This window comes from Budorcas taxicolor, chromosome 7 (genome assembly GCF_023091745.1).
Source record: "Budorcas taxicolor isolate Tak-1 chromosome 7, Takin1.1, whole genome shotgun sequence".
Lineage (NCBI taxonomy): Eukaryota > Metazoa > Chordata > Mammalia > Artiodactyla > Bovidae > Budorcas > Budorcas taxicolor.
This window is the reverse complement of record NC_068916.1, coordinates 21,935,872-22,079,383: the sequence shown is the minus strand read 5'-3', so window position 1 is coordinate 22,079,383 and position 143,512 is coordinate 21,935,872. Positions and strand designations below refer to the sequence as shown.

General features: G+C 46.6%; 2 protein-coding genes and 1 long non-coding RNA gene across 3 annotated transcripts; 1 reads left to right on the top strand and 2 right to left on the bottom strand.

Moving 5' to 3' along the window:
• The first annotated feature begins 22,725 nt into the window (after positions 1-22,725).
• On the top strand, positions 22,726-133,834 carry LOC128050883 (uncharacterized). The gene is made up of 3 exons (XR_008199699.1): positions 22,726-22,836; positions 52,997-53,035; positions 133,755-133,834. It is a non-coding gene; the product is annotated as an uncharacterized LOC128050883 (long non-coding RNA).
• IRF1 (interferon regulatory factor 1) lies at positions 86,170-93,209 on the bottom strand. Its single transcript, XM_052643310.1, has 10 exons — positions 93,010-93,209; positions 91,904-91,995; positions 90,511-90,610; positions 89,537-89,713; positions 89,364-89,413; positions 89,124-89,256; positions 88,811-88,933; positions 88,441-88,490; positions 87,454-87,589; positions 86,170-87,149 (listed from the first exon to the last, which is right to left on the bottom strand). The coding sequence occupies exons 2-10, from the start codon at positions 91,988-91,990 to the stop codon at positions 87,037-87,039; spliced, it is 969 nt and encodes a 322-aa protein (XP_052499270.1). The 5' UTR covers positions 91,991-91,995; positions 93,010-93,209; the 3' UTR covers positions 86,170-87,036.
• A 6,371-nt stretch (positions 133,835-140,205) lies between the features above and the next one.
• Positions 140,206-142,472, bottom strand: IL5 (interleukin 5). Its single transcript, XM_052644307.1, has 4 exons — positions 142,329-142,472; positions 142,091-142,123; positions 140,412-140,540; positions 140,206-140,304 (listed from the first exon to the last, which is right to left on the bottom strand). The coding sequence occupies exons 1-4, from the start codon at positions 142,470-142,472 to the stop codon at positions 140,206-140,208; spliced, it is 405 nt and encodes a 134-aa protein (XP_052500267.1).
• Between the last annotated feature and the right edge of the window lie 1,040 nt (positions 142,473-143,512).

Here is a 143,512-nt window from a genome sequence, read left to right as displayed (position 1 = left end):
CCCTAAACACTCTTCTGAATTCCAGAAGCCTGCTGCTGCTGTTGCTGCTGCTAAGTTGCTTCAGTCATGTCTGACTCTGTGTGACCCCACAGACGGCATCCCACCTGGCTCCTCGGTCCCTGGGATTCTCAAGGCAAGACATGAGTGGGTTGCCATTCCTTCTCCATTGCACAAAAGTGAAAAGTGAAAGTGACGTCGCTCAGTCGTGTCCGACTCAGCAACCCCATGGACTGTAGCCCACCAGGCTCCTCCATCCATGGGATTTTCCAGGCAAGAGTACTGGAGTGGGGTGCCATTGCCTCCTCTGTCCAGAAGCCTAGCATTTACCAAACAGAATTAGTCTGCTTAACATCTAGAATAATGATGGTGAACATGTTGGGCAGAGGGTCTTCTCTGTCAGGTGGTTAGTAGCACAAGAAATCTTTCCCCTGGGTGTTTGTCACTTATTTTCCTAAAGGACTTTTTAAATATTTATTTTAATTGGAGGCTAATTACAATATTGTAGTGGATTTTGCCATACATTGACATGAATCAGCCATGAGTGTACATGTGTTCCCCACCTATAGGACTTTTTAAGGTGACAGAAAGAGGCATGATGCAATTCAGCATTAACAATACCTTATGTTATGTGCCATTGCTATAAAAACACTTTGGAAAAATACATCTGCATTTTCATTTGAGTCTCATAAAAGTCTTATGAGATTGAGAAAGGATGCCCAGGATGATACATCAGAGGTTTCTCAGCAGAAATCATAGCTACCTGGAGTCTCAGGCAGACCCACCCCAGAAGGTCTCACCTTGGGAAGAAGGGGCCTCATTTTAAGCACTTTCCTAGTGGCTCAGAGGTTAAAGCATCTGCCTGCAATGCAGGAGACCTGGGTTCGATCCCTGGGTTGGGAAGATACCCTGGGGAAGGAAATGGCAACCCACTCCCGTATTCTTGCCTGGAGAATCCCACGGACAGAGGAGCTTGGTGGGCTACAGTCCACTGGGTCACAAACAGTTGGACACAACTGAGCGACTTCACTTTCACTTTCTTTTCATTTTAAGCACAGGTGTGCAAGAGGCTGCCAGAGACACTGGGACATCATCTCTCTGCTGGACCAGCAAGAAAGCAACAGCCAAGGACCAAGAACCAGACTGACTCTTCACCCCAGGAGTCTCATATGAGAAACTCTTTTCATGGATGCATAGGGAAGGTGTGGAAATACACCTTGTACATCAAGGAGAGTTTGCTGAATGCATGCAGCAGTATCAGTATTTCCCAGGCTCGTCTACTGAGCCTTCAGAACTATTTTATTCTTAATCATGTAGCCTTTGATTATGAACAAAATAGTTCTGAAAAAAAAGAAAGAAATGTCATCTTAGAATTGCCTTCCCCTAGATGAAACAAAAAGAGCATTAAAATGTAAAAACCTATGAGTTTTTTTTCACCAGAATGAACCGAACAAGAAAGCAGCATAACTTAATACACTTTAGAAACTGGTGGAGGGAAAGAAGTAGAAGATTCTAACATTGCCCCTCAATTCTTCAGCCATACGATGAGTAAAAAGTCATCAACACCTGAAACAGTCTCTACTTACTCCCACATCTGACAAATAGCAAACTGGGTGAAGGTCTCTATTTCTCTGTTCAAAGATTTTTGGCAACTACCATAGAAAACAAATGGATGAAATGGAGAAGATGGACAACCAGGCTAATCACTCTGAAAAAAGTGAGACCTGCTTGGGACTTCCCTTGTGGTTCCAGCACAGGGGACATGGGTTTGACCCCTGGCTGGGGAACTAAGATCCTGCATGTTGCCAGGCATGGTCAAAAAAAGAGAAGTGAGACCTGTTCTATGAGAAATGCTAAAGGGAGTCCTTTGGGCTGAAATGAAATGAACAACACTAACACAAAAACATGTGAAAGCATAAAGAATACAGATAAACTGGAACTAGCTAATAAATATAAAAGACCGTGTTAATGAGAGTGAGGTGATCACTACCAATAAGAGAGGACTACAAATAATCATTTGCAAACAAATTAGACAAGCTAGATGAACTGGACAAATTCCTGCAAACACACAAATTATCAAAATTGTCTCAGCTCAGTTCAGTTCAGTTAAGTTCAGTCACTCAGTCGTGTCCGACTCTTTGCGACCCCATGAATCGCAGCACGCCAGGCCTCCCTGTCCATCACCATCTCCCGGAGTTCACTCAAACTCATGTCCATCGAGTCCGTGACGCCATCCAGCCATCTCATCCTGGGTCGTCCCCTTCTCCTCCTGTCCCCAATCTCTCCCAGCATCAGAGTCTTTTCCAATGATTCAACTCTTCTCATGAAGTGTCCAAAGTACTGGAGCTTCAGCTTTAGCATCATTCCTTCCAAAGAAATCCCAGGGTTGATCTCCTTCAGAATGGACTGGTTGGATCTCCTTGCAGTCCAAGGGACCTTCAAGAGTCTTCTCCAACACCACAGTTCAAACACATCAATTCTTCAGTGCTCAGCCTTCTTCACAGTCCAACTGTCACATCCATACATGACCACAGGAAAAACCATAGCCTTGACTAGATGGACCTTTGTTGGCAAAGTAATGTATCTGGTTTTGAATATACTATCTAGGTTGGTCATAACTTTTCCTCCAAGGAGTAAGCGTCTTAATTTCATGGCTGCAGTCACCATCTGCAGTGATTTTGGAGCCCAAAAAAATAAAGTCTGACACTGTTTCTACTGTTTCGCCATCTATTTCCCATGAAGTGATGGGACCAGATGCCATGATCTTCATTTTCTAAATGTTGAGCTTTAAGCCAACTTTTTCACTCTCCTCTTTCACTTTCATCAAGAGGGTTTTTGAGTTTGGGTGAACTGCGGGAGTTGGTGATGGACAGGGAGGCCTGGTGTGCTGCGATTCATGGGGTCGCAGAGTCGGACACGACTGAGCGACTGAACTGAGCTGAACTGACAGTAATGAGAACACGGTGGTACTGGCAGAAAGACAGACACATAGACAATGAAACAGAACAGAGAGCCCCAAAACAAAGGTTCACATACATAGTCAAAGCATTGTCTTAAAAGATGGCAAGACCATTGAATGGGGGAAGGACAGTCTTTTCAACAATGGTGCTTCCAAAACTGGATGTGTGTGTGTGTGTGTGTGTGTGTGTGTGTGGTGTGGTGTGTGCTCAGTTGTGTCCAATTCTCGGCGACCTCATGGACTGTGTAGTCCACCAGGCTCCTCTGTGCATGGGATTTTCCAGGCAGGGATACTGGAGTGGGTTGTGATTTCCTACTCTAGGGGATCTTCCCATCCCGGTGATTAAGCATGTGTCTCTTGCCTCTCCTGCATTGGCCGGTAGGGTTACTTAGTGAAATGAAGTCGCTCAGTCATGTCAGACTCTTTGCTACCCCATGGACTGTAGCCTACCAGGCTTCTCCGCCCATGGGATTTTCCAGGCAAGAGTACCAGAGTGGTACTCTGGTACCATTTCCTTCTCCAGGGGATCTTCCCGACCCAGGGATTGAACCCAGGTCTCCTGCACTGACAGGTGGATTCTTTACCACTGAGTCAGCAGGGAAGCTTGACATTTGATGGTATGGGCAACAAAAGAATAGAGAAGTTGGACTTCATCAAAATGAAAAACTTTTGTTGTATGTTGATTATATTTCAATCAATTTGGGGAGGGTAAGTTTTGTGTATTGCCCAATATTTTGTCCTTGGTATAGGAGATTACCAAGAGATAAAAAGGCAACCTACAGAATGGGAAAAAATGTTTGCAAATCATATATCTAATAAGGGGTTAATATTCAAAATATATAAGGAACTCCGACAACTCAACAATTAAAAAAATTTTTTAATGGGCAAAGGATTTGAAGAGACATTTCTTCAAACAAGATATACAAATGGCCAATAAGCACATGAAAAGATGTGTTAGGCATGAAACATGTATTAGCACATGAAAAGATTTGCATTAGGGAAATGCAAATCAAAACCACAGTAAGATACCACTTCACACCCAATAGGATGGCTGTTATTAAAAACAAAACAGAAAATATTAAGCATTGGTGAGGATGTGGGGAAACTGGAACCCTTGTGCATTGCTAGTGGGAATATAAAATAGTACAGCTACTATGGAAAACAGCATGGCCATTCCTAAAAAAAAAAAAAAATTACCATATGATCCAGAAACTCTACTTCTAGGTATGAAAGTGAGAGTGAAAGTCGCTCAGTCATGTCTGATTCTTTGCAACCCTATGGACTATACAGTCCACGGAATTTTCTAGGCCAGAATACGGGAGTAGGTAGGCGTTCCCTTCTCCAGGGGATCCTTCCAACCCAGGGATTGAACCCAGGTCTCCCACATTGCAGGTGGATTCTTTACCAGCTGAGCCACAAGGGAAGCCCACTTCAAGGTATAAGCCCTAACAAATTGAAAGCACACAGTTAAACATATTTGTATAATTATATTTATAGCAGCCTTATTTACAATAGACAAAAAGTGGAAACGACCCAAGTTTCCATTAACAGATGGGTGGATAAGCAAACTGTGGTATGTATACACAACAAAATACTATTCAGCCTTAAGAAGGACTGGAATTATGAGACATGCTATAGCATGGATGAGCCATAAAAACACTGTTAAGTGAAATAAAGCAGATACAAAAGGACAAATACTATATGAATTCATTTATATTAGGTACCTAGAATAGTCAAATTAATAGAGACAAAATCAGAATAATGGTGACCATGGGCTGAAGAGGAAGAGGTAATGGAAAATACTATTTAATGGTAAATAGTTTCAGCTTGAGATGGGAAAAACACCATCACCATTCTTGAGATGAATGGTGATGTTGACTGCACAACAATTTGAATATACTCAATGCCACCGAATTGTACACTCAAAAATGGTTAAAATGGTAAATTTTATGTTACATATATTTTACCACAATAATTAATTTTAAAAGAATTGTTCAAGTATAATGGAGATAAACATTCTCAAATATGAAATTCAAGCAATAAAGTACCCATAAATCCTTTTTGAAGGAATTTATTTAACAATTAAATCCAGCCCATTGCTAAAGGAATCCATTTGCAACTCATATTCTGTTGTTGTTCAGTCACTAAGTCATGTCCGACTCTTTGCGATCCCATGGACTGCGGCACGCCAGGCTTCCCTGTCCATCACCAACTCCTGGAGCTTGCTCACTCATGTCCATTGGGTCGGTGATGCCATCAAACCATCTCATCCTCTGTCATCTCCTTCTCCTCCTGCCCTCAATCTTTCCCAGCATCAGGGACTTTTCCTGTGAGTCGGCTCTCCACATCAGGTGGCCAAAGTATTGGAGCTTCAGCTTCAGCATCAGCCCTTCCAATGAATTAATTCAGTTCAGTTGCTCAGTCGTGTCCAGCTCTTTGCGACCCCATGGACTGCAGCATACCAGGCTTCCCTATCCATCACCAACTCCTGGAGCTTGCTCACTCATGTCCATTGAGTCGGTGATGCCATCCAACCATCTCATCCTCTGTTGTCCCCTTCTCCTCCCACCTTCAATCTTTCCCAGCATCAGGGTCTTTTCCAGTGAGTCAGTTCTTTGCAATAGGTGTCCAAAGCTGTTGGAGCTATTGGAGCTTCAGCTTCAGCATCAGTCCTTCCAATGAATATTCAGGGTTGATTTCCTTTAGGATTGACTGATGTGATCTCCTTACAGTCCAGGAGACTCTCAAGAGTCTTCTGCAGCAACACAATTTGAAAACATCAATTCTTCAGCACTCAGCCTTCTTTATGGTCCAACTCTCACATCTGTACATGACTACTGGAAAAACCATAGCTTTGACTATATGGACCTTTGTCAGCAAAATGATGTCTCTGCTTCTTAATACACTGTTTAGTTTTGTCATAGCTTTTCTTCCAAGCAGCAAGCATCTTTTAATTTCATGGCTGCAGTCACCACCCACAGTGATTTTGGAGCCCAAGAAAATAAAATCTGCTACTGGTTCCACTTTTTCCCCATCTCTTTGCCATAAAGTGATGGGAAGAGATGCTCTGATCATAGTTTTTTGAATGCTGAGTTTTAAGCCAGCTTTTTCACTCTCCTCTTTCACCTTCACCAACAGGCTCTTTAGCTCCTCTTTACTTTTTGTCATTTGCAAAATCTGAGCGTGGTATCATCTGCATATCTGAGGTTGTTGATACTTCTCCCAGCAATCCTGATTCTAGCTTGTGATTCATCCAGCCTGGCATTTCGAATGATGTACTCTGCATAAACTTAAATAGGCAGGGTGACAATATACAGCCTTGACATATTCCCTTCCCAGTTTTGAACCAGTCTGTTGTTTCATGTCTGGTTCAAACTTCTTGCTGCTTCTTGTCCTGCACACTGGTTTCTCAGGAGACAGGTAAAGTGGTTTGGCATTCTCATCTCTTTAAGAATTTTCCCCAGTTTCCTGTGATCCACATAGACAAGGCTTTAGCTTATCAATGAAGCAGATGCTTTTCTGGAATTCCCTTGCTACTCTACAATCCAACAGATGTTGGCAGTTTGATCTCTGGTTCCTTTGCCTTTTCTAATCCAGCTTGTAAATCTGGAATTTCTTGGTTCACATACTGCTGAAACCTAGCTTGAAGGATTTTGAGCATTATCTTGCTAGTATGTGAAATGAGCGCAAGTAGACAGTAGTTTGAACCTTCTTTAGCATAACTTTCTTTGGGATTGGAATGAAAACTGACCTTTTCCAGTCCTGTGGTCACTGCTGAGCTTTCCAAATTTGCTGGCATATTGAGTGCAGCACTTTCACAGCATCATCTTTTAGGATTTGAAATAGCTCAGCTGGAATTCCATCCCCTCCACTATCTTTGTTCATAGAAATGCTTCCTAAGACTCACTTGACTTCACTCTCCAGGGTGTCTGCACCTCATATAACAAAGAGCTAATTTACCTAGTATAGAAAGATCTACTACAATAATAGAATAAAAAATAAGAAATAACAACCCCAATAGAAAATTGCTCAAGAAACAAAAACAATCTGTATTGACATAAAGATGACATTTACTTTTATTTTTAGGCTGTACTGGGTCTTCAATGCAGTCAGGCTTTGCTCTAGCTGCAGGGCCCAGGCTTCTCATTGTGGTGGCCTCTCTTGTGGCAGAGCACCGGCTTGAGGGCCCTGAGGCTTCGGTAACTGCAGCTCCTGGGCTCTAGAGCACAGGCTCAGTAGCTGTGGTTCACGGGCTTCGTTGCTCCGTGGCAAGTGGGGTCTTCCCGGATCAGGGCTCAGAGCTGCACTGGCAGGCAGATTCTTGACCACTGTGGCACCAGTGTGTGCTAAGTTGCTTCAGCTGCGTCTGACTCTTTGCAACACTGTGGACTGTAGCCTGCCAGACTTTTCTGTCCATGAGATTCTCCAGGCAAGAATACTGGAGTGGGTTGCCATTTCTATAGGGGATCTTCCCGACCTGGGGATCAAATTTAAGCCTCTCATGTCTTCTGCATTGACAGGCAGGTTCTTTACCACTAGTGCCACTTGGGAAGCTCCTAGAGATAACGTTCACACCTATGAGAAGCTTCTGTACCTCTCTCCTAACAAGAAAAGTACAAACGAAAACTGTACTGTCCATTCATCCTTCTCTCTGAATAAGTGGAAAACTACCTAATAATATGTTCCTAAAATCAGTAGTAATACTTTTTAGAGAGAAGGATTTCTGGAGCTTTTAACACATTTATTGTTGTATTTGCTATAGTGTTTATATTTCTTATAATGAGCATGTATACATTTTCAAGTAGCTCTAGTTAAAAAACAAAACCGGAAGTAAATGTGCAAGATGAAAATGAGGATGGATTATTTTCCTCTGTGTATTTTTCAGTATTTTTTGAATTCCTCCTACCCACTCCCAAGCCTTCACAAATTTTAATGCATCTCAACTCCTGATATGACGCACTTTCAGTTTTACATTTCTTTCTGTCACGTCGGCCTTCATATATGCATTGTTCTCCTTCATCTCTGATTATCCTAATTCCACCCATGTTCAAGGTTTACTTCAAAGTACATCCTCTCCTGGGAGACACTACAGCTACAGCTAAGTGTACACACCAGAGCAGATATGTGGTCCCTGAGATCCAAAATAGGCTTCTCCACTTCCTATAAGTTTGAGCAACTCACTTAACCGTTCTGAGACTCAGTTTCCTCAGTTACTGAATAGGTGGTCTATTTTAACCTGTCTCATTAGGTTTTTATAAGGATTCAATTGGATCATGCATGTAAAGTACATAGCAGAACTAAATTTGTGTTGATAACAATATTGCTATTTCTCCTCCCTCCAATGTAATTTTTGAGTCTACAAATAATTAATCTTTATTTTCTGTTTGGTTTCATGAAGGGAATTATAACTACCTTTGGGAGAAAAAGACAGATCTTCTAACCCTAAAGTACATTTGGTTGTTTTTCAACAAATACTTTTACTCATTCATTCCTTAATGAGGGACAGACCTCTCAGGAAAATATATTTCAAGAAATACGTATATTTCACACAGACTTCTTTTTCTTTTTAGTCCAAGCAGACTAATGGAATCTGGGCTTCTCAAAAGCTAGGTAACAAAACATGTAAACTCACCTACTGTCAGCGTCCACATGTCACAGTGAGACGGGTATGGATTTTCTGGGGTCTGGGATTAGTGAAGGAATTGTTTGTCCTTTGAGAAAGCGCAGTAGTAGTCATGATTTGTATTCACGCCTGCTTCAGTAGGATAAGCCGGTGTTGGACCTAAAGAGCTCTGCCCTCTCACAGGTGATTCACTCCAACAGGCATTCTCAATGGCCAGGTCATCCTATGCCACCAAGCTCTCCAAGGGAAACTTGCTCAGGGAGAAAGATATCAGAGCAAGAGTGACTTTTGGTGTGCTAACTTATTTTTCACACAGAATGACAGAGATTTCCATCTGTACTGCCAAATATATGTCTTTCCCTTTGGGAACACTTCTTAAAAAGATTTCTTTTTCCCAGAAAACCAGGGTCACCTAAAGAAAAATAATTTACCTTAGATTGTTCAAGAATAATTGCTCACTTCTTTCCATTTTTTGATTCTTGCCTTCTCCTCAAGAATGTTGAAAGATATTTTTGCTGTTGGTTGGTCATATTTCTGTAGAGACCAAAGTTACAGGACTGAGTTCTAAACTGAGGTTCAGAGATTATCCATGGAACAAACATTTTATAAAGAAGATACCAGCTCACACAGAGGACACAGCTGATAGTTTAATAGTAGAGCAGAATATATCTTATGAATGGGAAAGTGGATAGAGAGGTCCCCTGCCCATCTGACACCTCACCCAATGTGGGCAGAACCAAAGTCCTCCAAAATAGGGTCCTTTTCCAGACTCTCCAGCTCAGTGAAGGGCATTGTTGTGTCAGTTTGAGTCCTAGAGCAGATGGCAAGATGGAATTAAACATGTGAGCTTAATGGGGAAAGTGCGCATGAAGGGTTAAGATGAGAAGGAGCAAGAAAAGGCAGAGAGACTCAGATGGCGATGCAGGTTTGTCGCCTTGTGAAAGAGGAGAGGGAAGGAAGGAGGACTAGGTAGAAAGAGCCTCAGACTGCAAAGCAGTTCTGGGAAAGTGTTGGCCACACCTACAGGAAGTCCCGGAATACAGATTTGTTGTTGGAGTCCCACCTTGGGCAGAAATGACCTGGCTCTGGAACCTGCCCTGTGATGGTTCATTGACTGGTAGCAAGCAGAGTGTGAGGCCTTGTGTGAACACTGCAGTGGATCTGAAGGTGCAGTGGTTGCAGGCTCACAGCTATGTTTATCGTAGAAGGGGGCTTTTTTTTTTTTTTTTTTTTAATGTGCTGGGTCTTTGTTGTTGAGAGGGCTTTTCTTTAGTTACAGAGGGTGGGGGCTACTCTCATTGCAGTGGCTTCTCTTCATGGGAAGCACAGGCTCTAGGGCACCCAGCTTCAGTAGTTGAGGCACGTGGGCTCAGGATATTCGCGGGTCCTGGGTTCTAGAGCACAGGCTTAGTTGCTGCGCAGAATGTGGGATCTTCCTGGATCAGGGATCAAACCCATGTCTCCTGCGCTGGCAAGCAGATTCCTTACCACTGAGCCACCAGGGAAGCCCTAGAAGGGGCTCTTGAAGAGAGAGCTGAATACTTACATGGCTGCCAGAATCATTCATTCAATTATGCAACCTGAGAATCATGCCTGGTGTCTCCTTCTCTCTTATCTCTGTGACCCAATCCATTGGTATATTCCTAGACCATTTTATCTCCTAAACCGGTCTCACATCTGTCTATTGCTCTCCATCTCCTCTACCACTACCACCATCATCTTGCTCCCAACTGGTGACCATCTTTCAATCCATTCACCACACAGCAGACAATCTTTCCAAAACACAAGTCTGATGATATAACTCCTTGCTTAAACAACATCAGTGCTCATGGGATAAAGACCTAAGTCCTTAGCATGACCTTCAAGGCTCTACTCGATATGGCTTCTGCCTTGCTCTCCAGCCTCCTGGGACTTGGGTTCTCCTAACTGCTCAACTGACCCTTTGGGGTATCCGATAGATAATGGTTCATATGCACCAGGTTGGTTCTTTCCTGCCTTGGGACCTTTGCACATGCTTTCTTTCACTGATTATCTCTTCTCCAACCGTATCCCCCTTTACAGTTAACTAATCCTCATTCTTCTTCCCAGTTCAAACAACCCTTCATCTAAGCAAACTTCTGATTCTCTCCCTCCCCCTAGGGAAGTTCAAATCCTACTCATAGAATCAAATTCCCTTTGTAACATTTAGGACACTATTCTATAATTGACGGACCATTTGATTGTCTGACTATATCACTAAACTGTGGTTCCTGAGGGCAGAGACTGTCTATTTTCACTCATTATTGAATCCCTAGGATTAGCAGAGTGGCTGCATTTTGTAGTTGCCACAAAACACTTTTTGAATGACTGAAGTATCTAAAAGATTTAAAAATTTTTTTTCACTTTTTATTTGAATCACACACCAGGTGTTTTCTTTTCTAACCATCTATTTCCATTTATATCGTTCTCTAGCTACATATGGAGAAAGCAATGGCACCCCACTCCAGTACTCTTGCCTGGAAAATCCCATGGACGGAGGAGCCTGGTAGGCTGCAGTCCATGGGGTCACTAACAGTCGGACACGACTGAGCGACTTCACTTTCACTTTTCACTTTCATGCATTGGAGGAGGAAATGGCAACCCACTCCAGTGTTCTTGCCTGGAGAATCCCAGGGACGGGGGAGCCTGGTGGGCTGCCGTCTATGGAGTTGCACAGAGTCGGACACAACTGAAGCGACTTAGCAGTAGCAGCTAGCTACACTGCATTATCTCCATCCCCACTTCCATTCCTACTCTCTGACCATGATAAAATTTCTGAGCTCTCACCTTGGACTTAGATTTTTGGGTCTTCACTGATGAGCACTGCAGGCTTGGATAAAGTGCTTATTACAGAACTTGCTATTGCATAATATTTTAGATTTAGAAGGTCAAGGAGGGTAAGAAAATAAAGCGAGTTACCCCCAAAGAGTTGGAACACACAATTAGATTATAAGTCAAGTCAATCAGAGCAAAGATACACTTCCATAAAAAGAAAGGAAGACTCCAGGACCTAAAAGGCCTACCAATACTGTTATTCAGTAAGGCCTTATTTTACCTAAAAAAGGAATGTGTACATCTGAGAAGGAGCAGCCCATGAAGCATAAATAAAATTTGAGGGTCGATCGGGCATCATCCCAAGGAGAAGGGCCAGCCAGGACAGCAGGAATGAGTGCCCAGTCCTTCCAGCAGGTCATTTGACCTTTGGTGTGGAAGAAGACATACCAGGCTACCCAAGGCTGTTATCATTAAACATTTAAGGCAGATAATTCACTCTTCCGGTTCTCTGTCAAGCTCGCGAACCCACTTTCTAATGATTAGGCTCCAAATTGCACACTTATGAGAAGATAATGCATTCATTAGGAAAACTCTAGAGTCCAGTTCTCTAGACAGTTTTGCTTCTCACAGGAACAGTTAGGCTCCAGATTTTGGAATCAGATGACCTTTATTTGAACCCTGATTCTACCATTTATATACAGCCTAACTGTGGGATCTTGGGGATTTCCTTCATCATTTTTCCCCAAATGAAAAAAGATCACAAGGTACTACATGACTGAAGAGAGGATTAAATGAGGCAATATATGTAATGTACTTAACATAAGTGTCTAGCAAATAGTTAATGAAATCACTAAGTTTGCATTCTGATTTTATACTTCGCTGATTTTTAATCGAAGCTGGAACACTGAAAAAATGAAAGTTTTGACCCCACAAGGTCAAGGACCAAATCTAGACCTTGGGAAATCACCAAGACTCCAGGCTAGCCCTCACCTCCTGGCACCTCCCTGTTTCCAAGGGGAACATCTATAAAAGGTAACAAGGATTTGACCTTATCTCTGAGTGTCTTTTCTTCTCATTTCCCTGCCCCCAATCTCCTAGACATATTTCTTATGCAGAAGCAGATTCAGGTCTACTTTGCTGTTAGAGAGTCAAGCATCATCGCCCTTTAACAAGGGAGAGGCTCCTAGGCTGTTTTGGTTTTTGTTTTTTGTTTATCTTTTTACTTCATACTGCACACCAAAAGCATCATCTTCTGGAGGCGGATGCATGTTTTTCTAAGGTCAGCATTTGGCCTGCCCCACCTCCCCACCTGCTCTTGAGGGAAACACTGCCAGGACACATAAAAAGCCACAACATCAGTCACAGATGAAGGCCTCCGTCGTGCAGGGAACTGCCTAAACTACACACAGGCAAACCAAAGTGACTCTGGCAGATTAAGCAGTTTGTTTTGTTTTTCTGTTCCAGTTATCAGACCACTCTGTGACAAAAAAACACCAAAGAAACCCATGGTAAATTGTGTTTAGAGTATGGAGTCTTGACAGTGTGTTTTGGTTTGTATGGAAGTGCCTACTGCTGCTGCTAAGTCACTTCAGTCGTGTCCACTCTGTGTGACTCCATAGACAGCAGCCCACCAGGCTCCGCCGTCCCTGGGATTCTCCAGGCAAGAACACTGGAGTGGGTTGCCATTTCCTCCTCCAATGCATGAAAGTGAAAAGTGAAAGTGAAGTCGCTCAGTCATGTCCGACTCTTAGCAGCCCCATGGACTGCAGCCTACCAGGCTCCTCCGTCCATGGGATTTTCCAGGCAAGAGTACTGGAGTGGGCTGCCATTGCCTTCTCCGTCATGGAAGTGCCTACAGAATTATTTTTCAGATGTCAGTGGCTGATGCTGGACAGAGCTGTAGAGACTTCTGTCAAACGTTGTAGCAGGGGCATAATTACAGGGGTTAATTGTCAGGCTCAGTGTGAGGTGCCCTCCAAAAAGATTGCCTTGTCCCCCTCCCCCTCTGTTCTACGTCAAGATAACACGGTTCAAACTTTGAAAACGATCGGTTTTCAGCTGACCATTACAGAATGTCTATCAAGCATCCAGAAAAACAACTTGATCGCTGCCCTCACAGAACCCACCTAGAGCCTAATAGAAAATAGCAAGTATTTTCTCCCGTATATCATTTAATTCCCACAACCCTGAGGTAGGTATGGTTTTTATCCCCATCCTAGAGGAGAATAAACTAAGGCTAAAAGGAATCAATATTTTGCTCCAAATCACACAGCCAAAAAGTGCCAGAATCTTGCTTGATCAAACCTGGAATCTCTAAACCCTCGGGTATTGATGGGCACCACTTAGGCCAGGAGGTCCAAACCTTAAACTTGCAGTTTCAGTTTTCCTTATCAAACGAAGCGTCCCTCATTTCACAAACATCACTGACTTTTAGTTCTCCGCTGACCCAGGATGAGGAGCCTGGTACCTCACGGTCAGGACCCGACTGCCAGCCTTGCTGGTGCCCCCAGCTCGGCCGAGGGACCAGTGCGCATGTCTGGGCTGGGGAGCGCCGGACCCCTGGGGTCTGCGAGCGAAACCCGCCCGTTCCCTCAGCGCCTCCCACGGGGACCCCTCGGTGACGTGCTCCCGGCCACAGAGGCCGGCACCCTCCTGCTCAGGCCAGAAACCCACGAGGCGCAGTCAGGTTTGGGGTCCGCCTGCAGCCGCGAGGCCCCGGCGGGCGCTGAAACGAAAGGCAGACGAGGGAAGCAGCGCCAGGGGACCGAGGCGCCGCGGGCCGCGTAGCCGGGCGAGGGCACGCTGCGCCGCCGCGACGAGCGCCTTGGGCTGGCTTATCGGCGTCTCGGGGACGCGGCTCCAGCCGGAGCGCCGCCGGGACCGCCGTGCGCAGACCCGAGGCCTGGGGCCCCCGCTTCTGGCTGCCGGCCCGCGCTCCGCGTTCTCCGCGCACTCGGGCCCGCCTCTCGGCCGTTTTCGCTTTCGCTTTCTTGCCGAGAGCGTTGAGGAAAATGAAAGTGGCAGTGTCCAGAGCCTGCGCGGCAGCCGTCGGGGCGAGGGGCGCACCGTGCGGGGCGGCCAGCCTGGAGCGGGCGAGCCGGAGCCTCAGCCCGCACCCGGCGAGGTAAGCGCGGCCCCTTTCGCGGTCGCCTCGCGGGCTCCTCCTTGCGGACCGCGCGGGCGGGACGCCAGGCGGCCGTTGGACGCTGGCGGGCCGGCTGGGGGTTCCTGCCGCGGGGTTGGGAGGGCTTGAGATGCGGCACCACTGGGGCTTTCGGGGCGCTGGTCCTCCAGGCCGGGCTGGAAGACTTGGGCGAGCCTCGGACTAACGTGCCAAGGATCTGGCAGCCTGAGGTCGAGGTGGGACGGGTGCAAGCCAGGCCACCCCTCCCAGCACACATTCTCTTTTTTGTAAAATGCCGCCCCAACCCTCCCCCGTCCCGCCCCACCCCCACTCCCACAGAGTTTCGATAAAAACCAAAGTGGGAGGATGTATATAAAATGCTGAGAAGAGTGTCTCACCTGAGCCCAGCAGGGAGGAATTCATAGTTTACCCCTTCTTACCTATCAAACTCCTCTGTTTCCTCACGCGGCCCCAAAACTCGCTTGTTTAGCCAAGTTTTTCAGATCTGGTGCGCTTGCACGCACTTGGGATGCCCTCCAAGCGTGCCCTGAACCAGGAAGCTTGCGACTAGTCTCTTTTCGTCCTAGGTATGGAGAGGAGCTAGGCCAGGATGCCACCCACTTCCCAAGGCTCTGTCCAGGTGAAAACAGGGGCTGACTCTGCAGGAGCCCCTATCCATGGCTGGCAGAAACGGTCAGGGATAGGGGCTGATAGAGTTCCTCAGTGCACCCCAGACAAGGACGCTTTCTGTGCAGAGTCCGCCAGCAGAAGGGTGAAAGATGAACGCCCAGATCTTGTATGCCCGCTCAGAATTGGGCTCCTCCTCAAGGCTGTTGGGACAGTCTCTGCTTTTGGGTGCCCCCCATTCCCTGGCAAGAAAATATATATATATGCAAAACCAGTTGTGTAGATGAGGGAAGACACTAAACGTTAGGTGTAATCTGCAGGCACTTGATTTAACATTTGAGTGAAGATGGTTTCTGTAGGCAATACCAAGAACACCACCCCCATTTTAGTCAACTTTTGTCTAATCACATGTATCTGATCATAACACTCATTACTGAAAGAAAACTTGAATAACCTTAACTTTGAAAACAGCCTTAACCAAAGATATAGGTCCTTCCTAGTTTTTAAAACATGGAGTTCCTCTTTTATACTCTGCTTCAGGATGGTGGTGAGAATTCACCACCTTTTAGAAAATACCACCTCTATCATGAGCCAGAAAATCAGATTCTTTGATTTGTGCGATGTAATTTCAACAAGCGATTTCTTTTCTTCGGAATTCCACAATGTCTCTCTTTCCTCTCTCTCTCTCCTGTTAACTAAATTTAAGCTGTAATGCATGGTTCTCTCCCTTTCCTCTTCTGTCTGTGGGTGGAGAGGGAGGGGGTTGTAGTAGACACCATCCACAGCATTTTCACCATGCCGGGTTCTTTTGTTGTATCACCATCTTCCATGATGGTGAAAACTGAATGACTCCACTAAAGATCAGGCAAGCCTCTGTCTTCCCCACTGCCTTCTTTCCTCCTGGCTTTATTACTCATTGGTTTAGCATGTGATGAACTTCATTACGTTTTTCAGAAAAAAATAATGCGTGGGATTTTATTTTCCGTAGGATGTCAGGACTTCAGAACTAAATTGCTCGTACTCTGAAGTTAATGGCACACTATAATCCTTGGTCTGTTTAGAGTCATCTTGTTTTATTTTATTTCCTCCTTTTATCTTCCATTTCTCAGCACCCTCCCTCCCATGCTTGCATACTTGGGCAGGCATGGTGACATATTTGTTCTTACATCTTTCCTTATATCCTCTCAGAAAATGTGTGTCTTCGAAAGGTATGTCATGTTTTGCTTTTGTTGTACTTATCTGAATAAAAGCCATCATGCTATAAATCTCATACTGTTTCCCTCTTTTCTTTGGCCACATTGTGTAGCTTGTGGGATTTTACTTCCCAAGGATCAAACCCGGACCCTTGGCAGGGAGAACAAGGAGTCCCAACCACTGGGCAGCTATAATTGCCTCATACTGTTTCTTTTTTCCCTCAGCATCATGTTTTTAAGTCAGACCATCTTGATATATGTGAGTCTAATTCATTAGTCCTGGCTGTTGTGCACTTTTCTATCAAGAGTGTACACCACACGTTCTTAGCAGTCTCCTGGGAATAGACATTAGCTGATCTTCATCTCCTTGCTTCTACAAACAGTGCTGCACCAGAAAGCCATGTGTTCTCCAGCAAGAACTTCTCTGAGATAGATAGATGGGTTCAGTTCAGTTCAGTCGCTCAGTCGTGTCTGACTCTTTGCGATCCCATGAATTGCAGCACGCCAGGCCTCCCCGTCCATCACCAACTCCCAGAGTTCACCCAAACTCATATCCATTGAGTCAGTGATGCCATCCAGCCATCTCATCCTCTGTCAATAGATGGGTAGATAGATTGCTAATTTTGGAATATGTGTATGATGTCATTTACTAAAAACTGCTGCTTTGTGCTGCAGAATGGCTTCATCAGTTTTCTCCCATCAGGAGTGCATGAAGGGTCCCTTTCCCATCATCTGCCAGCACTTACTATTATCTAATTTACTAATTTTTTTGTAAAACTAGTAGGTTAAAGCAGAACTCCATTTCTGTTTTAGTTGAGCATCACATCATATTGTTCTGCCATTTGTGAACTGCCTGTTTGTCTCCTTTTCTCTTCCTTTAGGTTTCTGGTATTTTTCTGTCTGGTTTTCATTTTGATCCTTATGTATTGGTATGCTCACTAAACTGTTAATCCTTCATGCAATGGCAGTGTTATAAATCATCCCCTAGTCTGGTCACCCATCTGTTAACTTCATTTATGGTCTTCATTTATTATTATTATTAGCACCTTTATTAAGATATAATTTACATACCATAAAATCCACCCATTAAAAGGATACAGTTCAGTGGTTTATAATATATTTGCAGAGGGTGTATCGCCATAATCTAATTTTAGAACATTTATATTATTTCATTAGCAACCACTCTCCAGCAGCCCTTAATATTCCCCCTCTCCAGCCCTAGGCAAGCATTAATCTACTTTCTGCCTCTATATACTTGCCTTTTTCAGGCATTTTGTATAAATGAGATTGTACAATATGTGGTTTGTTGTGACTGGTTTTGTATACTTAGAGTAATCTTTTGGAGGTTTAGCCACATTATAGCATGGATCAGTAGTTTGTTCCTTTTTACTGCCCAGTATATTCCATCCTGTGGCTATACTGCATTTTGTTTATCCATTCATCAGTTGATGGACATTTAGATTGTTTTTGCTTTCTGGCTATTATGAATAATGCTTCCATGAACACCCACGTACAAATTTTTGTGTAAGCATATATTTTAATTTCTCTTGGGTATATACCTATTAATAAAAGTGGAATTGCTGGATCACATGGTATTTCTGTGTTTAAACTTCCAGTTCATGCATGCAAAGTCACTTCAGTCGTGTCTGACTCTCTGTGACCCTATGGACTGTAGCCTGATGGGCTCTTCTGTCCATGGGATTCTCCAGGCAAGAGTACTGGAGTGGGCTGCCATGCTGCCATACTTTTCCAAAGTAGCTACAACATTTTACATTCTTACCAGCAGTGCATGAGTGTTTCAATTTGTCTGCATTCTCACCAACACTTGTGTATATTTTTTATTATAGCCATCCTAGCAGGTGTAAATTTCTAGCTCATTGTGGTTTTAATTTGCACTTCCTGGATGACTAATGATATTGAGCATCTTTTAATGTGTTTATTAACCATTTGTATATCTTCTTTGGAGTAATGTCTGTTCATATCTGTTTGGAAAATTTGATTGTATTTTGTCACTGAGTTGTGTTGTTTATATATTGTTTCTTTTTTCTTACAACATCTGAAATCATCAAGGTGTCTTTGGCTCCATTCTTTCCTTCCTTCATTTCATTCAGTGACTTGGAATTCTGTATCCTATTAGGAGCCCTAAGCGTAGGTAAACATTTTCCTACAAAAGCTAAAACTTAATTAAAATCTCCAATTTCATCCCAAACATAAGAAACATTTTAGCATGTTTTTAATTCTCTTCTTCTCCCACAGGCACATGCATATGTGTGTGTCTGCCCGAGAATCATTGAAATAATCTGGAAGCTTCTTATTGTTATTTACTCTTCACGCTTCAAAATACATTTTTATTTTTATATTTTAGAAGTCTTAAGAATTGCATTAATTTGTAACATATTTGCAATTGCCTATCATACCAAGATAGGAAGGCTTGAACATATATTTATTTTAGAGTTTTGATTGACATACTGAAAATTTTTAGTGACTTGTGTCTCAAGAGTAGTGCCTCTCTGGGTCTCTCTATTTCTCAGAAGTTTTATGTGAATCCATGTTATTCTGATCCTCATTTGACCTTTGCCAGAACAAAAGCATTCTAAAATATTTGCAAATGCTGAAGTCACTTCCTCATATTTTACTGAGTTTACTTTAGCTTGGTTAAACCAAATGCAGTATCAGTTTTGCAATATCACTAGCTGAAGGTTTATATAATTGCCTTCCCCCCAGCATCAGAAACTGGCCAGAGGAATATGAAAATGGCTTTGAAAATTCAGCTGCTGAATATCTTACACTACAAAGCTTACCATTTTTGTTTATGACAGTATTTGAGGGTGGAGTAAATCAGGCACTCTAATGGTAAAACTAACTTGGATGGAGTTTATCAAAACCTTCCTAAAGTGTCCATATGTTTTTATCCCAGTGATTCTACTTTCAGCATGTATCCTAAAACATGCTTGCCTTTGGGCTTTTTTCAGGTGGTACGGGGTAATTCTAGGTGGGGTATATTTGCAGCATCACATAATACTGACTCCCATGGTGAGAAAGTTATTCCTCAACTCCTTTCCAATCTTCTGATCAAGGGAAGGAGAAAAATCTCAGGTTGGTACTAGTATGTCTTTAACACAGTGTTAAGCCTTCCTAATCTCCCACTTGATACGAAAGGATGAGCAAAGGGATAGCAATATCAACTATATTTTCATGACACCGTTGTGTTTTCCATTGTATTTATTCTTATGACTGTCTTCATTTATGACATTTAATGCTGGCTTTCCATTTACGGTAGTAAATAAGGTTTGCTTTTAAAACATTTATTTAAGGGTAGAAATGAGTTGATTTAAAGGGAAATGTTAAGTACAGTATATATGACATTTAATTATGGGAAAATAATAATAGTGATGTATGGATGGCTGAAAGGTGTGAAACACGACCCTAAGAAATAATCTGAGCTTCAGACACAGATTTTAAGTGAGGAGGTTTTCTTATAGAATGGGCTGTTCCTCCCAGTCTGACTTCTGTTATCATGAAGTTAGAAACCAGTTAGTTGTCCAGCAATTAGGGATTAATTAAGAGATTTTGATACCATGGAAAAATAGTGATAGAATAGTGCCAGCCAGTAAAAGTATATTTAATGACATGGAAAAATTATATACTATTAGATAAAACAAAGCTTGTTGCAAAAGAAAAATATGCACAGTATCCTAATATTGTTAGAAAGTGTATGTTTAGTATGTATGTCTGTGTGTGAGAATCTCAAAAATTATTGGAAGAAATATTTACAAATAAGTTACCTCTGAACCATTGGGACTACAGGAAATGTTTGTTTTTTCCACTAATAAACATGTCACTTTTGTCAACAGAAAAACAGTTTATACAATAACTGTTTTAAAATTAACCCATTTGAATGTTCCCAGGACTGCCTGGTATTTGCCATCTGCAGGCACTCCTGCGTCCTTGTGTGTCTGCTCCAAGCATCCAGCCAGGTCTCTGTGGTCTGCAGAGCCACAGCAGGTTGGCAAGACTTCCTTGTCACCACTGAGTGCCCTCCAAGGTACTTCTTCTTAGTGTGTCTATATTTATGCTTTTGGTGTAAAATAGAATATATCTAAAATTCCCTCTTCTCAATAGCCCTATTAGGTTGGGCCAAATTAGAATCCCACTTTCTTAGCGGGTCTGAATCATTAGCTAGGAATGGAGGGGATGGTGAGAGAGGGTCTCCTAGTTTCTCCTTTATTCTCTTTCTGTAACTTCTGCATTATTCTACTGACCATGAAATTTCTACGTGTTAGGTAAAACCATGTTTGTGTTTCACCTGGGTTTAAGATATGTGTATTTAAATTTTAGATCCCTCCTTTCCAGGATTACAAAATCTCTCTTAGGAAGAAAAAAAGGTTCACAGCAAGGTCTCATGCTTGGCTGGAACACTTGCTACTTTTTTCCTGGTAGAAATTCCTAGGTTGTTACTTCTTAGAGCATGTTCCTGGAAGTTCCTGGACTTCTTTGTGGGAAAGGGGTTGGCAGGTCCCTGTCAAGTAAGCACATGGTGTCTGTGTCTGGAGGTGGTCTTACCCCCCTGTGCAAACTTCCTCCTTCTACAGAGGGTGCTGCCTAGGGTGAGCTGGGCAGGTCCTGAGCCTAAAGAAAGCCCGCTTCAGCATTCCAGTAATGTCTGGAACTTGACTGGCGAATACCTCCCCTCCTGGGGTTCTTCTGCTCCTCTTCACCTCTCTGCCGCTGCTGTGGTTCAGGCTCTCACATCTCTTGTCTGGGGGACACAGTGACCTCCAGCTGGTCCCTGCCTCCACTTCCCCTTACTTATAATCTGTGTTTTACAGAAGCCAGTGTGTAGTAGTGTATTGTTGCTATAACAAATGAACACAAAATTAGTAGCTTTTAACAATCCAAATTTATTATGTTACTACTGCAGTTTTCAGAAGTGCTCTTTTCCTTCTGGAGCTCCTGGAGGAGAATCATTCTGTTGACTTTTCCAGCTTCTGGAGGCTTCCTGCATTCCTTGGCTCATAGACCCTTCCTCCACCTCTAAAACTAACAAGTGTTTCTCACGCTGCAACACTCTGACACTCATCTTCTGAATCTTGCTTTGCCTCCCTCTTACAGGGACACTTGTGATTACATGGGTCCACCTGGATAATCTCCCCATCTCGAGATCCTTAATCACATCTCCAGTGCTCTTTTTGTCATTGGAAGGCAATATAGTCACAGCTTCCGGGAATTTAGATATTGACTTCTTTGGCGGGACCATTATTCAGTCTACCACACAATGTAATCGTTTAAAAACACACACATCCAACCATGTTACTCCTCTCTAAGGCCCTGGTGTGGTGCTCTCCTCAGAGGATAAGGACCTCCTGTGGCTGGAAGTGCCGTGCAGGGGCCACACCCCTCCTCCCCTCCTTCTGCTTCCCATCTCCCCACTCTGCCTCTGGCCTGAGAGCTGTGATCCAGCCTTTGCACATGGTCTGCTTTCTACAAAGGATGCTTCTCCTTCTCCCACTCCATCCCAGGTTCCTGAGCTCCCTAAGATGCTCTCACTGGGACCCGTGCCGTTCTGCTCTCATACCTACTACAGGCTAACATCTTCGCTTTTACTTAGGTGATCGTATGCTTCTCCCATGTGAGTAAGTAACCCTTACAGTCAGGGGTTATGTCTATCTTCGTTCCATCAGTGCATCTCAGTACGGAGTCTGCTTGTGGCGAATGGTTAGTAAGCACTTGGAAATGAATGGATAAGCGAATGAATATTAGCAGCATGGTCATCACCCTCTATCCCCTTTACCCTGCTTTTTTCTTCTGTACAACATTTATCACCTCCTCTCTTGTGGCTTCCCTCCACCAGAATGGAAGCTCTGTGAGAGCAGGGACTTGTCTTTTGCGTTCATGCCGTTGTTCCCAGGTCCTAGATCAGCGTCTGCTCTATAACGGGCATTTGATAAATATTCAGGGGATGGATGATCTGGGGATGTTCAGAATCTGTCCCAGAGTTTTCTTATTTGACCCTTCTTTGAAATCAGGTATTGTATTACCAAATTTTTCGTTTTAGTTATTCAGCCTAACTCAATAATCAGGCAAATTGGCAGAGACCTCCTAAAACATTCACCCAATTTTTATGAGGATTAAATGAGCTAATAAATACAAGGCATTCAGAGCAGTGTCTGGCACATGGTGAGCCTCGTATAAGGGTTTGCTGATGTTGTTAAGATGTACTTGAGCCCTTGGTTGTTTAGAATTTTTGCCATGTCTCAACTCTGTGGTGGGATCCCAGACGCAGAACTGAGTGAGTTCTTCTGTTTCTTGCACCTGGGCAGGACCCAGGTGTTTCAGCCCAGACAGGAGCGCTTCAGGTGGGGGATTTGAACCATAACCTGTGTTTTTTTCTGTTTTGCCTGCAGATGGCGGTAGGCCCTGGACTTCCCTGCACTGCAGGCAGTGATGAGGCTGGGCAGCAGAGAAAGGAGAAAATGGACTCCCTCCTCCTGAAGACAAGAATGCCAGCTACCAGCCATGGGTGAGCTTCCAGCTTGACCAGTTTTTCTCTTATTTGTTCCACGTTATTTGTTGTTGTTGTTATACAGGATTGGTGTAGACCATACTTGTTTGATTTTGAGGTCGTTTGTTGATTTTCATAGTTTGTTTATAAAAACAGAAAAGCAATAGCAGTGAAACCGGAAATATTACTGGAATGTTTCTGAGGGAATGGAGGGCCAGGTGGTCATCCTCTGCACTGGGAGTGTGGTATCCCTTCACTTATGCTTCTTGGGCCTGTCCCTTTTGCCATCCTAGGAGATGGTACCCACCCAGGCAGTCCCTTTAATTCAAGTGTGTGGTAAGTCGGAAATACGAGGTGTTCTTTGCATGGACTTTGTGGTCCTTCTTGCAGTTGCTCACTGGGCAGACTGTTCCTGTGCTGCTGGAGAGACACCCATGGCCAGCAAGGCCCAGGGTTTCTTTCTACTCACCCTGACCGTGTTGCCCCCACAGAGGGCTTCTTCTCCTGATCTCCCCCCAATCCCGCATTGGGTAATTTCACAGCTCTAGTTTATCTGTCCTAAAACCACCATTAGCATTGTAATCTGAGCAGTTTGAGTAGAGATTGTTTCTGTTCTGTTTTAACCCCATTTGTGAGATTTGTGCTCAGCAGGCAGTAATTCTAAGTTTTCTGTCTGGTAATAAGAATACTTTCTGTCCTTAATGCTAAGGACAACTACACCACTTCTTGGCGTTCTGATGGGGTCTAGCAAAGGCCTTCCTTGATTTTCAGCATCTGCTAGGTATGGTGGTGTCCTTCCCTTAGCTACGACCCCTTTAGGGCCCTGCCCAGCAAGAATTCTGGGAGATCTTCCCTCTCAGTGTCACACGTCTTTGGAGGAACTTAATGTTCCCTCGACCTTCACCCCAATCTGCGCCAGCTTTGCCTCAAGCCTCTATGTGTTAGGCACTATGCCCCACGGTCTACATCTTTTTCAGTCTCCTTGCAAACTTGGTCAAATAAGTGATACAATTCATTTGTTTCAAATATGGAAGCCAAGACTCAGAGATTAGATTACTTTCAGAGCTAAAATGTAGCAAGGCAGAGTGGCAGCCCAAGGTCTTTGAAGCTCTTGCCTGTTATCAGAAACTTAGGCTGCGCCTTCCCTGATAGCTCAGTGATAAAGAATTCGCCTGCCAATGAAGCAGATGTGGGTTCTGTCCCTGATCTGGGACGAGCCCATATGCAGCAGAGCAACTCAGCCCATGCACCACAACTCCTGAGCCTGTGTGCCGCAGCTGCTGAAGCCCGCGTGCCCTGGAGAGTAGCCCCTGCTCGCTGCAACTAGAGAAGAGCCCACACAGCACCGAAGACCCAGGACAGACCCCCCAAAATAAATAAAATTATTCTTTTCTAGAGTTAGACTGGCCTCTTACAGGTAGAAGATGAATTATATTTGCATACACGTGTCTGTAATACACTTCTGTTTTCATATTTTATTTGACCTGAACTGTTGGCACACACTGGTAAAATCTGCCTTTATTACTGTTGGCCTTACGTGCATTATTATGTGTGCCAGTTGATGCAGGGTAGTTCAGTAGTTTATCTGAAGAACCTTAACCTCCATAAATTGGAAAGGTTTGATTTCAAGAATCTGAAGTCTTCCTCTGCACCTGGGAGGTTTTGTGACCTGTTTGAGGAGGAACAAACTGACAAACTCCAAGCATAAATCTGTCTCAGCCTAGTTCTAGAAAAACTGACACAACCTCAGTCTGAATTGTTGTCAAGATCAGCTGTTTTATAAACCAGAGTCACTAATAAGTACCTGCTGATATCTGAATGTTTTAAAATATTACAGTTAAAACTGTGGTCAGTGAAAGAAAAGCTGTCCTTTTTCCCGTGGGACTGCTTTAGGGCACTTATTCTCAGGCCACTCAGGACACCCTTGAGGGCACATGAATTCTGGATGTTTCAAACTGATAGACTTGTACAGGAGTCTCAGAAATCACGGGCACTAGCTTGAGGTTGTGGAGTACTTTTTCTGTGTCCTCTTTTTAAAAAAAATTTTACTGAAGTATAGTTGATTTAAAATGTGTTAGTTTCTTCTGTACAGCAAAATGGGTTATACATAGATATATCCAGTTATACATATCTATATTATTTTTCATCGTCTTTTCCATTTATGGTTTATCATGGGATATTGAATATCGTTTCCTGTGCTATATGGTAGGCCCTTGTTATTTGTATATTCTGTGTATATTAATAATCGTTTGCATCTGCTAATCCCAACTCCCAGTCCTTCCCTCACCCGTGCCCTGCCCCCTTGGCAGCCACAGTCTGTTCCCTAGATCTGTGAGTCTTTCTGCTCCATAGATATGTTCATTTGTGTTGTATTTTAGAGTCCGCATGTAAGTGATACTGTATATTATTTGTCCTTCTCTTTCTGACTTATTTCACTTAGTATGATAATCTCTACGTTTATCCATGTTGTTGCAAACAGCATTATTTTATTCTTTATGACTAATACTCCATTGTATATACATGGTACATCTTCTTTGTCCATCCTAATGTCAATGGACAGTTAGGTCGTTTTCACGTCTTGGCCGTTGTGAATATTGCTGCTATGAACATAGGGGTGCGTGTATTGTTTTGAATTACACTTTTGTCTGGATATATGCCAAGGAAAGGAATTGCTGGATCATGTGACAATTCTATTTTTAGTTTTTAGAGGAACCCGCATACTATTTTCCATAGTGTTTGCACTAATTTACATTCCCACCAACAGATCAGAGGGTTCCCTTTTCTCTACACCCTCTCCAGCATTTGTTATTTGTAGATATTTTTAATGATGGCCATTCTGACCAGTGTGAGATGGTACCTCATTGTAGTTTTGATTTATATTTGTCTAATAATTAGCGATGATGAGTATGCTTTCTTTGGAGAAATATCTATTTAGGTCTTTTGCCCACTTTTCAGTTGGGTTGTTTGGGGTTTTTTTGTTATTGAGTTGTATGAGTTGTTTGTATATTTTGTAAATTAAGCTGTTGTTGGTCATGTCATTTGCAAATATTTTCTTCCAGTCCGTCGGTCACCTTTTTGTTTTGTCTGTTATTTCCTTTGCTGTGCAAAAGCTTATGTTTGATTAGGATTCATTTGTTTATTTTTGCTTATTTCCATTGCCTTGGGAGACCGACCCAAGAAAACATTGGTATGATTTATGTCAGACAGTGTTTTGCCTGTGTTCTTTTCGAGGAATTTTATGGTGTGATGTCTTCTTTATGGTGTTGTGTCTTCTTTTTAAGAAACAGCTTTATTGAAATATATTTCTCATACTGTGCAATTCACCCATTTAAAATGTACAGTTCAGTGGTTTTTAGGATGTTCATGGAATTGTGCATTCATCACCAAAGTCAACTTAAAACATTTTTCATTACCCCTTAAAAAAACTCTGTACCCCTAATTATTGCCTCCCCAGTCTCCCCATTTCTCCCAGCCCCTGAAAACCACTAATCTACTTTCTGTCCCTATAGATTAGCCTATCCTGGATCATATGAATAAAACCATACAGTATGGGGTCTTTCATGTCTGGCTTCTTGCACTTTAGCTTGATGTTTTCAAGGTTCATCCACATTGTAGCATATGTCAGTATTCCATTCCTGTTCATTGCCAAATAATATTCCATTGTATGGGGATACCACATTTTATTTATTCATTCATCATTTGATGGATGTTAGGGTTACTTCTATTTTGCGACTATTACAAATAATACTGCAGTGAGCATTTTTGTGTACAGGTTTTGTGTGGACCGTGTTTTGTGACTCTGTAAGCTGTAGTGACCAAGTCCTGTTTTTAAAAATATGATAAAGGAAAAGAACTAAGTTGACATTGTTTGAAATTTAAAGGGGCAGTTTCTTCTTGTCGATGTAGGATTGCATTCAAAAAGATTATCTCATGCCAGGTTAAAATCAAAAGATATTAGATCTAATTCTTCTCTTGATACTCTAATATATCTCTTGAGTTTTCTAAGTGGTATCTTTTAATATTCTTTAAAAAAACACAAGAAAGAAATATACATTGGTCCTTAGGTCTTACTTGAAACAATGTAGAATTAGTTTACTTGAGGGTTATGCAAGTACTTTTTTCCAGATGTATTTAGTAGATGAGTGGGGGAAGCGGAGGCATGGGCCCCAGAGAGGAGCAAGGCAGGAGGGAAATCTCAGCTCCCCCAGGGCCCACCCCTGTGGCCACAGGCGCTGGCCAGTCATTCTTGGTGTGCCTATTGCTTGCTCTCTGGGTGTTGTGCTTCACAGCTGAGTGCTTCTGTGTCCAGTTTCACTCTGCTTCTGACTCACAAAGCTCTGGTGTTGAGCTGTTGGTTTTTAGTAAAAGCAGGTGTTAGAAAGAGTATGCTGAAGGGTGAATCAGCCCCTAAGGGTCTTTGATAGACATGGTCCTAAAAAACACTTCCTGTCTGTTTGTTGTGCATGTTTTGTTTTTTTTTTTTTGAACACCAGTTAACTGTTTTCAGTTTAACTGTGTTTTCCTTCCTGAAATCTTGAAGTGAGACTAGTCCTTGTGATTTATTCAATGCATTGTTTTCAGGGAGTTCTTTTACTTGTCAAGTCTGGGTTGGAGGTAGAGGTGGTTTTTTTTTTTTTTTTCCCCTTCCCTTGGGTAATAGAGGTAGTATTGGGGAGCATTTTAACTGAATTCTAACTTCAGATGAGTCAGCAAGAATTTTTATGTATTATTTAATGCCTGGTAGGGAGGAGACATCATAAGAGAAGAGACAGTTGCCCTCAAGGATCCCACATTCTGGTTGGAGAGTCAAAACTTTGTTCCTATCTGTTAACATGCAATCCTTACACCAGTGAGTGCCCAGAAAAGCCCATGTTGGGGAGACTTTGTGCTGCCTGCCCCTGGGCTTAGGTTTGCTCTGGTAGGAGAGAAGAAAGTGGGTGGTAGCCCCAAGTGCGCAGATATGAGAAGGAGCGGGAGTGTCGGAAGGAGTCAGAGGGACCATACCTGGTACACTGGGCTGACCGGATTTTGGTGATAGTGGGATTTGATGATCAAGCCAGGGAGTTTGACTTAATATCACAAAGGGTAGGAAGTAAGGACTTTTGAACAGGAAGACAAGCTTACTATATAAAAGGGGGACATTTATTTCCATTTTGCACCTGAGAAAAGCAGTGTTTTTCAAACGTTGTCTTCTCAAATGACTCTCCAGAATCACACGGCTGATGGAGGTTGGATCTGCCAGACCCCAGAATTCACACACACACACACACACGCGCGCGCGCGCGTGCGCGCGCGTCCACACGGGCCTGAGTTATCTGCAGAGCGCAGGCTGGCCTCCAGTTCACGAAGGCTTCCCCCAACTCTGACCTCGTGTGACCCTCTGAATCTATACATGGCTGCGCTTGTTTGTGTCATGCCCTGGGCTGAACCAGTCTAGGGGAGAAAGGAGACTTTGGGCAACTCACTTGCCAGCCTGTCTGAGGCCCTGGGGAAACAGGGGCAGGAACCTAGCCAGGCCTTCATGGTCTGCACAGCAACAGCCCAGGCAAGTTCCCAGAGCTGCAGAGACTGACAGGGGAATTTTGGAGGTGGAGGTCCCCAGGCATGTCTTGCCTCCACGGTGGGAGCCACAGGGCCGATCAAGATCTGGGCAGGATGACAGCACAGCTGCAGCCACAACGCAAGCTGACTCTTGCTGCCACCTTAATCCTCCAGCGCAGGCCGGAGAATGTGAGCACGTGTGCTGAAGTTTTCCATTCATTCCTTTGTTTATTCCTTCATAAAGTATTCAGCAAATAGCTAAGCACCTTAAAGGTGTCAGCCTCTGAGCTTACAGCAGTAAACAAAACAACCTGCCTTCGTGGTGCTTGCAGTCTGATTCTGGAGACAGGCAGTGCCCTTTTTTGTTGTTGTTGTTAATTTTATATATTTGTTGTTGGCTGTGCTGGGTGTTCACTGCTGTGCGGGCTTTTCTCTAGTTGCTCAGAGTGGAGGCTACACGCTCGTTGCGTTGCGAGGGTTTCTCATCGCGGTGGCTTCTCTCGTTGTGGAGCACCACTCTAGGTCGCGGGGGCTCAGTGGTGGCGGTTCCTGGGCTCTAGAGCACAGGCTCAGTAGTTGTGGCGCTCAGGCTTAGTTACTCCATGGCGTGTAGGGTCTTGCCAGACTAGGGATCAAACCTGTGTCTCCTGCACTGGCTGGTGAACCCTTTACCACTGAGCCACCAGGGAAGCTCCGACAGGCAGTGCTTTATGCAATGTTTGGAAGCAGTAGATGCTGTGGGGAAGAGTCAAGCAGGGAAAGGGTTTAGAGTGACAGGGTAGTCCAGGAACACTTCTTTAACGGGGTCTTCGAGCAGAAGTCTAGGTGAAGTCAGGGAGCAAGCGAAGTGAATGTCTGTGTTCCAGGCAGAGGGAACAGTAAATTCATGGCCCTGAGTCGGGATTGTTTGCGGAACAGGAAGTGGGCGAGTGCACCAGAGAGCCCTCTCCTCCTGCCAGGAGGAGAGGCAGCAGCGGGAGGAGGGGCCTCGCAGGGCACTGAGGGAGGGTAGGATCTTGCTCTCCTCCCAGCTCTAAGGTGTGGTTGAAGCACTGTTCCTGGTTGGCTGGCCTCCATCTCAGAATTCTGTTTAGACCCTTCCCTTGCAGTATTAGCCACTATTATTAGTTCTGTTGTCTGCAACTATCCGCCCTGATACAGAGCTTTGCCAGGAGAGGGAAGACCAACTACGGTCAGAACTCAATATTGACCAGCTTTGTCGTGAAATAAAATTTGCTTTTAAGGTTAGAAAGGGTGTACTTGAATATTAGATTAAAATGTTTAAGTTTTGATTGGAGGGGCTCCACCTTAACACAAATGGGAATCCTAGTTCTGTCTTCCTCTTAATCTCCTGGCAGAGGGCCTAAGTTGGCCAACTTTGCTTAACCTTTCTGGTGTCATCCATAGAATTTGGCTCGTCTTGGGATTCTTGCCCACAGGGAAGCAAGGAGGGGAAAAAATAACTTATTGAGTGTCTTTCCCCTTCTTGGAGGTCTCTGATTCAGTGGACACATTCTGCAAAATGTGCTTCAGGGGACTAGGGTTATACCTTAAGCGATGTCCAGGGAGTTGTGATTTTTATTTGTATTTTGAAGCCCCTCTTCCCTTTTTTTTTTTTTTTTTGCTTTGAAATGATTTTACAGGTGTCCTTTATAAAGTAACTCTGAATGTCACAGTGGGGAACAGCGTGGAAAACACGCGACCCCGAGAGCCAGAGCCGCCCTTTCTCACTGTGTGGCTCTGGGCATGTCTCTTAACTTTCCTGTTCCTCCACAGCTTCCTGCGAACGGCAGGAGAAATGTCAGCTACCTCAGAGGAGCCTCGGAAGATGAATGTGATGATGCATCCAGCATGGGCCTGGCCCAGAGTAAGACCTCAGTGAACGTCAGCTATGACGACGGTTTAGGCCAGGGAGGTCGAGTGACTTGCTTAAGGTCATGTGGAGAGTTAGGAGCAAAGCTGGAAACAGGCGCCATGGCTCATGGGGTCCCAGGCCAGTGCTTTCTCCCCAGGATTCACTTTGGTGTCCAAGAGAAAACGGTAATATCCAGGAACAGTTCTGAGTCTAATCCTCTGCAGCTGGTACTGGCTGTTGTAGGGGATTGAGGCACAAGGCCTTCTCAACACACGGGACCCTCAGCCTTGGGCGTTAGGAGCCCCTCATAGAAGGCCATCCGTGGTAACAGATGCTGGGAGCCTCCTTTGTTTTCTGAGGGCTGGGGACAGTGTGCTTCCAGTGTCCTCTTCCCCATTCCCCACCAGACCAGACCAGACCTGCACCACCCTTGCCCTCTCCCTGGGGCAACACAGACTAAACCTGGAGTGTGGAGGGGCCTGAGCAAACGTGGAGGGGCCTGAGCAAACGTTCAGGGGGCAGGTGGGCACTCTAGAACTCTCTGTCCTGAGCAAAGCTGGGCCCTTACTCCTACAGCAGGACCCTGTACCTCAGGCCTGCAAAGTGGGTGTGGGAGGAGTCTCCTAAGACCCTCTGGGAAAAGAAACCTGACTTGCCCTATGGGGCAGGGATGGCAGAGGCCCTTTCCAGCTGCCCTGGTCACCCTGCGGCCCGAGGACTGCTCCCACTGCTCTCAGATGCACAGTTGTGGCCCTTGCTCCTAAAAAAGTAATTTTAACATCTACCCAAGTGGGTCTTCCCAGGATATGCACAGCTCTTGAAATTTTGCTTCAGCCAGTATAGCACAGTGGAGAAGCCCACAGTCGGTCAGGCCGGGCTTGAATCCCAGGTGTGCTTCTTTGCGTGTGTACACAGGTGAGTGGAGGTGTACTTGGGAAGTTGTTCAGCTTCTTCACCTCTCACTTTCTACATCTGTAAAATGGGAACTAAGAATGCCTACCTCACAGATGTGCAGCTTGAATTAAATGAAATAGCCTGCGTGAACTGTTAGCGTGTGCATGGCCCATGGTAGCTATTTTTATCATCCTTGTCAAGCAGGTCGGTAGGCTCCACCAGTCTGTGGGTGGAAACAGCTTTCATGTGTGGTTCAGTCTGTTGTAGGCTGTACATCAGGAGCCTGGAATGACTGAGCCAGCTGTACTGTTATTTGTAGTCATTGCTGGTATCCAAGGCGGGTAATTCAGTTTCTGCTGGTGTGTAATGCCATGCCATTTAATTCCCTGTTTCTCTTCTGTTTAGTTCATTGTTCTTGAAAGAAAAAATAGTTCCATAGCTAAAATGTATTGAGGGTTTTATAACTAAAAGTTTCATGCATATTATCTTCTTTAATTCCCGTAACAACCGAATGAAGAACCAGGGGTTAAATGATGCCTAAGGCTACTCTGCTGTCATGCAGCAGAGCCAGGCCTCACAGGTCCAGTTTGAGAGTCCATGCTCAGCCCTGTACCGCCTCCCTAAACAGGGCAGTGATTGACCTTGGTGGCCTTGAGGAGTCAGGTAGTCTGTGTCCCCTCCCTGTGTGTCACAGAGGGGAGAATGAGAGTCTGTCTTATTGTAGAAGCTTCCCTGAGAACACTGTGACGCTTCCTTTGGTAGCCATTTCAGGGTCTGCAGGGGCAGTGGCTTCTCTCTTAGGCCCCTTGCAGTGTCCTCTTGAGGCCAGTTGTCCATCCTTGGGGGTCGTTCTGTCGAGGGTGTGCTCTGTGGTCAGGTGGACACGCTGACAGTGAGGGTGGCGTTCCCCTGGCATGCTGAGGCTGGGACCTTCTGCCCCTCTGACCGTGGTGCTTGGCATCCAGTGCAAATCTGGCGACTCTTCATCCCTGTCTGCCCTCCAGCCAAGCTGCTTGACCACAGCTGACGCCTTCCTCACAGGTCTGTAGGACTTCTGGCTCTGAGCGCAGAGAAAGTGGCCTGTGGGCCCGCTGGATCTCTTGAGGAGATGAGAGGCCGTGATTAGCATGGCCTGCAGTCCCTGGGTTGACCCAGGTCGTGGTGGATCTGCTCCAGCCACAGCAGCCCCTCCAGGGCTACCCAAGGTGCCTTGAGGCCTGAGAGCTAGCATCGACCCTGGGGGACTCTTGGTTCAGCAAGCAGTTATTGAGCACCTATTTTGTGCCTCCGGAGCCCACGTGAAAGAGACATCAGGTGTCAGTTGGTGTAGGGCTGTGTCCAGCCCAGCGGGCAGGGCCTCCGGTGGCCACCAGGGAGCACCACCGCTCTCAGAAGGACCCGAGGCTGGCAGAGGAGCCAGGTTGGCTGTGTTGCTGTTTATCTGAGCAGCTTCCATGACAACCAGAAGATAATTACCTGAGGTCAAGTAAATCCTGGAGCAAGATTAGGGTGTTTGGATAGGGTGGGGCCTGCACTGTGATTTGGAGACCCTTAAGTGACCAGAATCTTTTGGATGGTATATTCAATATGTTTAACTAGTTTGTTAATTAGTTAATGCCCCACTGTATTCCAGAAAGGATTCAGAGTGACTTTCCATTCAGCAGGTTTCTTAGAGGGAAGAAGGTATCCTAAGCTTGCTCTGAGCTAAATGTTAGGGTTTAGACCTCCCAGGGGTCATTTACCAGCTTAGCTCCATGCTCCCAGGGCTGGCTCCCTGGAAAGCACAGCCTTTGCTGCCAAAACTGGTTTGCAGCATTTCTGTGCTCACCTCCTGGTTCCTCTGCAACAAGTGGCCCTGATGTCTTCCTGCCTTGAAGCAAACCACGTGACTTAAGAGAAGCAAATCTGACCTCAATTACCAGGTGCAAATATCAGTCACTGGGAGTAACCAGGAGGCCAGTGTCCCTGGTCGTTTTGGTCTCTGGCGTTAAACATTAAGAGTGCACTGTTCACGGTGTGATAAAGGCTGTCTCTCACAGTTTATGGTTTCCAGTAAACCAAAGGACTTCAAGGAAGGGCCAGGGGCAAGGGAGAGACTCAAGGCCTGGCCCACCGCTGAGCTGGCAGAGCAGTTTCTGCAGGAGCAGAGGGGCAGGAGGGAGGCCACAGCTTCTCAAGGCTGTTTCTGTGGCAGAGCCAGAGAGACATGCTGCCAAGCCACGTGAGGCAGGGCCAGCTGCTACACCCAGCCAGGCGGCTCCGTGCACTCTCAGGGTGGTGATATGGGAAAGGAAGATATCTGTTCTCGGTGTGCTGGACACTGCGCTTCCTTCCTGCTGGATGCCAGCCCAGCTGGGAGCCCTGAGCACGTTCCTCTGTCAGTCTGAGCAGTGAGCATCTGGAGCCACTCTCACAGAAACCTGGAGGAGCATTCTCAGCATCTGGAGCCTGCAGATACATGGGCCAAGATTCCTCAGCCTCTGGTCACAAGGATGCTGTAAGCAGGCAGCATGTCCCACCTTGGCCTAGGAAGTAACTGAAGTCCCCCTCCCGGCCTCCAGTGCCATAAAGGAGACTCATCTCAGTTTCTCTGGCATACCTACTCCAACAGCTAAGAGAGAAGATATACATCAAATTAAATCAAAATAGTTGCATGCATTCATTTGACAGATATTTCACAAACACCCTGCTAAATGGCACGTACTTTGCCAGGTGCCAGGCATACAGTTATGAACAAGGTTCCTGCTCATATGGACCTTAGAGTCTAGTGGTGGAGATAGAAAATAATTAAAATAAACACATAAATAAAGTGTCAACACAGTAAATGCTATATAGCAAATTAAAATAACTGATGTGTAATCAAGTGACTGAGTGATTGCTTTGGATCAGGAGTCAGAGGCAGCCTCTGAGGAAGTGGCATGTACGAGATTCCTGAAAAAGAAGAAGACTGAGGAAGGAGCAGGTGAGCAGCCGTAAGGTCAGCTGTCCTGCCTGCTGTTGGTGCAGGAGAGGCAGGGTGACAGGAGGAGAGGAAGAATGCTCTGGAACGTATAATGTGGTTGATTTGATGCCTTGGGACTTGTGACACTTCTATTTTCTGAATTATTTCTTAAACATTCTTTCATTCAGTATCCTTTGTGTGCCTGGCATTCTGCTGAGTGGTGATAAACCAATGTGAGTATGTCAAGGTCCCTCAAGAGGTTTTCAGTCTGTTGGGAGAGTTAGGCCAGGAAACAGGACAGTGTAGTATGTACTGTGAGGCGATCAAAGAGGGTTAGTGGGAGCAGACAGAGGGCTTCCCAGCCCCTTTGGGTGTTGAGAGGAGGAGAGATGTTCAATAAGGCTTCCTGAAGGCAGTGACATCTGGGAGGGTCTTAGAGGATGAGGTGAGATTAGTCAGGAGAAGACAGAGTGTATGTTCCAGGCAGAGAGGATGGCCTGTGCAAAGGCTTGGAGGGAGAGAAGGAGCAGATAGACAAGAATATTCTGCTCTGTAGCCTATACCAGACACTCAAGAGTAGCTTGTAGAGTTAAGACAGATTCCTCGGGGGCCACGTCAGCAGCAGGAAAAGGCTTAAGGAAAGGATTCTGGGGTTCAAGAGCTCAGACCACTCTCTGGACCTCCCTGCCTACTGGGAGTCATCTCATGAGAGGACTAACTCACTCCAAGCAGACACTTCCCAAATCAGAATATAAGATTCCCTTAAACCAGGCACATAGATGCGAGCATGCATGAACATCCATGTGAACAAATTTGACTACTTCATTTTTGGAGGAAAGAGGGTACTGAAATAAAACCTATTAATCTGTGGGTAAGAACAAGATTTGCATTTAGGGTAGGAATACCTCTTCACATCCTTAGAAGTCTCACTAGGCTTTCTGGAAAGTCTCACTAGGCTGTAAAATTGCAAAGGTGCTGTTGTTATGTCCCAGTATGTGCTTAATTTGATCATAAACTAAGATAATCCCATGTCCACTTCAGCCTGATAGGGAACATACAGCTTTCTCCCATCCTTTCCTCTTGCCTTTTCCCCTTATTTTGTTTCTCTCTCTCTTCCCCAGCCCCCAGAGCCCCTGGTTATCTTTGGTATGTACTTATTGCACCCTCAAAATCCTGTAAGAGTGATAACAGCAGTTTATTACTTGTAAGACACCTCAATCGTTCGTGACCTATTAAAATTCAGAAAGCAAGTAGTAAATTAAAAAGGCAGCCAGAAAGAGAGCAAGTGAGAGAGAGAGACAGAACCAAAGTTCAGAATGAATTAACATTTATTGAGGACTTATGGACTTACTATGTTCAAGGCCTTCTGCTAAGCTCATCACATTCTCTGTTTTATTTAATCTTTCCAAAAGCTCTTCCATTTGTGCCTCCAGATCTGTGCTCCACCATCCCCACCTGCTCTGTGCCGTGGAAGACTGGCCTGTGTGCACTGCGTCACCATCTGCCTTGCCTCTGACTTCTGGCTAGGTCTGGCTAATAGGGAGTACTGGCCAGAGATCGGTGGACACAGGAAAACTAGATCAAGAATTTATTTCCCTGGTTTGCCATCGATTCACTGCAGGCCAGTTGGATCCTCCACTGAATCCTGCAGCTCCAGTTAGACACCTGTTCAGACAGCAGCCTTCCCTGGGCTCGTTTACCTCTTCCCTTCCTTCACATCTTCAGGCTAGAAGTAGTAGCAGCTCCCCATTGTCGCCAGCCCTAAAGTGCTTCACTAACCGTTGTTGATTTCCTTAAGCCCTTCCACTGAGTGTGCCATCTGTTTCCTCCAGGACTCTGACGGTACGATAAACTTTTTGAGGGAAGCACAGTTCAGTTCAGTTGCTCAGTCGTGTCCAACTCTTTTCAACCCCATGGACTGTAGCAGCCAGGCTTCCCAGTTCATCATCAGCTCCTACAGCTTACTCAATCTCATGTCCATCGAGTCGGTGAAGCCATCCAACCATCAAGTCAGTGATGTCATCCAGCCAAGAGGGAAGCACAGTATTATCCCATTGTAAGATAAGGTACCTGAGGTTAAGAGAAATTTAATAACTTGTTCAAGAACACACAGCGGGCAAATGGTAGAAATAGCACCCAAATTCAGGTATTCCTGTTACATGAGACTAAACACACATATGTTCAGTCATATGTCACGTTGCTTCCCAGGACTAAACACCACCTCCCCCAGACTCCACTAAATATCAGTTTGCTCTTGTATTTTGTTTCCTAATCCACAGCCATTTAAAAAGAGTAGAAATTATAAGTCAGTGCTAAAAGCAGCCTTTCAGTTAAATAGTGAGACGTGATGGTGACAGTTTGAGATGGAGAAAAGGCATAATTGCTATTAAAAATAGGCCTAAAAGCGTAAGAAGCTTTCAGAGCCCACAGCTGGCTGTGTCTTCTCCGTGTTTTGCAGGATGGAAGTGCTGACACTATAGTCCACTGGAGCCCAAGGTAAAATTTCTCAGTTGGCCAGAAGAGTTAAGCTGGGGTTGCCCAATTCTCTCTCACGCCATTCCTTATTATAGTGGCCAGTTTTCATGCTTGGTTTGTGACACTCCAAGCAAAGGGGCAGAGGTTCTTTTTAGTTCTGAAACTGCTGATTCAGTTTGCATGAGGATATTACTTTTTAAGGAACTTTCAAAAACACCTAAAATTTAATTGTAGCCATAGCTGAGTTAGAGAACCCCTGGGTGTACAATTTTCTCCACCTCTGGTGTTTATAGAATATGACATCATTTGGGTTTGGAGGGAGACTCTGGGGAGAAAGGCCAGGAGACACTCAGCAGGTGGAAGGGCCTTTACCTTGGGATTCTTATTGATGGGCAGCTGTATGGGAAGTTGTCGTAAAGACTGTCAGCTCCTGAGTGTCCTCTTGATGGCTTGTCTGCCCAACCCTTCAAGATCTTAGCATGAGGAGACTATAAGAAGGCTTCTTTACATTTATTTAAAGTAAAGTTGACCTTCTAAAAACACTTTACATTTGTATTTCTTTTGAGAATTATTTTTCTTCTTTTCAGCCATATCATGAGGCATGCGGGATTTTAGTTCTCTTCACCTGTATGTTAGAAATTGCTAGTTGTTTTCCAGTTTCAATCCCCTCCCCCTTTCTTAGTAACAAATCCAATTCTTTAGCTGAGCCCTTTGCCACATGACTGCAAGCCTGTGTTTCCTTGAAGCTTGGTATGGCCATGTGACTGAGCTCTGGCCAGTGAGATGCAATCATTGTGTGGGATTTCTAATAAGTCCCCTTGAAAGGAGAAGAGTGTACTGTTCTACCCACCCTCCCTTTCTCCATCCTACCTCCGTAAATGAGGGCATGTTGACTAGAGCTCTAGCAACCAGCATGGGCTGAGAGCCGCACCCTAAGGATGGGGCAGAATGAACAAGATGCCTGTCTCTAACGACTCCTGGAGTTACCATCCTAACCCTGAACTGACTGTGAACTTCTTTTTTTTTTTTAATGTAAGAGTGAAATAAACTTACATCTTGTTTAAGCCCCTATTGTTTTCTGTTATATGTAATTGGACAAAATTCTAATCGATACAAAATGCTTGTTTTTTTGTCTGAGCCATATTTTTATTAGCGTTTTTTTTTTAACATATGAATGATATTTCTTCTCTGTAAATGCTGTGAATATTCACCCTATTTTTGCTTGCCTTTTGATTTTGTTTGTGTTTTGTTTTTGAAGAATAGGTGTTTATTTTTAATGTTGTAAAAAGTTAACAGACTTTTAAAATGCTGATTGCATTTGTGTTTAAAGTCCTTCTCCATTCAGATCGGATAACATTCACCAATATTTTTTCTAGTTGTTTTTTTTTAAACAGTTTCACTGTTTATATTTAGCATTTTAGTCCATTGGTAAGTGCTGCCGGTGAGTTGTGACTCTTCCATAGGTCATAAGTTTCTATCCCCAGCTACCCTCCTAGCTGTGGGACAGAAGCCAGCATCACTTCTCATTTACACCACCTGGCTTGGCCCAAGCCTCTGCACTCAGGCCAGCACACTCAGCACACATTCCCTCTCCATCTCCTTCCTCCACTCACTCCGCCTCTGCAGGTCATGTACTCACTACCCAGGATAGCACTCTGGGCTTCTTCTGGAACTTCTGTCTTTGCCACCCTGCATTCAGCTCTATTCCTGATCATCTCTAATTCCTGTTTACCTAGACCAGGCCATTGACATTGACAGACCTCCCCAATATCCCAGAAGCTTTTTGTTATATTTTCCTCTGGATACGAAATATGAAGAATTTTTATATATATTTTCCAGGAGGACATGGAGCTTTTTAAATTGCAATTTTGTTTTAAGAGAGGTGATATGTGTTTATCACCTTAAAAACTGGAAAATACAGAAAAGCACCAAAATAAGTAAAAATAAAAGCCTGATTCTCTCTCTTTATAGTACTTTGTAAAAACATAAAGTAAAAAAGTGAAAGCCCTCCACCCTGAGGAATAACCTTTATCAGCAGCTGATGTATCTCCTTCCAGACCTACGTGTGTAAGCACATGTAGAAGATATGTATATGCACACTTCTATTCTTGAAAACTGGATCACGCAGTATATTTGTTCAGCACCAGGCTTCTTACAAACGGCAGTATAATGTAAACCTCGTTCTAAGACAGTACAGAGAGGCCTGCTACCTGCATAGTACATTATTTTATTGTGTGGATGTACCATTTTTTATCTTCCTTCCTACAGATGAACATGGAGTTTTCTAATGTCATGCTAATATATGTAAGGCTACTGTAAACATCCTCATCATTATATTTTCATGCATTTGTCCTAGCATTTCTGTCAGATTTCTAAAATTGAGATTGTTAAAGAGTATATACATGGTAAATTATACACGCTGCCAGTTCCTTCATGTCAAAGTCCTGTAGCAGTAAACGCGCTGTCCTTTTAAATGGTCCTTTCACCACCATGTTCCCTCCCTACTGGTTCATTCCTCCCTCTGTTGCTAGATAACATTTATAAAATTCATATTTGATCATGCTTCCCATATTTGAAAGACCTCAGTGGCTCCTCCTTGCCAACAAGTCAGAGTCCAGACACTGAGGATTCATCCAGGATCCGTCTCAGTTTGGATCCTCTGCGTAGCCAAGATGGAATTCAAAGTGCAGGAGATTACATGGGGGCTGGGGGGTAATGCCTATGAAAGATAAAAGGAGAACTTCCGCGATGGTCCATTGGTTAAGAGTCTGCCTGTCAGTGCAGGGTACATGGTTCCATGTCTGGTCCTGGAAGATTCCACATGCAACTAAGCCCACATGCTGCAACTACTGAGCTAGTGCTCTCGAGCCTGTGCTCTGCGACAAGAGAAGCCACTGCACTGAGAAGCCCGCACACCGCAACTAGCAAATAGCCCCTGCCGACCGCAGCTAGAGAACGCCCACAGCAGCACTGAAGACCCAGTGTGGCCAAAATAAATAAATTAATTGAATTCTTTTAAATAAATAAAGGGCAGGCAGCAGGAGTAGGCCAGGAGAAGGCAGCCTCCAGAGGGGAGCCCAGCAGCTGAGGCCGACCTCCTGGGGAGGGAGTGGGGAGGCAGCAGCATTGGGCAGCAAGACACTCTGGCTGTAACGCAGCTTTGCAAACCTCTCAGTCGGCTCACTGGGAAGCTCCAGCACAAAGACTGCCCGTTAGAGGAGTACCACTAGGAGCAGAAATGGACAGGCCCTAACACCCCTGCCATAATCTGCTCCTGGCTGGGAACTTCCTAGGAGGCAGTGCGGCCTTGACTTGAATGGTTGGTATGGAAGATGCTGAAGCTGCAGGTGGTCACTCCACACAGCAGGTCCTCTGAATGGCACTTATCCACGGCTATCATACACTGCAGCCTGCCTTTTATTTTCTCATTCCCTGCCCCCAGACCTCAGGCTCTGGTACCGCTGGCCTAACTACACGATCTACCCCATGCAACCAACTGTCCGTACCACTCCCTCCCCAAACCCTAAGCTTTGTTCTCTCAGTTCTTTCTGCTTGGAATGTCACTCCTTCCCAGCTATACCCATCAAAATCCTAGTATGTTTTCAAAGCCTAACTTAAATGTCACCTCTCTAGGTCACCTTCCGTGATCCCACCATGCAGAACTAGTTGCTCCTTGCGCCTGAGGTGTCATTTGTAGATTAGTGCTTCCCAGGTTGGATTATTCCTAGCTACTCTTTTCTCAGATTCTTGTCCCCTCAAACTTTAAAACCTAGCACAATGTAGGTATACAATAAATGTTTACTGAACTGTTTTCCTGCTCCTCTTAAAATGCCCAGAGATTGCATAACTCCAGCTCCTAGAATGGTAGGACACAAAGTCAGTGGTCAATAAATGTTTGCAGAATTATCCGGGATCTCATGTGGGTGAGGCAAAGTGGGCTGAAGGGTGCTGGGGAGAGGTTGTTTACTGTTGTTAAGGATCACTTGGTTTGGTACCAAGTCAGAGTTTTAAGACTAGAGCATGTCTTTGTCTGTTTATATTTTCCTCTGTGATTTGGAAAGACCCCAAAGGTTTTGTCTGTGTGTGTGTTTTTAAGTCATTATTTTATTGCCTCTGGTCAACAGATGGGAACTTTTGGGGGGCTTCCCTTTTTCAAACACATTTTTATGTGTTGGGATTTTGCATTTCTTCATCAGTCATTCTCTTTATGGATATAAGAAGAGCCATTCGGGTACCTGGCATGAGATCTCCAGTTATTTTCTAACTGAGTATATTTAGAGAGTGGAGGGAATTGGGAGGCATAGAAATATTTTTCCTCTTCCTCTTTCCCACACCCACCAGTTAAAGAACTTCCCTGGGAGGGGACCTGTGGGAAGTGGCGGAGGGTTTTCAGGGTGGACATAGTAGGGCTGACATTAAGGCTTGGTGTGGGGGTAAGGGTGAGTGGAGAGAGCAGAGAGGAAGAACTGCTGACCCCGACTCTTCAACCCCCTTTACATGTCCCTTGGCCACTGTCCCTCAGCTGAAGGACGTTAGGGCTGGGGTGGCCACACTCTCCCTCCTCTCTTCAACCGCTCCAAGCTGTGGGGCCTGAGCAGAAACACGAGGGTTTTCTGTCAAGGTGGGATGGTCCTGCGCCTCTGCATTCTGTCCAGGGTGTTCAGTGCAAGTGGAGGTAGGGTCCTGGACTGAGGCCTCAGCTGCTGGTGCTTGCTTGGCAGTGGTTAGGAATGCTTAGAGGCTTTGTGTTATCAGAAAGCCACTCCAAGGCTGAGGTTCTTATCTCTAGGTTCACAGGCTCATCTTCATGGGATATGAACCCATTCTCTCCCCCTCAAGTGGTATTTTACTGTGTATTTGGTGGAGACATAGCTCTCATCAGATTCTTTTTTACTGGAAAAGTCTGTGATCCAAACAATATTCTAGCCCAAAGAAGAATAGCCTTTCTAATTTAAAACAACAACAAAAAAAGGAGATGTTTTTCTTTAAAGGCTGGATTCTAGTTGGATTGCCAACCGGGCGATCCCAGGGCGATTCTAGAAAGAAGCCCAGACTGTCACCTTCACCCTGTGAATGTCCCTCAGGAACTTTTCATTTCCCCTATAATCAAAGTCTGTGGTTTAGGGACCAGGACCTTATGGGTTCTGTTGGTAGAGATCCAGAGAGCTGAACCCCTGAGAGTTGTGCCAAGTAGTCTGATGCCCACCTCCAGGGAGACCAACCCAGAAGCAGAGCAGACCCTGCAGGTGTGTGGAGGGGAGCAAGGGAGCCATGTTGACTCTGGTGGGCACAGAATGTTTATGAGAATAGAGTGTTCCCAGGCTTTTAAACAAATTCCAGCATAACCATGCTAAAATCCCCTAAAAACCTGAATTCTGGGGCAGATTCTGGTCTCCATATTAGGGAAACAGTTCTGATGCTGCAAAAGCACAGAGCTTTAATATGACAGCCTCTGCAATTTTGACAACCCCTCTACTTTAATTTTTTAAGTCCTGGCCACAATTATAAATAGGGAACCATATCTGTTGAGACTTCCCAGGAATTACATAAACAGTTTTTGGATGGTTATATTTTTACACGACAGTTTCTGAAAACACTGGGAAAAAATCCCACTTATTGAACAGCATATGCCTGAGCCAGCCCTGGGAGTCCCTGGGAGGCCTTGCTGCAGAATCACTTCCTCCTGGCTGCAGCGGGGGCAGGGCCCTGGCGTGATCATGAAGCTCGCTGACCACGCTGACCACGCGGAGAAGGACTTGCAGGGCACGGTGGGAGGGGCAAGGAGGCCTCAGATTGCTCCTCCTCAGGACAGCTGCTGTGTCTTATCACCAGCAAAGAGTAGGGACCCAGGATGTAGCAGCCATAACTTTTCTGAAGGCTTGGCCCTTTGGTGAAGGAGCATATGCTTCAGATGCATTCCTCCCCCTTGAGGACTGCTGTGATCATAGAAACAGGGTTCCTGGGTCTCTAAGTCACAGTGAGAATCTTCCCTTCTTTCAAAGGCCTTAACAGCCTCAGTGGCCTTGGAGGTGTCTTGAACCTGAGGGACTGAGCTTCATCTGAGAAATTCCTATGTCTCTTTTGACAACGCCTGCCTCTCCAGTAGTAGCCTTCAAGAAGCCATCTAGACAGAAAAACTGATCTTCTGCACTGGTGGGAGCAGCTGAAAGGATAGCAGAAAGGCCTCTTGCTTCAGTGTCAATCTCTCCACCTCAGGTTTCAACTGTACTTCAATTTTGCCCTTAGAAATACGCTTTCAGTTAAGCATTCTCCTTCCTGAGGTGTTGTTTTGAAAATGCAGTTAGCTAAAGACGCATATAAGTCATTAGTGTAATTTAACTTTATACTGTAAACTAACTTCATCTTTAAATAGAGGGCTTGGTCCAGTGGTTCTCAGCATTTTTTAAGTCACACACCTCTTTCAGAACCTAAGGAAATAGATGGACCATTCCCTCAGGAAAACTCATGAACATCCAGGATTTTGTATACCACTTGTGGATTTCAAGGAGCCCTTTGACCTTACCCTGGAGTTGTGAGTTCTTATGAGAGGATGGTAAATGGGAGAAGGTAGTGGTGATGGGTAGGAACCAGAACAAACAAGGAAATTGGGTGCTGCTGCTGTGATCACTTTGCGGTTTTCCCCAAGACCTGTCGTGTGAATACGTCAGAAATGAAGTCTGTCACCTGGCTAGTGCTTCTGTGGGTAGTGATGCTGGGGACCTGTGCACCACATCTCTGAGCTCCCAAGACCATGTGTGTGTATCTCCATGAAGCTGCATAAGGAGAAAACTACCCTGGGGATGCTGGAGCTGCCTTTTTCCTGGAGGAGCCTTGTGTCCCTCTGGTGGGCCAAGGTCCTGTTGGTACCAGCCTGATACCTGATACCACCCTGATAGGGGCCACCAGCCTGCTACCACCACCCCCCAGCAGAAGAGGTGGTGGCTTGGTCATTCTGGACTACGTACTCGTAACCTTGAGTCTGAGATCTCTTTTATTTTCTTTGGGGAAGTCAGCTTTATGAGGCAGCTTGTGATTCTCTGGGTATTGTTCTGTTCAAACTGGGGGAAACATGGGGGAAGTTTTTGGATCTAGACTTCATCTGAAAGCCTCGCAGGGGATTTTGGAAGTGATGCAGCATAGTGAAACAAGCATGCGATCATTTGTAGTCCCATGCTTGTGATGCGAAGCTCCTTCTGTTTGTGGTGACTCGAGGAGGGGAGAATTCCCCCACTGCGAGCCAGCTGGACAAGTGTCAACTCTGCTCTCTCTGCAGGTTCCAGCATGGAGGAGGAGGAGCAGGGCATGGACTAGGGGAAGCCACCAGGGTTTGCGGGGCTGGACCCAGTTTAACACACGTGAAAGGGGGTGGTCCTTCTCTTGAGCCAGTCAGCCAGGGTCCCCCTACCCCCACAGAGCCATTCTCAGACCTGGCACAGCACCCTATCCAAACTGGACACCAACACCTGCTTGTTGAACTGACCAGAGACTCACCTCTCACCTACATCACATCCTAGAGTGAAGCACAGGCTTTGCATGTCACACTCAAGTGGGCACACCCTCATGGACAAATGCAGTCTTTCCCCTGCTCAGTCAGACTTTGTCCTTTCAATTCTTTGTATTTTTAAACATTAGCTTTTTGTGATTATTTCTGTGTTTGCTGGATTTACTGACATTAAAATAAATATTTCTTTTTTTAAAGCATTTAGCTATTTTTATGTTTATTTTCTTTATTTATTTTTGACTGTGCTGGATCTTTGCTCCTCCATGGGCTTACTCTAGTTATGGTGAGTGGGGGCTACTCTCTATTGCATTGCCTGGACTTCTCATTGCCCTGGCTTCTCTTGTTATGGCTCCCAGGCTCTAGAGCACAGGCTTGGTGGTTGTGGCCCTTGACCTTACTTGCTCCTGGCATCTGGGATCCTCCTGGATCAGGGATCGAATCCATGTCTCCTGCATTGACAGGTGGATTCTTTACTACTGAGCCACTAGGGAAGCCCCTAAAACAAAGGTTTATTAAACAGTGTACAAAAAGCAATAGTCATAGATGAAAAAATAGGTAAATTGAACTTTCATGGTCTTTGGTGCATCAGAAGATACTATTAAAAGACTGAAAAGGCAAACCACAGGCTGATACTTTCAGTAACATACCTGACAGAGGACTTGGAGTCAGAATATATGAAGAACACCTGTAGGTCAATAAGAAAAAGACAGGCAAAATCAGCAAAAGCCTTGAGCAAGAACATGTTTAAAGTGGATGTCTAAATAGTATTTTGCAAGTTAGAACTTATAACACTGTATATCCACCCTAAAGGACCAAAACCTTGAAGACTGATAATACCAGATTGGCAAATCCTCGTGTGTTGCTGGGCTTCCCTGGTGGCTCAGCCAGTAAAGAGTCCTCCTGCAATGCGGGAGACCTGGGTTTGATCCCTGAGTTGGGAAGATCCCCTGGAGAAGGGAAAGGCTACCCACTCCAGTTCTGCCCTGGAGAATTCGTGGACTATACGATCCACAGGATCCCAAAGAGTCAGACACGACTGGGCGACTTTCACTTTCAAGTGTTGGTGATAGGAGTATAAATTTGAGCGTTTGGAAATTTGGAAAACTATTTAGCAGTATCTACCAACGCTGAGATTACACTCATTCCATAAACTATCAGTTCCCCTCCTAAGTATGTACTCAGTAGGAATGAGTGTGTATATCCTCCAGTGTTTATAGTGTTCTTATTCATCAACTGGAAACAGCCCAAGTGGCCATCAGCAACAGAATGGATAAGTAAATTGTGTCATATGCATACAGTGGAATACAGCACAGCAATTGGAAAAAGAACAAACTCTGTTGGCACATAGCAATACAGATGGATCTCAGGCATGTTGAGTAAAAGAAGCCAGACACCGGAAAAGCACATACCGTACGATGCTGTGCTCCTGGAGGATAGGACCACACCTTTTACCTCTGAAAGTAAATATTTGTTGACAGAGTGAGTAAAGGAAGACGTGGCTTTTACTCCCGGAGATGTTTTCAGAGTAACATTTGTGCGTGTGTGTTAAGGTTAAATTAGTTCGGGATGCAGTTAACAAATGCTCAGTTTGCTGTAAAATGAAGCAGAAAACATGCTAAAAAAAAAAAAATGAAGAAGAAAAAGCAGAAATGAATCCATTTTACCTTAATGGAGAAGGGAATGACAAGGGGGCTGTGGGATTCAGAAAGAGGCATTCACTGGTGCTCAGGGGATGAGGAGGGCTTCCTGAAAGGAACAGTATTGAGCAGAACTTTGACAGGGATTGAGATGACAGCAAGCAGAGAAGGCCTGAGAAGGACACCCCAGGCTTAGGGAATGGCACATCCAGGCGGTTCTCAGGCTTTAGCACATGTCAGAATCGTCTGGAGGACTTTTAAAACACAGGCAGCTGGGCCCCACCCAGAGATCTTGGTTCAGTAGCTCTGGAGTAGGACCTGAGAATTTGCATTTCCAACAATTTCCAGCTGATGCTGATGCTGCTGGTCAGGGAACCACACTTTGGGACCCACTGGCTGGTCCAGGTAGTTGCATCTCACATGAGTCACATTCACTTACTTAGGTAAGTGAAGTGCAAGATGGGAGGGTATTTTTAGGCAGGTAAAGTGGGCCATAGCCTGGAGGCCTTTGGCTGCGTCTGAGCTTAGACCTAATCCTGTAGACTTAATTTAGAGCCATGTGGATAGATGTGTGTTGTATCTGATTTCCAGGGTGTCCCCATACAGGATCTAGATTCCTTCAGCCTTAAGGCTTAAGTCTTACGCTTAAGGCTGTACAGTTGTGCAAGTGATAAAATGCATACTGAGTTTGGCCTTGTAGAGACAAGCCCTGCACAAAGCACACCTTCAGAGGGCACACAGTTTACACTGATGGGCCAGCAAGAAGATTGAAGAAAGGCATTATTTTAAGTATGCAACATCAGGGTTATTTGTAGCCATGTAACACATGCACACAGGGGCTTCCCAGGTGGCTCAGTGGTAAAAAAAAAATCCACCTGCCAATGCAGGAGCTGCAAGAGACATGGGTTCAATCCCTGGGTTGGGAAGATCCCCTGAAGGAGAAAATGGCGCCCTGCGCCAGTGTTCTTGCCTGGAGAGTCCCGTGGACAGAGAAGGCTGGTGGGCTACAGTCCGTGGAGTTGCAGAGAGCTGGGCATGACTGAGCGCACAGAAGCGACAACACATACTGTGGGAATGGCAGGTGGAAACGAACCTGCTGACCTGACCGTTCAGGCAAAAGCAGCAGTGTTACTTGAAAGAAGAGACCATTGCTCTGCATGTTTCTTTCTCATGGCCCACAGCCCTCCCACATTCCCCGGGACAAGGACGTTACACCATACACCCGGTCCGTTTCTGTCACCGGAGAGACACACAGAGTCAGGAGATTCCCCCCAGATGGTCTTTCTTTGGCTCGGGAAAGGAGAGTTAGTCACCGGGGTGGGATTTGGGGAGGGAGGCACACACTCTGAATAGCCCAGCTGAAGAGTCCCTGCCCCTCTCTGGGGCCATCCTGGTCAGGACACTGGACTAGCAGAACCGCCCTTTCCGGGTTGACCCTGGAACAGAGAGCCAATGCCATCTGTCCTCCTTTATACTGGCTTCCAGTTATACCTCAGTAAGCTGCAATTCAGTTGCTATTACCGAATACCAAAGTATTCTACTGGGTGTGGTAGAGACACAGATGAATCAGCCACAGACCTGCCCTCCAGAAATGTACAGTTTAATCAAGGGGAGAGGAGACAGAGGTTGGTTTTGGTCGTTAAAAACCCTCCTGCCTGGTCCCTTGTTTCCTCCCTCCACATCCCTGGTTTAGGTCTAACTGCTCCCTCTCCCTTAGTCACCACTGTTGGAGGCTGGAGCCTCTCACTCATTCATTAGGATCCTGAGGTCACGGAGATGAGTAAATCAAGATGTTTGTGGTCTGATAGGGAGCTCATCCTGCCCCACAGTTCAAGCCAGGCCATCCCTGAGCAGATACCCTGAAGCTGCCACCCCTGTTGCTGGGGCCAAGACTCCAGCTCTGGGCTGGAGAAACCTAAGTCCCCCTGCTGGCTGGGTTCCACACTGATAGATGGTGCCTGGGATCCCCACCTTTGCATCAGCCTGTCCCAGGCCAGCTAAACCACAGGCCTCTGGGGGTTGCAGCTGTTGCATGCATGGTGATCCACAGGAAGATAAGAGGGGGCTCTGGTGACTGCTGGTGCCCTGACAACTCTCCAGCTCCCTGAAGACCCCACTCCTCTTGGAGTTCTGCTGGCCTTTTCCCTCGGGGGCCCTGGGAACTAGCTTGCTTCCTCCTTACCCCCCGCCCCACGCTATTTGTAAGAGAGTCACCTAAAAGTGAGCAGGGGCCCAGAAACCAGAACTGGGTTTAGATCTTGCTCTGCCACTCCCTGTCTGTGCAACTAGGGCAAGGCACCTAACCTTTCTCAGCCTCAGTTTCCTCATCTGTAGAATGGGAATACCAACCTTGCTTATTCCTTCATATTGTTGTTCAGAGACACAGAGGATACAGACAGAATTCTTGTCCTTAAACTGCCCTAAGCCTAAGGGGGTAGCTGGACAAGCACACACAGAGTAATGAGTACCACACCAGAGACACATTTGGGATGCAGTGGTGAGCAGAGTAAAGGTAAACTGATTCTAACAGGTGAGCTGCAGAGCTTCACGTCAGCGCCGTGTGCAGAGCATGGTGGAAGCGCCTCTCCAGGGCTTTGGCTGCTAGTGTTTCTTGAATGCCTGACACTGTGTTAAGTATTTACCCATGTTTTATTTTTTAATTCACAACAAACCAGTGAGGTGTTATCACCCCATTTTACGGATGAACAAACTGAGGCTCCAAAAGGAGCATACATTAACCTGGCATAGAATTTATTAAGCACCTGCTACTGCTGCTGCTAAGTCGCTTCAGTCATGTCCGACTCTGTGTGACCCCATAGACGGCAGCCCACCAGGCTCCCCTCTCTCTGGGATTCTCCAGGCAAGAACACTGGAGTGGGTTGCCATTTCCTTCTCCAATGCACAAAAGTGAAAAGTGAAAGTAAAGTCGCCCAGTCGTGTCCAGCTCCTAGCGACCCCATGGACTGCAGCCTACCAGGCTCCTCCATCCATGGGATTTTCCAGGCAAGAGTACTGGAGTGGGGTGCCATTGCCTTCTCTGATTGAGCACCCACTACTTGATAAATTTTACAGTAAACAAGAGAGACCCAAGTCCCTCCCTCCTAGAGCTTACATTCTGCAGGTGAAGTCACTTGCTCAAGATGAGGCTGAAATGTGCCAGAGCGCAGATTCAAACCCAGGTCTGAGGACCTCCTGGGCTTGTGCTTTTCCCTCTCACTCCAGAACTCACTGTCTCTGAGGATATTCCTTTCATGGGAGGCACAAACTGTCCCTGCCAGCTCCTCTGAAGAATTCAGGGATTCGGGAGCAAGGCTGAATCAGAAGTAAGAGAGGAGCTCCTATTTCTGCAGAGCCCTCTCTTTCACAAGCACTCCCCAGCAGCCCTGCCCCAAAGAAAGATGGCCTGCCTGACCCCTCAGATATTTTCCCCAGGGAGGGGTGGACGGAAGAGCTTCCCAAAGGGGATTTCAAGGGAGGGGTAGTGCTGTCTGTGCTCAGGTCAGAGAGAGACACCCCCTTCCTGGCTCCGGTGGGGAATCCCTTTGGATTTCACTTGGCCTGTGGGAGGGGCCTGTTATTTTCCTACTCCTCAGGTCCTCTAGGGAGGAAGTCAGGCCTGGGCTATGTCAGAGGATTAGATCAGGCTCTGGGGCTCTTGGGTGCAGGCCTCAGCCCTGCCCTTCCTCTGCCCTCAGCCTCAGGCTGCCTCTTGATGCCAAGAGATCTGTGGCACCCCCACTGGGCGGTGACATTTTCTCTTAATCCAAGGAAACAATGAGAAATTTGCAAGCCTCTTCCACTAAAGAAAAAAGATACATATAGGATTACTCATTATAATATTTACTCATAGTAGCAGTCACCTGGAAACAATCTAAATGGCCAGCGTTTTGGAATTAAATAAAATATGATAAAAGTATACATTCAGTGAAATACTATGCAGCCATTAAGAATCATATGGAGAAAAAAATTATATGAGTGCTTATAATTTAGTCACAACTCATGACTTAAACAGTGTACACAAAACAGAATATACAACATGATCCTTTTTTTAATTTGTGTATGTGTGCATAGAAAAATGTCTAGAAAGATGCACACCAAATGTGAACAGTAAGAATAAATAGTGTGAGCAATAACGATCTCTGGGTAGTAGAACTGAAACTTCTGTTTTCAGTATTTCCAAATCTTTCAGTGAAAGAAATGTGTGTATTTTCTAATTATGGAGAGAAGAATCCCCACAATATATATTAGAGAGAGATGAGACTGTCTCTTTTTGGACCTGTACTTAGCTGGTTCCAGTCGCTACCTAGCCTTGGGAGGTTTGAAAGCTCAAGAGTAGTGTGGGATTGGGGACAGCTCAATGAGAATGAGCTGCCCTCTATTCAGTTCAGTCGCTCAGTCATGTCTGACTCTTTGCAACCCCATGGACTGCAGCACGCCAGGCTTCCCTGGGTCTCATCTGAAATGTCGTCTGCCAGAAAGGCCTCCTGACTGTGCACCCAGGCTGAAGGGGGCCCCTCCCACATTCTCTCTCTCTCCCTCACCCCATTTTATTGTCTTCATTGCACCTAACTATGTCTGCAATGACCTGCTGCTCATCTGTTCTGGGTGGTTATTCATCCTCTCCACCAGAAGGCAGGCTTTGTGAGAGCAGGACCCCTGCCATCTTGCTCCTCTGACTTCCCATCAGGAGAAGAGACCTGAGCAAAATCTTGGTTTAGAAGAAGCAGACCAGGGTGATCAGCAGCCCTCTAAAGTTGTGGGCATTGATGCTAAGGCTCCAGGTGACCTGGAGAAAATGGGATTAACATCTTGGGAGTCTAGAGACAAGCTGATTACTCTCTCTGGGGACCAGAACTGGTTGAAGCTCAGCAACATGGAGAACCTGGTCCGGCTTGGTAACAGCAGCTGCCAAATTGTTACATGTGTTGTAGAAGTGCCAGCTTTGTGCTTTACAGCTTGTGAATGAGTGAAGTGAAGCTAGAAGCAGTTTATCTGATCATCCCTTACCTCTTCGCTTCCAGAGCTCCTGAGGCCAGCCCCATCTGTCCTCTAGCTCACAACTTGGGCTCCTCTCTTTCGAACCTGTTCCAGTCAGGTTCTCATCCCAACCATTCCGCTGACTCTGCCCTTGACTGAGATCGCCTATGCTTCCAAGACACTAAATCCAGTTATTAATTCTCTGTCCTCATATGACTTGGCCTATAACAGTGAATTGCTCTATCTCCTCGAAACCCTTTCTCCTGGTTTCCTTCCTATTGTACTTGCTACTCCTTCTCAGTCCCCTTTGCTGAGCAATTGAATGGAGCTTAGCTGACTTCCCTGGTGGTTCAGACGGTTAAGCATCTGTCTACAATGTGGGAGACCCGGGTTCAATCCCTGGGTTGGGAAGATCCCCTGGAGAAGGAAATGGCAATCCACTTCAGTACTATTGCCTGGAAAATCCCATGGACAGAGGAGCCTGGTAGGCTACAGCCCATGGGGTCGCAAAGAGTCGGACACGACTGAGCGACTTTACTTTTTTTACCTTTACCTTTTAGCCTCATGAGGGCTTTCCTGGTGGCTCAGATGGTGAAGAATCCGCCTGTAATGCGGGAAACCTGGGTTTGATCCCTGGGTTGAGAAGATCCCCCTGGAAGAGGGCGTGGCAACCCACACCAGTATTCTGGAGAATCCCCATGGACAGAGGAGCCTGGCAGGCTACAGTCCGTGGGGTCACAAAGAGCCGGACACAACTGAGCAACTACGTATACACACAGTCCTCATGAACTGAAGGCAGCTTGTATATTGACAGTTACCACCCTTGGTGACCTCCTCCTACACCATGGCTTCATAATGACTACATGCTGAGCACTTGCAAATCTTCACTTCCAGTCCGGATCTCTCTCCCCTGAACTCCAGACACATATATCCACCTGCTTACTCACCTCTCCACTTGAGTGTCTAAAAGTCATCTCATGCTTAACAAAACTGAGTTCCTTATCTCCCTGCCAGACGTGCTCCATCATCAGGCTTCTGCATGCAAATAATGACTATTCCTTCTTCTCATTTGCTCAAACCAAAATCTCAGAGTCCTGTTTGATTCCTTTATTTCATATTTCTCTTCTAAATCCATCCACATATCCTGTTGGCTCTACTTTCTAGTATCTGATCTCAGTACCTGTCCCCTGCCCCATGCTACCTCTTCAGTCCAAGCCACCATTGCCTTTTCCAGGATTTCTGCAGTATCCTCCCAGTTGGTTTGACCTGTGCTCCCCAGGTTACTCTCAACACAACATCCAGTGACCTTGTTAGAGTGTGAGACACATCGTGTCCCTTCTCTGTGTAAAACTTCCCAGAGGCCCCCGTTTTGAGTCAGCGCTCAAGGTCAGTGCTTGATGAACTTCAGTGCTCTGCACACCCTGGAGCCTCTCACTGCCTCTCTGCTCCCCTCCCTTACTTCCTCGTCACTCACTCTTCCGGGGCCACACTCCCCTCCTCTCTGATCTTTACCATCTCAGACAGGCTCTTCCCTTCAGGCCTTTTCACGTGCTGTTGACCCCACCTGGGAAGCTTATTCCCCTCTTATTCTCAGGGTGCATGTCCTCATTTTCTCAGGTCTTTGTTCACAAGTCATCTCAGATGTCTGGGCTTCCCTGGCTGCAATATTTACAGGTTTAGCACTCCTTTCCACCTTCTGCTCCAACATTTCCTTCTACCATCTTTTGCTTTGTTTTTCTCCAGAGCAGTTAACTTTTCTGATTACTGTTTAATTAATGTATTTGGTTGGTTGGTCTTCAAGTCCCACAGGGGCAGGGTTTTCACCTGTTTTGTCTCGTGCTGTATTTCTAGAGCCCAAGGAGAGTGCCTGGCATATGGTAGGTGCTCAGTAAATACTCGATGAGTGGATATATGAGTACAAATGTATGATGGGGACTTCTCTAGTGGTCCAGCGGTCAAGACTCCACACTTCCACTGCAGGGGGCACGGGCTTATTCCCACGTCAGGGAACTTAGATCCCATATACCATATGACATGCCCACCTCCACCCACCCCCCGCAAAAAAAAAGCATGACAAAACCACTTACTGTTTATATAAGGCCTTGAGACGAGGGGAAAGGGGTTTCTGCCAGCAAAAGAGTGTCAATGAGCCGAATGAGAGAGAACTGCCCTGGGCAGGAGCATACCCCTGTGTGGATGTCAGCGGCCTGTTTCTGCCTTGGGCCAGCATGCAGCCAACTCATAGCTGAGTTCCCAGAGATGAGCACTCATCACTCAACTTCCTTTCAGCTTCGCTTTGCCCCAAGGCTCCCCCTTAGCACTCTCCCTTAATCACTTACTTTCCTTTTTACCTACAGGTGCCAGTTTGCAGCCTGCTGAAGGAAAACAACATCAAGGTAAAAGAACAATAAGACTTTGTGTCTGGTTTAAAACTTCTCAACTTAAAAGGCCTTGAAATGTGTTCAATGAAGACCCAGAGGGCTGAAAGTGTTGGCAGCCAAATAAAATGAAGGTGCAGGAACTCGTGTTGACTTCTTGGTTAGAGTGAGAGCTGGGGACAGTGAGAAACAGCTAAGTATTGAGGAATGGGTCAGCAGAGGTGACTCTCCAGTCTTCAGACCCAGGAGGACAGTGCTTCCCTTGGGAAACCCTGGCAGCCTCCCCCACGCCAGCCAGTCACGGGCCCACCGCCTGGTCCTCCTGCCCTGCTTTCCTCCCTCCAGGCCTCTCCTCTTCTTTGCTCTCTCCGGAGGTCCCACCCTGCCTGCTGAAGTCAGAGCAGGCCTTGGCAGAGTGTTTGGGCTTTTTGTTTTTTTTTTAAAGCAAGAATGGTTTGGTTCTAAATCTAGAGGAATATATAGGATGCTTCCAGCATAGAGGGGTCTCTGTTTCTGTGTTAAATCACAGTCCAAATTTTAAAAAGTGAAAATATTCAGTAAATAATGAATGTGGGGGGAATGTGCAACGATGTGTACTGCTGATGTGATTGGAAAAGGGGCCACTTTTAAAAATGTATCTAGCTTTTGTCCCAGCAGTTCTACCATCTGGAATTTATCCTCTGGAAATAAACACATTTTTGTAAAGGTGGATGAATAAAGATATTTATAACTGCATTGTTTATAATAGAAAAAAAAGGAAACATTGGAAAGCCCAACAAAAAGGAGTTGGTTGTTTAAAATCTGGCATATCTACACAGAGACCTGTCTTGCATGCAGCAGCATGACCTAGGGGTGTATATATATTAATGAGAACAATGTTTGCGTATACTGCTAGGTTTAAAAAAAAAAGTGTATGGTCAGGCCACTCAGAAGAGCTCTTCTCTTTTTTGTTTTGTTTTGTCTTTTAACTATAATTTTATTTATTTATTTTTGGCTTTGCTGGCTCTTCACTGCTGCTCAGGCTTTTCTCTGGTTGCAGAGAGTGGGGTCTCTTCTCCCATTTGTGACGCGAGGGCTTCTCATTGCGGTGACTTATCTTGTGGAACACGAGTCCTAGGGCACACAGGCTTCAGTAGCCGCGGCACGTGGGCTCAGTAGTCGCGGCTCCCCGGCTCTAGAGCACAGGCTCAGTAGTTGTGGCACGCAGGCTTAGTAGCTCATCGGCATGTGGGATCTTCCCGGATCAGACATTGATCCCACGTCTCCTGCGTCGGTAGGTGGATTTTTCACCACTGAGCCACCAGGGAAGCCCAGAATGGCTGGATCAGTGCCTACTTCACCTACACCCTATTCACATGACTGACCTTCCTATATATGCTTGCCACAGGCCCCAACTAGAGATTGTTCTTGTCCAAAAGGCAGTGAAGGGCGTGCCCCTCTGCTAGTTTCCCTGGTAACCGATGAGCCAACCTGCCATCTATTCCCCCGTAACAGGCAGTCTCCCCTCCCCAGGAGCGAAGGCTGCCTCCTTGTCTTGCTCACCATCACATGGTGAGGCATTGCTCCAGGACTTTGCTTTACACTTGTAAGATGAATCCTCCTATCCATTATATCACTGATGTCTCTGTCACTGACTCCAGGCTCTTTTTTCAGTCTTGAAACTGGGCAAGTACAGGCCTTAGAGGCCTGTGAAATGCAGCCCAACAGAGAGAAAAAGAAAAATGGAAAAATCTTAACAAAACATGCAAGGAAAGTAGCTTTATCCTCAGCCTAGTGGGTTTAAATCGAGATCAGTCTCTTAACTCACATGAGAACTCAGGCAAGTAATGTGATCTCCCTAAGCCTCTGTCTCCTCCTGTAAAATGGGCATAGTAAGGCCTGCCTCGCAGTTATGAGGATTTAGTGGGATTAACACCTCTAAAGGCCCAGCTCAGAGTCCAACATGTGGTGAGTGCTGGTGGTATTCAGATGAGACATCATGAACCAGTCGTACCTTTCCTGGGTACCTGTGAGGAAGCCTTGAAACATTCTGCAAATTCATAGACAAATATTGATTTTATTTGGCTGGTTAGAATTATAGATGATTTTCAACATTAAAAAATTTTTCTGCAAGGAATACATGTTACTTATGTTGACTGAAAAAAAAATATGCAGCCTAAATGAGAATTGTGTTTTATTCCATGAATTTTATGAGGACTTCAAGCCTGGGAGTCAGCCTTTCAGCTAGCTCTGAGGGACTGTTCTCAAAGAGGTAAGGTAAGGGAGGAGCCAGGATACAAAGGAGTTTTGCCAAAAAGAGCAAGTAATAAGAACATTCAAAAATTACTGTTAATTAAAGAAAACCAGACACCTCAAGTTAATGAATTTAGTGCTTTTCAGTGTATGGGAAGATGCAGGAGTCTGGGTTCATTGAAATCCTTCTTTTCATATGCACCTTAGCTGGCTAAGGCCAGGATTCTGGCCAGTATCTCAGGCTCACTGTTGGGAGTGGTGGTAATGACTGACGGCTTGATGGTCATAGCATCCCTTGTTTGCTGATATGGCAGGCAATATTTTTCATCCACACTTATATAGTGATGATGTAATTTTTAAAAAGGAAGTAACAGTTGAAAAGGTTTAAAAGAGAAAACAAACTTCAGGCAGGCCAACTGAGTGGTCTCCAAGGCCAAGCTCCTGAGGACTGAGGTAGAAGGTAGTGGAGAGGGGTAACAGGCAGCGGATGAAGGAAAAGGATGGTTAGGCTTGAGGGCTGGTGCCCACTTAGATGTACCTCAAAGGTAAGGCTCCAGACCTCACAAGCATGTTCCCCACTTTGCCACCCCCCAACCACCACCCAGGGAGCCTCTGATAGGAGATATGGTGACCCATCAGATGATAATGGGTGTATATAGTCACCGTTGGCTGCTGAGGCAGCCTGACTCGTGCACCTGCAAGGAGGGATCTGTGACTCCAGCCATGGGCTCAGCTCTTAGCCCACCCTCAGAATCCACGCTCCAGGGCAGGGTCTCCCAAGCAAATACCAGCTGCTGGGAAAGGGATCTGGTGATGACTGCCCAAGGGCTGCTCTGCCATCCCCCATCCCCACCCCTACTCCCACCCACCAGCTGCTGGCCAGTGATATCAGGAGACTTCTTCCACATGAATGAGCTACGTGCTGCCCACGCCAGTTTATTGAGCATTCTTAGGGCATGGCTTGCCCACCTGGGTGGATTTTCCAAATAATTAAATTTAATCCCATCATACTGCGATTTGTTTATTGGATTCATTTTTAATAAATTTTTATTTTATCAAATTTATCAAAATAATGCACACATATGGTTTAAAGAAAATAGAGGCTTATAATATTAATAAAAATCCTCTCTTGATGTTTTTCTGCCCCACTCTATTCAGAGGATAGAGTTAACCTTTTATTATTTTCTGTTTCTATTTATGATGTTATTTCTTGATTTACCAGTTTTAGACCTCTGTGGACTTCTTGTGGTAGCTGAGAATTGAGCTCACCTACAAAACCACCTCCAGGTCTTCTTCCTCCATCCTTCCAGTAAGACTAACAAGATTTTTGGTTAACTCAATATATAGTGAATGTAGACATTCTTTACTGCCGTGCTAAGTCATGTGTGATGTATCTGTCCTTGAGTTCTGGGGGGAAAAATTAATTCTTTGAGAATTTTCTCCCCTCTGTTTTACCTGTTGAACCTACTGGATCAATCAGCTAATTTTCTTATGTTTTCTTTTTTATTTCCCCTCCGTTTGCCTTTTGGAAATACTTTCTAGATTTTTAAAACTTTTGGCCTTTATATTTTTAGTATACAAGTACTCATTCTTATTTCTGATTGCTTCTTTTTCATAATATTACAGTCTTGTTTTATGGATACACTATCTCCCATTTATTTCTCTGAAGGTATTACTTATTTTTCATTTGTCTGTTGGTTTTGTTTTTAATATTTTTCTATTCTCTAAATTGTCTTTGTTTCCAACTGGCTTCTTTTTGTTTTCTCTCTCTCTCTTCCACGTTGGAAGTTTTCCTCAAATATCAGAAATATCTATTGATATCTATGAATGAAGCAATAAAAAGCTGAATTAAACTGTATTGGGGGAAAACTTGACCGGGGCATCACTCTAGGCAGCAAGCCAGTCTTTTCATTAACAAGCCTCTAAATGGCAGACTCGTTTCTCTAGAGCTGGCTTTCTCCACCCTGGCATGTTGACACTCGGGGCCAAATAAGTCTTTATTGTAGAATGTTTAGTAGTATCACTGAACTCTGCTCACCAGGTGCCATTAGTAACCCCCCTCCCAGAATTGCGATAACCAAAAATATCGATAAACCCCCCCAAATGTTCTCTGGGGAGCAAAATTACCTCCTTAAGAACCATTGCTCTAGAGCTACACGGCCTCTCAAGAGAAGTATTCTAACTCCTGTTCAATTACCGTTACTGCCTAACAAACCACACCAATACTTAGAGCATAAACAGCAGCCACTTTGTTGTGCTGCAAGTCAGGAATTGGGAAAAGGCATGGCTCTTCTCTGCTCAACAGTGTCTGAGATGGCTGAAAGCTGGAGCCAGCTGCAGCTGAAGGATCCACTTCCAAGATGGTTCTTCACCTGGCAGGGGAAGCTGGAAGACTGGGTACAACAGGACTGGAGACCAGGCAGACGACACATGGCCTCCCCGGGGCAACAGCCTGGTAGCTGGACCTCTTGTATTGTAGCTCAGGATTCTAGAGTGAATGTTCCTGCCAGCAATATGGAAGCTGCAGGGCCTTTTATGGCCTGGCTTTGGAAGTCACATAACATCCCTTCCCCTGTAATACAAGCCCACCCAGATTAAGGAAAGGAGAAGAGTCCTCCCTCTCAAAAACTTTTGCAGCCATGTTTTAAATTCACTGTACTTTGTTACAGGACGATACACGCCTGGGCAAGGTGGGGTCTGCAGACTTGCTGTCATTCCTCCATTTACATCCTTGTGTTCATCTGCCCTCTCTTCTGCCAGGGTCTCTCCCACTTAGTGTCTTCAGTCTCCTGCTATGGACAGAGTATGATGTGGGATCTGAGAGGATTCCAAACAATGGCCCTGGTTCCTTTCCCTACCCTCTTTGTGCTTGACCCCCACCATCATAATACCTGGGCTCCCCGAGGTCTGAGCTCCCCCACGGTGCTGAGACCGGAGTGGCTTGCCTCATGTCAGTCTCCCCCTCTGGGAGCCCTTAAGAAACTAACTTTTTCCATATCAGCCCTCCCTCATTCTTCCATCTGCTTTCCAGTTTCCCAGCGTTTGCTGAGATCTCTCCTCCGCTCATGTCTCTTTACCATTCTGTTTGCTCTTGAGCGTATATACCATTTTACCTCTTGTTTGGCATTTTTAGTGACACTTCAGGAGAGAAAGGAGGTAGAGACGTGTGAATAAGCAGATATGTTTAATGGTAGCTTGTTACACTTCTTTTGAATGGATGTGTGTGTGTGTGTGTGTTCAGTTGTGTCCAGCTCTTTGCAACCCTCTGCGAGGCTCCTCTGTCCGTGGGGTTTCCCAGGCAAGAATACTGGAGTGGGTTGCCATTTCCTTCTCCAGGGGATCTTCCCGACCCAGGGATTGAACCTGCGTCTGTTACATCTCCTTCACTGGCAGGTGGGTTCTTTACCACTCTGCCACCTGGGAATCCCCTTGAGTGGATATATGGTATCTCTAAATTGTGTTATAATCTTCCCTTCCCTGTTGGAGCTCTGTTAAGTAGTACAATGACTACATTTAACGTGTTATTGACAATTTGGAATCTTCTTTATGAACACACATGTTTTCTTCGGAATTATTAAACTGAGTAAAGCTATCTGTCGCCTTTCATGCTGAGGATGCAGATCACTGTGCCAAAATTCCTTAAACCTCATTTCATGGACATCTCTGCCTCTGACTGCCCCTTTTCCCATTTATATGTGGTGAGGGGGCCACATTACAGCACGTTAACTTCTAATTTACTCCTCTTAAACGGCTACTGCACTAGGTGACCATGCAGGATATGGACTTCCCTGGTGGATCAACAGAAAAGAATCTGCCTGCCAAGGCAGGAGACGCGAATTCGATCCTTGGATCGGGAATATCCCCTGGAGGAAGGCATGGTAACCCACTCCAGTATTCTTGCCTGAAAAATCCCATGGACAGAGGAGCCTGGTGGGCTACAGTCCGTGGGGTCACAAAGAATCGGACACGACTGAAGTAAGTGAGGACGCACACATGCAGGGTATCCCCCACCAGCCTGCCCCTACACATTTTCTACCCTTTCCCACACCTCCCAGGATTTGACCTTTGTGGATTGTACCAACCAGGCTCCATGCCCTTGTGCTTCCAGCTGGGTTTGGCCAGATGAAGTTCCCTGCAGGAAATAAGAGAGTAATGCTGGGGTGCATTAGGGTACTTTATCCACCCCTCCCCGCCACCAGCTCCCTCCCTTGCCAGGCCTCAGATCAAGTCTGTGTTCTTCTCCTTAAAGCCACTGCAACTCCCCGAAGCCCTTCCCTGCAGCTCTCTCAGGGTCCTAGGAACAGTCCCACCTCCTCCTCCCTCCAGGCCATGGTAACAGCTCCCCATTGTCACTGGCTCCAAAGTGTTTCTCCTTCCCTCGATGCTGCTCACCCCCTTGGAAACAGTCCTTCCTTAAGCTCTGCTTGTTACCTGTGCAGTGTGTGTGTGTTTCCAACCGGGACCCTGCCCAGACAGAAACTTCTGATTTGCTTCTAAAACAAGAATGGTCCCTGCCTGAGCCCTGAAGCATCTGCTTTGAAATGTTCTGTGTGAGCTCCCTGACATCTCTGGGTTACTCAGGGGCTTTTGAAAATTCAGTTCCTAGTTGTTAAGCAGAATAGATAGTAGAGGGTACGAGATTAGTGACGTCTTCATATGGGGAAATGTTACTGGAGTGTTTTGAAAAGGAAAATAAGCATGTAAATAGAAGGAAACCAGGAGAGAGAGTTTATGATGACTTTCAGAAATTATATGACAGGCTGGAAAATATCAGGGGTTTTAGAAAGGATTAAATCCCTTCCTGCATAACAGATCCTTGCTGGGTCTTAAGGTAAAGTGGGTATTTGGGGGACATCCAGAGCAATTCTGAGTGGGATTCCCCCAGTGTGACATTAGAAGTCCCTCAGTTCAGACCTGCCAGGCCTCTGTGCTTCCCGGTCAGTAGCTTCTCTGATGCTTCTGCTCTGGCAAGTGTCATGTGCTTGTCTGTCCACTAGAGCCCAGTGAGGCTCATGGCCCTGCAGCAGCATCAGGGCTTACACCCTACAGCAGCCAAGCTCTCCTGTGGCACCTCTGAGCTCAGCCCTCACGACTCACCTTCTGGGATGCTCTCTGGATTCTCTTACCTCCTCACCTACTGTCCAGTCAACCCTTGGTGAATTTATGCACCCCTTTCAGGCAAGAACTCTTCCTGGCCACCCATTTGCTAAAGCAGAAAAAGGAAATGTATCATAAATGCTTCTCAAAGATGATGACAGGAAGGGGTAGTGTCACTCTGGCTGGCCAAGGTTGCCACTGTGGCAGTTCACAGACAGGCAGTGAGGTGGCACATGGGGGCTGATGTCCCAGCCAGGGGCAGCACAGCTACAGCCCTCAAGGCCCAACCTCCCCGACCTACACCAGCAGGCTCCTGGACCCTCAGCCCTCCTGGGCAGGAGGCAAAGGCCTGGAGGCATTACCCTGTTTCACAGGAAGGAGCCCAAAGCCAGGAGAATCAAGAGTTGCAGCTTTAGTAGAGAGACATGCTTATACCCTGGCTTCCTTATTCATGATTCTCTTATCTCTAAAGACTTTTTTTTATTAATAAATAAAATTATTTTATTAATAATTTGAGGAGTGGGGACTGGGCAGTTGGAGAAGGGTTTGTTGTTTTCAGTGTGGCTGCCCTCAAGTGAGGTAGCCTTTTTCAGTTTACCTTATTCTCTTTCAACCTACACCACTCTGTGTCCTTCAGCCAAGTGAGCCCAACCAAGGCCCCCAGCGTCCCGCCCAACAGAGTTGCAAGAGGCCCCAGGCCCCATCCTGTTCATTCTTGCTCTGTAAACGTACCGCTGGGAGGCAGATACGTAGGAACATGGCCAGAAGAGCCAGCCCCTGGCGGGAAAGTGGAGGACCCTGCAGGGCTGGGGGAGGTTTCTGGGGCCTCTCTGCACTCCTCCCATAGCCAAAGGTTCAAGGTCCATGTATTTCTGGGAGGGTGGTTCGGCCCCAAGTGGACAGAACACTTGTGTAGTCTATAAGTCCATGTCCTGTCTTGTCCTTTCCAAACTGCCCATAGTTTGCTTCCGTTCAGTTCAGTTGTTCAGTCATGTCCAACTCTTTGTGACCCCTTGGATTGCAGCACACCAGACTTAACCTGTCCATCACCAGCTCCTGGAACTTACTCAAACTCATGTCCATTGAGTCAGTGATGCCATCCAGCCACCTCATCCTCTGTCGTCCCCTTCTCCTCCCACCTTCGATCTTTCCCAGCATCAGGGTCTTTTCCAATGAGTCAGTTCTTCTCATCAGGTGGAAAAGTATTGGAGTTTCAGCTTCAACATCAGTCCTTCCAGTGAATATTCAGGATTGATTTCCTTTAGGATGGACTGGTTGGATCTCCTTGCAGTCCAAGGGACTCTCAAGGGTCTCCTCCAAAACCACAGTTCAAAAGCATTGATTCTTCGGTGCTCAGCTTTCTTTATAGTACAACTCTCACATCCATACATGACTACTGGAAAAACCATAGCTTTGATTAGATGGCCCTTTGTTGGCCAAGTAATGTCTCTGCTTTTTAATATGATGTCTAGATTGGTCATAGCGTTTCTTCCAAAGAGCAACCATCTTTTAATTTCAAGGCTGCAGTCACCATCTGCAGTGATTTTGGAGCCCCCAAAAATAAAGTCTCTGTTTCCATTGTTTCCCCATCTATTTGCCATGATGTGATGGGACCAGATGCCATGATCTTAATTTTCTGAACGTTCAGCTTTAGGCCAACTTTTTCACTCTCATCTTTCACTTTCATCAAGAGGCTCTTTAGTTCTTCCTCACTTTCTGCCATAAGGGGGGTGTCATCTGCATATCTGAGGTTATTGCTATTTCTCCCAGCAATCTTGATTCCAGCTTGTGCTTCATCCAGCCCAGCTTAGGGTGTGCCAGAATTCAGCCATTGCTTGGGCGACTGCCACTAACCACTTTGAACAGAAGGAAAATTCTGAACCCAGGCACGTGCACCAAGCCTGATGTGGTCCTCAGCAAGATGTCGCAAGTCCCTAATCTGGACGCAGAGGCCAGAGAGTTTGCTCATCATCTAGAGCCCAGAGTGGGCTGTTACCCACAAACATAGACACATTGAATGGAACCTACACACCCCACCTTGCCTAAGGAGGGACCAGGGCCCATTTGATTCCCATCATGCACCGCTGCAAACTGATGCACCCAGCTTTCAGCAGACCCTGCCAGGGAAGAAACGCATTACAACAGCATACTGCGATACTTCCTCTGCCCAGGCAGAAGGCTTCATCGCAACAAAGTTGGACTTCTCACCCCAGCATCTCACTCCACCAAGCTGGAAGTGCCTTTTATCAAGACTGTTTACAGCCTCTTAGTAGATCTGCTTCTCCTAAGAAATTAAACCAATGGCTTTCAATCCTGGCTGCACATTACGGTTATCTAGAATATTGAAAGTACTGATGCCTCAGTACTTGAAAGTACTCATCCTCACCGCAAAGATACTGACTGAATTGATCTGGGCTTTTATAAAAAAAGAAAAAAATTAAGTCTTTATTGACAGATAATATATATGCAAAAAAATAAGAAGAAGAAAAAAAAAAAACATGAGTGTAAATGTGGTGAATTTTGACAAAGTGAATTTATCCTAAGCTGCTTCCAGATAAAGAAACATCATGTGCATCCCCTGGTGCCCCAAAGCATAATCACCATTCTCATTTCTAATGATAGAAATATAGTTTTACCTGTTTTATGCTTTATATTATGTAAGTAGAATCAAATAGAATATATTCTTTTATATCTGGCTTCTTCTGCTCAACATTGTATTTGTGAGGTTCATCAAAACTATTTTACAATTGCTTGTAGTTGTTGTAGCTAGTTCGTTCTCATTGCTATAAGTTGTTCCACCATGTGGATATTCCTCTACTTCTCTGTATTTGACTATCTGGGTTGTAGTTGGCCATTTGGGGTTATTATGACTACTGCTGCTATGAGCCTTCATTGGTGTCTTCGAGCACATTTGCTTGCATTTCTGTTGGGTCCATACTTGGACATGGAGTTTCTGGGCAAGTATGAAAATCAGTCTGTACAGCTTTAGTACCTTATGCCAAATAATTTCCAAAGTGACTGCACCAATTTATACTTTCTCCATGATGTATGAGAGTTCTGGTTGCTCTACATCTTTGCCAGTGATTGGTGTTTTCTAGCTTTTTCATGTTAGCCATTCTGGTGGGTGTGTGATGATATCAGAGTGTGGTTTTAATTTGCATTTCCCAAATCACTGCGGATGGTGATTGTAGCCACGAAATTAAAAGACGCTTACTTCTTGGAAGGAAAGTTATGACCAACCTAGATAGCATATTGAAAAGCAGAGACATTACTTTGCCAACAAAGGTCTGTCTAGTCAAGGCTATGGTTTTTCCAGTGGTCATGTCTGGATGTGAGAGCTGGACTATGAAGAAAGCTGAGCACCAAAGAATTAATGCTTTTGAACGTGGTGTTGAAGAAGACTCTTGAGAGTCCCTTGGACTGTGAGGAGATCCAACCAGTCCATTCTAAAGGAGATCAGTTCTGGGTGTTCTTTGGAAGGACTGATGCTAAAGCTGAAACTCCAATATTTTGGCCACCTCATGCGAAGAGCTGACTCATTGGAAAAGACTCTGATGCTGGGAGGGATTGGGGGCAGGAGAAGAAGGGGACGACAGAGGATGAGATGGCTGGATGGCATCACTGACTTGATGGACGTGAGTCTGAGTGAACTCCGGGAGTTGGTGACGGACAGGGAGGCCTGGCGTGCTGCGATTCATGGGGTCGCAAAGAGTCGGGCACGACTGAGCGACTGAACTGAAGTGAATGACTAATGCAGCTGAGCACCTTTTCACATGTTAGCTATTAGGTCCTCTCTTTGCAGAGTGCCTGTTGAAGTCTTTGGACATGAGTACTTTTAAGAAGTTCCTTAGGTGGCTCTAGTGTGCAGCCAAGATTAAAAAACATTGAGCTAAACCACAGCTTCATATCTGCTGTTCTGCTTCTCAGTGTTCTGCCTTTGAGCTTAGAGTATCTTGGATCTGAGGGACCTAGTGGACACGGAGAAAGATGCCTGTTACCTGCCATGCCACGATGAGCCTCCCAGGAAGAAGCAAGAGATTGGAGCTAGAGTTCAGGCCATTGAAAGTCTTTGGGAATGTGGTCTCCTCTTCAGATGGGTTCAGGGAGGGGCTGTGGTGTCCACAGCTGCCACAGGCATTTCCTGACCACAAAAATCACCCCTTCCTGGTCCCCGTGGAGCTCTGGGCAGTCATGTGGAGGAAGTGGAGGGGCCCCGTGCCAGGTACTTCCCAGTTTCCAGGCCAGCATGAATGGGACACAGCTCGTGTGGCATTGTGGTCAGGCTGAGGGCAATGGAGCATGTGCTCCATGTGAAGCTGAAGGAGGCCTGCTGTCTGCGGCCTCTGTCCTGGGTCGAAAGGCAGCCTGTGGGGCTCTTCCACATGCGGCCAGGCTTGGCTCGCTCTTGAGTTCTACAGGTTTGCATACAGGTCCCAGTTGCTTTCCTCACCTGTACTGGTCTTCTCTGTCCTCTGTGCCCCACCTTGGGGGCCCTGCTCCAGGACCTTCCTTGGCCTCCTTCCCCGTACTTGGTCCCTTCTCCTCTGAACTTCTGCAGCACTTAGAGTGAGAACACACTGCGTGGCTCCCAGTTACACCTTGCCTTTTCTTATGTCTCCCTTGCATCATCTGTGCTCGTCTCCTCCCCTGCTGCAGCCTCATCCAGGACTGCTGAGCACTTCTCTGTGCTCCCCCACAGTGGATTAAGTGGCAGTTGGTAACTCAGTGATAATGTCCTCCAAATTGGAAAGGAAGATGCGAAAAAATACAGATTACACACAGAGTCCTTCCCTCAGCCTGGAGCTCCGCAGGTTTCAAGCAGTGCTATCCCGTGAGGGCTCCGTGTTGGCACACGTGCCGCTCATCTGGTAGAGGGCTCAGATGCTGGTGCCTGACTGGGTGTGCATACCCTGATGGAGTTTACCACAGTGCCCAGAGCTGGCACCATGTGTCCTTGAAAAGAGCAGAGTCCACCTTCTGCTGACTGAAGTCCTGCCAGCTTTCTGACATGAGATGAGGTCCATGGAGGCATGTGGGCAAAGTTGACAGTTTGGAGCCTGGTTAGCACGGAGCCAACTCTGGGCTGTTGGTTGCTCCATGTCCCCTGGATTCAGGCCTGTCTTAGAAAGTGCTCTGGACATAAAGCATTTCATGTCCAGTAGTCCGAGTGCAGATGCTACGGTGCCCTTGATTGGCCCAAATGATGGCCTGAACCAACCAGCAGCCAGAGTGCCGTCTGAGGCTTGGAAGCACTCTCCCGGCAGTGTGTGAGAGCTCCAGTTGCTTCACATCCCCGTCAGCAACTTGCATTTCCTGTTTTCTTCATATTGGCCATCCATAAAACATAAAGTGAGAGACCCCTCTCCTCCCACTGACCCTGCACCCCCGTCTCTCCCTTTCACCCAGACCCCTGTCCAGCAGTCAAGCCCTTCACCTCTCTCAAACCTGGTCTTCAAACTCTCCTTCTCCCCTGGCTCCTGGGGTGCAGTACTTGGCATGCTCCCGTCTCTATCATCCCTGTGATGTTTCCCTCCATCCCCTTCCCCATGGAGTACAGCCATGATGTCTGCCTCTAGTGGCCAAGATTCTGGAAGGAGACATCTCCTCTCCCCTCTTCCTTCTCCTCACCTGCTCATTTATTCAGCAAGTATTCATTTTATCCCTGTCTGTGCTGGGCAGAGCAGGTTCAACAATGAACAAGACTACGTGGCCCTGCTCTCATGTAACTTATAATCAAGTAGGGAAGAGAAGCATAAATCATTACCAAGTGCTAATGGAGGGGCCGCCACAGCCCAACAGCACAGGCCAGTTCCTTTCTGCCCTCACACACCTGCAAACGTCTGCTCTTCTTTTGGGGCACAGCTCACAAGCCACCTCATCTGTGCTGCCTTCTCCACAATGTACCTGAAGATAGTGTGGCCCACTGGGCCCACAGAAGCCTTGGGTATAACTACTTCCCACAGGGGTTGGAATCTGAGGGCAGAGACCAGACTACGCTCACTTTGGTGCCTCCTCCTACCCGGCACAGAGCCCAGCACGTCAGCAGTGCTCTAGATGAATGCACGCCTCGGCCAAGGGTGAGCCAAAGGGCCTGAGGATCCACATATTCCTTCTTCCTTTTTTTAATAGCCTTTTGGTTCTTTGAATCATTGTAAAATTTGGTCACAACAGTGAATTTACTTAGCAATATTGAACTGTACATTTACAAATGGTTACGAATGTAAATTTTGTGTTATGTGTATTTTACCACCATTTAAAAAAAACCATAGTGCAAAGATTAAGTATTGTAAAAAATGAGGAAAAGGTCCATATTATTAAGAAATAAAGGACAAATGATTTGATTCAGGCAAAATTGGATTAAAAATGAATAGTTTGGGGCTTCCCTGGTGGTCTAGTAGCTAAGACTCTGTGCTCCCAATGCAGGGGGCCCAGGCTCGATCCCTGGTCAAGGAACTAGATCCCTTATACCACAACTAAGAATCTTGATCTCCATGCTGAAACTAAGCACAGCCAAATAAATAAATATTTTTAAAAATAATAATTAGTTTGGATTAGGGAAATGCAAATCAAAACCACAATGAGATACCACTTCAGACCCTTTAGAATGACAATTATTAAAAACAAGAAAGAAAGAAAATAACAAGTGTTGGTGAAGGTGTGGAGAAATTAGAACCCCTATGGAAGTACTGATGCTGAAGCTGAAGCTCCAATACTTTGGCAAAGAACTGACTCATTGGAAAAGACCCTGACGCTGGGAAAGACTAAAGGTAGGAGGAGACGGGGATGACAGAGGATGAGATGGATGGATGGCATCACCGACTCGATGGATATGAGTTTGAGCAAGCTCTGGGAGTTGGAGTTGGTGATGGACAGGGAAGCCTGGCATGCTGCAGTCTATGGGGTCGCAAAGTCGGATACAACTGAGTGACTGAACTGAACTGAACTGATGCCCTACCACTGTGGAAACGGTACAGCCATTGTGGAAAATAGGATGGCAGTTCCTCAAAAAATGAAAAATAAACTTACCATATAATTCAGCAATTCTACCTCTGGTAGAATCAAAAAGAACTAAAACCAGAGTCTCAAAGAGACGTTTGTATACCCATGTTCATATTGTGCAAACAGTTGACAAGCGTCCATTGACAGATGAATGGATAAACAAAATGTGGTATATACACACATGGAATATTATTTGGCCTTAAAAAGGAATGAAATTCTGTCACATGCATGAGTGAAATTCCTGAAATTCATGCTGCATGGATAAACCCTGAAAACTAAAGCTATTTCACTTTCTAAAGTAGGAAGTGAAATAAGCCAGGCACAAAAGGGCAAATATTGTATGATTCAACTTATATGAGGTACCTAAAATAGTCAAATTCATAGAGATAGAAAGGAGAATGGGCGTTACTAACCACCAGCAGTAGGAGAGAATGAGGAATTAGTTTGCTGGGTTTGGAGTCTATGTTGAGGATGATGAAAAAATTCTGGAGTTGGATGGTAGTGATGGCTGCACCACAATGTAAATGTATTTAATGTTACTGAATTGCACACTGAAAAATGGTTAAAACGGTAAATGTTATGTTATATATATATTTGCCATTATAAAGTAATTTGGGCACACTGTAGACGTTTTAGAAACTATTGATAAGCTCAAACGGAAAAAATTCAAATCATTCATAATCTTACCAGCTAGAGAAAGCCTGCTGTTAAAATTTCAGTGTGTATCTTCCTTTCTCGTTCTCTCTCTTTAAAAAAAAAAAAAAGTGTGTGTGTGTGTCTTTGGAGACCACACTGGACCTGTAGAAAGCCTCGTCACTGGTCCCTCAGTTGTCTTAATTGTTCCTGTTGATGCTGCCTCCTCCTTTCCAGACATTCAAAACGAGGCTATGCCTGTCTTGTACAGCAATCCTTTGAACAATTTCTCACACCTGTTCTAATTTCACTGCTTCTAGGGTTACTCTTCACTGAAAATGCCCATTTCTTCCATGGGTGTGAAATGTGGTACAGAGCGGGCCTGGTAATACGTCTGAAGGGGTTGGAGCGAACAGCGAGGGCCTCTCCCACTTTCTCAGACACTGCAGGTCTCAGTGCATACTTCTGAGCACGTCAGCTTCCTTGGATGGCGCAGTTGCTGTGGCTCCCGCAAAAGTCGCTGACAACTAAACGCCAAGCCTGTTGGTCCAGGCTGCGCTTAGCCCAGGTCCCTATCCACTGCCTTCGGGGTGGGGAGGCGGTCCTTGCTTCTTGGACCTGGTGCTTAGCCTCACATTATCGCTGCTGATTCTAGCTCCTAGATCCAGGTTCTGCAGCCAAGAGCCTGTAGCCCCAGGCCTCAGTGAGCAGATCCACCCTCTCCACTGTGAGGGAGCGCAGAGAGGAGTAGGGTCCCATAGACTCTACGCCTGCTGGGTCCTGGGAGAAGCAGCCACTTCCTCTCTTCCTCCCTTGACAAGTGGGCCTTCTTCTTCACACCAGGCACCACTCTGCCCTGCACAGCCCTGAGTCAGCAAGAATGAGCCCAGCTATCAGAGATAAGCGTGCCTTCCACCACATGGGCTCTGTGGGCTTTGGGGGCTGCCATCAGGCCTGGCCTCCAGAGCTGTGCCACAGCTGTCGCACCTTGGGGAAATGCTCCCAGACCCTCACGTCTGGGCCCAGCTGCAACCTCCCTCCCCAGCTTTGCCACCTGGTCCAGGAGCCAGGACATAGCCAGCTTCACCGGCAGTGAGAGGTGAATCAAGAGGCCACATCACTCAGGTGACTAAAGTTCATGTCTGTGCCCAGCCTTCATTTGTTTCTAAATCCAGCCACAGACGTGAGACCCTTCTCTTGGCTTTGAGGCCTCCACAAAAGGGTTTATTTAAGGTTTCAACCAAAACCTTTATAGCCCAGTCCTGAGAAGACTATCTTTTTATTGCAACTTTGATTAATGATTGATCAAAAAGTGATACTAGAAACACTGAAGAACAAATTTGCCCTAGAGATTAGCAAAGGTCTACATCTGCCGGGCTTGGGGGCCTAACCACCTGCTTCCTCCAGGGTCAAACCAGGGCAAGGTACTTTGGAAGACCAACCCCACACACAGGTTTTCTCTCTTTCTCTCTGTTTCTGTCTCTGTCTGTCTCTCTCTCACACACACATAGGGGAAAATACAGATGTGTAAATGTTCTTAAACCCTTTCCGGAATTAGCAGGGACAGAACAAAAGGGCATGAGGGCTCTTAATAGAATTTTTCTTTCTTTTGTTTCTGTTAATGGCTATTTTAATGTCTATTACAAATTAGCATCTTAATGGGAGATCTGGAGTGTGAGGAAGAAAGGAGGTTGTGTGAGGACCACAGCCTGGGCTTCCTCAGATCTCCCCCCGCAAAGAACTGACATCTGAAACATGTCCAATTCCAGGCAGGGAAGAGGCAGGGCTTGTGGAACAAAGCTTCACACGCAGTTGTGGGAAGAGCCGTGGGGAGTGATTGGGCTCTGCTCAGCTGAGATCTGGCTGTTTTGATGGTCTCTGAGGCTGTGAGTCCTTGTAGGGTGCAGAGGCCACGTCAGAATCAGAAGAACCCAGATCTACTACCTCAGAGACAGGGGAGCCAGTGATCTGCATTTTAACAATCTCCCGTACCCAGGGTTAGCCCAGTCCCCACCTCTGTGAGCTCCATGGAGCAGGGTACTGACAGGAACACATTTTATTTTCTTCTGCCTCTCGGCCCCTCTGGTGCCCTGGGGCATGAGGAGTGGAGAGCTGGCAGAACAGCTTCTACATGGAAACTGAAAAATGAAACTGGAAATCACAGTCTCACAGCGCAAGGAAGTGGGGTTTCTTTTCCACAGGGAGAGTCCCTGAGGGTAAAAGAAGCCGAGGAGCGAGGAGAAGCACGTTTAGTGAAGGCCGCAAGGTGTTTCTTAAGGAGCCTGCTGGTGGGCACACTGAGGCAGGGTTGCAGTGGCGCCCTGCAGGCCGGGCGGTGACGGCAAGGATGGCTCTGGGGGCTGGCTGGGTGGCTGCTGTCAGCCCTAGAGGGCTTCCTCTCCTGCAGAAGCTAATTTCAGGCTTTATGTTGAACAGCTAATTTCAGAGTTACTTTAGGAAGAGCCCTAGCTCTCAGTTAATCTGAAAATGTTTCTCAGAATTTAAAGTTTTGTACCAGCATTTCATCCCAGCAACTTCTTGCCCCGCCAGGTTCTCCCACACGCACACACAGTCCTTTGATGAGGATTGAAGAGGTTTGAGTTTAGCTGAGGATCAAAGATCAAGCACCCTCATCTGCCCGCCCCTCTGGTCTCCCACACCACACACACCTGAGTTTGTGCTCACCCAGGCACAAACGCTAAAAGAGCTTTCACAAAGACACCGCTTGAGGCAGCCTTGAAGATACTTAGCAGAGCAGCCTTCCTGGAAACAGATTTCCTGAAGGGACTGGAATGCGGGGGAGAGGAGGCCAGTGGGATAGGGGCCAAGAACTGTCCCTACCCACTAACTCCACACCATCCTGGCTGCCCAGCCCCCCACCCCACACACTCCTTCTGTGATTAGGACCTTGAGGGCGAATCCTCTCAGAGGACACTGTGTTTTCCAGACATTTGTGTAATTATTTGCCTCATGTCTGTGTCCCTCATTGGAACTAAAGACTCCTCAAGGCCTGGAACATGGTCTGAATCCTTGATCTTTTGCATAGTGTTTGGCACTTGGTAGGGACACACAAAAATATATGTTCCATGAGTGAGGGCCGCCTGAAATGCCCAGCAGAAGAACGGTGCTCTAGCGCACTGGCATATCTCAGTGTCCACACCCGCCCTGGCCCCTCGGAGCACCTTCAGCTGAGGAGGCGGTGGACAGATAGGTGCCCCAGCTTGGCTGTCCACAGTCCAGGCCCATAGACTGCCTTTACTGTCCCGGTGTGTACAGGAGAGGGCTTAGGGTGGGGTTCTTCTGTGGCTTATCCTCCATAGTCCTGGCTTTGCCTCCTTCACCCGACAGGTGGGCTCATATACCCTCTTCCCAGCAAGCCAGGGCCTGGGCTCTCTGGGCTACCCCAAAACACAAAGGCCACTTTATGATTATTTTTATTTTTGGCTGCAAGGCATGTGAGATCTTTCCTCAACCAGAAATTGAACTCGCATTCCCAGCAGTGGAAGAGTGGAATCTTACCCCCTCTACCTCCAGGGAAGTCCCAAGAAAGGCCGTGTTAGCATATAGGTCAGGAAGAGACAAGCTGGCGTTGGGTGTGGGGAGAAGGGGAAGTGTGACAGTGATTAAAAAAAATAAAAAAGAAGATGCCAGTGAGTGGTCCTCCGGGAGGAGCCGTGGACATGAAAGCAACTCTGATTTCAGGCCCCTTGTCTTTTATTCTTCTCAGCCTCACTTTCTCATCCAGAAATAGGATTTGTTCTTTTGAATGTGCCTCGACGCCAGTATAACAGCAGATAGTAGGGCTTGCTTTGGAACTGGGCTGTCTGGGATAAAATGTCAGCTGTGCATTTACGGACTACGGGACCTTGAGCTGGCCACTGAATCTATCTTTGCCTTGTTTTTCTGTCAAATGGGAACAATCATAGTGGATTCTGTGTACTGATTCACATTCCTGACACTGGCTGAGGGCTCAGTCATTGTTAGCTGTTATTACCTTACCAGTGCTGGTGAGGATCCAACAAGATGACAGATGTGAGCATCGTTCCCAGACCCAAAGGTGCTGGGCAAAGACGAGGAAAGAAGGGAATATGTTGGAAATACTGAAGGCACAGCTCCCCTCCCACATTTGTTCGGGGTGGGGCAACAGTTAGCTTATTTAATGTTAAGTTAGAAGATGCACCAAAGGAAGGTGACGAACTGAAACCGCCAACCGTTTGAGCTGTAGGCTGCACTGAAATGTGTGGCCGGTGCAGATGGTGAGGGCCTGGGCAGGCCCACTTCCTCCCTGCGTGCCACGGGTCTTCCTCATACCAGCCGCTTCCCAAGGCTACAGGAAGTGGGGCCAGGAACACTTCAGGGTGTGTGCGGGGAGGCTTGGGCTGGAGGTCGGCAGCTGCCGGGGTGAGAACAGAAGCCTTCCGGGTCCCTGGTGGGTCCCAGGGCCACCTGTGCAGTAGACCCTGCCCTTTCCCTGCCCGGGCCTGTCCAGAGCGGGTTTGTAGCAGACTCTCCACCCAGGCTCTTCTCTCTTGAGGTTGCAAGCCACTGTACACAAGACGTCCAGCCCAAAAGAGGCAGGCCAGAGAAGAGAGCTGAATCTTTTCTCAAAGGAAATGCAGTTGTGGTTTTAAGATGTTCACTTCACATCTGTGGTTGGCGTTTCCCAGGGTTCTCAGAGGTGATTGCAGGGTCAGCCTGATGTTGTCAAATAAGGTTCACCAGTGACCCTAGCAACAGGCTTCGCTGCCCATTGGCTGCCACTGCTGCTGCTAGCCAATGAGACTTCCTGTAGGCCAGCGCTGACGCTTCCTCTTGAGCAGGGATCCAGCTGCTACCTGTCAAATCACTGCCTTTTGAAGCAGCACAGATAGGTAGAGAGCTTGGGGCAAAGGTGCCAGGACAGTAGGACTTGCCTGGGTGCCCACATTTCAGAGTCCACTGGGCCAGCGTGCCACTGAGTCTCCACACAGCATTGGTCTGCATCCTCAGCTTAATGGCCTGCTCCCAGCTTGCCAGGATGAGTTGTTCCCTCCCACTCCCACCATCTCCTAGCTTGGAACTCCATAGTTCCTATTTCATAGCTCTGTCCACTCCTCATTTGCACCAGGCACTCTGCTAAGCTCCTTCTACTCATTATCTCTTTCAGCTCCCTCAATAACCCTGTGAGTGAATTAGCCCCATTTTACAGGTGAGGAAACAGGCTAATAGAGGTAACTGGCCTGGTGTTGCACCAGTAGGTAGGAAAGCCACAATTTAAACCCAATTTAAACAAATCCATACCCACGCTATTAACTGTCATACTGTATTGCTCAATGTCTGTGACTCAGTCTCTCCTTCTGTGGCATGGGATGCTAACACCTACCTCACAGGTTTGGGGTGAGGATTACGTGGCCTAACTTATGTGCCGGAATCTAGTGCAAAGTGGTGGCTTGTCCAGTGGCACACCTTGGCACCTGTGAGCTTGGAGCCTGAGAGGTGTGCAGCCTGCACGTTCCTCTCCCACGGAGTGTGCTGCTGAAACACTGAGGTTTGTGGGCTGGACTTCTCTGTGGCCCTCATATTTGGTTTCCACTTCCTCATTCTCAGCCTCCTCCCACCCTCACCCAACTGTATCACTGAAGTAGGGAGGCTGGAGAGGAGTCTGCTGTGAGAGGCCCTGGCCTATGGGTGCCAGAGGGGATAGGATGGCTGGGCTGAACAAGACAAGTTTGGAGGACAGGAGGTGGGCCGGTCAGATGCAAGGGCAGGAATCCTTCATTTCCTCTATGCCAGATAGAAACATTTTCAGAATTGAAAATACATAAATGATCTGGTAACAGTGAAAATACATGAACCCTATAACCCAGCAACCCCACTTCTCAGAATCTGCTCTAACCAGAGTCTCACCCATGTGCAGCACAATATTCACACAGCACCAGCAAGAGTCCAAATGCCCATCAGCACTAGAGAATGCGAATAAACTGTGCAATATTCCTGCAGTGAAAAATGAATGAACCACAGTGACCCACAATACTGTAATATTGGATAATAATACCACAATAATACTGTGGCTCTCATCAGCATAATGTTTAAGTGAAACCGCAAGAGAATACACACAGTGTAATTCCTTTCATGGAAAGTTTAACAGCTGGCAAAACTGAATTGTGTTGTTTGTTTAAGGATATGTGCAGGGAAGGTAAAACTATAAAAAGCACAGAAATTACCACAAAAGTCAATGTAGTCATGACCACAGGGGAGGGTTGAGGTTGTGATTTGAGGGTGCTGGCATTGTTTTATTTCTTGACCTGGTGGTGGTTGTACAGATATTTGCTTTATATGTTGTACTTATTAAACTGAACATGTGCTTTGTGTATTTTTTTCTGCATAATTATTGTTTCGCAATTAAAAAAAGGGTGTGTATGTCAGTTCTAGCACTGAACCGTGCAGTGAATGGACAGGGCAGCAGAATGAGCTCTGCCCGACGTGAGCCTTTTTTTTGGAAACAGCATGCAGGAGTTCCACACTGTTTGCTGAAGCACAGCTGTTAACTGCAGATGAGGAGCCTTGGCAGGAATGGAAGATAAAGGCCATTGTGGAGTTTAGGACTGACAATGATGTGTTCAATGGATTGGACAATGATATGTCATTTGACGTATCATTGCAGCCAGTGGTTGTGAAAACAGGGGCTGGATCACACCATGGTCAAGACCTGGCTGAACTTGAGGGGATATGAATGGGCAGAAGGACACACGCAAAGACCATAGCCAGGACCCAGACTGCTTGGCCCCCACAGAGGGTTGATTCAGCCAGAGCTCCCATCCCAGGATCCCCTCTTTAGGGATGTGTGTATTTGTTGATTATCTGCTGTATGCCTAACCCCTTCAGGATCCAGGAAGAAAACAGCCCTCCTCAGCGGCTGAGACAGGGCCTTATAGGATGCACAGCAAAGAGTCTAAGGCTACAGGATGCCGCTTCCGGACTGGACCTCTGGGGGTGCTGGCATTTCCAAGGTGGCAAGCTTGCTTTATTTATCCTTATTTCCCTACCGTGAAGTAGGCAATGAATGACTGTTAATAAACCTTTATATAGAATATATGCTGTAGAGAGTAAGGTCTCATCAGGCTCCAGAGGCGCAGCCTGCCAGGCAGCCTGCTTCTCTGGCCCATCTCCAGCCATCCCAGCCAGCTACCACAGACTTCCTCAGGAGCTCCCAGGGCTCTGGCCCAGCAGCAGCCCATTAGGTATCAAAGGTAGCCCTCCGTTTTTTTTTTTTTTCTTTCCAACCTAAATATCACCAGTTTCCACAATCATTAGTCTTATAGCCCTCAGTATTCTGGTTATCCAGTCTGGAGAGGCAATAAAGATATCCAGACATGGTCTGAACAGGCAGAAACATGCCTGCAGATGGCAGATTTAAGTTTGTGTGCTTTGACAGTCAGTGTATCAAATCTGTGATGGTGACGGCAGCTGGCGTGGCCTTGGACATGGTTGGAAGGTTCATGGTTACTGCTGAATGTCTTTCTTTCTTTGGTATTCTCATGGCCTTTGCATGACAACTTTTTGATGTAAAGCCCCAAGCTGTAACCCTTGTCACAGTGTCATATTTCTCCTCAATTCTCCTGGAGACTCCCTGATTGTGGGCTGAAGGTAGGCACTCCGTAGATATTAGCTCCTATTATTTACTTTACTATTTTCTTTATTTGAATGGACAGACATAACTTCAGTGTCATTTACTGAGCATGCACTATACGTCAGGCACTGCTAGGTGCTGGAATATAACAGTGAACAGAGTAGGCCTGTCCGTGGCTCCCTGAGAGCTCCAGACACTCTGGGAAGACTTGTTGATTGAATGGTTGAATGCACTGTGATCCACACCACCACCGGTGACATTCAGACATTCCTTGGGTGCTCTCTGCGGGTTCAGTTCAGAATGCATCCTCCTTGCCCTCCAGTGCTGGACTGTGAGAGTTATTAAGGAAGGTACCACTGTGGGAGTGAAAAAACTCTGAAGCTGAACTGTCTAGAGATCAAGTCCTAGCTCTGCCACAGACCCACTGTTGACTTGACCTCTCTGAGCATCAGTTATCTCCTCGGTGAAATGGAAATAACAATCCATCCCTCAGAGACGAAGATGATCAAATAGGGTCCCTGCACTGCACAACTCCAGGGGTGCCATTCCCGTTTTAGTCTCTGCAGCTGCTGGAGGCCTAGGGTTGAATGAGACCACTTTTGCTGTGTGACCTGAAGTTAATGGTCAATAAATGGTAGCTATTGTTATGTACAAGTTAGGAGGGGAGCAGGGTTCGCTGCAGGCTGGCAGACTGCTTAGGATTCGACCAGGCTTTGTTCTTCAAGGAAGGGCAGGGCTCTGAGAAGCACAGACTGTGATGCAGGCAATTGCCAGGAGGCAGCGACTCCCAGGGCAGATCTGGGGGAAAGGAAGCTGTCGAGGGAAGTGGTAAGGAATTCTCTAGAAGCCCACTGGAAGTTGGGCATGGAGCAGAGACGGATGTGACTAAGATGACTGCTCTAATTATTGAGCTGCAGAGAATCCTAGAGCAGCTTGTCCAGCATCCAGCCTCACTGGGCCCGCAGAGACCAGGGAAGGAAAGCAGCTGAAATCTCTGAGGTTCTGCAGCAAGGACCAGAGTCAGGACTCCTGCCTTTGCAGCACCCAGCTCAGATGACTTCCAGTCCAGCATGTGGTTACACAAAAGGAAGTATCTGGCATTTTTCGTACGTACATATATATATAATTTATCTAACTGTCACAGTACTTATAGGTCATTGTTGAGCATTTTTAAGTTACAGCATTATAAAGAAGAAAATATACAGTCCTACCAACCAAAGATATCACCATTAGTATTCTGATGCATTTCTTCTAGTAGGTATCCCATGTGTAAAATTATACATTATATATTCATTAGATTGGAACTGTATTGTGTAGAGTTTCATGTTCCACCTTTTCCCTGTAAAATTGTGTTTCATGAGAAAGAAGGACCATTTTTTATGCAAAAGAAATTCTAGAAAACTACTTTGCTTAGGAGACAAAAAAAAAAGTGCAAAGCCCCAGTCTGCAGTGGTGGGAGGACATCCGGAGGTGCAGGGTGGCTCCGTCTCACGTCCGGTCTGAGCTCTGAGGCAGCGGCACCAAGAAAGACGAGTCCTTCTCTCCTCCCCTGCCCAGGCTGCAGCCTCCTGCCTGCGGGCAGGCAGAGGTGGTGAGTCTGCACTCAGCCTTCCTTCCCTGACACAGCATGTGTCTGTCACGCACTCCATACAGAAGCCTGCGGGACCGTGATCGTTATTATGGATGGCTACTGCTCGTGAACGACAGCAGCACCTCAGTCTGCGCAGCACAGCGTGTCCTCATGCGTTGTCTTTCCCGAGACTCACACACACACGGTCAGGCAGATGAGACAAAGGCTGTCTCACCCATTGTACAGAGGAAGAGGCAGTCTCCTAAGACGTTCAGTGCCTTATTTGAGGCCACACAGCCACTAAGTAGCAAAGCAGGGATTTTATGAAGATCTGGCTGACTTTAAATCACTTTGGTGATTTTTTTTTCCCTCTCACCTTCTTTTCTCTCTAGTCCTAGCTTGTCCTAAGCTAAACAGAAAGAAAATCCCTTTAGTGAGGCCAAAGACTGTCAGACTGTGCGCACTATGGGTGTGTGGAAAGGACACAGAATACCACCCTGGGAGTGTTAGCCCAAGTGCTGTCGGCTCTGGCTGGGTCTGCTGGGTGGCCTGACCGCAGGGCAGCTCTTCAGGACAACTCAGAGCCGGCACCATCGGAGGTTTGGGGAGTGGGTTTAGGGAGGCACCTGCTTCCTGTAGGCTAGTCCCACAGAGGCACCACTCTTTAGGCATCCTTCTTGACCCACCCAGTCATGGGGCACATGCCCTGCCCCGGACTCCAGAATCACAGTGTCTCCCAGGACAGAGTCAGCTCCTTCCCAGAGAGGCTGTGGAACTCTGTGAGGCCAACTCTAACCGAGGGATTCTGAGCAATTACATCCCTCAGGTGGTACTCCTTCTCTAACAAATTACCATAAACTAAGTGGCTTAAAACAACCCAAGTTTATTGTATTTCTGTAGGTCAGAAGTCCAAACCGGGTCTCGCTGAATTAAACTCAAGGTGTCAGCAGGGCTGCGTTCCTTCCTGGGGAGCTCTAGTAGAGAGTGGGCTTCCTTGCCCATTCTGGCTTTTAGAGACCACTTGCATTCCTTGCCTTGTAGCCCCTTCTTCCATCTTCAAAGCTGGCAGTGGCTGGTCAAGTCTTTCACATAACGCTGTCTCCCTGATCCTGACTCTTCTGCCTCCTTCTTCATTTAAAGACGCTAGGACGCTTGCAATTACATCAGACCCATCCAGATAATCCAGAATAATCTCTTTATTTCAAAGTGAGCTAATTAGCAACCACAATTCCCCATTGGCATGTAACAGAACATATTCACAGATTGCACGCATTAAGATGTGGACATCTTGATTCCACCATGGACCATTATTCTGCCTACTCCTCTGGGTTCTCCAAAGACCCCATTCTGAGGCACAGAAAGCAGGCCAGACCAGACCACAGTCAGGATGTGCCCACCCTTATTAGGAGAGGTCATTTATGCTTAGGTCCTTCAGCTCAACCTTTCCTTGATTCCTCTTTTCCCATCCTCTGCTCCCAGTCTTAGGTAGAGAGGAGTTAGGTAGGCAGCACCAGGGAGGGTGGACACAGAGGAGGGGAGGTGCAAGGCTGGATGCACCAGGGCTGGAAGAAGCCCTGGGAGCTGCGCCCCTCCCATGCAAAGACCCTTGGGCTTCTAAGGACTGGAGCCTGAGCCTTGTCGCAGAGCACTCAGGCGCTGGGGTCTAAGGGTAGGTCCAGGCCTGGAGGGGCAGGCAGCCAAGTATTGAAGCCCCTCCACCTCAGCATCTCTGACTGCCCTTGACAGCCAGAGCTTACCTAGCCTCTTTCCCTACTGCTTGCCTGCCTTTACCCATTCCCTTTTACCACTCCTCTGGGCCTCAGGCTGGCACTTTGTGGGGGCCTGAGGGAGCCATGGGCCCTGTGGAGCCTCTGTCCCTGGGCTGCTTGCTGAGGTCCCCAGGGATCTAAGACCCAGGAGGAGGGCTGTCCTCCAAGTAAGGTGACCAACTTACCCCAGTTGACCCAGGACTGTCTCAGTTTTAGCACTGAAAATTCCCACATCCCATGAAACTCATCTGTCCTGAGCACACTAGAACACTTAGTCATTCTGCCTCCAAGGCCCTTTGCCCCTACTAATCTACTCTAGATTACCTCAGCAGCCTGGATGGCTGGCCCTTTGGACTCTTTGATGCCAACCTCTGCTTGGTGTCTGGGAGCAGAGATCTGGGGGCTGATGAAAGGCTCCAGTCGAGTGCTGGGGAAGCACAGATCCTGGCTTGCAGTGTTCCCAGCAGAGTCAGCACTCCTGGACCCATGCCACGTACCTACATGGGACAGAGCTCCTAAATATATGGACAGGGGAGTGGAAAACTGCGCTTCCTCCTGGTCTCTAAACATTTTTTAACAGCGCAATTACTTTGGGGTGGTGGATTGCAGGTGGCTTTAATTAATGTTTCTGTTTACTCATCTGTATTTCTTAACTCTGTACAATTAAACCATGTTCTTTTTCACTTGTGTACATTTTTTAATAAAAGAAACTAATTAATGACTCAGCCTTCCATCTCCAGCAGTCCCGCTGAGGGACACAGATGGGTTGTGCTGAGTGTCGTGGGACACCGGGGCCCTTGCTCTGGGGCCTCTGGCCTCTGGTTGGTCGTGGCCCGTTCTGCCCAAGGCTGCCCTGCAGGGTCTGAGCTAGTCACCACTCTGTGCCCTCCCTGTCTCTCTGCCTGCTCCCTGCTCCCCAGAGTCCAGCCGTGACTGTCCCCCAAGGAAGGACTCAGACAAGCCCGGTGCACTGTGGGTAGAGAAGGGGAGCAGACGCCAACTGCAGGGCTTTGCCAGCCCAGCATTTTGCAGAAATGTTCTCAAGCGCCAGTCCTACCTGAACAGGATCTCCTCCTGTGAGAATATGGAGATGAGCTGCTTGCCTTGGTGGAGCTTCCAGTCTGCTCAGAGAGGTTGGGCATGTGGGGAAGTAGCAGACAGAAAGGGAAGAGGCAATGGCTGGTGAGGTTTTGCCTGTGTGAACAGTCAGATCTGCGAGGGCCCCAAGGCTGCACTGCATGTGTCTCAGTCTGGCCAGAGACCAAAACTGGGGTCCTCCCGAGTGTCCTGAGGAAGGCCCCTCAGGTGGGTGGCAGATGGTCTCCTAGGAGCAGAACTCAAGTGGCTTGCCAATTGATGACAGAAGTGTGGCGACGAACTGTTTTCAGATGCTCTTCTGAGTCCTAGAAGTTTGAACATCCTTCAGGCCCTCTCTGCCACACCCCTCCGCCTGGCAAGCTCAGCAGGAGCGCTGGGAGGGGTGCTCCCCATCAGAGGCAACCACGTTCCACCTCCCACAGGCAAGGGCAGCAGCCCCACCCCAGTTCACCATCACCGTGGTATGGGCGACATGAAAGGACTTCTTGACTTCTCTCAGTTTTAAAGAAAGCGATTGCCCTTCTGGCATAATGACTCCCTCCCTCCCTGTTTACCCCAGATCCCTAAAGACCAGCTCCACATAACTGCACAACTTCCTCGTTCCATGAAGTCAGCTTTCTCAGAGAAGCCTGACACACAGTTCCCTCCCCCCAATCCCCACCTGAGAACTCAGATGGCCTGGGCCACTTACTTTGCTCCTGAACTCTGATCCCAAGCATACCCCTTCACCTGTCTGAGCAAAGGTGTGGCTGGAAAATTTTAACTGCTGTGCACCTGCCGATTTGGGATTGACAGTGTGAGGGAGAAGTTGCTAGTAGAACCAGATACCCCCCATCCCCATGGCTGGTAAGGGAAAGGGGAGAGCAGAGACAGAGAAGGCCCCGGGCCAGTTGAAGGTAGACAGCCAGAAATGGAGATGAGTGGCACCCAGGCTGTCTCTCAGCGGGGTCCGAAGGGCGGGAGAGGCCTTCCCTGAAGGAAGCTTGCCAGTGCCTCTGAGAGCCCACCTGATGTAGGGCTGCCAGAGGTGCTGGGTTTTCTCAGGGGTCACAAAGCCAGGATTAGACTCAAAACAGCCAGAGGGTGGCCCCAGCCTTGTGTCTGAGAGTTAAGATGCACCATTGACAGGCTTGGCTCATACCCGGAGCCAGAGTCCAGATCTCTGAGGGCCCCAAGGACTTAGCAAAGGCTGTGATTTACAGCAGAACAAGAGAGACCCGGTTGCCTTGCTCAGACAGAAACACAGCTGAAAAAGTCCTCTTGGATCTCTAGGGCTGAGCCAAGGCCTAGCAGGCTGGAGTCCCCTGGAGCTGGGAGCTGGTTCACAGAGACTTGCAGGGCTGAGCCCTGTGCTGAGGCCAAGTCACAGGCCAGTCTGTGTTCCACCCTCGGGGGCCCCACCCACTGAACTGCAGGTGGCCTCCAGGGCATTTGCATCACTTCCCTTTAGGACCAAGTCAAGCCTCACTCACTGGGGCCCCCGGGGCCAGTAGCCCACAGCCTCGTTGCCTGGGGTGAGGGCAGGGAGCTGAAGAACGGGGTCCCACACAGAGTCAGGGCAGCTGCAGCTTCTGCTGCCTTCCCTGTGTCTACAAATGATTTTTGTGCATGAGATACTAGCTGCCCCAGGCAAGCTATCCCAGACATCTTCCCGAGGTCTCAGTTTCCTCCTCTGTGGGCAGTCTGACACTGTGGAACCAGTCTGGGCTCTGGGCAGACAGACGTAGGTTGGAATCCAGGCCCCATGCTGATTAGCTGAATCATCCCTGACAAGCGCCTTGTGCCAGCTGAGCTTTGGTTTCCGTGTCTGTGAACAGGGGCTGCAGTGGGGTGCCAGAGCCATGGCGCGTACAGGGAGCTTTGGCAAGCACCGGGTGCAAAGTGAGCACTCAGGGCATGTTGTCATTACCTAGCCGGACTCGGAGGTCCTTTATCAGTTCTGCTCCTCTCTGAGCTTGTGGAGCTGGATGAGGGATGTTGCGGTGGGCAAATGTCTCTCTCTCCCCTTGTACTCAGTCCCCATGTCCTGGCCTCCTTGCCTCCAGTATCTTCCCAATTTAAACTGCATAGACTCCCTCAGCCTGCCTCACCGTTGACCTTACAGAAGTAGGGAGTTCTTCTACAACTCCCCACCCCTAGGAAATGGGCAGAAATGGGTCTCTTGGGAGCTGCCTAGAGCTGGGAAGACCATGTGGCCATGTGAACCCTCGTGCGGCCTTAGACTTGGCCTCCCAGGTGAGCCCTGGCTGACAAAGGCAAGCCTCACTCTGCCCAGTACTTTGACTCCTGGAAAAAGAAGTCCATGAGCTCCTCATTCTCCCTGCAAGCCTCTGCCCCTTTGACTGGCACAAGTGGGAAAGGTGAGTGCAGAGTTCTGATGAATTTCAAATGTCATTGTGATGGGAGGGTTCAGTTCAGTTCAGTTCAGTCTCTCAGTCGTGTCCGACTCTTTGCGACCCCATGAATCGCAGCACGCCAAGCCTCCCTGTCCATCACCATCTCCCAGAGTTCACTCAGATTCACATTCATCGAGTCAGCGATGCCATCCAGCCATCTCACCCTCTGTTGTCCCCTTCTCCTCCTGCCCCCAATCCCTCCCAGCATCAAAGTCTTTTCCAATGAGTCAACTCTTCTCATGAGGTGGCCAACGTACTGGAGTTTCAGCTTTAGCATCATTCCTTCCAAAGAAGTCCCAGGGCTGATCTCCTTCAGAATGGACTGGTTGGATCTCCTTGCAGTCCAAGGAACTCTAAAGAGTCTTCTCCAACACCACAGTTGGGATGGTTAGTTGTGCCCAAATTAAGAAAGGGCACTACATCTGACAGAAAAAAGCTTCCTGGGTGCTCCAGCAGGGCTGCTGAGGAATCCTGTACCTTGCTAACACAAGGATTTTTGGATGTGTGCAGACTGTGTAAAAGAAGACCAAATGTTCCCAGAGAATGACAGACAGCCTGGGTGTGACCCAGCCCCACCAGCCTGGGGGCATCACTTCCAGGGGAAAGGACTCCGCCTCCAACCAGGCACAGGACTTCTTCCAAAACTTAAGTTCTGTCTTTCGCAGTCCCCACCCAAGACTTCCAGAAAGATCTGAGAAAGCCCTTATCTTGCACACAGTGCACTGAGATATTGCACACTGATATGTCAAGAAGGGATGATTGGCATGTCTTCCCTAAAGGTCTTCTAGGAAGCTAGCATACTAGCCTCTAGCTTTCTTTCTGTTGCCAAGTGAGCTCAATGAGTAACAGCACAATTAAAGTGACACCTTCAGAGTAAGGTTAGGAAATTCCTTTCACTAACCAGAAATGCCCTGGAACATCTGTAGACTTGGCAGTTCTGCCTGGTGTGCCTGAATCCTACTTTGTTGGTTTATCCCATTGGAAGGTGGTCCTTCATGACAATGATGTTATCACAACCCCAGCAAAGCAGATCTTTCTATGAACTCCTAGTCCCTCAGCCAAGAGCTTCTACCGCCAGTGCTTCAGCTGAAGTTCTTGGGAGTAAGCCGCAAAAGCATTGGCAGGTTCTTTGAATGAATTTAAATTATTATTCCCAAATCTGACACAGATTATACTGAGGTTGCTCCATTTCAGGCACTATTTGGCTAATGAGTTAGTGTCAGCTGCCATCATCCTTAGGTGAGCATTGGGCTTTCCTTTTTCTCCTCAGGCGCATCTGGCTCCATCTCACACTACCCCTCCAGGTCTGGCCCCTGGGACCAAGCTCCTTTGTGATGGGGAGGAGGATATTTTTGGGGTCCCTCCTGGACATTCCAAGGAGCTGGTTTCAGTTGTCTCAGATGCCTAGGGTATGAAGAGTTAGAGACCAGGACTCTAGAAACTCCATCTTGGCTCTAGAGATTGGGAGCTCATTGCATTGATGGAATTCCTTTCCCATTTTGGAAACTTATAAGTGATGAACTTTGTGTACTAAAACTTGAGAGATTTCCATATCTACCTGGACTTCAGCATATTCACTGCCTTCTTAGCTGTCAGGGATTAAGTCTGAGGTCCCTGCTGTTTGTTCTGGGTTGCATGCCTTCCCTGACATCCCTCCTAGGTCTGATCTACCTGGCTTCACACTACTTCCAGCCATCATTAATTGGAAAAGCCACCCACTAGCCCTTCCAAGCCCCTAGTTAGAAGCCACAGAAGGCTGGCCTCCCCAAATACTATTTTTCACAGTAAGAGCTGGGCCCTGGAAGAGCTGGGAAAGGCCTTATTCCTCTCCTTCTGTCGCCAGGTGATGTCACTCTTGGAAAATCCAGGTGGACCTTCTGATAGGCAGGGCTTGAGATGAGTCTGTCTAGGCCTCCACAAGTAGAGTGCCCACCTAGCAGGAGGCCACCTGCCATTCAAGGAACAATACCTCCTAAGCTTTGCAGAGAACGGCTGACTGAACTTTTACCCATTTGCCAGTTTTTTATTTTCCCACTCAGCCTTCCCCCCACCGCACACTCTTTCCAGACAGCTCGGCCCAACAAGGGCTTTCTCGGACCAAGAATATGGAAGATCTGTCCACAGGGCTTGATTTTCCTGAGCAAGTCCTTCGCTGCCATGGCCTCATTCCCTAGAGGATACTAGTGATGCCTGCTGGCTTTCCTGGGCCAGCCTGCCTACTACTGGGTGCTGTTTAGCCCCAGGGCCAGCCTGCAGAGAGAAATGAGAAAAGCCCATTTCCAGACCTCTGATTCTTCACTCTGACTTGGTCCTTCATTGCCTAGTATCAGTGATTCCCACCCTGCAGTTTTCAGAAACATTGTCCTGATTCTTCACCCAGAGATTCTGTGTGTGTTAGCCTAGCCAGAACCCTGAAAAGATGTGAAATAAGGACGTCTGCGTCATGTAAGTTCATCCAAGGTTTTCCTAACACATTTGTGCATGGAGCTGTTTCACAGTACACTGCAGGGTTGATTTTCAGCACCAGTTATTATTGGCTTTCAAAACAGTAAAATACTTTTGAAGTCAGGTGAATAGTCCCAAGCCCCAGTCCCCAGTGTCCTCCAGCCACCCCAGCCCCTCCCCCGCAAATCTGCTCCCAACCCAGTATCTACCTGCACTATTCAAATATGGTAGCCACTGGCCACGTGTGGCTTTCTGAATTTTAACTAATTAAATGAAACTTTAAAAACCCAAGGAAATCCCTGGCATCCAGTGATTAGGACTCCAAACTTCCACTGCAGGGGGCATGTGTTCTATCCTGGATCCAAGAACCAAGATCATGCATGTGAGCAGTTCAGTTCAGTTGCTCAGTTGTGTCCGACTCTGCGACCTCATGAATCGCAGCACGCCAGGCCTCCCTGTCCATCACCAACTCCCGGAGTTCACTCAGACTCACGTCCATTGAGTCAGTGATGCCATCCAGCCATCTCATCCTCTGTCGTCCCCTTCTCCTCCTGCCCCCAATCCCTCCCAGCATCACAGTCTTTTCCAATGAGTCAACTCTTCTCATGAGGTGGCCAAAGTACTGGAGTTTCAGCTTTAGCATCATTCCTTCCAAAGAAATCCCAGGGTTGATCTCCTTCAGAATGGACTGGTTGGATCTCCTTGTGCATGTGAGCAGCACAGCCAAAAAACATTTTCTCAATCCAGTTCCTCCATTGTACTGGCCACATTTCAAGTGTTTGGTTTAGCACATGTGACTACACCACTACCTACTGTAGTGGACAACGCAGACGAGAACATTCGCATCACTGCAGAAAATGGACAGCAAGTTATGCTCAGCATAGAAGGCCTCAGGGACCTTTATGGGGCTGGTATCTGTTCTGATGGTGACCACGCTGTGCCAACTGATAACTTTGTGAAGTAGCACCTGAGTACACTTGCATTTGAGTTTATAGCAAAACATTACAGTTTATGGGACATTCCTCAGAACTCAAAACCTAACACTCAAGTCAACTCATAGCTCTACCTGTATAGCCAAGGGCAATGACTGTATTTACATGAACATATCCCTGTGTCACAACTGTCCTTTCTCCTGCCATCTTCTCCATGACCACAACTGAAAGGATTTCACAACAGGTGTGTTACCACTCATCCCAAAGTTAAGCTCAGGCAGGATGCCAACAATGAACCCATCAGAATGTATCTACAAAAAGTAAAATCGTCTATGATTTATCTCTAAAGAAAAGGCCACAACCCTTAGAAACAATACAATTTTTATAAAAAGACAAATGTACATATTTACATACATGTACATGTGTGGTCACACATGACTTAGTGGTCAGATGATATTTCCAATTTTAAATCACACCAAGGCGCTCACACTTGCCTCCCTGGGCCTGCTGGGGGCTGCCGGGGCCTGCCTGAGGGGGCACGTGGGTGCAGGGCAAGGCACAGTATAAATAAATGCAAAGGCCAAGAGCTTGGGAAAACGTTAGTGTACACCTCTGATCAGAAACGTGGCAAGGTCCACTAGAAAAAGTGCCAGGTTTTTTCACAAGCCCTTCAGCCTAGGCAGGGAGCAGGGTAGAGCTCCTCTGAGGCAGAGGGGGCACTGTCCCACAGGGACCCCATTCTTCCTTCACATTTCACTGGTGTTGGAACAGTCCTCAGGGCTCAGCTAGGAAGGGAAGTGGTTACTTTGGGAACAGGATTCACTTAGTGCAATTGTCTCTTAGTGCAGAGCCAGCCCTGGAGTTGGTGCCATGTTTTCTGAGGTCACTGGTCCGTTCTCTCGGGCCAGCTCAGGAATAGTAAAACCCTCTGCAGGCAGTGGGACTCAGAGGGGAAAGCTGGAGGCTGACTCCTGTCTGAGACTGCCACCTGACACACCAGTCTCAGAACCCCATCTTCCCAGGAGGCAGGGCCAGCTTTACCCCACAAGATGACTCCAGACCCTGCCCTGCTGGACTGCAAGAGGCCACTGTCCCGAGGCGGAAAGACCCATCCTTGGTCAGCAGTGGGGTCATACTTCATCATATGAAGGGGCCACAGGATTCCTGCTTCTTTGCACCACGGCCACCATGATGCCAGGCCCTGTCGCCTAAAGGAGTCAAAGGGGGTCAGGGGCCCATCTATGGTGCACAAGGAATGGCCTGGATGGAGGGCAGCCTGACTGGGGTGAGCAGGCTGTCCAACCAGCTGGGATCCATGTTCTTCATCTCTGAAGATACCAGGCCAATATACCCTAGAAGATATAAAGAAGGGTGTGTGAGGACTGGGGGGTGAGGAGGCAGATGTTTTCCCCTACCCCACCAACCCTCCAGCCCATTCCTGGAAGGCACAGACACAGCAGCTCCTGTGTCGACCCCTCAGCAGCCTCGTCTTAGGCAGACCCGAGGGCCTGGGAGCCACAGCCAGTCTGCAAGCTGTCTGCACCCAGATGAATTTAAGAAGAACGCTTTGCCTCTGCTGCTGTCTCGTAAGCCTCCCCAACCACCTCCATGCGTTTCCCATCTTTGAGAAACCATATGGGTCCAGGGTCTTCTTACCCCCAGGGCTGTCAACTTCTGGCTCCTCCTTGCAACTGAACTCTCCATAGACAGAGGTGGGCTGGGCCCCGGGTTCATTAAGCAGGTACCCCTTCCCATCCACGCTTGTCTGCTGCCACCCTGTTTGCTCCAAGAGCTGGGGACAGATAAATAAGAAGCCATCAGCTCACTTCCAGTACAGACTCACCCTCTGGCCCTGCCCACAATGAGCCAAAGCTTCTCAGCCAGGATCAGGTCCTTGGCTATTTTCATATTCTCAGATGGATACATATATGGAGTGCAGTTAGGATAGAGGCCCAGAGGTGAGGGTCTGCCCTGGGACCCTGGGCTAACATTCCCACATCTACCTTCTGGCACAGAATCTCCAAGACCTCCCTCTCTATAGGGTAAGGACATACCAACTGGGAGGGTGGCTTACAGCAATGGTTAACATGCTAAGAAAAGATGCCTTGAAATTTCAGCTAGAGTTAGGGAATTATTCCCATATCTCCATTTTCTGTGCTGAAGGAACACAGCCTGGGTATAGCTACTACGAAAACTCTTTTGTATTTATTTTAAAACCTGAAGCAGAAAAAACCTAGAGAATAATTTGCTTAAAAAAAAAAAGCCATCATGTTATAGATCCCAAAGGGTGATTATTGAAACCTGATGTGCATTTCCCAAACTAACAGGACTGGGGCATGTTGGGGCGGAGAACGTGGGCCAGGGACCCAGCACTGATGGGAGCTGAGTCAGAGCTATCTGAGGCCTGCTTTAGGACAGCATGTCAGAAACCCAGCCTCCCTCCTCCCCTCATTCCCACAGTGTTTCTTTCCCATCAGCCAAAAAGGTCAGTGGTCCCCAACCACATGGACATGACACTTGTCGGACTATGCAAGCCAACAGGTCACAACAGCAGCAGCAGCTGCCTACCCTCCAGTTTGGAAGCCCTCACTGAGAAGTAGCCACCTCTAAAGGGCACCAAAGGAGGAAGGAAGGGGCTTTTACCTTCATGATGTCCTCAGTTAATTTCCCTTCCTCGTCCTCATCTGTTGCAGCTGTGGATGGGGAAGAGCAGAGAGGTTAGCTGAGGTTAGCACTCACCCTGAAGTGCTAGCCCACCCGGCCCCCCTGCCTCTTCCCACACACACACACTGGCCTCCCAGCAGATGTCTGCCTGCCATGAAGATCACAGAGCAAAACGCTGTCCTGGTGACTCAGCCTCTTGAACCCTGAAGCCGTACCTCTTCCCACCTCTTCCCTCTCCTTTCCAGCCCACCAGTCAGCTCAGTGCCAAGTGGAGTTCTGAGCATCTTTTCTCCCTCAGGAAACCCCTCCTTGGACCCCAACAGGAAGGCCAGGCCCCAGAAGCACGAACCTTCAGAGGTGGAGGGCATGGGGGACACCTGAAAGTTGTACAGGTCGCTGGTACTGTCTGGCACAATTTCCACTGGAATGGGCCAGTTAGGGAGAGTGCTGCTGACGCCACACGGTGACAGCGCTTCAGGACAACAGAAACTGAGGGTCAGAGCTGGTGCTGCCTTAGTTTGCCAGGATACCCAGCACCCCCCGCCCCCACTCATAGCCTGCTCCAACAGGCCACCGTCCACAAGCTCAGCGCCTGCTAGATCCAAGAGTAAGAGCCTTCCCACCAGTCTACACGGTCCCCTGACAGACCCGGCCCTCCTCACCTGGAGTGAGAGTCCGTTCGATGTCCAGGTCCTGCCCTATGTAGCTGCGAACTGTGTAGTTGCTGTGGTCATCAGGCAGGGTGGAGCTACTGAGTCCATCAGAGAAGGTATCGGGGCTGTATTCCCCATACGGCTGTAGAAGGAGAAAGACGCTTAGGCCCAGGCTTGCTGTGGCACTCCTTTCACTACCCACCCTGACCCTCAGGAGACCAAAGGCTAACTGCTTAGGATCACACTCACCTTCTTCTTGGCCTTGCTCCTAGCATCTCGGCTGGACTTGGACTTTCTCTCTGTGGGGCAAACAGGCTGTCAGCCCAGCCCTGGTAGAGGCAAGCACGCCGGCCCCAGCTGCCCTTCCTCCTCCTTCCCTCTCTCCCTGAGGGCTTCCCCAGGACCCAGAGGCCTTTGGGTACCTTTCCTCTGGCTCTTGGTGAGGGGTGGGAGCATCCGGTACACCCGCACAGCTGAACTGCCCTTGTTCCTGCTCTGGTCCTTCACCTCTTCAATATCTGGCAGCGAGTTCATGGCGCAGCGAAAGTTTGCCTTCCAGGTCTTGGGATCCGGCTCCTTTTCCCCTGCTTTGTATCGGCCTAGTTGGCAGGAAAGGGGGAGAGGATCATCAGGCCTATCGGTGGGAATCCTCATTTGTGCCCTGGCTCAGAAGGACAAAGACAAGGGTATCCCTAAAGCCTGCATGCTGCCAGAGGTCCACAGTGATCAAACCAGCAGGTATTCCTGGCTGACACTGGTGCAGGCCCTGGGCTTCTCAAACGCCCAGACGTGGGCATCTGATACACCCAGCAAGCCTCTGGGAAAGCCCTACCCAGAAGCACTAGAGAGCCCAAGCCCAAAGTGCCACCTTTGTCACAGATCAAGGCAGTCTCTCTTTGGCTGTCAGCAGCCAGAAAGAAGGGACTGGTGCTTATCTGATCGTTCCAAACATGGGAGAGGACACAGAGTAGGCAACAAAGAATATTTACTGATAGGGGGACTGAGTGGTCCGAGATGGGCCAAGAGCCCCATCCTTGAAGGATAAAAGGAGGCTGCCAACCAGATGGGCCCAGGACCATTAGTCAACATCAAGAAAAAGGAAGGCCTGGATCTTTTTCAGTGTCTATGCTTGCCTCTGCTTTTGCCAGGGAGAACTTTAATTCAGCCACAAACTCCATGAAGCCATACTTTTTAAGATTTTGGCTTTATAAATTCCTTTGTGAACTTGCTGAAATGATGAACCTCTCCCCCCAAAACACAGGCCTGCTCCCTGCCCACCCTGAATTATGTACATCTCAGGGAACTCAGAGACCCCAGTGAAGATCCTCTGTGTTAACAGAAGTGCCTCCCTTTCTCTCTTTCCAGCTCCTCTTAAGCTAGAGTCCAGCACACTCACCTGTGTGAATGGCCCAGCTCCGAAACAGACAGGCATCCTTGTTGATGTCCCAGCCATGTTTCGCAGCGTGCTTCCATGGGATCTGGAAGATCATCTCCTCCTATACAGCACACGTACACACAAAGCTGTGTCAGCTCAGAGACCACAGGTTTTTGGCCTTAGTCTGCCCAGCCCCCGAGGTCTGGGAAAAGACTGACTTCCCTTTTTCACCCTGACGTCTGGCTGGGGTTGACCCATCCCAACAATGGCTTAAACAGACTGGTCCATCCCTCTGGATCTCTCAGAAGAGGCTCTGGGTTCTGATGAGCTATGGCATCATCAGGTCAGCAAAGACCTCCTTCTGCTCATTACAGATATGCTAGGACCCATACAGAGGACCCCTGGATGCTTCTCTCTGGCTTGTCAGCACCAACATGGAAGTGAGAACTCGGTCCATTACATGGGGCTTCTCAGAACAACTGTGAACACTGGCTCCTACAAAGGGAGTTCTGGTCATATACCTGCAGGAGCCCAGGACCAGACTTGGATGGTGACTACCTGTGTGACCCTGGCATTGACACTGTACCTCTGTATCCCTCACTGGTTTCCATGACATGGGGGGAAAAAAACAATACCACAGTAACAAATATAAAAGCTAAGGTCCCACTGTTATCATTACTGCTGGTTAACAGTATGGATTTTTGAGTTGAGTTGCTCAGGTTCAAATCTTGGCTCCATCGCTTTTTGTGTGATCTCATTATCTACTTCTCAGTGCCTGTTTCCTCATCTGAAAATGGAAATATTAGTAAAATCTTCCTCGCATGGCTACTTTGAGGATTAAATGACACAATGTAAGTAACATACTTAACATGGTGCCATGCTCACTCCTAGTAAGTGACCAGAGTAAGCATTAGCTATTATTATTAGTACTACTAAGCCTTCAGGGTCTGTTCTTTTTGCAACAGCAAGAGGCCTCTTGGGTCTGGACAACTGGTGCAAGGTTAGTTTTTGGCTCAACCTGCTGGGTCAGCCACCTCTTCCTGCCAGCAGTGCCCACTTCTCTGTCTCCTATCTGCCCAAGTGGAGCCCTCTAGAAGGCTGTGTGTGCCTGTAGAGGTCTCCCTCAGTACAGGCCAGAACTCTGGCTCTGCAGATGCTGGGAGAATCTTGCTGCTGGAAAACTGTTAAGTGGCCTCAGGTGGATGCCCCATGCATACCTCAAGAAGGGAGGTGGGCAGAAGGCAGCCAGTGGGGCCCTGCCTGGGCTGTGTCTTATACACTCCCTGCAGGATCCACTGGGAAATACATCTACCTACTCCTTATCACTTCCCTTTTTGAACTGCATCTGAAGCGTTGGACCCCCGAAGAACATAGGTTAAAACAGTGGCAGAAAAATCCAAAGAGTAACACTCACTTTGTTAATCCAGATCAGCCCTGGGATTTGGTTGGAATTAATCTGCATCTCTAGCCAGGGTCTCATGCGCATCCGAGTGATAGGCATGTTGGCTGTGAAGAGAAGACAGAAGGCTCCTGTTAGGAGTCTGTTGAGCAGTCCCTCGCCACTACCCAGCCCCACCCCGAGTCATTCAGTTACCCTCCCCTGCCCTCATCTAGATACCAAGTACTACAATCATGCAGAAGGGGACTTTCTCTCTAATAAAACCTCCCTCCAAATCTTTTCAGCATCTTGAGCAACACACTCCCTCCCTCAGCCCCTCCTAGGCAGTCTTGGGAGAGGACAGACATGCCAAGTGATACTTTGAAGATTTATGTTAAGGACAAGAGACAAAACACACAGATATCTAAATACTGGAACTTTACTCCCCGAATTCAAATCGTTTGGGAAGCGAGGGGCTTCTTTTGCTTGATGCCAAGAAATTTCCCTGTTTGAGTTGTCACTAGCCGTGCACCCTCCCTAATGGACAGTCACCCTGCATCCTCATCACCGCCCCCCCCCCCAATCTATCCCTTGCCTGCCTGACAGCCACAGTGCCCAGGCCGATACGCTAACCCTTTGGGCCTGGTTGCCCTCCTTGGGCAAAGTGGCCCAAAGAACACCTGTGGCGCCTCTTCCCGCGGTTCCGGGAGGTCCTCCAACCACCCAGCGCAGCCGGCCCCAGCCTCCGCCACCTGCAGAGACAGCCCGAAACCTGGGGGCTGGGCCTGAGCTGGAACCGCCGAAAAGCCGGCGCAGGGAGCAAAGGGCGCCCATGCTTTGATATACAGTCGAATCCCCCGCACAGCCCTTGGATGCGCGCAACCAACACAGAGGGCCACCCAGAGGCCGCCAGCGGCTCTGGCACGGACAACCTCGGCGGGGTGGGCGGTCCACGCCGCTGCCCGCCCTCCCCGCGCAGCTGCTTGCGGCTCCTCGGGCGCCCTCCGAGCCCGCGCGGGGGCCCCGGCAACGCCGCGCACCCGTCACTCTCCCGGCAAGGGTTTTAGTCCCCCACTTCCTGGCGCCCCGAGAGCGCCTTTGTCCGAAGCCACCGGTGTCCCCTGCGGCGAAGGCGAGCTCACCTCGACGGCAGGCGCTCCCCGACGGCAGCAACCGAGGGTCCCGGCGAGGACTGCTTTGGCCGGCGCTAGGAGCGCGATTCCAGTGGGAACGGGGAGAAGGCAGAGGATGCCCGGGTCGCGGAGCCGCTGGGCACGGCTGGCCTTGACTTGGCACGGCTCTCGCTGGCCTCTGCTTAGCCAGACTTGGGCGCACGTCCTGCCTCGACGAAGGAGTGGCGCGCTCTGCCTGAACCGCGGCGCCGCGGAGAATCTAAACACTTAGCGGGATTCCCCCAGCCCGGGCCGGGCCCCGCCTCCTAGAGAGGCGAGTGGACGCCCATTGGCCAGCGCCGCCTCATCATTTCGGGGAAATCAGGCTGTTGTAGAGCTAGCGGCGAAGGGGAAGTACAGGGCGGCTGCCCCTCCCCACCCCCTCCGGCCTGGCGCCGCCGCCCCGGGGCGACCGCGGGCCCGCCCCGCCGGCTCCCACTCCACCCCCATACCAGCGCACCAGCGCTCCTGGAAAGTCGAACGCCCCCGGCCCGCAGTTGCTCCCCTCACTCGGCGCTCACCCAGCCTGCTAGCTCCTGAGGCCATCTCCTTGCGCTTCTTTCCTGGGGATGCCCCGGGATCTCTTGTCTTCCCAGCCCCGGTGAGGGGGTCACCCCGGCACCTGCCGTCCTCTTCAGAGTGGACGCGAGGATTGAATCCTTGAAAACCAACCTGCTTCCTCAAGCCCGTTAATGGGTGTCAAGCAGGGAGCGTTTCGGCCTTCAAACCTTCGAGGGGTGGCCCACCTCCGGGGGGTTCACCTTCCCCGGGGAAGTAAAGGAAATCCTACCCTGCGTGGGGCTGCCAAGACGAGAGAAGAAATCCCTGTTTGGCAGCTGTAGTTTCCTCAACTCCAAAACAATAGCCCTACTTTGCTGCTTTCCCGTGACAGAGAGATGATGTCTGAAACATCATGCCCTACTTGGGCAGCAGATGATGCGTGGTTTTCGAGGCCCCTGCTAGAGTCTGTGACCAGGGACAGACCTCTTCCGCTTCTCCATCTACATTCTTGGGACTGCCCCGCTGCTGGCCTTAGGGAAAGAGAGAAGGGTTTCAGAGAAGCCAGGACTGCTGAGTTGGGGTGGGGGTGGGGTAGCATTGGTTCCTCCTAGCACTCCTGCCTTAGGCCACCTCCACAGCCTCACTTGGTCCTTGCATGAGAGCCTTCCCTGGCAGCACTGGTTTAGTTTCTGGGGCCTCAGGGCTTGGTCCAGAGAGATTCTGGGCAAATGGGGTATTTGCTTACCTTGATCAAGGCCATGGGTCTAGCTAAATGGTTGGGGAGCCCAGGTCCCAGGTGCTTTGGGAATGATAGCTATCGAACTCCTGTGCTTACAACTAGACCTTGCCCTACTTGTACACCTAGAAGCCGGGCTGAATCTTCATTTTTCTCTCCAGAGCTCTGGCCAGCAGGCTTCTTTCTTCATCTCCCCAAAGCTGCTGACTCAGAGGTAAATCTCTCTTCCAGGTCGGGTTGGCTGTGTCATTCCTGTCATCCCAGCTCTCCCTCCATAGCAGCACCCTGTTGCAGTGCTGCAGGCTGGAAACAGACACATGGATGCACCATTCCACCGTGTCAGTCACGCTATAGCTTTCCTCCCACAGAGGAAATGGATGGGTTAATCCAATTCTGGTACACCAGAATCTGATGCTGTGACTAAGGCCACACTTGGTTCCCAGGAAACCAATAGGAATGGGTCAGAGCTGTCTCCCAGATACTGATGGGCGAGGGAGCTGAGAGGCAGAGAGGCAGGAGAAACTGTGAGGAATGAGACTACCTGGGTGTTAAGCAAATGGAAGGTGCTGAAACCCTGGAAGGGGGAGAAGGGTTGGGGTGCTTTAAATGACAGAAGGGAGTGGGAATGCACTACAGAAACCAAGACCTTTCGAGCAAGAAGAGAAGAAAACAAGTGGCTCCTGAGTTGCTAAGTCTGTTTTCTGTGCAGCAAATGAGTGCTTGTCCTACCCCTAGGAAACTGACACAGCTGCTGGAAAATGCAGAGTGAGATTAGGGAAGCGAAGTTTGCATTTCATGTGGTCTGAGAAATTGACCTTGGGAAGGCAACAGGAGAGAGTAAAGTGTGCTTTAAAATAAAAATTTTAATTCATAGATAATCATCTGTAGGTATACATCTATAATGAGCGTCTTTCTGTGTCATGAAACATACTTCTGCAACATCATTTGTAATGGGTATATATTATTCTTCCATAAGGATAAATAAAAATTTACCCAATTAATCCCCTATTGTAGGACATTTAGGTTATTTCCATTTTTTTCATAATACAGACAGCACTGTGTAGCTAAATCTTTGCGCACACCAATCACTTTTTTGCTAAGGAGAAATTCCCCAGTGTTAGTATTTACCAGTGAAATTGTCATTTTACATTTTTGAAGTGATCTTTGCCTTTTTTTTTAACTTTTAACTTTGGGGATTCTTTCATACTCTTGATGCTTATTATGATTGGGGGTGCTATACTCCAATCAGTGAAATAAAAGCTAACCTCTGTTTAAGCATCTCACATTTTTATTGTAACTGTTCTTGATGAATCCCATTCTAAGATGTATCACGCATTCCTTGTGAAGCTAGACAGATGCATTTTGTCCTTTTTAGGTTTCTGTTAGTAATTCAGGGCTGGCCTTTCCACATTTCTGACTCAAAATACTCTTCTGTACTTCCAGCCATCCCCTTTGGGCAGGTGACCTCCAAAACCACACTGTGGCTGCCTTCTGGCTGCTCCCCTACAAACATATCCGCAGATTCCACACACAGCAAACAGAACTCTTGGCCTCCCACTTCCGCACTGCCCCCAGCAGATTTCTTCCTAGTTCCAGCTCCCTCTCTGGTGAAGTCTTTCCCATCCTCCTCCCCTCTTGGCCTCATCTGGTCCTCTGGGTCTTTCTTCCCTACATCAAGTCCTGCTTTCACATTTGAGGATCAGACTGCTGTTACCACAGTCTCCCCTTGGGACTGCCTCCCTTTCTGGCCTGCCCTCCAGGCACCTCTGCTCTAGGATTATTTCTGTAACTTTGATGACCTCCCTAACATTCAGGGTACACATGGGAGCTTTGTGAGTTCCCTTAGACTCCTTAGCCCCACATTCAATTCACTGCTGACTGTGGTCCCAAGCGTCCCATTCCAACCTTCTGTCCCACAACTCCCCTACCCTTGGACTACAGGGCCATGGAAAGAGAACACAGAATTTGAGTTGTGAAGCTGCATTCTTGTGCTTTTTGCCACTTTGCTGTGTGACCTCAGGCAAGTTATTGTCCTTCTCTGGGTCTCAGTTTTCTCATCTGTAAAATAGAAGTACTCTCTGCGCATCTGTCCTAATTTGTTACAAAGATGAAAGAAATTATGTAGACTATCAAACTCCTTTCTCAAGTGTAAGACATTAGTCAAATGACATGTGTTCACAGTAATGCATGAGCCTTTCACTGTATTTCCATTCTCTGAACACACTTTGTATTTTCCCCCTGTCTTTCCTCTTTCCATTTGCTCCTCATCCCTGACTTCCTAGGATACTCAGTATCACTCACCTTACCTGCCGCTCCCCCACTCCCCGCACTTCAATTTCAGTCTCTGTTTTAAGGCCCAGAGCAAATGCCTGGTCTTCTATGAAGCAGCCAACCAGAAATCCTTCCCCTCCTCAAAACCCCCTAGACCTCAACTTTCATGTTGTCTTTTTCTCTTCCACTTATCACCTTCTGGGTGGTGACTTTCTGTAGAACAAAGTCTGCATTTGTTTTTGTTTGTTTTTTTTTTTTTTTTAACCAGCCGAACATTATGCAAGATCTTAGTTCCCAGGGATCAGACCCATGCCCCCTGCAGTGGAAGTGCAGAGTCTTAACCACTGGACCACCAGGGAAGTCCCAAAGCCTGTGGTTTTTCTGCAACAGACCCGAGGGTTTTCTGCAGAGTTCCTCACACTGCAGCTGGAGTTAGCTCACTCAAGGATACCTTCCATCTATACCGTCACTCAATAAGGGTACATTTATTGCAGTTGTTCTGTATTAGGGTCTGAAGTTTTCTGGGCTGGCAGATGGGGCTGGCAGATGAGGCTTACCGGCTGGCAGAACCACCTTTGAGATGGCCTCTGCAATCAGGCTGCTGAAGGCAAGATCACCTCTCTGGAAACCTTTTCCTTGATGGACTAAATCATGCCCCCAGCCCCCTTCCTCAGACTCTCCGAGGCTCTCAGTGTTCACCACCCAGGGTGGGTTCCAGTTAGTCCTGAAGTACAGAACCCAGCAAGGCTTTAACTAGGTTTTTGAGAGTAGTGCAGTCCTGCATCCCTGTAGGGCCTGCTACCCAGAGAATAGGCCACAGTCCCCAAAGCAGATGAAACCCAGCAGGCGTTTCACCCCCCAGGTCCAGAGGGAGGGCTATCTTAGATGCTAGAAGTCCATCCCAGCCATCATCTATACAGCAACTTGGAAGCAGGGCAGTCCTAAACTATGAAGTGCAGAACACAAAGTCAGGCATAAAATAATCTAAAAGCAACCCAAAGCTTTAAGATAGAATCTAGGCATCATCATCCTAGCTGAAATGAGCCTAACTGGAGATGAAGAAAGTCGTTTCTTAATTCATTCAGCAAATATGAATGGCACTCCTGCTCTGGGTCAATTCCAGGTTTGGCCCTGGGGATGTGCTCAGGCACGAGACTAGCCCCTCCCGTCTCACAACTCAGGCAAAAATGGTGTATGACACAGCAGAATAAACGTTGTGCTGTTATAAAAACCCTAAACGCAGAGTGGGAGGCTGCAGCTGACTGCGAAAGCACTAGGGGTCTGGCGATACAAGAGTGGGCCGAGGATTGCTCCAGCGCTCCGGGACCGGAACCCCGGAGGGGGAGCTGGGTGTCAGTGTGGGCTGCCACTGATGCCCTCTGCAGTTTCATTTCTTATAAACACCGCGTTGGGAGGAAAAGCAGCCTCGGCTCTCCAACCACCCCAAGGGGCCCCGAGGCGGGGCTGAAGCTCTGTGGCCGCGACCCGGAGTGGGGCTGGATGGGACCAGCCCCCTCCTCCACCCTTCCTACTCCCACCCCACCCCCGCCAATGGGTCTTGCACCGCGGCCCAGCGCCCCGGCAGGCTTCCTGGCCTTGCTGGGGGCAACAGCACCCCTACTTCGTCCTGGGTAATCGAGTCCCAGTCTGGAGCCCCTCGCCCTAGGTGACCCAAGTTCGCGCTTCCCGGGGTCTGAGATGGGTGTGTTTTTGGAGGGGAGGGGGCGCAAGCTCTTCCGGCCAACTTCCACATTCCTGCTCGGCCCAGGCTGGGGGTGAGTTGGGGTGAGCGGCCGGCTCTGGGCTGGCCGGCTTCCTGGAAAGGGAGGGAGGGAAGGAGAAAAGCAAAGCCTCCAGTCCTCGCGGCCCGGGTGGCGGCCTGGGGCCGCCCCTCCCCCTCCGCAGCTGGCTGCCCCGCCCGTGCCAGGCAGCTCACCTGCCGGCAGCCGGCCGGGGCACTTCCTCCTTCTTCGCTCAGCCTCCCGCTGCGGGCCACAGGTTTGCAGCCAGCTTCGCAGCTACAGGCTGTGTGAACTCGGGCAAGTTGCCAAACTGCTCCGTGCCCGCCGCCCCACCCCCCCCCCTACGATGAAGGGGTGCAGAGTCTGGTACAGAGCTCTTTGTAAACGCCCCTGCCCTTCCTTCTTATCCCCCCTGCCTCCCTCCCCTGGTTTGGCGGACGCACAGTAGGCGCACACAAATGGCGCCCACCTCTACCTTGTTGCAGGGGAGGCTATGTTGCTTGCCACCCCTCGCTGGGCACTGCGCCATCGGATGCAACCTAAATGATTGGGTTAGAATTGCAGCTTTCCCGCGGGCCGTGCTGAGCCGCTGGGGAAGATACCCTCAGGGGGTGGGCGCCGAGCACAGCCCTGGCACTCAGAAGGGCCCCCCACCTCCGCCTCGGCCCCGTCGATCCGGGAGGGGCCGCTTCGGCCGCCCAGTTCTGACCCAGCCGCGGGCGCAGGCCCCAGTTGCCAGCTCCCGGCTGGCGCGGGGGGCGGGGCCTGGGTTTCGGTTTCTTGCAAACGCGGCGGCAATAGGGAAATCGAGGAGTTTCCGGGAACCTCGCCGGGAGCGCAGAGGCTCGCGAGCTGCGGATGCGCGAGGAGGAGGGGGACGGGAGGGTGTCCAGTGTCGCGGGCCCGTGGCCCTCTGGAAGTTCCAGCGGGAACCGGGGAAAACCGGCCTCGGAAAAGCCCCACCTGCATGCACCTGCCCCCAGCCTGCTCCCGGGTGGCGTTCGTTCCTAAGGGAGCGTGGTGCGGTGTGGATGCAAGGGCTATACTTGTGTGTGAGGACCGGACTGTATGCAGGCTGGAGGAGTCAGGAATGTGGAGGCCCCCCTCAAAGGGCCGAGGTCTCCAATTGTAACACTGGCTTGTTTTATTGTCTTCATAACTCTTCTCATTGTCTTCATAGCACGTATCATTGCTGAAATTATCCTTTGTGTGTATGTGTTGGTGGATTCCTCCCACCTATCTTGAAGCCCCTTGAGGGTGTGGCCCTGCCTGCCTAGTCCAGCCTGCTGGGTCCTGAGAGCCTCCAATGGGCCTAACACAAGGAGGATGCCGGGTGACTGCTTATTGAATGGATGAAGAAATGGAATGAGTTAGAGGCATTTAGGGTGGGCCCTGTGGCCTTCTGAGCTGCTCCCAGGGGATCTCTGGGCCCCCAGCTGTTCTTGCCCGCTAACCTGGTCAGGTCAAGCTGATGCCCCCAGCTGAAGGAAGTCCCACTCTGTAAGAGAGGCCTTCACCTCCTTGAGAGGGAGTCCCCTGTGACTTCCAGAGAACTGCCTTCCAGATGGGGTGGCTGGGCAGTGAGCACACTGTCGTCATCACAGAGGAATGCTGGCTGTGGGGGTCGGCCACTTCCTTCCCTCCCCAGGGCTTGCAGCTCAGGCCAGGGATAACTGGGGGTTGGGCCTGTATCTGAGCCAGGGAGGCTGGGAGTTTGGGATGGTGCGGGCCGAGTCTAGCACCCTACCCTGACCTCTTCAGACCAAAGTCATGCCTGCGGTTAAGGTGGGCTGCGCACACATATTTCCTAAATCCTTGCTTTGGAGCTCCTGCATAAAGATCTCCTTGCTTGTAGCCTTGAGAAAGACATATCAAACAGATAGAGCTCCCTGTGTCCAGAGAAGCTGAGGGTGGAGCAGTGAGCAGCAGTGGCCGCTCTGAGGCACCCAGCTAACCAGTGGAGGGGCAGACAGACCCTCAAGCATCCCTTGCCCAGTCCAGCACTGGTTTCCTCTGGCCCAGGCTCAGGAGCAGGGTGGCTGGCCTGGGAGAGGGCCAGGGAAACTCCAAACGCTGCAAGAGAGGATTTTGTGCTGTGAGCACAGTCCCTGGTGACCCTGGTGACTCAGCCTGGGAATCCCAACTCCAGGGGCTGCCATGGAAATAAGGGTTAAGACATTGAGGGGGTGCCCCTAAGGGGTCCAGAGACCATGGCAGCAATTTAGTGAGGCTCCAAACCAAATAAGGCCTTGTCTCCTCCTTCTCTTGTGGCCCAAGTCTGGACCCACTGTTGCTGGTCCTCTGCCTAGTCCAAACAGTCTCTTTGAGACAGAGAACTCAACCCCGATCCCTGATCCTCTCCCATAAAGTGGACTTTGAGAAGAAACCTGGTCTTCGAGTGTCTACGTCGGACTTCATTTGCTGTCTCATTTTGGAAACAGTAGATGTAGCTTAAGCTAGAAAATATCAACAAGAATATGTCTTTGTAGCTTGGATTCAGCAACTGCTGAGTTATAGGAATGTTCATAGAAGGAAAACAGGGCAAGAGACAGGAGAAAAGGGGGTTGGCCCAGCAGGTGCTCTGTCCTGTTCACTGCTGTAATCCCAGGATCCAGCCTTGCCTGAGCACAGCAGATACCCTATGAGCGAGGTGTGGCATGGATGGGGATAGATGGATGGATGATGGATTCGGATCAGTATGCCCCCAGTGGGAAGGAAGAAGGGAGGGACACGGCTTTCCTGAGCATCACTGTGGTCATTTCTGTGCGGTTCTGTCATTCCAAGAGGATCTTTGCTCCCTCTTCAGTTGTCTTCACACGTGTGTCCTCTCCCAATCATGCAGAGAGACTGGGTGTCCAGTGACATTGGCCAGCCAGCCACATAAAAGGGAAAGGGGCTCTTAACATCAGGTAGGGTTTCTCTTCCTCTCCTGGAAGGTAGGCCCACAAAGGCCTCAATTTAGATAGATAGAACCTCAGCTAAGTGTGAGAGGTTCCAGTCCTTTCTCTGCGTGAGTGAGTATCAAGAAAGTCTCTCTTGACTGACTGACTGACTGGCAGGAGGGATGAAGGGTCAGCAGAGAGCCACCTGCCTGGATAGTCCGGACAAAGCATGACTGACTGCCCTCCAGCTTGGCAAGTGAGAGACTACAATGATCATGTCACCAGGTCAGATAGCCATTGTGATAGCTAACTCCTAGATTGCTGCTCTGGGAGTATTTCAGAGGACTCGGTCCCCATTGGGGGTAAAATGGACCAGGGTTTGCTGGGAGAAGGCGCTCTTAGCCAGGAGGCCCCTGGTGACTCATCACTGCCAGGAAACAAAAATTAGTCTCCTTTCCTCAAGAACCCTCAAGAATGTTGGAGAAGACGTCCCACAGCCTCATGGGCTGGAGCACACATGTATTCTTTGTTGCTAGTTGAGTGGTGACTCTAGAAGGCTGAAGACATAGAGGCATCTGATGGGCATGCAATGTTTCTCAGCCCCATGCCTGTACCAGCCATGCAGAGGCACTTCGAAGTGAGTCGGCACGGTCCCCACCGCTACCCTGGATATGAGCTCTCTGCGGACAAAAGATGGGGTTATTACCCTCAGAGCCCCCTCCTGGCACCCAGCTCACTCCTTACAAACAGCAGACAATTAGTAAGTGCACTTGATTGCAGAATGACAGATGTATATCCTGCCTGTAGTATGAGGCGAAGGAGCAGAGATGCTGGGACGTAGGGACAGAAGTGATTTATCTCTGCCAGAGTTCACAGGCAGTCACTCTGAGGAACTAGCATTCAAGGGCCTTGAAGGGTGATGAGTCAGCCGTGGGGAGCTTGTTTAGATTGTAGGCACAGCCCAAGCAAAAGCCTGGAGGCTCCCAAGTGCAGGACAGATCCTGCCTGTGGTGTGGCCTTGTGGCCTTGTATGGCTGCTCCAGGAACTAAGGCTGGACCAGCCCACAGGAGCCATACCATGAAGAGGCTTTAGTGCTCCTCAGAAGTATGGACTTGATCCTGGCTGTGCAGGGTGAAACTGAGAGTCTGATCTGTGGTTCAGAAATCTCTCTGTGGAGGAGACGCTCACGCAACTGTGTTCCTGCTTGACCATGAGAGTGAGTGTCTCTCCTTGAATGTCATACCGCAGGCCCCTACTTGCATTGCCCTTGTCTGGGACCCTGGTGCAAACCGAGGCAGGGCAATGGACAGGAGGCAGCTCGGGTCGCTCCACGTGGGTTGGGGCTCTGGCCACAGGGGATGGAGAGAAGTGAGTTTAGTTGACAGCAGTATCCGTGGATGGCCTGGATGTGAGGTGGGTTGGAGTAGAACCCTTCCCAGGCCTTCCCAAGGTTCCCCATTCTGGGAGAAATGTAGGGAGATTCCCCACTTTGCCTAAGGGGCCATTGCTTTGATCTCAGGCTATGAGTCTGGGGAGCTGAGGGCATTGAGCTAAAGTGTAGGACAGGTGATCAAAATTCACACATTGTCCCAGGAATACCCAGGTCACTGGTGATCACAGCCAGAACCTGAAACAACATACCAGCACTCTTTGGCCCTGCCCTTTGGACACTGGGTGTGTGGGTACAACAGGCCAGGAAGGCTGGATAAGGGTGCCCCACTGCTGGATGCAGTGTTCTATAAATTCATCATCCCTCTGCTGTCTAGTAGGACCAGAGTCCACCCCCATGTCCACCTGTGTTTCCAGGGGATCCGAGTCCTACTCACAAGCCCCAGCGCTCTGAAAGCTCTGACCCTGTGACCGCAGCGCCCCCTGCTGGATAGCACCCTTCTTGGAGTCTGCTGCTGCTGCTGTCGTTTCAGTCCTGTCCAACTCTGTGCAACCCCATAGATGGTAGCCCACCAGGCTCCCCCATCCCTGGGATTCTCCAGGCAAGAACACTGGAGTGGGTTGCCATTTCCTTCTCCAATGCATGAAAGTAAAAAGTGAAAGTGAAGTCGCTCAGTCGTGTCCAACTCTTAGCGACCCCATGGACTGCAGCCCACCAGGCTCCTTCGTCCATGGGATTCTCCAGGCAAGAGTACTGGAGTGGGGTGCCACTGCCTTCTCCGTTCTTAGAGTCTAGGGAAGAAAAAAGGGTGCAGAGACAATGCTGGCTCAAAGGGTGTGAGCAGGAATTGAGGGTGGACTTTGGCTAAGGGAGATAGGCAGGAGCCACCTGGTAAACAGAGTACCTGTTTCCTGGTCAGTAGCCTTTAGCCGACTGCAAGAAAAGGAAGAGATGGGGTTTTCTATTTCTGCTTTATTGACTATGCCAAAGCCTTTGACTGTGTGGATCACAATAAACTGGAAAATTCTGAAAGAGATGGGAATACCAGACCACCTGACCTGCCTCTTGAGAAACCTGTATGCAGGTCAGGAAGTAACAGTTAGAACTGGACATGGAACAACAGACAGGTTCCAAATAGGAAAAGGAGTACATCAAGGCTGTATATTGTCACCCTGCTTATTTAATTTATACGCAGAGTACATCATGAGAAACGCTGGGCTAGATGAAGCACAAGCTGGAATCAAGATTACTGGGAGAAATATCAATAACCTCAGATATGCAGATGATACCACCCTTATGGCAGAAAGTTAAGAGGAACTAAAGAGCCTCTTGATGAAAGTGAAAGAGGAGAGTGAAAAGGTTGACTTAAAGCTCAACATTCAGAAAATGAAGATTATAGCATCTGGTCCCATCACTTCATGGGAAGTAGATAGGGAAACAGTGGAAGCAGTGTCAGACTTTATATTTTGGGGCTCTAAAATCACTGCAGATGGTGATTGCAGCCATGAAATTAAAAGACACGTAATCCTTGGAAGGAAAGTTATGACCAACGTAGATAACATATTAAAAAGCAGAGACATTACTTTGCCAACAAAGGTCCGTCTAGTCAAGGCTATGGTTTTTCCAGTGGTCATGTATGGATGTGAGAGCTGGACTGTGAAGAAAGCTGAGCGCCAAAGAATTGATGCTTTTGAACTGTGGTGTTGGAGAAGACTCTTGAGAGTCCCTTGGACTGCAAGGAGATCCAACCAGTCCATCCTAAAGGAGATCAGTCCTGGGTGTTCTTTGGAAGGAATGATGCTAAAGCTGAAACTCCAATACTTTGGTCACCTCATGCAAAGAGTTGACTCATTGGAAAAGACCCTGATGCTGGGAGGGATTGGGGGCAGGAGGAGAAGGGGACGACAGAGGATGAGCTGGCTGGATGGCATCACCGACTCGACTGACATGAGTCTGAGTGAACTCCGGGAGTTGGTGATGAACAGGGAGGCCTGGCGTGCTGCAATTCATGGGGTCACAAAGAGTAGGACACGACTGAGCGACTGAACTGAACTGAACTGAAGGTGACTTCTCGGGTGACAAGAGAACGAGGACCCTGTCTTCTCCCCTGGGGTCATGGCCCAAGAAGGCCCGCATCCTAGGCTGAGCACACATCTCTTCAGGTGGGCCCAGGAACCCCATCAGGTTCTCCCAGAGTAACCCCTCTGATCCCTAGAGTGATTTGTCTCAGGACTGAGGGCCAAGGGTTAGGCCTGGGAGGGGACAGACAGTGCCCTAAGCACTCTAAAAAGAGGAAGAGTCATCCCCAGACAGAATTCCTGCCCAACCATCCAATCCTGGCTGAGAATGGAGACAAGGGCCTGTCACAGAGTCCAAGAGCAGCTGCCTGGCTTCTCAGATTCAAACCTTATCTGGACTCACTTCCCTCCTGAGCCCCAGACCAGTGCCTGGGACACAGGGAACAATTTGGAGTGCAGTGAGATGCCTAGTGGACAGAGGAGTGGGAGGACCCCACAGGTGCCACTTCCGCCCCCCATCTCTGAGCCAGGAAGTCCACAATTAGGGCCATACCTTGGGCAGCCACTTCCCAGAAAGTGACTTTCCCCGATGAGTCGTGCCCTCCCATGATCCTGGCATCTGGAGTGCGCACCTCCGATAAGGAGCTGCTGGGAGTTTGTTTACATTGTGACTTTCAGTTAGAGTGAAGGCCGAGGCCTCAGCTGGCTCCTTGGAGCCCAGGCGGCAGTCTTGACCCCCCAGGAAACTTGTTTCCCAGGCCAAGCCGGCGTGTCTGCTGCCCTCTCTGGGACTGGGCCCTGGAGAGGGCCTAGTGCTCAGGAGAGCAGCTCCTCTCCATGGCCCAGGCGTGGCCTTGGCAGCCATCCTGATTCAGTGGCTCGAGGTAAGCTCCTCACAGAGACTCTTCAGAGCACTCACCTACCAGGTTCTTGGGGAGAGATGAGGCCTAGAGGAGGGTCCTTGCAGAGAAGAGACTGACGCTGTGTGCTAAGGCTGCCTGTGCACACCAGGTGCCACCTCACCCAGCAGCTGTTCACTGTTGTCGTCCAGTCACTAAGTCGTGTCAGACTCCTTGCGACCCCACGGACTGCAGCACGCCAGGCTTCCTTGTCCATCATTATCTTCCAGGATTTGCTCAGACTCATGTCCATTGAGTCGGTGATGCCATCCAACCATCTCATCTTCTGTCGTCCCCTTCTCCTCCTGCTCTTAGTCTTTCCCAGCATCGGGGTCTTTTCCAGTGAGTTAGCTCTTCACATCAGGTGGCCAAGGTATTGGAGCTAGAGCTTCAGCATCGGTCCTTCCAATGAATATTCAGGGATGATTTTCTTTAGGATTGACTGGTGTAATCTCCTTGCAGTCCAAGGGACTGTCAAGAGTCTTCTCCAGCTTCACAATTCAAAAGCATCAGTTCTTCAACGCTTAGCCCTCTTTATGGTCCAACTGCCACATTTGTACATGGCTACTGGCAAAACCATAGCTTTGACTAGATGGACCTTTATCAGCAAAGTAATGTCTCTGCTTTCTAATATGCTATCTAGGTCTGTCATAGCCTTTCTTCCAAGGAGCAAGCATTTTTTAATTCCGTGGCTCAGCCAGGCGCACTGGTGCCAAATGGCCTGAGAGAGAGTGGGGACGATGGGAGCAGTGAGCTATTACCCATTCGTGGGGGAGCTCACCCACCATGCTGAGGGTTGCAGAGTGGGAAAATTACCGTGCAGACTCCAGGAAGTAGAGGAGCAGAGTAAACAGTGGATTAGGTCAAGAGGGTCTAATTTCCTTTGACAAGCACGCCCCGTGCAGGCCTTGGGGCTGTGCCTACAAACTGCACCGTTATCTCGTGTGCATTATGTGCGGGCCTAATAGCACATTAGGCTCCCTTGCGTGGGAGCCCATACCAAAGCCAGTGATGTGACAACTCTCTCATGAAACTCCCCACACACTTCTAGAGGAACTGATTTTCTCTCAAGCTTCTCTGCAATTTTTCTCTTGTCATTTTCCTAAATATGTGTCTTTTCTCTCCGTCTTCTAGTCTAGGGATGCTCTTTGATCACTGGTGCCATGGGAATGGGTTACTTGACAAATTCAGACAGCAAGCATTTGCTTTCTAGCCAGATGACAGGCACAGAGGTAGGTGCTCCGGGCACAGACATTCAACAAGAATTTATTGAGCCTGTACTATGTGCCAAGCATGGCTCTAGACACTAGGGATATTGAATTGAATGAGATCAAGTCCCTACTCCCATGAAACATATTCTAGTGAAGACGGGAAACAACAAGGAAAGTGTCACACTGTGGTAACTATTCTGCAGAGAAATAAAATAGCTTGAGGTCAAGACAGTGTGGATGTAGCAACTTTAGATTTTGTGTTCAAAGAATATCTCTCTAAAGGGGTAATATTTTAACTTTCTAAATGACAGAAGGGGCAGCAGTGTGCAAAACAGGGTGAAGAGCACCCCAGGCAGAAGGAAGAGCTGGTGCACAGGTCTTGGGAAGAGAACAAACTCAGTATGTTTAAGGAAAAATGTTCTTGTGACTCCAGCATGGTGGCCAAGGGGAGAATGATAGAAAAAGCATCCAGTAAAATAGGCAAGGGTCAGATAGCGTGGGGCATTTGGGGCTTTAGCATTATGCCAAGGCAAGAGAGAGCTTTTGTATGACATTATGCACAGAGGAGAAACGATTCCGTGTGCATTTTTTTTTCTGTAGCCCCTTTATTTTGCTGATCAACAGTTTGTTAGAAAAGCAGCTGCAGGTTTGTTACCTAAGGTCTGAGACAGTAGAAGAATCAAAGGTGTCACGTATTCACCTGTAAACAACTTTATGCCTGAACATCAGCTAATTCTGGAGGAAGTGGAGTCTTAGGATGCTTGCTCTCAAAGTGCTGCTTGAAGGTCTTAGGGTCTGGCATTTGTGTCCTACAGACAGTGCAGGTATATATTATGGCAGCTTTGGCAGCAGCCTTCTGGTCATGTCCTTGTTTCTTCTTTTGTCCAGCTTGCTTTTTGGCATTTTTCTGCTGAGACTGAATCTTCTGCTGTCCACGAGCCATATCCGGGCCGGGACAGTCTTGCGTCGGAGAGACCGCGCAGCACGAGAGGGCTTGCGGGGGGAGGTGGCCGGAGGGAGAGAAAGGGGAGCGCGCCCAGCACCGCTTCGGCCTCCTCCACCCGCCAAGCAGGGGAAAGGCGAGAGCCGGCAGCACAACAGCCCGCGACTCGCACCCGCCGCCGCCGCCCTCCGTGTGCATTTTTAAATGCTCAGTGACTGCTCAGTCCATTTGCAGATTGGACTATGGTCCAAGCCAAGTCTTTCTGCAAGTGTGAAGCAAGAAGACCATGGGGAGGCCAGAGCAGGAGGATGATCCAGGAGAGACGAACAAGGGTGGTGGTGGTATCAGTGGAAAGAACAAGAAGTGGATCCAGGCAGAGGATGGAGGGAAAGCCAAACAGAGCTAAACAAAACACAGTGGCTGCAGAATGGGGGAACATATTTGCAACTCATGTCTGATAAAGCACTTATATGTAGAATATAAGTTTAAGCAAAGAATGTTTAAAACTCAATAATAAGAAGACAACACATTCTCTATGTTTTACATCTTCTTTGGTATAAGAAACATGCAAACTAGAACCATAATGAAATACTGCCACACATCTACTAGGGAGGCAAAATGAAAAAGACTATACCAAGTATGAGCAATGGTATGGAACAAATGGAATGCTCCTAAGCTACTGACAGGAATGTAAAATGATACAACTACTTTGGAAAATGTTTTGGCATTTTCCTAAAAAGTTAGATATACACCTACCATATAACCTAAGCTTTCCATTCTTAGGTATGTACGCAAAATAAATGAAAGGATGTGTCCATGCAGACTTGTACATGAATGCTTATTGCTGCTTACTTTGTAAAAGCCAGAAACTGGAAGCAACAAAAATGACCATTAATAAGAGAATTGATAAAAAGATAGTAGGATATCTATACAGTGAAATACCACTTGGCAGAAAAAAGGAATGAACTAGGTAACATGGAGTAAACATTCTCCTCCCTGTCTCTCCCTGTAAATGCAACATTAAAACCTGGACTGAATGTGTGAAAGACTTTCAAGAATAAATATCAGGGACATCCCTGGCAGTCCAGAGGTGAAGACTTCACCTTCCAGCGCAGGGGTTGTGGTTTGACCCCTGGTCCAGGAGCTGAGATCCCACATGCCTTGGGGCCAAAAAGCCAAAACACGAAAAACAAGCAGTATTGTAACAAAGTCAATAAAGACTTTAAAAATGGTCCACATTAAAAAAAAAAATTCTTTTAAAAAGTTGTAAGAAAAAAGAGTAAATATCAATAGCGGGTGAACTGGGGAAGAAAAACAGAATTTGGAGTATCATTGACATGGGATGAGTTTCTTTTTTTCCCTCCAATATTTCTTGGCTGGGCTCCCCGGGTGGTTCAGTGCTAAAGAATCTGCCAGCCAATGCAGGAGATGGCAGCTTGGATTCCTGGGTCAGGAAGATCCACTGGAGAAGGAAATGGCAACTCACTCCAGTATTCTTGCCTGGAAGATCCCATGGACAGAGGAGCCTGGTGGGCTACAGTCCATGGGGTTGCAAAGAGTCGGACACGACTTAGTAACTAAACGGCAACATTCCCTGGCCAGACTCAAAGCAGCCTGGAACTCTCAGGTGAAAGTGGGCAACTGGGCCATAGACAGTGAAAACTCTAGGAGAACCCTTCTAGTTTGGGTTTGAAGAATGGGAAAGGAACTCCTAATGTTCAGAGTGAGTGAAGAAACACCGCTTTAAAACTTTTTCTCTGCCCCTCATGCCCCAGCCACCTAATATTCCTGCTACAGTGACATCTGAGGCATTAAGGCACCAAAAATTCTTAAGGAAGAGACACTTTCATTCTGATTGCAGGTGTATCAAGAGATTGGGACAAATCTAACTGCTCTCCTCTTTCACTTGCTCTGTTTCTCTTTTCTCCATCCTTTTGCCACTTAGCCCTGGGTGAGGGCACAGCTGTAGGAAGTACACAACAAAGCAAAGCAACTAAAGAACCAAAAGGAGAATCAGAAAGAGGAGCCCCAGAGAGCCCCGAAGTACCAGGGAAATTGTGGAGAAGGCCCTTGGGAAATTAATTCCATAAAATTGTTTATGAACTGTGCTCTCACCCCCAAGATGAGCGTGCATGGATTCAATCCTCAGCAGCACATCCAAGACCGGAGGACTAAACTGAACCACCGCCTGTTCTCAGAATTACCACTAGAGGGTGCACGTACAGGACAAATCTAAACAGCACCAGAAAGGTTTTGAAAGTGGAACTTGCCTTGAAACCACAATCCACAGAAGGCTATTCAGGATTGGTGGCTCAAGCCCAGGAGCCAATTGCCTGCTAAAATATACATGTCAGCGTTCTCCATAGTATTCAAATAGGACCCGGAATCTCATAAAATTCAAATGTCCAGGACTTAAAATTGTTTGGCATAAAAAGATCCAGGAAAACCTCGACTTGCATGGTAACATATGACCAAAAGGGGCCAACAGTGAGATATTAAAATTAAGTGACAAAGACTTTAAACTGCTATAATGAAAATGCTCCAAAAGGTAAAGGCTAACACTCCTGAAATGAATGAAAGTCTTTACAGATAAATAAAAGATAAATAGAGAAACTAAAATTTTAGAACTTAAAAATATGAGCCAAAATCAAATACTCACTAGATAAGCTCAAGAGCAGAACAGCAACGACAGAGAAGTCAGTAAGTAAACTTCAAGGTAGGCCAGTACAAAATTATCCAGTTTGGGTAACAGTGAGAAAAAGATTTTAGAGCCTCAAAGTTCTAGAAAGTCTATCACTGGAGATCCATAAAGAGAGGAGAAAGAGTGCAATGAAGGCAAAAATAATGGCTGAAAACTTCCAAAATATGACGAATGACATAAACCTCTGGGTTCAAACACCTCAGCAAGTCCCGAAAAGGGTAAACCAAAGAAATTCATGCCTGTATGTATCATAATGAAACTGTTGAAAACTTCAGACTACATAACATCACATAGATGTGTATGTGTGTATTTCACTATTGTTATTGTTCAGTTGTGTCCAATTCTTTGCGACCCCATGAACTGCAGCATGCCAGGCTTCCCTGTTCTTCGTCATCTCCCAGTGCTTACTCAAACTCATGTCCATTGAGTTGGTGATGCCATCCAAGGATCTCATCCTCTGTCGTCCCCTTCTCCTCCTGCCCTGAATCTTTCCCAGCATCAGGGTCTAAGTCGGCTCTTCACATCATGTGTCCGAAGTGTTGGAGTTTCAGCTTCAGCATCAGTCCTTCCAATGAATATTTAGGATTGACTGGTTTGATCTCCTTGCAGTCCAAGGGACTCTCAAGAGTCTTCTCCAACACCACAGTTCAAAAGCATCAATTCTTTGGTGCTCAGCCTTCTTTATGGTCCAACTCTCACATCCATACACGGCTACTGGAAAAACCATAGCTTTGACTAGACAGACTTTTGTTGGCAAAGTAATGTCTCTGCTTTTTAATATGCTGTCTAAGTTTGTCATAACTTTTCTTCCAAGGAGCAAGCATCTTTTAAATTCATGGCTGCAGTCACTATCTGCAGTGTTATATGCTACCTATTTGTGTGTAAATACTTTAAAATATGTATATATTTTGATATATGTATATGCATACACACATAGACACATATCTGCCAGAAGAAAACATCTCATTGTGGAAGCCCAAATGAAGAGGATCACATCTTCAAAGTACAAGAGCAAAAGAACCATCAACCAGAATTAGATACAGTTCTGTATCCAATAAAAGAGTGAAGGTGAAATTTTCAGATGAAGGAAATCTGAGCGAATTCCTTGACAGCAGACCTATTCTAAAATAATTTCCAGAATTTTTTCAGATAGACTGGAAATAGTACCAAAAGTATACTTGGAGTGAATGAAGGAAGACCAACAGAATGGTAAAATACGGGTTAATTTAACATTCTACTCTTTTGCTCTTGAGTTCTTTAAAAATTTATATTTAAAACAAAAATTGTGACATTTTCAGATGGTATGTTCAATGTATGTATATGTAATATGTAAGAAAAATACAACAGAAAGAAGGGAGAATAAAGGAAGCTATACGATGGTTAGTTTTTACATTCTAAGATGGTAAAAATATCTATCCTAAGCAAGCCTAAAAAGGAAATATGTATCTTATAATCCCTAGAGTAACCACTGAAAAAAGAGAGGTAGTTAAAAACACATCAGATGCATTTAACTGGAATGCTTAGAGAGATGTTCAAACAATCCAGACATACTCAGGATAAAGGGAACAGAGGAGGGAAAACAGAAAATAAATAATAAAATCTCTAGATATAAATCCAACCATATCAATAATTACAGTAAGTGTAACCAGACTAGGAGAGATGTGGCGGAGCAGGGAGCGCCAAATGCTTATCTCTGCACAAAAGCAGCAGATAAACTGGCAGACCTGTCCGAACTGGCTTTATTGGAACTCTGGATACTTACCAAGATTTTACAGCAACTAGAAAAACACCTGGGCTTCCCGATGGCTCAGTGGTAAAGAATCCACCTGCAATGCAGCAACCTCAGGAGACTTGGGTTAGATCCCTGGGTCAGGAAGATCCCCTGCAGAAGGAAATGGCGACCCCCTTCAGTATTTTTGCCTGGAGAATTCCACAGACAGAGAGCCTGGTGAGCCACAGTTCATGGAGTTGCAGAGCGGGACATAACTGAATGACTAAGCAAGCAAGCAAGAGAAATACTCCACCAAGAAAAACAAAACAAAAACAAAATGCTAAGTCTTGATAGGAGAATTTTGTGGTGTTTTAACTTACCAAGGTGAGTAAGCCTTGTGAATCCTTTCTCCTCAGCCTGGTGAAGGCCTTGAAGACAGCAGCCTGAATTCTCAGTTCAGTTCTTAGTACCAGAGGGAGCAGAATGGGCTGGGTTCTGAAGGAACTGCTGCATTGCAGGTGGATTCTTTACCACTGAGCCATCGGGAAGCCCAAGTGTTTTTCTAGTTGCTGTAAAATCTTGGTAAGTATCCAGAGTTCCAATAAAGCCAGTTCTGACAGGTTTTCCAGTTTATCTGCTGCTTTTGTGTAGAGATAAGCATTGGGCGCTCCCTGCTCCGCCACTTCTGCTGCTCCACCACATCTCTCCTAGTCTGTTTACACTTTTGTTTGTTTTGATCTATATTTTCAGCTACACAGGGGACATTCTCAAGGGTAAATCATATGGTAAGACATAAAACCAGTCTTAGTGACTTTAAGATTAAAATTATACCAAGTATCTTTTTTCTTCCCCCGCTGTGCTACGTGGCATGTGGGATCTTAGTTTCCTGACCCAACCGGGAATGGAATCTGTGTCCCCTGCGGTGGAATCGAGGAGTCTTAGCCACTAGACCAGCAGGGAAGTCCCATACCAAGTATCTTTTGGATCACTCGGTTTAGTTAAGTCACTCCGTTGTGTCTGACTCTTTGCGACCCCATGAACCGCAGCACGCCAGGCCTCCCTGTCCATCACCAACTTCCGGAGTTCACCCAAACCCATGTACATTGAGTCGGTGATGCCGTCCAATCGTCTCATCCTCTGTCGTCAGCTTCTCCTCCTGCCCTCAATCTTTCCCAGCATCAGGGTCTTTTCCAATGAGTCAGCTCTTCGCATCAGGTGGCCAAAGTACTGGAGTTTCAGCTTCAACATCAGTCCTTCCAATGAACACCCAGGACTGATCTCCTTTAGGATGGACTGGCTGGATCTTCTTGCAGTCCAAGGGACTCTCAAGAGTCTTCTCCAACACCGCAGTTCAAAAGCATCAATTCTTCGGTGCTCAGCTTTCTTCACCGTCCAACTCTCCTATCTATACATGACCACTGGAAAAACCATAGCCTTGACTAGATGGACCTTTGTTGGCAAAGTAATGTCTCTGCTTTTCAATATGCTATCTAGGTTGGTCATAACTTTCCTTCCAAGGAGTAAGTGTCTTTTAATTTCATGCCTTCAATCACCATCTGCAGTGATTTTAGAGCCCCCCAAAATAAAGTCAGCCACTGTTTCCACTGTTTTGCCATCTATTTGCCATGAAGTGATGGGACCAGATGCCATGATCTTAGTTTTCTGCATGTTCAATTTTAAGCCAACTTTTTCACTCTCCTCTTTCACTCTAATCAAGAGGCTCTTTAGTTCCTCTTCACTTTCTGCCATAAGGGTGGTGTCATCTGCATATCTGAGGTTATTGATATTTCTCCCGGCAATCTTGATTCCAGCTTGTGCTTCCTCCAGCCCAGCATTTCTCATGATGTACTCTGCATATAAGTTAAATAAGCAGGGTGACAATATACAGCCTCGATGTACTCCTTTTCCTATTTGGAACCAGTCTGTTGTTCCATGTCCAGTTCTAACTGTTGCTTCCTGACCTGCATACAGGTCTCTCAAGAGGCAGGTCAGGTGGTCTGGTATTCCCTTCTCCTTCAGAATTTTCCACAGTTTATTGTGATCCACACAGTCAAAGGCTTTGGCATAGTCAATAAAGCAGAAATAGACATTTTTCTGGAACTCTCTTGCTTTTTCCATGATCCAGCGGATGTTGGCAATTTGATCTCTGGTTCCTCTGCCTTTTCTAAAACCAGCTTGAACATCTGGAAGTTCAACGTTCACATATTGCTGAAGCCTGGCTTGGAAAATTTTGAGCCTTACTTTATAGCGTGTGAGATAAGTGCAATTGTGCAGTACTTTGAGCATTCTTTGGCATTGCCTTACTTTGGGATTGGAATGAAAACTGACCTTTTCCAGTCCTGTGGCCACTGCTGAGTTTTCCAAATTTGCTGGTATACTGAGTGCAGCACTTTCACAGCATCATCTTTCAGGATTTGAAATAGCTCTACTGGAATTCCATCACCTCCACTAGCTTTGTTCGTAGTGATGCTTCCTAAGGCCCACTTGACTTCACATTCCAGGATGTCTGGCTCTAGATTAGTGATCACAACATCATGATTATCTGGGTCGTGAAGATCTTTTTTGTACAGTACTTCTGTGTATTCTTGCCACCTCTTCTTAACATCTTCTGCTTGTTAGGTCCATACCATTTCTGTCCTTTATCGGGCACATCTTTGCATGAAATGTTCCCTTGGTATCTCTAATTTTCTTGAAGAGATCTCTAGTCTTTCCCATTCTGTTGTTTTCCTCTATTTCTTTGCACTGATCACTAAGGAAGGCTTTCTTATCTCTCCTTGCTATTCTTTGGAACTCTGCATTCAGATGGGTATATCCTTCCTTTTCTCTTTTGCCTTTCTCTTCTTTTCACAGCTATTTGTAAGGCCTCCCCAGACAGCCATTTTGCTTTTTTGCATTTCTTTTCCATGGGGATGGTCTTAATCCCTGTCTCCTGTACAGTGTCACAAACCTCCATCCATAGTTCATCAGGCACTCTATCAGATCTAGTCCCTTAAATCTATTTGTCACTTCCACTGTATAATCATAAGGGATTTGATTTAGGTCATACCTGAATGATCTAGTGGTTTTCCCTACTTTCTTCAATTTAAATCTGAATTTGGCAATAAGGAGTTCATGATCTGAGCCACAGTCAGCTCCCAGTCTTGTTTTTGCTGACTGTATAGAGCTTCCCCATCTTTGGCTGCAAAGAATATAATCAATCTGATTTTGGTGTTGACCATCTGGTGATGTCCACGTGTAGAGTCTTCTCTTGTGTTGTTGGAAGAGGGTGTTTGCTATGACCATTGTGTTCTCTTGGTAAAACTCTATTAGCCTTTGCCCTGCTTCATTCTGTACTCCAAGGCCAAATTTGCCTGTTACTGCAAGTGTTTCCTGACCTCCTACTTTTGTGTTCCAGTCCCCTATTATGAAAAGGACATCTTTTTTGAGTGTTAGTTCTAAAAGGTCTTGTAGGTCTTCACAGAACCATTCAACTTCAGCTTCTTCAGCATTACTGGTTGGGGTATAGGCTTGGATTACCGTGATACTGAATGGTTTGCCTTGGAAATGAACAGAGATCATTCTGTCATTTTTGAGATTGGATCCAAGTACTGCCTTTTGGACTCTTGTTGACCATGATGGCTACTCCATTTCTTCTAAGGGATTCCTGCCCACAGTAGTAGATATAATGGTCATCTGAGTTAAATTCACCCATTCCAGTCCATTTTAGTTCACTGATTCCTAGAATGTTGATGTTCACTCTTGCCATCTCTTGTTTGACCACGTCCAATTTGCCTTGATTCATGGACCTAACACTCCAGGTTCCTATGCAATATTGCTCTTTACAGCATCGGACCTTGCTTCTATCGCCAGTCCCATCCACAACGGGGTGTTGTTTTTGCTCTGGCTCCATCCCTTCATTCTTTCTGGAGTTGTTTCTCCATTGATCTCCAGTAGCATATTGGGCACCTACCGACCTGGGGAGTTCCCCTTTCAATATCCTATCTTTTTTGCGTTTTCATACTGTTCATGGGGCTCTCAAGGCAAGAATACTGAAGTGGTTTGCCACTGGACCACAGTGGTACAAAACTAGAAATCAACAACACAAGGAAAGCTGGAGACTACACACAGTGGAAACCAAACAGCACACCCCTGAACAACCGAGAAAATAAAAGGGGAAATCAAAGAATATCGCAGAACAGATGAAAACAGAAACACAATTCACCAAAACCTACGGGATTCTGCAACGCTGTTCTAAGGGGATTTTATGGTGATAAATGCAGTGTTAAGAAATCAGAGGGCCTTCCCTGGTAGTTCCATCTTCCTTGGTGGCTCAGACGGTAAAGACTCTGCCTGCAATGCGGGAGACCCAGAAGTCCTTGGGTCGAGAAGATTCCCTGGAGAAGGGAATGGCAACCCTTTCCAGTACTCTTGCCTGGAGAATCCCATGGACAGAGGAGCCTGGTGGGCTACAGTCCACGGGGTCTCTGAGAGTCAGACACAACTGAGTGGCAAACTCTTAAGGATGCATCCCTGGTGGTCCAGTGGCTGAGACTCCGTATACCCAGTGCAGGAAGCCTGGGCTTGATCCCTGATCAGGGAACTATTAATAGACCGCACTTGCTGTAACTAAGGGTTCAAATGTTAGAACTAAAGATCCTGCATGTTGCAACTAAGACCTGGCACAGCCAAGTAAGTAAATAAATAAAAAAGAAAGAGAGAAAGTGCTCATTCAAAAAAGAAAGAAAGAAAAGAAATTAGAAACATTGTAAATAAAAGCTTAGCTTTTACCTCAAGGAACTAGAAAAAGAAGAGCAAATTAAAGTTTAAAGTTAGCAGAAGGAAGAAAATAATAGATCATAGTAGAAAATAAGTGAAAATAATAGAAATAAATGAAATAGAGATCAGAAAAACAATAGTAAAGATCAGTGAAACTAAGAGCTGCTTTATAAAAAGATAAGCAAAATTTGACAAATCTTTAGTGAGACTAGTAGGGAAAAAAAGAGGACTCAAATAAAATAAAAAATAAAAGACAAGAAATAATAGGTCACACTACAGAAACACATACAATCATAAGAGACTACTATGAATATACCAATAAGTTAGATATCCTAGAAGAAAGGGATAATTTCCTAGAATCATACAACCTAGCAAGACTGAACCAGGGAGAACTAGCAAGTCTGAACAGGCCAATAAAAAGTAAGGCTGTTGAACCAGTAATCAAAAACCTCCCAATATAGAAATCTCAAGGGAAAGATGGCTTCACAGGATTATTCTACCAAACAACTAAAGAGGAACCCCAAGCCATCTCCAACTCTTCTCAAAAACGGAAGGAGAGGGAACACTCCCAAATTCATTTTACGAGGCCAGCATTACCCTGACACCAAAGCCACAGAAGCACACCACAAGAAAAGAAAGTTATGGAAGAAAATCCCTGGTGCATACAGATGCAAACATTCTCAACAAAAATTAGCAAACTTAATTGAAGAACTCATTATAAAGGTTATATACCACGGCCAAGTGAGATTTATCCCTGGGATACAAGGATGGTTCAACAAATGCAAGTCAAAAAATGTGATAGCTCACATTAATAGAATGAAATAAAGCATATGATCATCTCAATAGATGCACGAAAGGCATCTGACAAACTTCAACATCCCTTCATGATAAAAACCCTCAGTTGGTTGGGTGTAGAAGGGACACACCTAAATGTAATAAAGGCCATATACAGCAAACCCACAACTGGCATTATAATTGATAGAGAAAAACGGAAGGCTTTTCCGGTAAGATAAGGAACAGGATAAGGGTGCCCACTCTCACCACTCTTATTCAACACAGTACCCTAAGTTCTACCTAGAGCACTCAGGCAAAACAAAGAAAAAAAAGGCATACAAACGAGAAAGGACGAGGCAAAGTTATTGCTATTTTCTGGTTCTATGATCTTTTATACTGAAAACCCCAAAGACTCAACATAAAATTTTCCCGGATTTAATCAATGAATTTTGTAAAGTTGCAGGATATGAAATCAATGCACAGAAATAAGCTGCTTTTCTATACACTAAAATGTCTGTAAAAGAAAGTGTCTCATTCACAATAGCATCAAAACAATAAAATAACTGCTATTATGGCAATTATGTTGTAATATAACTGTACCAAGTCAATACATTGCACACCTTAAATTTATACAGTATTGTGTTTCAAATATAACTCAATGAAAATAAAAATTTTAAAACTTACTATAATGCTACTGTAATCAAAAAGAGTATGGTACTGACACAAAGGTAGCACATATCTTATTCAAATTTATACACATATATATTTGGAACAGAATTGACAGTACTAAAACAGATTCTTACATTCATAGTCAATTTGTTTTTAGTAAAGGTGTCAGGACAATTCAATTGTATTTACAACAAATGGTGCTAGGACAGTTGAGTATCTACATTCATGAAGAAGTTATATAATTACCTCACATAAATATTCAAAATGGATCATAGACATAATTGTAAGAGTTAAAGCTATAAAATGTTTAGAAGCAAACACAGGAGAATATCTTTAAGCAAAGAGCTCTGAGCTACACTACCAAAACCACAATCCATAAGTGAAAAATTGACAAATTAGACCTCAAAATATAAAACTTTTGCTCTTCAAAAGACATCATCAAGAAAATGAAAAGTTAAGCTTAAGATCTGAAAATATTTGAAATCCTATATTGGATAAAGGACACACCTAATGTATAAAGAACTCAGAAAGCAGAGGAAAGAAAACCAAGAAATGAGAGAACAGAAAACGAACAGAAAGAAATGGAAGATTGAAGCCACAATATATCAACAATTACATTAGATGCAGATATTTCAGCATCATTAGCTACTAGATAAATGCAAATTACAACTATGATGAGGTACTGCTACACATCTGTTGGGAGAAAATAAAAAATATTGGCAAGACCAAGTATTGGCGAGGAAATGGAGCAACTGGAATTCTCATACATTTCAGATGGAAGTACAAAATGACACAGCCACTCTGGAAAAGAATTTGACAGTTTCTTATAAAGTTAAACAACATTTATTCTGTGATCCAGCGATCCTCCTTCCAGGTACTTATCCTAGATAGATGAAGATGTATTACATGTTCACACAAACACCTGTGCCCAAATGTTTATAGCAGTTTTATTTATAGCTGTCAAATACTGGAAGCAACTCAGATATGCACCAAGTGAATGGATAAACAAACTCAGACACCCATGCAATGAAATACTACTCTTCAAAAAAAAGAAAGGGAGGGAGGGAAGAAAGAAAAGGAAAAGAGAAAGAAAGAAAAGAAAAAGTAGGAAGGAAAGAGAGAAATGAACCCACGATTTGGGTGAATTTCTTAGTCATCGTGCTGAGTAAAGGAAACTGATCGCAGAAGGCTACATGCTGTCTGATTCCACTAATATGACATTCTCGAAAAGAGGAAACTATGTTGATGGAGATCAGATCGTTAGTTCCCAGACATTCGGGGGGGAGATAGCATCAAGGAGTTTTCTGTTCTGTATTCTGATTCTGTGGTGTTGGCTACTCAAATCCATACCCATGTTAAAATTCATAGAGCTGTTCACCAAAAAGCTTTCCCCCCTCCCTGGGGGGGACTTTTTTGGTGGTCCAGTGGTTAGGAATCCGCCTTGCAAAGCAGGAGACACGGGTTCGATCCCTGGTCATGGAACTAAGATCCCACATGTGGCGGAGGAACTAAGCTCTTACTGCTGCAGCCAGAGAGTCCACACACCACAACAAAAGATCCCACATGACGGAGTAAGAATCCCGTGCGCCTCAGCGGGGGCCTGATGCAGCCAAATAAATAGATATTTTTATTTTAAAAGTTTTTTGTTTTACTGTAAGTTAATTTAAATATAAATCTAAATAAATAAAAATAAACAAAGAATAAACTAGTTGACCCTGAACCACGCTGGGTTAGGGATCCGATTCCGCCATATAGCCAAAACCTGAATATAACTTTTGACTGCCCCCACACATGACTACTAATATCCTACTGTTGCCTGGAAACCTCACAGATAACAGAAACAGTTGATTCACACACACACACACACACACACACACACATATTTTTGTTTTTGTTTGCCAGCACCTGGAAGCTTGTGGGATCTTAGCTCCTCAATCAGGAATCAAACTCTTCCCCCTGCAGTGGAAACACAGAGCCCGAACTACTGGACCTCCAAGGAATTTCCTAACACATATTTTCTACATGCATTATGTACTGTACTCTTAGAATAAAGTAAGTTAGAGAAAAGTAATGTTGCTAAGAAAATAGTAAGGAAGACAGAATACATTTACAGCACATAGGTGTATTTTTTTTTTAAATCTTCATTAAGTGGATTCATTGCCAAGTTCAAACCCAGGCTGTTCAAAAGCCAGCCGTACTGGTGTATACAGTCAGTTCAGTCACTCAGTCCAACTCTTTGCGACACCATGGACTGCAGCATGCCAGGCTTCCCTGTCCAACATCAACTCCCGGAGCTTACTCCAACTCACGTCTATCAAGTCAGTGATGCCATCCAACCATCTCATCCTCTGTCATCCCCTTCTCCTCCCACCTTCAATCTTTCCCAGCATCATGGTCTTTTCCAATGAGTCAGTTTTTCACATCAGGTGGCCAAAGTTGATGTATACAACAATATGATAAATCGCAAAGTAATTCTGCCAAGACAAAGAAGCCAGTCCTAGGATGATCCCATTTTTATAAAATTCTAGAAAATGCAAACTAATCTATAGTGACAGAAAGCAGATTCATGACTGCCTAGGGGAGGAAAGGCCCAAAAGAAAAAGTGGAGGAAAGGATTGCTAACTGGCACAATGAAACTTTTAGGGGTGATTGATCTGTTCAGTCTCTTGATTATGGTGATGGTTTCACAGATGCAAACATATTCCAAATTTATTAAATTGCCCAATTTAACTAAGCTCAGTTTCTCCTTTGTTAATGATACCTCAGTAAAGCTGTAGAATAAAATACAGTGGTTGCCCTCAAGGAGCACAGGTTCCGGTGACAAGGAAATGGACAGTTCTGTGACCCAGAGTTACAGGAATAGAAACTGTGGGAGCCAAAGCTGGAACACCCCCACCCACCCCAAGCCCCACCCAACTCAGACACCCTCCTGCAGCTGGTTACCGCTAACACTTTAACTTTGCATCCGCAGCCTGAGTGACAGATTGCTCTCCCAGCATGTATCTTTTGTCCTCATTCCATATCCCAACCATTCACAAGCTGTGTGACTTTGAGCTAGTTACTTGGCCCTCTCTAACCCTCACTTTCCTCACCTATGAAAGATGGGTAATTAAAGTGCCCACCTGGCAAAGTGAAAAAGACCAAGGCTATAAAGTAGCAACATATCCCCAACTGACTGGAGGATACATTTGGGAAAATCTTGCTTTACACATCATGAATACACACACACACACACACACACACACATATTTACACCATGCATGTAACACTTCTGATCAGAGAAAAAGAAAGAACTGCATCTCTGGGTTAGGACAGCACAGTCCTAAGTAAGGTTGGGCACCTTCTCATCCCACTTACTTCCCAGGGCTGGGAGTGCCCCATTTTGGTTATAGTTGGGGACACGAGAGCCTCTGAGAGGTCACTGACAGCAGAGCTGGGAGTCCAGACACCGAGCTCAGTGTTCTGACAGCAAGGGCGGATCTTGGGGACCGAGGCCCGGTGAAGAACCAGAAAAATTGTCACTTGGGGGCTGGAGATGGGAAAGCAGGGGAGATGGTGAAGTGGGAAGCTATTTTAAGAGCTGCAGCACGCTGCATTGTAGAGGCAGGATGAGAAGGCAGGAGGGAACGAATGAGCCAGGCTCGTTACACACCTTCATTCCCTGCATCTGATCACTGTGCCCTCTGACGCATGTGGGTTGCCAGCACTGAGCTGGGATCTGAGGGGGCAGTCGGGCAGGCCCCTCCCCACCGCTGAGCTAGCCCTGACGCAAGCCTGAGGGTGAGGAGAGAAAAGGGACGCTTGGACACAATCTGAGTTCTGCCAGTGTATTTGGGGCAAGGCCATTGGCCATACTCACCCTTGTCCCCTGGATTTGTTCTCGCTGCCCACCGGGCCAGTGTTTAGGGTGGAATCAAGAAGCTGTGAGATAGGGAGGGGTCAAGAGAAGGACTTGAGATGGAAGATGGGTCATCTCTACTTCCCCTTGGCCTTTCAGGTTCAAGGTCCCACCTGACCTCTTCCCTTGACTGAACTCAGATAACTGCTGAGACTCAACTGGGTAGGCCCCCAGAAATATAATGGCCCCTTCGCAGAAGACAGACCTTGGTCCGAGGACTTCTCTGTCTCCATCTGGGGGTTGAGCCGATCGGCATAAGGTTAGGGAAGGCTTGGCGGTAAGAGGTGGGAACAGTGGGTTTTAGAATTAACATCTGCCAGCCACCAGAGGGCAGTGTTGGGGCATGTGAATACCCCAAGAAACTCTGTCCCTCAGCTGGGGGACAGTAGAGAGAGCTTGGTTTCCTTTAGCCCAGATTTCCGTGTCAGACCGTTTTCATTTGTTTCCTGATGTCTAAAGCACCTTAAACTCTTAGGACCACTATATGTGCAGAGGCTTCAATGGCAACCTTGCCGCCAGTCGCCGTATCCGGTTTCAGTAGGAATTATTAGGGAAATACCCGAGTCAGCCAGTAGAGGGAGCCAGGAGGCTGAGATCGTGGGTCCCTGGGTGAAAAGAGCTGAGGTCCCCAAACCTCTAGGCAATCGCTCTGTATAACAAAGCACTGGAATTGGGTGAGTAGGGAAGGGGAGCTGGCAAGATGGTACGAGGTTGGAGACGAGAGTCGTGAAAAAGGAGATGGAGAAGCGGAAAATCCACTACACGACTTCAAAGACCAGGAACACTAGGGCTTCTGTCTTAGAGGTCTGGGTGGCTGATCAGCCTTGCTGTGTGAACATGATTCAGTGGAAAGGGCTGCATGCTAGGAGCTGCACTCAGAGAGTATCTGGATAGACCACAAATTGCAGGAGCAGGGAGCCAGCGGTGGTCCTGCGAACACAAGCCCCTGGAACCTGCGGCTACCTTGGCAAAGACCGTGGGTGGGCAGATGGGAGCTGGCGCCTGCTCTTCCAGGTCTCAGGAGCCAGGCGAGACTAGCATTCACTCATCTCTGAGTTACAGGAGAGGGCTCCTGGGCCATGAAGCAGCAGGCAAGGAGATAGGGGGCAGGGACCTTAGGTCCACGCAAGAAGCCGCAGGGGTGGAAGAAGACAGAGATCAGGCTCCCACATGATGGGATTCTGCTCCCTCCAGCCCATCCCACACCATTCCCCTGTATCACACAGACCCAAATTCAAGCCACCGACGCTAGAGAATAGCCTCCTAACTGATTTCCTTGATTAAACAGTACCCTCATCTGTTTCTACACAGAACACTGGAGTGGGTAGCCAGTCCCTTCTGCAGGGAGTCTTCCCAACCCAGGAATCGAACCCGGGTCTCCCACATTACAGGCAGATTCTTTACCATCTGAGCCACCAAGGAAGCCTGGCACATAGAGGTGCTCAGTAAATAGTTTTTGAACAAATCAGTGTTCAGCCAACTCTGTACAGTAAGTTTGATTATCACTGCCAATTTATAGAAAGGGAAACTGAGGCCTAGAAAGGTTAGTTAACTTGCCCAAAGAATGGGCAGTAGAATTTGGACTCAGGCAGCCTGACTTTTGGCACTAGTGGTAAAGAATCTGCCTGCCAGTGCAGGAAGCATAAGAGGCATGGGTTCGATCCCTGGGTGGGGAAGATCCCCTGGAGGAGGGCATGGCAACCCACTCCAATATTCTTGCCTGGAGAATCCCATGGATAGAAGAACCTGGAGGGCTCCAGTCCGCAGGATCGCAAAGAGTCAGACATGGCTGAAGCGACTTCGCACATAGCCTGACCTTCACACTTACACCTTGACCTGGCGGTTGTTTTCCTCCACCTTTGTCCAGCACTCACCACAGTTTACAGTTTTTCTGTCTGCCTGTTGTCTGGCCCCTCGGCTGGTGTAATGGTGCTCGAGCAGGCCAGGGTCCTGCTCCCTGCCGCGTCGCCAGTACCGAGAGCAATGTGGTGCGTCACGCATGCTCGGTGAGTGTTTTCTGGCTGATGGATAGTCAACCACATGACCAGGCAAGGGAGGGATGGATGTGGTGGAATTGAGGGTGCGGGAGGTGGCAGACGTCCTAGGCCCCAGCGGGAGGCCACTCCCAGAGCCCAGTGCCGTCACGGTGGCACAAGGCTTCTCTGAGGGCAGGTGGCGGATGTGACCTTGTTGGCTCTTACGACAAACGCCATCAGTCTTCACACTGGGGCTCATTCCCCAGCGAGGAGCCTCCGCTTGGCCTCTGTTCCTGACCGCAGCTGGGAGTCCAGCCTGTCCAGGCCTGTCCAGCCGGATACCCAGGGTTCTGAGTGGATCTGTATAAAGAGCAGCCTGGCTTCCACTCATTACTTTATGTCAGCACCTTTCTCAACTTCTGAGAAACAGGAAGCACCGTGATGTGTGGTGGGGTTTGCAAGGATGATAAGAGGCGTAATCGTATTTCTCTGGTTTGGGCATGGAGGGCTGGGGTTCCTGTTTCCTCTGACTCAAGTGCATCACCCTTTCCCTTAAACCAGAATTCTGGAGGATGAGGACGGGGTGGAAAATATGCTTTGGGAGGAGGGGGAAGAGCAGGAGGGCAAAGAGCTTTAAAGTGATATTGTGAATGTATCACACATATAAACTATAGTGCACGTGGACAGTTTAAAGTTTAACAGAATAAAAACCCATGCGCCCACCACCCCATCCCCATCGAATGTGTTTCTGCCACAGCGTCCCTTTCAGTCCCCACCAGAAGTAACCACCAGCTTGATTTTCTGGTTAATTATTTCTTTGCTATTCTTTATAGTTTTATCACACATGTAAATAGCCTCAAATTATATATGATTATGTTTTGCTGGGTTTTGAACTTCTCATAAATGGAATTGGTATTTAAAACTGGCTTTTACTGCTCAACAAAATGTTTCCAAATTCATCCATGTTGACCCATATAACTGTACATTTATTTACTGTATTGACTATAATCGGGTGAGTGGATAAACCATAATTTATTTACATTTCCCCTCAACGTTTATAATTTAAAAAAATTTTTTTTGGTTTATTTTTTGCTTATTTTTGGGCGCGCTGGGTCTTCATTGCTGCCTGACGGCTTTTTCTAGTTTCGGTGAGTTGGGGGGGCTGCGTTCTCTCTAGTTGCAGTGCCCAGGCTTCTCATGTTGAGGTGGCTTCTCTCGTTTCAGAGCACAGGCTCTTGGCCTGTGGGCTTCAGTATTTGTGATACACAGGCTTAGTTGCCCCCACAACTAAGATGTGGAATCTTCCCTCATCAGGGGTCAAACCCATGCCCCTTGTATTAGCAGGCAGATTTTTTACCACTGGACCACCAGGGAAGTCCCAAGTGTTCGCTATTAAAGACAATGATGCAAAAAGGATTAGATAAATAATAAGGAAATCTGAATAAGGTATAGACTTCAGTTAATGATAGCGTATCAGTATTGGCTCATCAATGTGACCAGTGTACGTTACTGAAGCTAAGTCGCTCAGTTGTGTCCGACTCTTGGCAGCCCCATGCACTGTATCCTGCGAGGCTCCTCCTTCCGTGGGATTCTCCAGGCAAGAATACAGGAGTGGGTTGCTGTGCCCTCCTCCGGGGGATCTTCCCAACCGGGGGATCGAACGCAGGTCTGTTATGTCTCCTGCATTGGCAGGCAGATTCTTTACCACTAGCGCCACCTGGGAAGCACTGCATTACTCATAAGTGAGTAAGTAAGTGAAGTCGCTCAGTCGTGTCCGACTCTTTGCGACCCCATGGACTGTAGCCTACCAGGCTCCTCTGTCCAAGGGATTTTCCAGGCAATAGTCCTGGAGTGGATTGCCATTTCCTTCTCCAGCGAATCTTCCCAACCCAGGGATCGAACCCGGGTCTCCCACATTGTAGACAGACGCTTTACCATCTGAGCCACCAGGGAAGTCCTGCATTACTTATATAAGACGTTACTAATAAGAGAAATTCAGTGTGGGGTACTCTGTACTCTCCTCACAAAATTTTACAATTTTTTTGTAAATCTAAAACTATTCTAAAATAAAAATTTATTTTTAAAAAAGCCAGTGCTGCTATGAACAAACTCATAGTTTCTGGTGTCCACATGCAAGGACTTTTGTAGAATACACAGTAAATTGAATTTCTGGGTCCAAGAGTGCATCCGCCTTCCATTTTACTGGGTACTACATTTCAAAAGTACCAGTTTACACTGTTGCTTACACTTATACTTTGTAACGTGTAAGAATTCCTTTTACTTCACACCCTGGGCAAGACTTGTAATATCTGACTTTTTCATTTTTGCCAATCTGGTGGGTGTGAAATGTTATCTCACTGCGGTGTAATTTTGCATTTCCCCGACTACTAACAAGGTTGAACATCTCTTGATATGTTTATTGGCCATCCGAGTTTCCTGTTCTGAGAAGTGCTTATTCATGTCATTTACCTTCTTTTTGTAGTGGGTTATTTATCTTTTTCTTATTGATTATGAGGACTTTGTTACATGGTCTAGAAATGAATCCTTTGTCTTTTATACATGATGCAAATATTTGTCCTAGATTGTAGCTTGTGTTTTCACCCTCCTTATGGTACATTTGAGAAATGTTGACTGTATCCATCTTTCCTTTAATAATCTATACTTTAGGGATTTATTTGCAAAATCATTGTCTTGGTGCTGGAGAGCACCTGTGTGCCCCTTCAGATGCCCTCACAGCCCTTCTTTAGCCTGTGTCCTGGGAGGCATACTAGTGTGGACTCCGGAAATGATTCTTTGCTCTAAGGCCCCCCATTGGGTTTGGCTGGGAGCTCAGTCAAGCTAGGATACGTGTCCTCCCAGCTCCCAACTTGCAAGGTTGCTGAGCACTGTGCTACGCAACAGCTGTGTCCCTTGGCTGAGGGTCCTGGCTCCTACCAGCGACCCTCTCCACACAGCTCTCTGGAGCTCAAAGTTTTAGATACTATTCTCTCTCTTGTTGCAGCTCCTGTGATTAGTCTCAGGGGACTGCATTTTCCTTCCAGGGTTTCCTACACCCTGTTCTCACTTTTGGCTTCCCAGGTGGCTCAGTGGTATAGAATCCACCTGCCAATGCAGGAGACACAGGAGATGCAGGTTCGATCCCTGAGTCAGGAAGATCCCCTGGCGGAGGAAATGGCAACCCACTCCAATATTCTTGCCTGGGAAGTCCCCTGGAAAGAGGAGCCTGGTGAGCTCCAGTCCATGGGGTCGCAAAGAGTCAGACAAGACTTTAGTGACTAAACAGCATTAGTTCGATTTTTAGCTTTTTAAGAACCTTCCATACTGTTCTCCATAGAGGCTCCACCAATTTACATTCTCACCAACAGTGTGGCAGGCGTCCCTTTTCTCCAGACCCTCTCCAGCATTTGTTTTTTGCAGACTTTTTGAGGGTTTCCCTGATTGCTCCCCTGTAAAGCATCCACCTGCAATGCAGGAGACCCCGGTTTGATTCCTGGGTCAGGAAGATCCACTAGAGAAGGGATTGGCTACCCACTGCAGTGTTCTTGGGCTTCCCTTGTGGCTCAGCTGGTAAAGAATCTGCCCACCATGTGGGAGACCATGGGATTGATCCCTGGGTTGTGAAGATCCCCTGAAGAAGGGAAAGGCTACCCACTCCAGTGTTCTGGCCTGGAGAATTCCATGGACTGTATAGTGCATGCGGTTTTGATGATGGTGGTCATTCTGACTGGTGTGAGGTGATACCTCATTGTAGTTTTGGTTTGCATTTCTCTAGTAATTAGTGATATTGAGCATCTTTTCATGGGCTTTCCTGGCATACGTATGTCTTCTTTGGAGAAATGTCTATTTAGATCTGCCCATTTCTTGATGGTGGGTTTTGGTTTTTAAAAGACTGGTTTATTTTAAGACTGGTTTATTTCTGAGAGTATAAATCTTCAAGGGTCCCAGCTGAAAACGGCAGTATTTACAGGAACTGTTCCTACCTGGTGGGCACAGAAACCCCATTTTCTTTCCCCCTTACCCATGAGACTTCGTAAAACTCTGCTTTATCCCCAGTCCCTCAGCCACAGCTCCTCTCTTAGCGGCTCTGTGGCTCAGCCCCTCAATCTCTAGACCAGTGGTTTGTTGCTGTTCAGTTTCTGAGTCATGTGCCATCCTTTGCCACCTCATGAACTGCAGCACACTAGGCTCCTCTGTCCTTCACTCTCTCGATAGTTGGCTCAAATTCATGTCCATTGAGTGGATGATGCTACCTAACCATTTCATTCTCTGCTGCTCCCCTCTCCTTTTGCCTTCAATCTTTCCCAGCATCAGGGGCTTTTCTAATGAGTCAGCTCTTCCCATCAGGTGGCCAAAGTATTGGAGCTTCAGCTTTAGTATCAGTCCTTCCAATAAATATTCAGGGTTGATTTCCTTTTGGATTGACTGGTTGGATCTCCTTGCAGTCCAAGGGGCTTTCAAAAGTCTTCTCTTGCACCACAGTTTGAAAGTATCAATTCTTTAGCACTCAGCCTTCTTTATGGTCCAGTTCTCACATCCATACATGACTACTGGAAAAACCATAGCTTTGACTATAGGAAACTTTGTGGACAAAGTTATATCTCTGCTTTTTAACATGCTTTTTTGGAAACTTTCCCTTCAAGGAGCAAGTGTCTTTTAATTTCATGGCTGCAGGCACTGTCTACAGTGATTTTGGAGCCCAAGAAAATAAAATCGGTCTCTGCTTCCACTTTTTCCTCTTTTATTTGCCATGAAGTGATGGAACCAGATGCCTTGATCTTAGTTTTTTGAATGTTGAATTTTAAGCCAGCTTTTTCACTTTCCTCTTTCACCTTTGCCAAGAGGATCTTAAGTTCCTCTTCACTTTTTGCCATTAGAGTGGTATCATCTGTGTGTTTGAGTTGTTGATATTTCTCCTGGTAATCCTGATTCCAGCTTGTAAGTCATCCAGCCCAGCATTTCGTATAATGTACTCTGCACATAAGTTAAATAAGCAGGGTAACAGTATATAGCCTTGATGTACTCCTTTCCCAATTTGAAACCAGTCCATTTTTCCATGTCTGGTTCTAACTGTTGCTCCTTGACCTGCAAATAGGTTTCTCAGGAGACAAGTGAGGTGGTCTGATACTCCCATCTCTTTCAGAATTTTCCAGTTTGTTGTGATCCATACTAACAAAGGCTTTAGCAGAGTCAGTGAAGCAGAAGTAGATGTTTTTTTGGAACTCCTTTGCTTTCTCCATGATCCAACGAACGTAGGCAATTTGATCTCTTGTTCTGCTCCCTCCCAGGAGGCAGACAGTAAAGAATCTGCCTGCCAATGCAGGAGACATAAGAGACAGGGTTTCAATCCCTGGGTTGGGAAGATCCTTGGAGTAGGAAATGGCAACCCACTCCAGGATTCTTGCCTGGAGAATCTGTGGACAGAGGAGCTTGGTGGGCTATACTCCATAGGGTTGCAAAGAGTCAGACACAACTGAAGCGACTTAGCCCACACATATTCTCTGCCTCTTTGAAACCCAGCTTGTATATCTGGAAGCTCTCAGTTCACACACTGCTGAAGCATAGCTTGAAGGATTTTGAGCATTACCTTGCTAGCATGTGAGATGAGCACAATTGTATGGTAGTTTGAGCATTCTTTGGCATTGTCTTCTTTTGGGATTGGAATGAAAACTGACCTTTGCCAGTCCTGTGGCCACTGCTGAATTTTCCAAATTTGCTGATATATTGAGTGCAGCACTTGAACAGCATCATCATTTATGATTTTAAATAATTCAGCTGGAATTTCATCACCTCTGTTAGCTTTGTTTATAGTAATGCTTCCTAAGGCCCACTTGACTTCGCACTCCGGGATATCTGGCTCTAGGTGAGTAACTACACTATCATGGTCATCTAGGTCATTAAGACCCTTTTTTGTATAGTTTTCCTGTGTATTCTTGTGACTTCCTCTTAATCTCTTCTGCTTCTGGTAGTTCTTTACTGTTTCTGTCCTTTATTGTGCCCATCTTTGCACGAAATGTTCCCTTGATATCTCCAATTTTCTTGAAGATATCTCTAGTCTTTCCCACTCTATTATTTTCCTCTATTTACTTCCATTGTTCATTTAAGAAAGCCTTCTTATCTTTCCTTGCTATTCTCTGGAACTCTGCATTCAGCTGAGTATGACCAATGCTTATTAGTCAGTAAATTCCTCAAGTTAAAAGCTATGCCATGTCTGGCTCACTTCTAAGTTTCCTTCTCTCTAGGCTTTGATATTTTAAGTCTTTATTGCCTTGTTGTGCTCTGATTTTTAAAATAGATTTTAAAAACTATTTAACCAACTTTCCTAATTGTTGTTAGGGTTTCCTGGGTAGGTAGTTCAAACAGTAAAGAATCTGCCTGCAATGCAGGAGATCTGAATCCCATCCCTGGGTTGGGAAAATCCTCTGGAAAAGGGAATGGCTGCCCACTCCAGAGTTCTTGCCTGAGAATCCCATGGACAGAGGAGCCTGGTGGGCTACACCCAAAGGGCTAGTTTGTGAAAGCTGGTCTGCTTAAGCCTGAGGGATGACTGTACGTTGAATGGCATTTGATTATCCACCTTTCTTGCTCTAGGAGCAACTCAATGTAATAGCCATCACAATAAATCCCTGAGAGTCAAAGATCAAGGGACCCTGACTGCCGCTATGGCCTTGCTGCCAGTTGTAGGATGATGTCCACCTTGCCTCTGATGATCATGTGCCCCCAAACTGGCTACTGCCACTCCAGGGATCCGATCACGCCCACTGATATCAGGAAACTCATGTCAATGGCGGCATCCTCCACCTTCCACCCAGCTTACAGAGAACATCCACTACCAAGCTGTGTCATGATGCCTGTTTCTCCTCACTAGTGTTAGTGAAGTTACTGTTGCTGTGTTAGTGAAGGAGCATCCCCTGTGCTCTCTAGGCCCTAGAATTTAGGGAATATAGAGCTTCAACACTACAGAAAGGAAGTTCTGGCATCACTATTTCATAGGCCATCATCGAGGTCAGGTTTCAAAGCGCCATTCCAGCAAACTATCAGGATTGGCTCCAAGAGTTCTTGCCAAAACATTAAATCCTGAGCCACAGTGAGTAGCCCGCATGTTAATGAACTCAGCCCTACTCAACTCTGTGTTCCTCTAGACTAATAGCCTCAGGTCCGCTGTGCTCTGGATTTGGACAGCGCATATTAGTGAGCTCCTGCAGGCCTGTTGCTTTCCTGCCGAGACTGAATGTCAGTTTTGAAGCTATTGCCTTTCAGCTCCACACCTGCCTTCTATACTCTTCTAGGACTGGGTTCTGCAAACCAACTTCTCCTTTGCCAGCTGTTTCTTTGTTAGAATCTGTCAATAGTAGATGCTAGACGAGGAAGCTGGAGGAAGAAGGCACTCACTTCTTCCTGTTTGTTTCCTAGTCCTTATCTTTGTTTCCTACTCTCATCTTTGATATTCGTATTCCTAACCCTAAGGTTAACCCTGGCTGTAGCAGTTTGTTCTGAGAGCAGCAAGTGATTATACTTGGCAGGTTTTCCAACATTCATAGAACCAAACTCGGCACAAACTTGTTTCCCTTTGGGATCCCAGCACCAGCCACCCGGCACCCTCTCAGAGGGCTGGATCCCAGACCGATTTTCTCCCCTGGCTCAGAAACACTACCGTCAGTAGGGCAGTGCCCCTCCTCCAGTCAGGCCCTCCAAGATTCTAGGTTTTAATATTACTACTCCTTCCATTTGATTCCCAGCCATAGGGGTGAGAGCTGCTTCCAACAGTTGTTACCTTCATGACATACCTTATTGTTCCCTTTTTGAGCTTCCTATTTTAAAATGCCTGCTTAATGGTTATTAATATTCAATTCTATTAAAGTAACCAGTATAGTTTCTGTCTTCTAACTGGGCCCTAAATTATACAGGCTATCTGAGATCTGACTCTGATTACTGGCCTGGAGGCAGTGAGGGTTGTTGAGGGAGGGTTACAAGGAGAACAAATGTCATCATGTAAAGCTCACTTTTCAGGAAAAATGATTATTCTGTCTCCAAGCAAGGAGATGCTACTCTACTCTGGTAAGGGGGAAAGGGCTGCTTACACCAATTAAGGAAACCTCAGAAAAATTGGGATCTTCAAGTGTCTCAGGTTTTCTCACCCAAAATTTCCTATGCCAGTTCTCATGGTCTCACTCTTTCCCTCATAAGAGCCCCAAGAAGAAGAAGAAGAAGCCCCTATGGAAGAATGCCAAAGGTACACAACTATTCTCCCTTGAAGCTCTACAAAGACCTTCAAGTAATCGGACCCTGAGCCTAATTTTCAGCTCAGTCTGCCCTGAGACTGTAGGAGATAAGGGCCTCCTTTAAAGTAGCCATAGAATATTCTAGCAATTGGAGCATATCTTAAAGTGGAATTGGGTTGTCCCAAGCCTATCATTCATTCTCTTTTGGTAAGGTCAGGAGAGTACCTGCAATCCTGGTAATTATCAACAACATGGTTCCCATACGTTCCCAGCCACTTTAACTGCCATTGCCTTGTTCTCCATCTTCCCTTCACCGAAATTAGCCAGAGTTTAAAGCTTAAGACATTCCCAAGCTGCTACACATCAGAAGTTATTGCCAGTCCACTTATTCTCAGCAAAAAGGTTCCTATTATTTTACAGAGGTGAGTGATCCAACTCCGAAATTCCATCCCAAGGATTCATTACACCTGATACCGATTACCATAGCCCAGTTCTCAGAAAGCAGAACGCGAGGCAAGGATTGGAGAGCTGACGCTTTGTTTGGCAGTTATAAGCCTAGGCTGGTGATACTGAGGAGAACGGGGATGTGAGGGAAGAAAGATGTGAAGGAAGATGACGTGATGTACTGGCCATACAGTCTTTCCTAGAGACTAGGAAACCCTCATGATTCATATTCAAATGTCTGTGATGTAAACGGTGCTTCCTGCTGACTGTACAGTTCACATATACCTTCAGTGGTCCTGCAGGGTTTCTTGCATGGTCCACGCTTTCTAAGAAATACTTTTAGTCATCACCATTGAGTGTGGTATTTGCTGTAAGCTTATCAGCTGAAAGATACTCCTTTCTATTTCAACCCTGCTGAAAGCAGTTACAATAAATGGATTTTAAATTTCAGTAATTGTTTTATTTCATCAATATAATGCAGTTTATCTCTTTGGATAACATGGTAAATTATATTAATGGATTTTTAGTCTATTTAATCTTGAATTCTTGAAATAAATTCAACTTAGTTTATTACACAATATATTTTTATATGTACTGGACATGAATTGATAACATTTGTTTACAGTTTTTGCCTCTATGTTCCTGAGTTTAGGATCATAATTTTCTATTCTTATACAATCCCCCTCGGATTTTACTATAATATGTATTAGTTTCATAAAATGAACTGTAAAGTATTCCATTTTATTTTCTGTAAAAGTTTATGTATGTTTGGAATTACATGTTGACTTGGAAATTTGTGGAGACTTACCAATAGAACTCTCTGGCCTTTGTGTATTCTTTGTGGGAAGATTTTAGATGATTGATCAGATTTCTTTATTGGTTATAGAACCCTTCTGGGTTCCTTTGCCTTCTGGCATCAGTTTTGGGAATTCCTGTCTGGAATAGGACACATGTTTGTATGCCCTCTCTTGCAGGTGTAGATGGAATGTCACACTGTGAAATGAGGTCTGGGCTCTCATGTGGTTGCCGATGGCCAGATGATGTGACTTGAAAGTACAGGGAGGTAAGCTCTGGTGGAGTAAACCTTGACTCATGGGGTATGGGAGAGAAAAGGGAGCCCCGCATATCAGCTTCCCTCTCCTTTGCCCTTTCTCTGTACTAAGGTATTCTTTCTCCTTTCAGTGCTTCTGCAGGATGTGATGGGCAGACCTACTTGCTGAGACTTGCTGTGTGTCTTCCTGCTTCCATGTGTTGGTATGATTTTTAGAACTGAGGTGTAATTCTCCAAGGATAATGGAAAAAGCAATTGTTTTGTTTGTTTGTTTTTTGGTGAAACCATGCAACATGCAGGATCTTAGTTCCCTGAACAAAGATCAAACCCATGCCCCTTGCAGTGGTTAACCATTGGACAGCCAGCAGCTGTTGCTATGGCAGCACCCTGGGATGGAAGCATCTGGAACACTGAGCCAACCCGTGGAGGAGAGCTGCTGTGCAGGGCTGTCCGGTTGACACCCCCAGTGCGATTAAAAAAGAAACTCCCCTCGTGTCCCTCCGCTGGGATTTAGAATCCTCTAGATGATTCTGACTGATGCGCATTCAGAGTTGTATAAGATAGATCCGAAAGACTACAATATAAAAACAAGAGCTCTAAAACGGGAATTCTCTGGCAACCCAGGGGGTAAGACTGCACTTTCATTGCTGAGGGCCCAGGTCCCATCGCTGGTCGGGGAGCCAAAATCTGACAAGCTGTTCTGTAGAGATGCAGCCAAAATAATAAAATAAAAATAAGGTCTCTTATAGAGGAATGCCCAAAGTAATGCAGGGCATCTAATACTGCTGGGCTAGGCAGAGAGAGAATCAACGATGTTAGTGTAACTAATTAGTGTAATTAGCTAGTATTGGAGCCTGGCTGTGAGAGCAGAGATGGAGGGATGGATGAAAACATCCAAAGGATCATTGCAGGTTCCCTGTGTGGGAAAAGACAGACGTACTGAGACAGGGTGGGTAAAGGCACTGAGATGAAAAAATTCCTGGATATGCTGGGAAGAGCTTGCATTCCCTACAGAACTTCTTCCCAGTTTTCCACATAGAACATTTATTCATAGAACACATATGCCTTTCGAAATACAATACTAGCTATATGTCCCCCAACCCTGATGCATTTTTAAAGAGTGATGAGGCAGGGAGCTCAACAGAGAAAACCTTTAGGTTTATTCCCAATATAATTAGTAGCATATCGAGGGTCACAGAATACAACTGGAATGGCTCAGAATGTCAACTAAGCGGATATGTAGCATGTTATTAGGATAAAGAAGCCATAATAATTGTTTCATGATCAGGAAGTACAGTTTTAAATATTTTACATTCTTATTTCACCACAATTTATTAAACAAACAAATACAGAAATATAAACCTTAAAATACTTTACAGCCTAATATGTCAGCTTGTTGGTTATACACAGGCGTTTTACTGTGTTTTATGTTTTGGAAAATTGGTTGAGGATTTTGGATTAAGATGTAATGCACAAAAAGTTTTCCCATTTAAAATGATGGTAGTGAGGCTCCTGTTTAGCATTTTCTTTCAAGCAATGTTTAATGAGAGATGCCTGTGTTTCTGAATGGTAGCACTTGGAGGGTTCAACGGTATGACCTGTAAAGAAAATGGACTTGAGAGCCAGAGGGTTTTGTTTGCAGCAGTGACATGTGGACATGAGTGTATTTTATCAACAGCCCTGACTTGGCGGGTGTGGGGAGAGCCTGAAGTAGGGAGCTGGTGATGGCTGAGTCTAGGTGACAGGTGAGGGCCTCAACTGAGACACTGATGGAGAGGGGGAATCAAAGAGACATTCCAGAGGCTGAATGGCTGATGGAAGGGCACAGAGGTTTAAAGTTAGGGAGTCTTCCAGAAGGGTGATAGGAAGGTTCAGTTCAGTTCAGTCACTCAGTCATATCCAACTCTTTGAGGCCCCATGGACTGCAGCACACCAGGCCTCCCTGTCCATCACCAACTCCTGGAGTTTACCCAAACTCATGTCCATTGAGTCGGTGATGCCATCCAGCCATCTCATCCTCTGTCATCCCCTTCTCCTCCTGCCCTCAATCCCTCCCAGCATCAGGGTCTTTTCCAATGAGTCAACTCTTCCCATGAGGTGGCCAAAGTATTAGAGTTTCAGCTTTAGCATCAGTCCTTCCGAAGAAATCCCAGGGCTGATCTCCTTCAGAATATACTGGTTGAATCTCCTTGCAGTCCAAGGGACTCTCAAGAGTCTTCTCCAACACCACACTTCAAAGGCATCAATTCTTTGGCACTCAGCTTTCTTCACCATCCAACTCTAACATCTATACATGACCACTGGAAAAACCATAGCCTTGACTAGACAGACCTTTGTCACAAAGTAATGTCTCTGCTTTTTAATATGCTGTCTAGGTTGGTCTTAACTTTCCTTCCAAAGAGTAAGTGTCTTTAAAATCACTGCAGTCACCATCTGCAGTGATTTTGGAACCCCCCCAAAAATAAAGTCTGACACTGTTTCCACTGTTTTGCCATCTATTTGCCATGAAGTGATGGGACCAGATGCCATGATCTTCGTTTTCTGAATGTTGAGCTTTAAGCCAACTTTTTCACTCTCCTCTTTCACTTTCATCAAGAAGCTTTTTAGTTCCTCTTCACTTTCTGCCATGAGGGTGATGTCATCTGCATATCTGAGGTTATTGAGATTTCTCCCAGCAATCTTGATTCCAGCTTATGCTTCCTCCAGCCCAGCGTTTCTCATGATGTACTCTGCATGTAAGTTAAATAGGAAGGTAGTCATGATTATGTTAGCCGAGTAGGGAACCTCCAAGGAAGAGGACGAAGAAGGACAAGGAAGAGCAGCAGCAGCAGATTTGAGGGGATGGGGATGGATGACAGAGAGGGGGCTTTGGTTTTAAATGCATTGTGTTGAGGTGTTCTCTGGGAAGGTTTCTCTGTGTCCCTCCAAAACTTAGCCTGATATTTCACTCTGGCGCCTCCCACTGGACATTAACAGCAGCATCACTAAAGTGAAAGTGAAAGTGAAGTCACTCAGTTGTGTCCGACTCTTTGCGACCCCATGGACTGTAGCCTATCAGGCTCCTCCGTCCATGGGATTTTCCAGGCAAGAGTGCTGGAGTGGATTGCCATTTCCTTCTCCAGGGGATCTTCCCGACCCAGGAATAGAACCTGGGTCTCCCGCATTGCGGGCAGATGCTTTGCCCTCTGAGCCACCAGGGAAGGCAGAGTGCAATAGATGCTCTTTTATTGGAATAAGCTTTTGAGAGGGAAAACAAGACTCGTGAAAGTCTTTCTGTAACCTGGAGCCTGCCAGGCCCTCTCCTCTGCTGTTCTAGCTTCTGGAGCCCCTCAGTAGTCAGGCCTAGGTGAGGAAGCAGTTCATATAACTTGTAGAAGTCCCCCTCTCCCTGACCAGGGGCCACCAGATTGGAATTGTTTTACAGACTCAGCTGGGGAATCATTGTTTCCACCTTAAAAATCCTTGGTAGGTGTAAGAAGTTCCATTTCTGTGAGTGTCATGCAACCCTGATAGCTTTTAGCTTCTTTGAGACTGGTAGGTTGGTAAGAGTTGATGAGTAGGATTTTAGATAGGATATTCCAGCCTTAAATCCACAATAACTATATTGGACCTTGATAAAGAAGTGGGAAAATGACAGTTTTTTCCTGCCAAATTAATTTTATTTTTATTAAAAAAATTGAGGTACAGTTGATTTACAATATCCAGTTTTCAGGTCTACAACATAGTGATTCAAAATTTGTATGGATTATACTCCACTTATATGATTATAAAATATTTACTGTATTCCCTGTACTGTATAATATATCCTTGTAGCTTATTTATTTTATACACAGTACTTTGTGCCTCTTAATCATTACCTCAATATTGCCTCACCCCTGCTCCTCTCCACTGGTAACGTTTGTTCTCTATATCCATGAGTCTGTTTCTTTTTTGTTACATTCACCTGTTTAATTTTTTAGATTCTGCATGTAAGTGATAATACCCAGTATTTGTCTTTCTTTGTCTGATTTAATTCACTAAGCATAATACCCTCCAGGTCCATCCATGTTACAAATGGCAAATTTTCATTCTTTTTATGGCTAAGTAGTATTCCATTAGATACATATTTATAGAGAGAGTTATATACATATATATGTATATATAAACTATATATATGTATATAGTTTCCCTGGTGGCTCAGCAGTAAAGAATCTGCCTGCGATGCAGGAGACCCAGGAGATGCAGACTTGATCCCTGGGTCATGAAGATCCCCTAGAGGAGGAAATGGCAGCGGACTCCAGTGTTCTTGCCTGGAGAATTCCATAGACAGAAAAACCTAATGGGTTACAGTCCATGGGACCGAAAAGCATAGGACATGACTGACTTAACACAGACGCATACATTTACAAGGGCAGGGAATTTTGTCCTTTTTTTTTTTTTTTTAATTTTGTCCTTTTTATTCACTGATGAATCCTAGTTCCTAGAACAATCCTGGAACATATGGGAGCTCAATAAATACTTGCTGACTTGAGTTAAACTGACATTCAGTCTCTTCTCAAATTGAGCTTCCTGTTTCCTGTCCTTTTCGAGAGTACTCAGCGTGGTGCTGTGCTGGCATCTCTTAATCAGCTCAGCCCCAGCTCTTGGGGCTTCGCGGGTGCACAGATTGGGACCTAAGCCACAGCAGAGTGCTGACTACCTTGCCTGAGTTTGCACTGGAAGGCAAATGCATCTTTTTGCACCAAAGGACTTGCCTTCCCCTGCTAGGAGTCTGTGTGTGATGGCCCTGGCCCCTCTCCCACTCCCAGGAACAGCAGGAGCAGTTTCTTCACACAAGCAGTGGGGCACAGCACGTGCAATCCATGCAGCTAATGCCAGGCGAAGGGCACCATCTGCAAGGCCCTCTAGCACATGTGCACAGCGCTCTCCCAGCTCGCCGTACTGGACCTGTGACCAGTAAATGAAGGAAGGAATTAGTGGCATAGTAAATATTGTTACTGGGCCTCTCCTTCAGGTCTCAGGGTTGTTTGTTTTTTTTTTCCGGCTGTTCAGGCTTTTCTCCAGTTGCGATGAGCGGGGGCTGCTCTCTTGCTGTGGTTGGAGGGCTTCTCATTCCCGTGACTTGTTGCAGAGCATGGGCTGCAGGGCGTGTGGGCTTCAGTAACCGCGGCTCCCAGGCTCTAGATCACAGGCTCAGGAGCTGTGGCTCGTGGGCTTAGTTGTCCCATGGCCTGTGGGATCTTCCCAGATCAGAGATCGAACCCCAGGTCTCAGTTTTAAAGTATATCTTTAAAACACATATTTTCTGAATCCTTCAGAAATTTCCTCAAGCAGAGGAGCTTTCAAATATGGTACCGATAGTGGCAAACAGGCTGATTGGGTTGTTGTTCTGCCTAATGCTATTCTTCCCTGGGAATACAGTGGGCACCTCTAGAACAGAGTCTCCCCCTTATAACTGCCTGCCAGTGCTTCTCTGCCCGTTGTTAGGCCACAGTGTCAGGTGAGGTGAAGAACTCCCCCAGGTCCACAGTGCCCTGGGCTCCACAAAGAACATTTCCAGCTCCTTCCCCAGACTGGCAGTATGACTGGTCTGCCACGTGCTTCTCGTAGACTGGAAAGAGACCTAAACACAGATTCCTACAGTGCCCTCCTCTCCTAGCGAAGTGGTGAAACTCGTTTGAATTCTCTGGCCAGCCCTCATAATCATTCATTCATTCACTCACTCATTCATTCCTCACCTGCCATTTAGCCTGCACCATCCTAGTCTCTGGGCATAGTGGAGCATAAGCCAGGCTTTAGCCCCTGCCCGTGTCCCTGCTGCCTCCTTCCCCATTCAGTCCCACTCGGTCACATCCACCTGCGGTACACCTAGCAACCTGCCACGTCTGCCACCCGGAAGATGGGAAAGACCTCCAAACTCAGCATGTTCTCACACAGATTGTGCTCACTTCAGGAGTAAGATAAAGGCCAACAACAAACTGAACTAGAGTTGTCAAATTTTGTTTTATTGAAACATAGCTTAAGGTGAAATAAATATTAATTTTCCAAGTTCTCAATTATTTCATAAATAATATTAAATTAACAGACATTTTACAAACTGTTATGTTAAATAAGATATATAAAAGTATATATATATGTATCTGTTTTGCCTGGAGCAAACTGGTGGAAAATACTTCAGTGATTCTGACATCTCAAATACAACTCAAATTTTTTGTTTTTATGCACTTTCTGCCTGTGTGAGGTAAAACAGTTGTATGCCTAAAATATTTACTTTGCTTCTGAAGTTTAATTACACTGAATATAAAGACTCCACCATTGGCTGGCCCTCATCCTTGTTGCATTAAAACATCCTTCTCCTCCTCCAGAAACTTTCACTACAGTGAAAGAGGTAGATCTCAGCTTTCCATTGTCCACTCTGTGTTTATCACAGCAAGGAAAACTTGCAGGTAGTCGAGGAATTGTTTCACCCTCCATCTTTCTCCTCCACACTTCCTCTGTGAAAAGAACAGACAATAAGCATTGTAGGAAACTGTCAATTCCTATAAATGTAGGCAGAGCCAGACAAATATACGTAAGTTTCCACTAAATGTTTTTAGCTTACTTTTTGGAGGTCTATGTATTCTTTTATTAAAGACAAGTTTTGGAATATTTTTTTCACAGCCTCCCCTTGTGCAGTTTGATTCTTCAACGTGTCTATTCCCTGAAAGACTTCTTCAATGCATAGTTGGTGCTAAATGAGCAAGATTTAAAAACAGTAAATAATCAAGACAAGGTATAAAAATTTGGTCCCAGAAGTTAGTTGTGTTGTTTACATGAGTTCTGTTCTCCAAAGAATGTTTTACTTGTTCTTTCCCCAAGTAGCAGACCACTTCACAGTGAGATATAATTTCCAAAAGTAGATAAAATTTTTGTAATTACTGAGGAGTTTTACAAATGATATAAATTAACTCCTTAACCAAAGTTAAATCGTTGATGAAAATACAGTATTGTAAAGTAAAATAAAGTAAAAATAAAAGTTAAAAAAAAAGTAAAAGCAAAACAAAAAAAACCTTGAGGAAGTATAATGTAACTACGATACTGATTGATCTCACATGAGTTTCCTTTTGTAGTTCTAGCTGGTAATTTTATTTTATTTAGACTAATAAAATCATATATTTTACAATTTAATACAACCATGACTTACTTTAAATGTATGCAATTCCTGTATACAATCATAATAATTTAAATACGTAGAAATGACACACATATTAGTATAGGGCATTCATTGTATATTTTAATGTCTACTGATCATGATTCTAAAAGTATAACCCTAACTTGCTCAAGTTTCAGAAAGACATAAAAGTGAGGACAGTCATAGTTAGTCAGAGTTGAATGGAGACTAGGAGGCTCCTCTCACAGAATATGGGATTCTTGTAGGGAGAAGTGCTATTTACAATAGCCAATGTCCATTGACAGGTGAATGAATAAAGAAGATGTGGTGTATACACACACACACACACAATGGACTACTGTTCAGCTGTCAAAGGAATGAAATAATGTCGTTTGCAGCAACATGGATGGACCTAGAGACTACCATACTAAGTGAAGTAAGTCAGACAGAGAAAGACAAATATCATATATCACTTATATGTCTAATCTAAAAAAAATGATACAAAGGAACTTATTTACAAAACAGACTCACAGATATAGAAAGCAAACTTATGGTTAGCAAAGGAGAAAGGGAGAGGGAAGGGATAGATTAGGAATTTGGGGGCGACATATACACACTACTCTATATAAAATAGATAAACAACAAGGACCTATTGAGTATCACCTATCACTCAGTATTTTGTAATAACATATATGGAAAGGAGGGAAAAGAATCTGAAAAACAATATATATAAAATAATATATATGTAAACACACACACATGTAACTGAATCTTTGCATGCCTGAAATTAACACAACATTGTAAATCATCTATACTTCAATTTTAAAAATAAATTAATTTTTAAAGTATAGCAAAAAAGACATTAAATACCTAAAAATAAAAAAGAATGCCTGACTCAAGGCTCTTTGAAATGTAGAACTGACATCACCAGAGGGCCTGATCCACTTGTTTAATGGATTTTACTTGTTATAAAGTCATTCTTAATATTTTTAAGTACATACTTTTGTATTCACATATATAAAAACAAAATGGAGAAAAGTAAATCATTCCAGTGATAACTTTGCTTTATAGCTTAAAATATGAAATTCACTTATTCACTCAATCATTTATCAAATCATGATTTAACTTACATTTGTATGCTGAGGAGTAGGAATCATCAAGTTCTGAAAAGGAAAGGAAATACATTCATTTTAAAAGCACTCTAACACTCGTAATTTTTAGTAAAAATGCTTGCTAATTGTATGGTTACAATTATATTTGTATTAACTCTCTCATAATTTTATGACTAATGACAGATCTTTAAAAATTAGCCACCACAAATGATTAGCTATATATTTTAAAGGCTGTAGGAATCAAAAAGAAAATTACCCCATCACCTATCAGCAGAGTTCGATGCGTGGAGAGCAGTGTCAAGGTCTCTGCCACCAGTCTATTCATGGTACTTTCTACAGTATTGGCACAAACATAGGCAGCTCCAAGAGCTACCAAGGTCAAATGCAAATGCATTCTCATGACTCTGAAATGTTCAGCGTTTGCCTTGGCAAAGAAAGTGCATAGTACAAGATTGCATACCCAACCAATTTATTCTCTCTCTTTGAGGAAATGAATAATTTCTAACAATCAGATACAGAATGCCTAATAGTGGCATATCATGAAACTAAATATTTCCAATGCCTGTATCTTATAGTTTTATCTTTCAATAATAATCAAAAATCCCTATTTTTCCCCCCTTTAAAAACATTTCTTCTTACCAAAGAAAATCCTTAGACTTATATATCATTGCCCCACATTTGCATGTTTAAGTCAGAAGATTGAATTTCCTTTTAAAAGATGAGTATAAAAATAAGTATAATGTAAACCACTACGTAGAATTTTATGCTGAAATACATAAATACTGAGAAGTTCTTTTCAGATTAAGTAAACTCAAATGCAGTTGTAAGCTCGGTTGATCTGTCTTAAAAGAAATTGAATATACTGGTGAAGAGTGGAGACCATCAAAACTTAGCAGTCAAGTTGTGTTCACTGCACTCTTGATTAGGGTCCTTTCTAGTGGCTCAGAGGTTAAAGCGTCTGGCTGCAATGTGGAAGACCTGGGTTCGATCCCTGGGTTGGGAAGATCCCCTGGAGAAGGAAATGGCAACCCACTCCAGTATTCTTAAGCGTCTACTTGCAATGTGGGAGACCTGGGTTCAATCCCTGGGTTGGGAAGATCCTCTGGAGCAGGAAATGGCAACCCACTCAAGTATTCTTGCCTGGAGAATCCCATGGATGGAGGTGCCTGGTGGGATACAGTCCACAGGGTTGCAAAGAGTCGGACACAACTGAACAACTTAACTTTCACTTTCTTTCTATTGCCAGTAATGAAAACCTAACTCAAACTGGTTGAAGCCAAATGAGGGATTTGTTCTCTCGTACAGTCAAATGATCCAGGGTGGAGGCTCATTTATGTTGCTTACCTCAGGGACTTTTGTCTCCATTCTCAGGCAGTGACCCATTCCTTGGGTCACTGTAGACCCAATATGATGTCCAAACTCTTAAATCTGTATGTACCC

Excerpts from the sequence above, each read along its gene's own strand:
- IRF1 (XM_052643310.1), bottom strand. The coding sequence starts at position 91,990 with ATGCCTATCACTCGGATGCGCATGAGACCCTGGCTAGAGATGCAGATT. Across the intron at positions 90,611-91,903 it reads GGCTGATCTGGATTAACAAA|GAGGAGATGATCTTCCAGAT; the intron begins GTGAGTGTTACT and ends TGTGCTGTATAG. Across the intron at positions 87,590-88,440 it reads TAACTGAGGACATCATGAAG|CTCTTGGAGCAAACAGGGTG; the intron begins GTAAAAGCCCCT and ends ATCTGTCCCCAG.
- IL5 (XM_052644307.1), bottom strand. The coding sequence starts at position 142,472 with ATGAGAATGCATTTGCATTTGACCTTGGTAGCTCTTGGAGCTGCCTAT. Across the intron at positions 142,124-142,328 it reads CTCTGCTGATAGGTGATGGG|AACTTGATGATTCCTACTCC; the intron begins GTAATTTTCTTT and ends TTTCCTTTTCAG. Across the intron at positions 140,305-140,411 it reads AATACATAGACCTCCAAAAA|AGGAAGTGTGGAGGAGAAAG; the intron begins GTAAGCTAAAAA and ends TTCTTTTCACAG.